Source organism: Ovis aries, chromosome 12 (genome assembly GCF_016772045.2).
Source record: "Ovis aries strain OAR_USU_Benz2616 breed Rambouillet chromosome 12, ARS-UI_Ramb_v3.0, whole genome shotgun sequence".
NCBI lineage: Eukaryota > Metazoa > Chordata > Mammalia > Artiodactyla > Bovidae > Ovis > Ovis aries.
The window spans coordinates 62,972,035-63,116,213 of record NC_056065.1 but is presented as its reverse complement, the minus strand read 5'-3'; the positions used below and the strand labels follow the sequence as shown (position 1 = coordinate 63,116,213).

At 44.1% G+C, this 144,179-nt stretch overlaps 3 protein-coding genes across 3 annotated transcripts; 2 read left to right on the top strand and 1 right to left on the bottom strand.

The window, feature by feature from the left end:
• Positions 1-16,749: 16,749 nt before the first annotated feature.
• On the top strand, positions 16,750-22,394 carry RGS16 (regulator of G protein signaling 16). Its single transcript, XM_004013851.6, has 5 exons — positions 16,750-16,904; positions 17,798-17,908; positions 18,679-18,743; positions 19,037-19,203; positions 20,495-22,394. Exons 1-5 carry the CDS (start codon positions 16,861-16,863, stop codon positions 20,714-20,716), a joined length of 609 nt encoding a protein of 202 aa, XP_004013900.3. The 5' UTR covers positions 16,750-16,860; the 3' UTR covers positions 20,717-22,394.
• A 13,145-nt stretch (positions 22,395-35,539) lies between these two features.
• RNASEL (ribonuclease L) lies at positions 35,540-52,768 on the top strand. Its single transcript, XM_004013850.6, has 6 exons — positions 35,540-37,198; positions 44,437-44,522; positions 45,938-46,143; positions 47,027-47,159; positions 49,277-49,404; positions 50,069-52,768. The coding sequence occupies exons 1-6, from the start codon at positions 35,725-35,727 to the stop codon at positions 50,211-50,213; spliced, it is 2,172 nt and encodes a 723-aa protein (XP_004013899.3). The 5' UTR covers positions 35,540-35,724; the 3' UTR covers positions 50,214-52,768.
• A 9,828-nt stretch (positions 52,769-62,596) lies between these two features.
• RGSL1 (regulator of G protein signaling like 1) lies at positions 62,597-129,181 on the bottom strand. The gene is made up of 22 exons (XM_060395964.1): positions 129,169-129,181; positions 125,734-125,816; positions 122,273-122,347; positions 120,729-120,858; positions 118,765-118,869; positions 117,565-117,726; positions 115,547-116,514; positions 108,248-108,310; positions 107,584-107,806; positions 103,865-103,972; positions 93,266-93,371; positions 89,363-89,556; positions 86,830-86,947; positions 86,313-86,427; positions 83,761-83,887; positions 81,978-82,149; positions 78,910-79,048; positions 78,534-78,658; positions 70,850-70,959; positions 65,384-65,476; positions 64,286-64,352; positions 62,597-63,172 (listed from the first exon to the last, which is right to left on the bottom strand). The coding sequence occupies exons 1-22, from the start codon at positions 129,179-129,181 to the stop codon at positions 63,136-63,138; spliced, it is 3,333 nt and encodes a 1,110-aa protein (XP_060251947.1). The 3' UTR covers positions 62,597-63,135.
• Between the last annotated feature and the right edge of the window lie 14,998 nt (positions 129,182-144,179).

The window sequence follows — 144,179 nt, the reverse complement described above, 5'->3', positions numbered from 1 at the left end:
CCCAGGTGGTGCTAGTGGTAAAGAACCCGACTCCCAAAACAGGAGACGTAAGTGACATGGGTTTGATACCTGGGTGGGGAAGATCCCCTGGAGGAGGGCACGGCGACCCACTCCAGTATTCTTGCCTGGAGAATCCCATGGACAGAGGAGCCTGGCGGGCTACAGTCCATAGGGTCGCACAGACTTGGACATAGCTGAAGTGACTTAGCACACACGCACGCACCCAGTTGTCAGTGTGTGCTGAAAAGCAGTTGGAGATTAACAGTGATTGCTTAAATGAGGGTGTAAGCCACTGAGTATGCAGAATTGATTCACAAAGATGCAAATCACACGCAGCTTTGGGGACCATATGTGTTTTATGAAAGGGAGCCCTGCCCGTAGCAATGTAAACCCAGAGACACAGAACCCCAGAGAAGCTTTATGGAGGCCTGCTGGGCTAAGGCTTAGTTGGGGTGGAGTGGTCTGCCTTGACAAAGAAGAAATCAGAGACCCCTGCCAAATGGCCTCACAGCCACAGAGTGTGGCTGCCTGGGAGACTGGGACCACTGCAGTCCTGGGGTATCAAGAAGAGATATAGGTGATTAGGTAAAGAGCTGGTGAACCTAAATCCAAATGGAGCTTACTGTCCCTCTCTTGCCCTGGATCACGGCTGAGATTTGGCAGCACACGTCACTTCTGTGCCCAAAATTTGCCTGATTTTCAACCCCCTTGGGAGACAGTGTGTGCTCCTGAGAATATAGCAGGTCTGTGTTCAAACCTGGGCTCAGCCATGTCCCAGGCAAAATTCCTAATCTCTAAGCCTTAAGAGACTTCATCCTAAAATGGAGAGCATTTAAGTAGCTACCTTGCCAAGAGGTAGTAAGCCTAAGAGATGATGTCTGTAGAGGATTTGTGTATAATAGGCACTCCAAATCAGTAGCTATTATTTTTATTGGAAGAGAGGCTGGAATCTTATCAAGGGGAAAGAGGAAGGCTGCCCTCAGCCAAAATGGCTTTGGAGGTGGGGGCAGGCCGACTGCAATAAAGAGTGGATAGATAGTCAGCCCTAAGCTCAGGTCTGCACACTCAGCAGCAACTGGACCAATGCCAGAAGCTGCCAGCATCTGCCCAGCACAGCTTGGAACTTTGCATCAGAAGCAGCAGGGTGCCAATTAGGTTGCCTCATCTGGGACTCTGAGTCAGGAACTGGTGATGCAAAGAAATGGGGTGGTGGAGACTTGGCTTTGGGGTTAGCGGTGGCAGTGGCATCCGGTTTCCAGGGGCAGCAGAGCCAGCCGGGGCACCTGGGGAGTTCCAGCGTTGGCTGTGAGCAGGCTGAGACGTCTAGCCTTCAGCCGTGGCACCTGCTGGGTCCCCATCAGCATGGTTTTGTGGAGGGATTTTTGACTGCTGAATCTCACTTTGTTCTTGTCTGTGTTCTGAGACTTCCTGAAAATTCTGTGGGCTACCCCACACTCCCTTCAATGATTTTTATTTTTTTCTCTTTAAGTCAGAGACAGTCCATTTCCATCCTTAGCTATGGAAACTTGACCAGGACATCTTTCCGATTGCCTTAATTAAAGTGGTTTCTTCTTTGCTTTGTTTCTTTATTGCATTCATCTCGGCTCGTCATCATTTTACTGATTTGGTGCTAGCTCATCATCTCTTTTCCTCCTCCAGGAGTAAGTTGCTTGAGGGCTTCCTCTGCTGTCCTCTGGGGCCAGTCCACTGCCAGGCTCCTGGAAGCTGCTCAGCACAGCATCCTGGTTATGCCCGCAGACGCCAGGGCCAGCCTGCCTGGGTTTGAACTGTGGCACTGCCAGTGTGAGACCTCTGTGTGTCTCAGCTTCCCTGACAGTAAAGCAGGGACAATAACAGTTCCTGTGTGTACAATTGCTGCGAGGATTAAATGAGGGCACATATGAGAAGATGGCCTGGCATACCGTGTTCATGGGTGAACTTAGGAGAAATCCAAGTAACAATACAGCTTTTCAGGGTCTGATGGTCTGTGTCTCATTGCTTTAACCTTCGCTGTCAGAGGAGGGCCCTTTCCCTACGGTTAGGCTGAGAGTTTACCAGGTTGAAATCTGGGGTCTGAAATTTCAGCATTTTCTCCTCTCCTGAGCACTTCCTGCTGCCAGCATTTTGTTATATAAGCATCCCAAACCTGGGTGCTCAGAGCCTGGGAAGCCAACCTTCTCTGAAACCACCGAGTTATGGATGCCTGTCTCTTTCCCCAGAGGCCTCTCACTGTCTTTCCCCAGCCTGCTGGGACCAGTGGGATGGCCACTGCTTCCAGGAAGAGCTGCTCCTTTTGCGGCGGGAGGGGGGGCGTGGTTCCTCAGGCCTCGGATGATCCAGGAATATCAGGGCAGAACATTTCACCCCAATAGGCTGGATTCTAGCCAACTAAAACATCGCATTCCTGGATGACTGCTTTTCTCCAAAACCCATGTGTTACTTTTTCCATGGCCTCGGCCTTTCCGGCCCAGAGGGCTGGAGGCCACGTGAGCCATCCATTTCTCCGCGTCTGCTGCCCAAGTCTACTGATGGTGCAACTGAGCCAGGGGCTAGGAGCCCAGACATTTGCTGCTCTATTTTAAGATTCCCAGTTCTGTTTCCCAGAAGTTGTCAATTGGTCAGAGGAAAGAGAAAGCGGGGGTGGGAGAAATGAGGCCCAAGCCACAGGGGCTCATTCCTTCCAACTGGGTGGAAATTCCCATCCTTCACAGAAGTGAAGCTCCGCCCTGCCTTTGCCCCAAAGGGAGTGACTCAGAATTCTTCACTGGTCTCGGTCATGACAAAAAAGGCTTGCTCATTTTAATAACAGAAATGAGGAGAGCACCGCATTATTTGTGTAAATCTTAGACTTCTCAGAGCACAGTCATACACTTCTCCCCCTCCATTTGTTGAGGGGACAGACTTTGTAACTCCCTGTTTGCAAGTGAGAAAACAGAGGCACAGACAGGTTGGTGACTACCGGAGGTCACACAGCTGGTTAGTCATATGAACCAGCCACAGAGGTTAGATCTCCTCAGTCTTACACCATGTTCTGCGTTCAGTTAGTTCAGTTGCTCAGTCGTGTCCGACTCTTTGCGACCCCATGGACTGCAGCACGCCAGGCCTCCCTGTCCATCACCAACTCCCAGAGTTTACTCAAACTCATGTCTATCGAGTCAGTGATGCCTTCCAACCATCTCATCCTCAGTCGTCCCCTTCTCCTCCTGCCTTCAATCTTTCCCAGCATCAGGGTCAGGGTCTTTTCAAATGAGTCCGTTTACTGCATTCAGTAAGCGACCATTTATTAGCTTTCCCTGCATCACGGAAACTTCCTGTGCTCACCGGCATCCCTGAGATGCAGGACGAAGCCTGGGGGCTGGTCTGTGGTAATTCCCAGGACTTCCTATTCTTCTTATGGCTTATTGCTTTTCCACCTCAACCTCACAGGAGAGGCCGTTCATTCGTGCACATGAATACGCCTACTGTGTGCAGCTACCCTGCTTTTGCAGGTTCACAACTGGTGGACAAGTTGCTGAATGCAAAATTACAATAAAATGCAGTAAGTGTAAGTATTAGTTGCCCAGTCGTGCCCGACTCTTTGCAACCCCATGGACTGCAGCCTACTGGGCCCTTTTGTCCATGAGATTTCCCAGGCAAGGATACCGGAGTGGGTTGCCATTTCCTTCTCCAGGGGATCTTCCCAACCCAGGGATTGAACCTAGGTCTCCTGCACTGCAGGCAGATTCTTTACCAACTGAACTACAAGGGAAGGGCAAATACAGAATGTTATGGGAACACAATGAGAGGGGTAATTCACTTTGTTGGGGACAATGGGGAAAAAAATGACAGGTGAGGTAGCTTTTCCACTCAACTTCAAAAAATTATTAAAGTACAGTTGATTTACAGTTGTAGTGTTAGTTTCAGGTATACAGCAAAGTGATTCAGTTATATATATATATACACACACCTGTTTTTTCCAGATTTTGTCCCATTATAGGTTATTACAAGATATTGACTATAGTTTCCTGTGCTATACATTAGGTCCTCCTCACCCAACTGTTAATTGGGAAAATTTTCAAGCATATAGAGGAGTTGAAGACGATTATAACCACCACCTAGGTTCAACCATTGTTAGCATTTGCCATATTTCCTGTCTCTCTCTTGATAGACAGATGGATATAGCTACCTGGATAAATACATATTTATGGAGGCCCAGATGGCACTAGTGGTAAAGAACCCCCCTGCCAGTGCAGGAGACGTAAGAGATGTGGGTTTGATCCCTGGGTCAGGAAGATCCCTGGAGGAGGGCATGGCAACCCACTCCAGTGTTCTTGCCTGGAGAATCCCATGGACAGAGGAACCTGTCATGGGCTATAGTCCATGGGGTCACAAAGAGTTGGGCATGACTGAAGAGATTTAGCATGCTGCCCACAGGTAGGCATGTAGATAAATCATTTCAAGGTCAGTGAGGGATGTCATGAGGCTCACTCCTAAACATTCTTGTGTTTTTGAAGAATAAGGGCATTTGGAGAGGCAAATTTTGAGTTGGGTCTTGTTGGATGAATAGGAGTTCATCAGATAAAAGGAGAAGGTCATTCCAGGCAATGGCAAATGGGTGAAAGGTGAGGAGCATCTGGGGGGAAAGCTTATGGAATGTGACCAGAGCTGAAGTGGTGGGGGAGCAGGTAGAAGAGGAGGCTGGAGCAACTGATTTGAACCGACTGTGGAGGAAAGGGGGATGTACCACTGAGGATTTCAGTGTGGGGCCCTGGGGAGGAGGCAGGTGCAGGTGGGAGATACTGGAGGTTTTAAGAGGGTGAGGACATGCTCTAAATCTTGTACCAGAGTAGGCAGGATGGGTAGGATGTGAGAAGATGGTTTAGGATGCGAGAATGTGGACAGTGCCTGTGAGGATGGAAAGGTTAGAGATCAGATGATAGTAGACAGGAACTTGGAGGTTGACTGGAAACAGGAAGGGCACTTCTCTGGTGGTCCAGTGGGTAAGACTTTGCCTTTCAATTCAGGGCAGGGTGGGGACAGGCTCCATTCTCCGTTGGGGAGCTAACATTCCACATGCCTTCTGGCCAAAAAACCCCTTAGACTGTAAACGACAGAAGCAATATTGTAACAGTTTCAAAACAGACTTTTAAAATGGCCTGTATTAAAAAAAATTTTTTTTTAAAGGAAGAAGGGTGATATTGAGAGATCATTGATGGTGAATGAGATTTTTCTCAAGACCAACTGAACAGATGTTTTACAGCCATTCATCAATGCCATTCATCTAGTCACACATAATGGTGTACATACTGGATGAGTTTTAGACAAGTGGAATGTGAAGTCAAGTGGGCCTTAGAAAGTATCACTATGAACAAAGCTAGTGGAGGTGATGGAATTCCAGTTGAACTATTTCAAATCTTGAAAGATGATGCTGTGAAAGTGCTGCACTCAATATGCCAGCAAATTTGGAAAACTCAGCAGTGGTCACAGGACTGGAAAAGGTCAGTTTTCATTTTAATCCCTAAGAAAGGCAATGCCAAAGAATGCTCAGACTACCGCACAATTGCACTCATCTCACATGCTAGTGAAGTAATGCTCAAAATTCTCCAAGCCAGGCTCCAGCAATACGTGAACTGTGAACTTCCTGATGTTCAAGCTGGTTTTAGAAAAGGCAGAGGAACCAGAGATCAAATTGCCAGCATCCACTGGATCATGGAAAAAGCAAGAGAGTTCAAGAAAAACATCTATTTCTGCTTTATTGACTATGCCAAAGCCTTTGACTGTGTGGATCATAACAAACTGTGGAAAACTCTTAAAGAGATGGGAATACCAGACCACTTGACCTGCCTCTTGAGAAACCTATACGCAGGTCAGAAGCAACAGTTAGAACTGGACATGGAACAACAGACTGGTTCCAAATAGGAAAAGGAGTACATCAAGGCTGTATATTGTCACCCTGCTTATTTAACTAATATGCAGAGTACATCATGAGAAATGCTGGGCTGGAAGAAGGACAAACTGGAATCAAGATTGCCAGGAGAAATATCAATAACCTCAGATATGCAGATGACACCACCCTTATGGCAGAAAGTGAAAAGGAACTAAAAAGTCTCTTGATGAGAGTGAAAGAGGAGAGTGAAAAAGCTGGCTTAAAGCTCAACATTCAGAAAACGAAGATCATGGCATCCGGTCCCATCACTTCATGGGAAATAGATGGGGAAACAGTGGAAACAGTGTCAGACTTTATTTTTTTGGGCTTCAAAATCACTGCAGATGGTGACTGCAGTCATGAAATTAAAAGACGCTTACTCCTTAGAAGGAAAGTTATAACCAACCTAGATAGCATATTAAAAAGCAGAGATATTACTTTGCCAACAAAGGTCCGTCTAGTCAAGACTATGGTTTTTCCAGTGGTCATGTTCAGATGTGAGAGTTGGACTATGAAGAAAGCTGAGTGCCGAAGAATTGATGCTTTTGAAGTGTGGTGTTGGAGAAGACTCTTGAGAGTCCCTTGGACTGCAAGGAGATCCAACCAGTCCATCCTAAAGGAGACAAGTCCTGGGTGTTCATTGGAAGGACTGATGTTGAAGCTGAAACTCCAGTACTTTGGACACCTCATGTGAAGAGTTGACTTATTGGAAAAGACCCTGATGCTGGGAGGGATTGGGGGCAGGAGGAGAAGGGGATGACAGAGGATGAGATGGCTGGATGGCATCACCGACTTGATGGACGTGAGTCTGAGTGAACTCCGGGAGTTGGTGATGGACAGGGAGGCCTGGCATGCTGTGATTCATGGGGTCTCAAAAAGTCAGACACAACTGAGCGACTGAACTGAACTGAAGACACCTAGTATGCAGGTGGAAATATGGATTTTGAATGCTAGAAAGGGCCAGAGAGATGGGTTTGGGTCCAGGGGTGCAGCAGCATACAGACAGTGGTTGAAGCAAAACAAGTTAACTCTGGTAAAGGCTAAAGTATAAGGAGAGAGGCTGGCCAGGGCACAAGCTTGGGCAGCGCCTCTATGGAAGACAAGAGGGACAGCTACGGATGTGGAAGGCCAGCCAGAGGGGGGCCTGTGCACCTTGTAGGTTCCCAGTGAGCATTAAATGAGCTCATGAGTGTGAGATTCCAAACTCCAGGCTAGGACAGGTAGTTGCTGGGTAAGTGAAAGTACCATTCTTAGAGTGGAGGAAGGTTCTATCTAGGTGACACGTGTGACTCCAGGGTCAAAAGGTGCCAGGATTGACCGGGCTGGTCCTCCTAACCTGTGCCTTGGAAGCTGAAAGCCATGTTCCTGTTGCCAAGAAGGAAAGACCAGATTGAACTATGAGAAGGAAGGTAAACCTTCATTATGAGGATCTTCTTGAAGCTGGGGATGTGAACATTTGGAAAGCAGGGAAAGAGCTTTCTGCAGCTCTGGAAGGGGCAAGGATGGGGCCGTCTATGCAGTGAGTGGCAGCATCACTGCATGGATGCTGGAGTCAGATATGTGAGTGCTAAGTCACCTCAGCAGTGTTTGACTCTGTGACCTTATAGACTGCAGCCAGTCAGGATCCTTTGTCCAGGAGATTCTCCAGGCAAGAATATTGGAGTGAGCTGCCGTGGCCTCCTCCAAGGGATCTTCCTGACCCAGGGATCGAACCTGCGTCTCTTATGTCTCCTGCATTAGCAGGTGAGTTCTTTACCACCAGCACGACCTGGGAAGCCCTGGAGTCAGATGTTCAGTTCAGTTCAGTTCAGTCGTTCAGTCGTGTCCGACTCTTTGTGACCTCATGAACCACAGCACTCCAGGCTTCCCTGTCCATCACCAATTCCCAGAGTTTGCCCAGACTCACGTCCATTGAGTTGGTGACCCGGTATCAAATCATGGCTCTTCCCTCTTGTCCTTTCTTCAGTTAGCCTCTCTACGGCTTGGTTGCCCCATCTGTAAAACAACAGCAAGCCTACCTTCTGTGCAGGTTAGCATGAGGATGAGATGAGAAGAACCGTAAATGTAGGGCACAGAGATGCTCAATTTACGTTAGTGATTTTCATCACCCTTGCTGCAGCTGGGGGCTTCGGGAAGCCTGGGGCTTCGGCTCCAGCAGGTTCTCCTGTGGCCCACATTGAAACAGCCCAGCCAGAGGGTGAGTAGAGGCGGAGTGGCTCTCCGGGGCTCGGTCACACAGCTCCGCGCGTGTCTCCCCTGCTCAGATGTGGCCGGCCCATTAGGCAGAGCTCATTTCTTTCTCTGCCAAACATCACGCACCCCCCCTGCTGCGCTCTTCCCTCGGTCCACCTGGGCCTGTTTCTAGGACATCTGCTATGGCAGGGGCTGACGGCTGGGGAGCTTGTGGAAGGACCACCTGTTCCCATGGCTCCCCCCTCCCTCCCTCCCACCCTGCTGCTGCTGGCCCCAGTCTCCAGCGGCTCACACAGCCTGCCACGTTCCTCCCTCCTTCCATGGGGGCCAGCGGGCACAGTATAAGAGGCACGTTTCCTCCCAACTTGTTACAGTGCTCACAGCGAGTGTTGATGCTTTGTCAAGCTTCCCACTTGGCTACAAGATTGCTTTTCCTCGGAGCTCCTGTATTAGCCCTCCCCGCCCCCCCAACTATTCTTATGGAAATGGGGGTTCAGGGACAGTGACTCAAAGGAAGGCAGGTTCCCTGCCTCCCAGGAGATGGCAACCCCCTGCTGTAGCTCTGAGCTGACATCTCTGCATGTGCCTGAGACATTCACATGCCGGGGCTTGCTGTGTGAGCGGTCCTCGTGTATGTCTGTGGCCTGCGTGCTGTGCTTGGTAGCTCCGTCATGTCTGACTCTTTGCGACCCCATGGACTGTAGCCTGCGAGCCTCCTCTATCCTTGGGGATTCTCCAGGCAAGAATACCGGAGTCAGTTGCCATGCCCTCCTCCAGGGGAGCTTTCCAACCCAGGGATCAAACCTAGTCTCCTGCATGGGAAAACCACTGGGCCATGGAGTTTTCTGCAAATGGCACGTCCCTTCCTTCAAGAAAAGGTCAGGTGTTAGCTGCTGCAACCAGCTGAAATCCATTCTTCCTACCAAACCCAGCACCTCCGTAGCACCTGCCTCTCTGGAACACCTAGGAACGGGGGAAGGGGATGGAGTGTGCGGTGGCTTTCCTCACTGAAGACCTTCAGAGGGATGGCATGACATGGCACGCCTCTGTGTGTTTGGTGCCCTGTTTCCAGCTCAAGCTGGGCTCTGGAATCACTGATGTTGGCCAGACATTCCCCAACTTTGGGCTGGTTTCTCTGCACTAGGGGATTCTACAAGCCCCAGAGGGGGTCACATTTGGGAGGCGCATAATAATAAATGTCATTGTTTAAGCCAGCCTGTCTGTGACCCATTTCCAGAAAGTCCTCTGGTTGAAGTTCAGCCAAGAATGCTTGTGATCCCAAGAGCCTGGGTTGACAGTGGATCTCTGAGACATCCACCAAGTCCAGCAGGGGATGCATTCGTCCCTTCCCCATCTAGCATTTCACGACTATACCTATATTAGGCTGGGCACTGTGCTAGGCACAAGTTCAAGGTTCCAGGCCACCCTGAGGTAGTGTCTGAGGGGAGCACCCGTGTCTCAAAGGCAGCTTTCCCACCGAGGAGGGCACGCACAGTGTCCCTAGAGCAAGGGAGAGTCTGGTGTGCTGAGCCTTCCTGAGAGATGAGGGTGGGTGGGCTGGCAGTTAAGCTGCTACTTGTCTATGGGAGTCTTTCAGTCCTCTGCCCCTACACACACACACACACACACACACACACACACACACACACACACCACCCCCCACACACAACCCCCTGCTGCAGCTCTGACCTGACATCTCTGCACGTGCCTGAGACATTCACATGCCGGGGCTTGCTGTGAGCGGTCCTTGTGTATCATCTGTGGCCTGCGTGCTGGGCTTAGCTGCTCAGTCATGTCTGACTCTTTGCAACCCCATGGACTGTAGTCCGCCAGGCTCCTCTATCCATGGGGATTCTCCAGGCAAGAATACCAGAGTTGGTTGCTATGCCCTCCTCCAGGGGATCTCCCCTGGAGGGAAGACACACACAGACATGATTTGAGAGTAAAACAGGGTTTCACATAGGCTGTTTGCAGAGTGTCCCCAGACAGCAGGGCACCTTCTTCTTGCCCAGAATATTACTGATCAGCAGTGATGGTCATCCTGGATGGAGGATACAATAGAGGGAGCCAGTTGGCCAGGACCCCCCTCTCCTCCCCAACCAGGCTCCTGTCAGATTCCCTTGGTGCTTGTTTCCTGCCTCACATCGCAGGTCTGGAATCCAAGTCTTCACTCCTCAGCCCAGAAAAGAACAGGGAATTGGAAGCATAAACCTCCCTTTTCAGCCATTTGCTAATCCCAGGCTTCACTTTTTTCCACCCTCAGATCTTTTATTATTCAGATGGTACTACTCTAATGGCAGAAAGTGAAGAGGAACTAAAGAGCCTCTTGATGAGAGTGAAAGAGGAGAGTGAAAAGCTGGCTTGAAACTCAACATTCAAAAAACTAAGATCATGGCATCGGCTCCCATCACTTCATGCCAAATAGATGGGGAAACAATGGAAACAGTGACAGATTTTATATCTTGGGCTCCAAAATCACTGCAGATGGTGACTGCAGCCATGAAATTAAAAGATGTTTGATCCTTGGAAGTAAAGCTATGACCAACCTAGACAGCATATTAAAAAGCAGAGACATCATTTTACCCACAAAGGTCTGTGTAGCCAAAGCTATGGTTTTTCCAGTAGTCATGTACAGATGTGAGAGCTGGACTATAAAGAAGGCTGAGCACTGAAGAACTGATGCTTTCAAACTGTAGTGCTGGAGAGGACTCTTGAGAGTCCTTTGGACTGCAAGGAGAACAAAACAGTCAATCCTGAGGGATATCAACCCTGAATATTCATGGGAAGGATTGATGCTAAAGCTGAAGCTCCAATCCTTTGGCCATCTGATGCGAAGAGCTGACTATTGGAAAAAACCCTGATGCTGGGGAAAGATTGAGGGCAAAAGTAGAAGGCAAAACATTGAAGGCAAAAGGGGGTGGCAGAGAATAGATGGTTAGGTAGCATCACTGACTCAATGGACATGAATTTGAGCAAACTCCGGGAGACAGTGAAGGACAGAGGAGCCTGGCATGCTGCAGTCCATGGGGTTGCAAAGCAACTAAATAGCAACAACAAATCTTTTATTCTAAGTGGTTTCTTAGGGCCTTGGAAAATTACCAAGTGAGAACAATCCGGAATTTGATAGAACTTTGTTTCTAAGATTCAGCGTGTGGAAGTGAGATGCTCTCAGAAAAAATGACACTTGTGACAAAAGTGCAAAGGGGGATGGTGAGAAAGAGGAAGACAGAAACCCAGGGTGCTTAGGGAACCCTCCTATTTCGGAACTGGTAGTAGTAGGGTGAGATGGGGCTCATCTATGGCCACTGATTTGTTTGGTACTTTAGGGAACGCATCCACATGCAAGCACAGGCCCCACAGGGAGGGGTCTAGAACAGCACACTGCAGGGGGACCCCAGGCACTGGGAGAATGCAGGGTTCAGAGACAGGCAGGCAGTCTGGCAGAAGTGTGGGGTAAAGCAAATCATCACAGCCAGGCAGGCAGGCCCCTCTGAGTGCAGCACACCACACAGCGGCAAGTGCAGGGCCTGTAACGGGCCACGGGCCGCATGAAACCACGAGAACGCATCTGGGGGCTCCATCTACCAGCAGGAGGGTGAAGAGGAACAAAGGCCTCCCCAAGGCCCACATAGCCCAAATGGGAACTGGAGATCTGCCTCCCTTGAAAGCCACCCCTGGGTTCTCTCCAAGGTAGGAGCCAGGGTCCTCATGAGCAAAGAGGGCTGGGGAGGCATCGCTGGGAAGGGAGGCGGGGCAAGGCAGCTGAAATGAGCTTTCCTGAAAAGATAATAAAAGCCCAGATGTTAGCTGAGGGACTTTAGCAGAGAAAGGTGCCTCGGCAGTCACACGTGGGAATCACACACACAAAGGACAGAAGAAGCAGACAAGTCCAGAGCCAGTGATGACACACAGCCGAGGGCGAAAAAAAAGAAAAAAGAAAGTGGGAAGTGTGAATGGTGGGAAGAATGGGGAGCAAGGAAGAGGGGTAGGAGGAGGATACAGGAGAGAAAACCACGGAAGACAGAAGATGAAGGGTAACATTCTTCCCAAGCCTCTGCTTCATTCATCTCACAGTGATGAATTCTGAGCTCTAGAAAACATCACACACAGATGGGATGGTGTATGTTAGGAACTCAGGATCTGGAGTTGGGCTAAGAGCAAAACCCAGCTTGACCACTCGCTAGCTGTGTGAGGGCAGCAAGTGACTTAACACACCTCTTCCAGGGTTTACTCAAATGTAAAATGAGGACAAGATAGAACCTGCTTTATGGGGTAATTACGAGAACTGCAGATAGTTCAGGGGAAAGAAAGCACATAGAACAGAGCCTGGCACACAGGTAGTGTTCAATAAATGTTAGCTATTATGACCTTTGTTGATACAGAAGCCAGCCAGCCAACATTCATAGAATACACACCAAACCAGGCATGCTGCCAGGAGCTGAAGATAAAAAGAGGACCAAGACCATGACCCCTGCCCTTCAGGAGCTCACAGAGCAAACAGACTGGGAATCAATTCTGAGTTCAGGACAACATAGGGAGGAGAAAGTCCCAGAGATGAGCGAGCACTTGAGCCCAGCCTCAAAAATAACAAACTCAGGTGAACACAAGTCCTGTGGTTGTAGGCCTCAGACTAGTGTTTGCCTCTGATGTGGGGTGTGGTGGGAGGTTGGCTGGAAGGAGCATGAAGGTTTCTAGGATGATGGAAGTGTTCCATAGCTTGATTGGCTCTTAGGTAAAATGCCATCCGGCAAGCTGGCATGGTGAATGATGGCTACGTGGGTGTCTACATTCATCAAAACTCATGAGCTGAACACTTAAGATCTGTGCATTTACTATATGCTAGCTGCATCTCAATCTGTGTAAATTAGTTTACTGAAAATAAATCTTAAAGGAATGCCATTAAAAGGAATGACATAATGCCATTTGCAGCAACATGGACGGACCCAGACTGTGTCAGCCTGAGTGAAGTAAGTCAGAGGAGAAACAGCGCATGACATCCCTTATATGTAGAATCTGAAACAAGAAATGATACAAATGAACTTACTTACAAATAAGAAGGAGACTCACAGACTCAGAAGAGGAACTTATGGTTGCCTGGGGGAAGGGATAGGGAGTTTGGGAAGGTCATGTACACACTGCTATATTTAAAATGGATAACCAACAAGGACCTACTGTACAGCACATGGAACTCTGCTCAGTGTTACGTGCCAGCCTGGATGGGTGTGTGTGTGGGTGGGGGAAAATGGATCCATGTGCATGTATGGCTGAGTCTCTTTGCTGTTCACCTGACATTACCACAGCATCGTTAATCGGCTATACCGCAATACAAAGTGAAAAGTTTGAAAAAAAAAAAAAAATGAGTAGAACTGGGATTGGAGGGTCCTTCAGAAACCAAGAAAGTGTTTTCATTTCCTCTAACCACTTTCAGTAGACAAAGGTCCTGTCTAGACCTCAGTCGCCTTGGAAAGAATGGCCAGGGAGAGCTGAAAGAGATGGACGGCCATGTGGCTGCGACCTTGTGGATGTTGAATCCTGACCCCAGATGACCCAGGTGCAAAGCTGTGTCTGCGCAGTCTCCATTAAAGAGAGTGCATCTGCTCTGGGCTCACAGGGCAAAAATGAGGTCAGGTTCTGTCAAAGCCAGTGCAATTCAAAGGCGAGCTCAACTTGCTGGATTGACAGCAACTGTTTAGTCATTACTGAAATTGCAGACATGAACCGACCTACCTGCTGGGAAGAGAATTTGGGATAAACCGTGAACTTCAAAAACTTTCTGCCTGGAAACTGAAGGGGTAACCATGGCAACTGGAGGCAGGTTGAGCTCGGAGAGGGCTCTTCATCTTGAGCAGGGAGCTTTGTGCTCCTGGATTCGCCCTTCTGCGCACCATGCATCAATCCCTTTGTCTCTTTCACTTTCTTTGCTGAATGAAAAAGTACTAGCTCAGGAATCTGGACACTGGGCCCAGGGTTCAGCTGTTTTCAGCTCCAGTGCCCTTAACTAAGTGTCTTAACCACTGCCGTTTTGTTGTCTGCAGAATGGACACTTAAAAGCTCCTTTGGCCTATTCATGGGGATACAGAAAGAACAGGAAGGTTTGAAGAGGTTTTCTGCCTAACCACTATTCTTGTTGTCATGCGGCCATATCCATGCTGATTCCAACGTGGCACTACTGAGGATAAGACCGAGGGTACAATCCATCCATAAACTCACCTTTATTGCTTGGAGAAAAGCTATCCCAGACACCACCTACATCCCCATTCGGCAGCTGTGTGATAAAAGTGTGCACTGGGGCAGGGGTGGCACCAGGTGAAAAAATAGCCATCATCCCAGTTAATGCGTCATCGTGTGGACCAAGGACCGTGCTGAGCAGCAGACGTTCACAAAGGCCTCCTTCCGTGGCCTCCTCCCACGCCTTGCCCATTGCCCTGCCCCACACCAGTCTGGCCCCGGACTTGTGAGAGAGGCAGAACAAGAGCTAAGGCGGGCAAGACCGGGTGCAGGCGGATCCGGCACCTAAGATGGCACTGCTGCCTCTAAGCCTGCGCTCCCGGAACCAAGCCTCTAATGGGCTGGGGGGCTGGGGAGGGCTCAGCTCTGGCTTCAAAGTGAATCAGCTTTTGACTTCCTGGGTCAGCTCCCGCAGGCGCTGCCTTCAAAAAGGAAACTGCTCTAAGATCCCCCACATGGTTCTGATTTGGGCATCATTTCCTGTGGTCATGCCTTGTTTCACAGCCTTCCTCCCCTCTTCCCCTCTGTGGTTTTTCGCCTTTCCCTCCCTGACCAACTTTTCTGGGCCTTCTCATGGGTTCTGTCAGGGGAGATCTCTTCTCCTGTGTCCTCTCTTTTCCGACCCTTTACTTCCAGGCCTCATTGAGAAATAGCAACTCTCAAATGCCCTTTGTGAAATTAACACCTAAACTCCCAGAGTCACAAAAAACGTGCTATTGAGCCTTATCCTTTTTGTCTAGCAACCCTTGTATCCCTACTAAGTAAATCTGAGAGTGAAGGCTGACTGAGTGCTGACTACGAGTTGAACGCTGTCCCAAGCACCTTCTGGGTGTGGTCACAGGTGCTGCGTGCGTCTCCCAGATTTCCTTCTGGGACCAGATCCCCATTCCCCAGGGTGCTGGCTGCTGCAGGCTCACAGCAGTCTCTCTCAGTTGCTGCCTTGACAGAGGGAATGCCTGGTTTTAAATGAGGTAGTCCAACGAACCGATAACATGGGGTGCAAAGGCCCGTCCCCTTGCTTCAGTGGGGGACTGCTCAGAAGGGCCATCCCACTCCAGAGCACCCCCTGGGACCCATTTCGGCATTTGCTTCCTCCCTCTGCCGGGCCCTGTTTCCCTCCCACCCTCTTAGTTCCCAGAACTCTCCCCAGTGAGTCTCTGCCTCAGAGGAACCGAGTTTCCTGTTTCCTAGGGAATTCAAACTAAGAATTAAATGTATTTAGTTCTCACAACAACTTTATGAAATAAGTGCATGATTTATTCTAGAGACAAGGAATGATTTACTCTAGAGACAGAGGCATGGAATGGTTAAGAAGCTTGTCTAAGGTCTCCCATCAGTAAATGCAGGAGCCCAGATTTGAAACTGAAAAATCTAGATCTTACACTCAGGAGCAGCCTGTTTTGCATTGCATTGCAGGTGGATGCTTTAACACTGAGCCACCGGGGAAGCCCTCACGTGCAGCCTCTTAGTAGCAATCCCAAAGGGAAGCATCAGGAAACGGGGAAACTGGGGAGAGAGGCAGGGTATTTATTACCTGTATCTCAGAGATGAAGATGCTGAACTAGCTAACAACTGCTTAAAGGCAGGATCACTCATTAGTTACTGAAGTGTTGGGATTTGAAGAGGACCAGCAGAAAAAGTATGGTAAGTTCATATTTGAATTCCGGCAGAATACTCATTGTGCGACTTTGAGCAAATTATTCAACCTGAGTCTTAGTAACAAGCACATAGTAGATGCTCAATAAAGCCAGCACCCACCTCCCCCCCCCCCCCCCCCACCCCCACCCGCACTTTTTGTCTGCTGTTTCTAACTCTGTTCTTGGGCAAGTCTTTTTAACGTTCTGACTCAAGTTTCTTCATCTATAAAATGAGGTGATGATGACGAAGGGCTTACTTGGTTGACCCAAGACCATCTGGGTAAGAACACAGTAAGTGGAAGTTATCAGTATAACCATGGGGCTGTGCTGTCGGGCTTGCACCCTGTGCTCGGGTCGTTAGGGCCGAACAGGCTCAGGCTTGAGCTGTGATCGACACCAGGTGTACCTCCCCTATCCACCACCCCTACGCAAATTCTCCTGGCATCGCTGAGTGGGTTTCCTGCTTTTACTAGCGGCCGGCGGTTTTTTTTTTTTTTTTCCCTACTAAATTGGGTGCGCGCGTCTTATCTCCGTGTGACTTCTCTGCCGCTTCTCCCTCCCCACGCCGGCGGCCGCTCGGAGGAGGGGGCAGCCCCGTGAGCACCCCCGCGGGGCGAAGGTTGCACCCGGCGAGAGCGCATCCTGGGCCCGGCGCCCCGCCCGGTCGAGCTCCAGGCCCCGCCTCCGCTTTCGCCCGCGCTGAGTACCGCTCTCCGATTGGTTGGCGGCGCGCAGCCTCTCCGCCCCCTACAAGGGAATAAAAGCCGCTGGCTCTGCGAATTCCGTATAGTAAACCCAGACAGGCGCTGGCCGCCGTTCTTCTGTCTTCGCGTTCTGCGGTGCCCGCTGGAGCCCGCTACCATCGTCCCCAAGACGTGCTGCCCTGCATCCGTAGCCATGTGTCGCACCCTGGCCGCCTTCCCCACCTCCTGCCTGGAGAGGTAAGAGCAGCTTGTCCAGTTGCCTGGGGGAAGAAGAACAAATCCCACCAACCTTAGGGAGTGAAGCGGCAGGCTTGCAGACCTGTGTGGTCTGGAGAACAGGATGAAAGTGACTTCAGAGGCAGAGGTCAGCTTGGTTCCACGTTCTCAGATGCCTCTCTTAGATTCTCAGGGAAGGACGGGTGACGGGAACCGAGAAGGCAAAGCGAAGGGAGGCAGGGGGACCACTGTTTACTGCCATTCCCCGTCATTCCTCTGACAAGTGGTGGTTCTGCTCAGGTGACCTACTGCAGGAAGACTGCGGTGGCATCGCCAGGCAAAACTGAGTCTTCCCCAGTTTCTTAAGCACTTGGTTTTCATTCTAAGTTATAGATTTAAGGGCATGGCCTCCTCTGATCCTGGAAATATAGGGAACTGTTTTACAGGCCCTCAGTGAGGGATGTCCCCACTTCCCAGGGTGCTACACACCCACTCCAGTCTTTGCTGGAGCCGGTGGCTGGGAAGGAAAAAGTAAAGATGAAGGCAGAAATCAGCTTCCACACAGCTCCGAAAATATCTGTGGCAAGCCTAGAGAGTACTGAATTGCCTTCTGCTAAATCAACAGGCACAAAAAGTGTGACTTAAGTGGGGAAAAAGCCTATGTTTGCTATACTGCAAACCCCCAAACTGAAAGACAGTCCAATCACGGCTCAGATATTGCAGTCATTGTTTCTGGGCTCATGATACTGATGAGAGAGGTGAAGCGTAAGCCCTGGGAACAGCTGTGGGTTCCCAGAAACCCTCAGGCTTGGAATTTGGGTGGCACAAACCTGTACTCTTCTGGGACTTCATGGATCTCTCTGCCCTGGCTGAGCAAGGGGAGAATCCTCACGAGCTCATGCTTTGCCTTCCAGAGCCAAAGAATTCAAGACACGGCTGGGGATCTTTCTTCATAAGTCAGAACTGGGCTCTGATACTGGGAATGTTGGCAAGTTCGAGTGGGGCAGTAAACACAGCAAAGAGGGGTAAGTCCCGCCAACCAGCCTGGAGCCCCTAGAGGGAAGGAGCCAGATTTAGGAAGGGAGCCCTGAGAAGGAAAACACTAGGAGAAATTAGGACATACCATCGTGGACCTTGGTGACCTCTTCCTAGAGATTGTAATGGAACTTCTTGCTGGTCTGCTATGGCTGTCTGGCTCATGGGTGACTGGGTGGATGGCTCCAGCCTTCTAAGTCCACCAACAAATGAAGATACCCAGGGTTGGAATGTCTAGTTACTAGATTCTCCCGTCTGGAGATGCCATTGCATGTGTGACGAGGGCAAGGGCAGGGCCCAAGGCCACTGGACTCTGCTGCTACTTGCATGCAGCTTACTGGGAAGCCCTGTTATATTGACCATCAACTGTGGCAGGTGCTGTGCTGGACTCTGGGGTTGTGGGTAGGCATAATCTCTATTCAGGAGACCCTCATTTCCTTGAGAAAGTGTACAGAACAAACTGAGAGGGGAATCGGAGGAATTTTGGACAGCAAAAACACAATCTTAGATATTTACTGAGGGCTGGAAGGTCCCTGCTCTGGTTTCTGGTTACTAGATTGTCCTCTAGAAAACTCAACCTTTTCCCTAAACCTCAGCAAAAAGTTGGGGAGTTTGAGGAGTCAGCTCCGGTAGTTTTACTGAGCAAGCCTCCGTGTGGATTATACAACTTCAGAGTTCTGGCTAGGATTTGTGCTATGTATTAGTTTGTTGTTGTTGTTTTTTAAATTAAAATCTTGCCCCCCCCCCTTTTTTTTTTTAGCAAAAACTTCTCAGAAGACGTGCTGGGATGGAAAGAGTCATTTGACTTGCTGCTGAGCAGTAAAAGTGAGTTGTGTCTGTTGTGTCTGTCTGTGGATGGCACACGGGTGGCACATGGGTACCCATGTGCTGCAGAGCCAGCCTGAGGATGCTGAGAATGTGGGCAAAATAATAGTAATAGTAATAATAATCCCTTACTGTGTCAGCCTCTATCCAGAATACAAAGGCAGGTCCTTGTTTGAGAAAATTACATCCCCAAAATAGAGCCCTTAACTACAATTGCTGTCTCTTCTTCTTTTATTCCCGGCTGGCTGTCCCCGCTGTCTGACCTGTCTCTTCCTCTCTCCCTGCAACCCCAGATGGAGTGGCCGCCTTCCACACCTTCCTGAAGACAGAGTTCAGTGAGGAGAACCTGGAGTTCTGGCTGGCCTGTGAGGAGTTCAAGAAGCTCCGGTCTGCTACCAAGCTGGCATCCCGGGCTCACCGGATCTTTGAGGAGTTCATCTGCGGTGAAGCCCCCAAAGAGGTCAGAGCCATGACACGTTCCAGGGATCCTGCAGACCCTGCCTGCTCCCTCCCCACTGAGAACTGGGGATGATCAGGGGCCAGTAAGGGAAGGGCCAGGTTTAGAAGCAGAGTGGCCTTATCTGACACAGGAGGCTGGAGATCAAAAAAGCCAGGCTCCAGGCCACCCCTGGGTACCGTTACCCTCAGATATCACTGGGACTGGAGGGGTTGGCCAGGGGTTTTGGCTTCTGTCCACACCTACCTTTGTAAACTAAGCCCTTTTTAGAGACTCAGAATACTTAACACAAGTGTGGAGACAGGTCATCGTAGGATAACCTGACTCAGTCACTCAGGTCTGTGGTTGGTGACCCTTTCAACCTTCCCTCTGGCCTCCACCGTGTTTGATAAGGAATATGATGCCACCTCTTGGAGAGAAGGAAGTAATGGCTTGTCTTTGTATCTTATATTGTATTTATTTTCTGAGCATTTTTATTTCTCCCATGAAGATATGTTGGGCACCAGTTACATGCAAGGCACATTTATAGTCCTCAAGGATATGGCAGTGAACACAAAGCCTCTACCCCAGTGAGAGAAGATGACAGTAACCAATTAAATAATTATTGCCAGGGGGTGCTCTATGCTCTGATAAAAAGAAAGCAGGCTATGAGAGGGAGGACCAGGGTACAGGGTCGGAGGATGAGACACAGGAAAGAGAAAATACAAAGATCAGAGAGTGCCTTTGTGCTCACAGGCCAGCAAGTGGGCCCGTGTGGAGCGGGAAGTGAGAGAGAGTGGGAGGTGATGTCACACAGGTGGCAGGCGGCCAGGTGCTGGCCCCGGTAGCCTTGTGGGCTCAGCACCCATGTCGGCCTTTTCTCGGAGTGATGGGGAACAACAGAACTGCTAGCAAACTGGCTTGTGCTTTGTGAGGCTGTCTTTGCTGCTAGGTGGAGAACAGACCCTGGGGTTCAGGGGAGGAGAGAGAGACCCAATAGCAGGTGCTGGCAGTAGCCTAGGAGAGAGGTGGTGATGACTCGAACCTGGGTTGTCACAGAGAAACAGGTGAAACGAGGGTGGATCTGTGCCCATTCTTAACATCTCCTGGGTGGTTCTGAGAGAGTGGAGAGTAGTAGGGAGGACAGGCCCAGAGCTGAAAAGCCCACTGATGGTCAACTCAGCAGAGCCCCAGTTCCTGGTTCAGAACCCAGTGCTCCTTCCACTGCCCCCCGCCAGTCCTCCCAGGCCTGCCAGTCCCCTCACCCTGGCTCTGAGCCCCCCACTCACCCACGTGCTTGTGCTCCTTCCCACAGGTGAATATAGACCACGAGACCAGGGAGCTGACCAGGACGAACCTGCAGGCCGCCACGGCTGCATGCTTCGACGCGGCGCAGCGGAAGGTGCGAGCCCTGATGGAGAAGGACTCCTACCCGCGCTTCCTGAAGTCCCCCGCTTACCGGGACCTGGCCACCCAAGCCATGGCCGCCTCTGCCTCCCCGTCCAGCGGCAGCCCAGCTGAGGCCTCGCACACCTGAGCCTCAGGGCCTGGAAGGAGCCAGCCGGGCAGAGAGATTGAGTCACCCACCCCCAAGGTGCTGTCCCCTTGGGGGAGGCAGGTTCTGCAAAGCAAGAGAGGACAGCGAAGGAAAAAGCTGACCCGGTGACACCCTCACCTCCAGATCCTTGGGACTGAATTCCGTGCGTGAGAGGGTCACCCCACTTCTAGGACCTGTGGGCCAGGGCTGAAGATGAGGGCTGTGTGGGGCTTTTAAGGGGGGGAAGAATGATGGTGCAAGAGTCATCATTGGCTCTGGCCATTCTCAACAGGACAAGGGATATTTCCAGGGGGCTTTGCGAAATGCATGGATAAAGGGGAACTTGAAAATGAGGGAGAGAAAGACAACCAGCTTAGCCAGTTTTGCCTGTCGAATGGTTGACCTGTTTTCCTAATTTCCAGACTGTCCTGGGCATGAAGGGAGCCATGGATGGTGGAGTCTTCTCATCCTGTCCTCCTCACCTGCCTCTGGGCTATGGCGGGGTTGGGGGGTTGCCTAGCTTGCACCTCTCAACCTGGCAGTGTCCAGCCTGGCAGTCTTGTCAAGGCCAGAGTACCGATGTGATGCTTGCCCCGAATGAGATATTTACCTCAAAAACTGGCTTTCAAGCCCCTCTCCAAATCAGTAGAGAGCCCCGAAAACAGGCCATCTTGCCCATGCGAAATGAACCTTGGTGCTCTTGGTGGGTTCTTGCGGGGGCCTCTGACTCCATGGATGCCACCGGGTCCACCTGTGAGCAGGACCTGCTGAGAGCCTCTTGCTGGGATGTGTCCCCTCTTAGCTCTGAGCTGCCTGGAGCAAGATGTGGGGCCTCTTGGTGAGCGACTAGTCCAGCCCTTATGCTGGGCAGGGTGGAACAAGGGGGAAAGGGCTCCTGGGAGACAAACCTCATGGCAGTTCCAGAAAGTCCTGTTTAAATCAAGCTAATATTTTATTTTTGTGAGGATGAGAACAGGGAAAAAGAGATTCCCCAGGATGGAAGGGGAACCTTGTGTTTCTTTCCTATAGCTTGTTGGGGTGTACTCATTGGGTGTTGATGAGAAATGAGGCAGGGACCTCGATGAACTTGGATAGCCTGTAGAAGCCGGGAATGAAACTGGGGTGGAGAGAGGCTGCTGGGAAGAGCAGGACTAGGGGAAATCAGAACCTGCTTGTCACCCCAGGGCATCACCAAACACCCATTCCCTGGTGGGACTTCTGCCCCAGCTGGGCTGGGGAGGTGAATTAACCAGGCAGCCCCTCTTGCCCCCAGGGAATCCACACTGTTCTCTCTGCGCTAGGAGCTCCTCCAGGAGAAAAGTATTTAAGCCTAACATATTGTTGGTTTTGAGACAATGGTCATGGCACATTATTTTTTATTGCTGTTGTTGTGTTGTTGCTATTGTTATTTATTGTTATTTGTGCGTCTGCCTCTCCTGGAAAATCCACAGGAGGTGGTAGCCTGGCTGTCTCCCTCTTTCCAGCAGACGCTACCTCTTGAAGTGCTGGGAACCTCTTGGCGCCCGCCAGGAACTCCTCGCCGTTTAAATATTTATTTATTGTTGACCACGGGAGCTGGTTTCCTAGATGTGAATGATGTACTTATTCAATCCCCGTTTTCCTATTGCAGCATGTTATTTTATTGTGAAATAAAAATAAAACCCAAAAGTGAGATCAATCCTGTCTGCAAGGGCTGTGTGGTCGGGGGAAGAGGGAAGGGAAGTGCTCAGGGTTGGGGGTGCCTTGTGGGAGAGCTGGTCTCCAGAAATGTCACAGGACACACGGGGAAGCTTGCTGGTATATGGGCAGAGGTGCACGTCCAAGGCCCAAGTCTAATGGTGGCCTCCAGGATGGTAACTTCCTTCAGCTGGTGACGACCCAGCTCATGTCAAGCTGTTGTGTCCTATTGATGGTGAGCCTAGCCTGGGACCTGGGACCCTTTGCAGCAAGGCTGCAATGCTTGTACCTGGATACACATCTCCTTCAGCAACAAAATACAAAGGAACTGTATTTTACAATACAAAAGAGCCCCATGCATGCATAGCTGGGGCAAATTCTGTACTCAAAAGATACAAAGAGACCAAAAAACACAACTGCCAGTTTTGAGCAGCCTAGAGCAAAAATAGGGTACCGTGCAGACCCCCTGCACACAACACCAGCTAAGGGGTGGACAGAACATCTAGGCTACCCCTCCTGCCTAAGCCTTGAACAACACTCTACCCTCCCTTCACAAAGGAACCAGCTCCCCACTCCTCTCCTCAGGGAGTGAGCAAGCAAGGGAACCTGTTTGCTCTCGCTCCCCGCTGCTGCAGCAGGGGCCCCAGTTGAGCCACACCTGAATTTCTTGTCTGGCCTCCAGTCAATTTCTATTGATTGGGGAAGGCCAAGAATCCTGGCTGGTAACAGTTGGACCTGGCTCAGCTATCATTGCAGAGCCCATCTCCTCTGTCCACCTGACCCAGCATGAGCCATTCCTGGTTCTTAGAACAGCAAGGGGTGGCTCCCCCTGGCCAAGTAGCTGCACATTATCAGTTGCAGGGGCTGTAGGGGGGGCACTTCCATGCCATTTTCACCTTTGCCCATTTCCAATTTGCATTAGTGTACTTTTGGGCTTCCCTCACTCAGTTGGTAAAGAATCCACCTGCAATGCGGGAGACCTGGGTTTGATTCCTGGGTTGGGAAAATCCCCTGGAGGAGGAAAAAGCTACCCACTCCAGTACTCTGGCCTGGAGAATCCCATGGACTGTATAGTCCATGGGGTCACAAAGAGTTGACATGACTGAACGACTTTCATTTCACTATGAATTCAAGGAATTAGCATTCCTTATAATTTCATAGACATCTCTGAGATGAACTTTGGGTAGCTACTTGATGCTTGGAACTACTCCATTCCCAGGGAAGAGAATGAGCAGTTTGTGCTGGGTTAGAAAGAACTTGGCGTTAGGCTTGCAAGGATCAAAACTGCTCTTCCTCTGACCTCCTTGTCACCTCCTTGTTCTCCCCAGATTCCTCTCTAAGTTGAATTATCTGTTTATATACAAATCTAGGCCTTATATTGACTTTTATTTTCCCCTTATTGTTAGTTTTCAGAGAAAGCAATGGCACCCCACTCCAGTGTTCTTGCCTGGAAAATCCCAGGGACGGGGGAGCCTGGTGGGCTGCTGTCTATGGGGTCGCACAGAGTCAGACACAACTGAAGTGACTTAGCAGCAGCAGCGTTGTTAGTCTGAGTAAAGTGACCAGACTTCAGGCGCATTAAGTAGAAAAGCCCATGGAATCACATTTGAAGCCCAGATCTAAGGGGCAGTTGTGAGTGTGATGCCAGGAGGGATTCTGAGGTTAAAGGCCAGAAAGGAAGATGGGAACAAACACCAGGGCAGGCCCTGATCTCATTTAGTTCAATGACAGCTCTGTGAGGTAGTTGTGATAACTCTATGATACAGACGGGGAGACTGAAGCTCCCAGGAGTGGGGTCTGGGGGAACATGCCCAGGGAAGCCGGTTTGAGAGAGGGGCAGAGATGAGATCTGAATACAATTAAACCTAGGCGGGGTGGGGGTGGGTGGGAAGTCCAGTCTGTGAGAGATGGTCAAGGGATATGATCCATGAGGGAAGAAAAAGATGGTACCCAGAGAGTCAGGAACCTTGTCCCCATTACTTTCCTTCCACCTTTTTGTCTTTCTTTTTTTTTTAAAAAAACATGCATTTGTTGTATCTAGTGCCTCCTGCATGCCTGCCAGAAAACCAAAAATAGCTGTAACTGTAGGTGGCCTCAGTTAATGGTGGATGGGGATTCTGGGTAAGTTCAGACAAGGGCACAAATGTGTATTTTCTGATTCAGTCTAGGCTTCCCAGGTGGCTCAGTGGTAAAGAACCTGCCTACCAATGCAGGAGACTCGGGTTGAGATCCTGGATTGGGAAGATCCCATGGAGGAGGAAATGGAAACCCACTCTGATATTCTTGCCTGGGAAATCCCATGGACAGTGGAGATCTGTGGGCTACTGTAGACAAGAGTCAGACACGATCAAATGACTGAGCGTGCATGTGTGGGTGCCAGTAGGAAATGGTGGGTGAGGCCGGCGAATGGTAGAGGAATGAACCGGGACAGATGGACTTCCAGGGACTGAGGTGGGTCCTGGCAGGCTCCTCTTCCAGTAAGTCCATCCTCAAGGCTTGTCGCCCTCTCCTAGCCCTTCTTCACATACAGGATGGTCTTGAAGCCCATGGTGCAGCCTCAAGGTGGTAGATACTCATTAGAGAAAAAGAAGACTCTTGGCTGGCCTTGGAGACCAATGGCTCTTGGTCTTTCAGGTGTCAGGCTCAGACCACACACACGACCCCTATTGTATTGGTTCTCAGAGTGTTTAAGAGAGTTCCTGGGAATCTTGCAGCCAGCAAGAAGTCTCCAGCATCTTTAAACTCACCCACTCAGTTCCTCCCCCCAGCACTTCAGGCCTTGGCTTAGCACCCAAAGCCCTCCTTGAGTGGGCCGCCCATCCTTCTCCGGCCTCTGCTCCCTCACCTGCCCTTTGAAAACAAATCGTTCATGGTTCCCGCACTCACCCTACTATTCAAGCCTCCTGGCTTCTGCCTCCTGGCCCACCTCCCTGCTGTGTTGCCTACTCTCATCACAGCTACCTACAGCCTCCTTCATCAGCCTAGGGAAGCAACTTTCAAAAGCTGGCCCAGGGGTCTTTCTGGGGTGCCGTTCCTGAGCCTTTGGGTCTGATCATGGACACCTGCGCTTCACCTGTCCCCGCTGTGCCAGTCTTTAGCCATAAAGCAGTGATCAGAGCACTTTGTGCCTGCATTCAAGCCCTTCAGTGGCTCTCCTTTGACCCTGAGAGAGTCCAGCTCTCAGGATGACATACAAGGCTCACTCTGACCTGACACAAGGCCCTCTGAATGACTTCCCCCCTGCCCAGGTGGCCCTTACCCACCTGCTGTTTTTCTCTGCTTGGAATGTCTTTTTCCTTTTATTTGTTTTTAAAAATTAGAGCTTGAGAGCTGTGGAGGAGAATGCCCTCCTCAAAAAGCCTCTTGAAAATCTAGCAAAACCATCACCTTCTTAAGTGAAGCCTTCCCAGACAGCCATTTCCTGGAATCTCTCTGACACTTCAGTAATTCTAGGACAGCCTTGCCAACTAAAGAAAAAAAAAAAAAAAAAAAAAGCTCATAACCTGAAATTTGAGACAGGAGGCAGCATCTCAGGTAGCCCCTGAGAAGCTGCTCTGGAGGTGGGGGTGGGAGTGAGGGTGTGGTGGGGGGAAAGGGAAGGAAGGGAAGCAAGGGGGAGGGTGGGGAAGGGAGTCAGGTTATATAGAAGTTTGTAACAAAGGAGGCAGATAGTCTGAACATCGAAGATTATTGTTAATTAAGGAAAATCAGCTATCTCAAGGAATTTAGGGCTCATCTATGTCTGGGAAGATGAAAGAGTCAGGGCTCACTGAACTCATTTCTTCCATATGCATCTCAGCTATCTGGGGCCTGTATCCTATTTTTTCTTTAAATTTTTGTTGCATCCTTAGTCACTGTAGGGAGTGGTGGGAGCTGACAGCTGCTGGATTGCAGGCACTGTTCTCCCTTCTGGGGGCCCTCGGGGCTCAGAAATTCACATTTGGAGGGCAGAATCTCAAACCGATGCCTGTGACATCCTTGTTTACAGATGTGGCAGGAGATACTCCTTTTCACACCCTCTTCGTACCTTGACTACTTCATGTAAGACATGTCACTGTCACTTACCTCTTTGCAGCTCTTTTTTTCGCTAAACCACTCTCTTCAAGATTGGGAGCCATATTATTTGATACAATAGGACAGAACAGACCATGGCAGACTGCAACCCAGCCTGTAGAGGTGGAATGTTGGAGTAGAAACTGGTTCATTCATTGTATGACCTGGGGGAGTGATTAAACCTCTCCAAAGGCTTAGGTCTCTCATCTGTAAATGAGGATAATAAGAGTGCATGCACCCTTCATAGAGCATGGAATGAAAACATGTTTGGCACAACACTGATGTTTCATGAATATTAAACTGTAATTATTATCTGATTCCAGGCACTCAGCATGGTCAATAACTATTTATTGACTTTTGAAAAGAATGGAAGAGTCACAATTCAAAGCCAGGATTCCAAGTCTACTTTTTAAAGTATAGTACGGCTGTTTCCATACTGTATTTTATTTGCTATGAAGGGCATTCCAGAATTTCAGGAGAGGGAATCAAATGTTGAGACATTAATCCAGATAGTATTCCCTTAAAGCCAGGTTGGCTGATGCTATTTCCCAATCAGTCCTGTTGTTTCCTGTGACTGTGGAGGCCTGGCCTATCCCTCACCAGGCCATTCCACACTCTCTGCTGCCTCCCTGTGGCTATGTCAAGTCAGGCTATGCAAACTTTTTCCTTGGAATTGCCTGTTCAGTCGCTAAGTCATGTCTGACTCTTTGCAACCTCACGGACTGTAGCACGCCAGGCTCCTCTGTCCTCCACTATCTCCTAGAGTTTCCTGAGTTTCATGACCATTGAGTCAGTGATGCTACCTAACCATTGTATCCTCTACCATTGCCTTCTTCTTTTGTCTTTAATCTTTCCCAGCCTCAGGGTCTTTTCCAATGAGTTGGTTCTTTGCTTCACATGGCCAAAATATTGGAGCTTCAGCATTAGCAATAGTCCTTCCAATGAATATTCAGGGTTGATTTCCTTTAGGATTGACTGGTTTGATCTCCTTGCAGTCCAAGGGACTCTCAAGAGTCTTCTCTAGCACCACAATTCGAAAGCATCGTTTCTTTGGCACTCAGCCTACTTTACAGTCCAACTCTCACATCCATAGGTGACTTACTGGAAAAACCATGGTTTCGACTATATGGGCCTTTGTCGCCAAAGTGATGTCTCTACTTTTTAATACACTGTCTGGGTTTGTCATAGCTTTTCTTCCAAGGAGCAAACATTTTTAATTTCATGGCGGCAGTCACCGTCCTCAGTGATTTTGGAGCCCAAGAAAATAAAATCTGTCACTGCTTCCACTTTTTCTTCTTCCATTTGCTATGAAGTGATGGGACCAGATGCCAGGATCTTATATTTTTTGAATGTTGAGTTTCAAGCCAACTTTTTCACTCTCCTCTTTCACCCTCATCAAAAGACTCCCTTATTCTTCTTCACTTCCTGCCGTTAGAGTCACATCATCTGTGTATCTGAGGTTGTTGATGTTTCTCCCAGCAATCTTGATTCCAACTTGTGATTCACCCAGCCTGGCATTTTCTATGATGTGCTCTGCTTATAAGTTAAATAAGCAGGGTGACAATATACAGCCTTGACGTACTCCTTTTCTAATTTTGAGCCACTCTGTTGTTCCATGACCATTTCTAACTGTTGCTTCTTGACCTGCATACAGGTTTCTCAGAGGACAGGTAAGGTGGTCTGGTATTCCCATTTCTTTAAGACTTTTCCACAGTTTCTTGTGATCCACACAGTCAAAGGTTTTAACACTGTCAATAAGGCAGAAGTAGATATTTTTCTGGAACTCTTTAGCTTTGTCCTTAATCTAATGAATATTGGCAATTTGATCTCTGGTTCCTCAGCCTTTTCTAAACCCAGTTTGAACATATGGAAGTTCTTGATTCATGTACTGCTGAAGCCTAGCTTGAAAGATTTTGAGCATAACCTTGCTAGTGTGTGAAATAAGTGCAATTGTGTGGTAGTTTGAACACTCTTTGGTATTGCCCTTCTTTGGGACTGAACTTTTCCAGTCCTGTAGCCACTGCTGAGTGTTCCAAATTTTTGGCATATTGAGTGCAGCACTTTCACAGCATCATCTTTTAGGATTTGAAATAGCTCAGCTGGAATTCTGTCACCTCCACTATCTTTGTTTATAGTAATGCTTCTTAAGGCACACTTAACATTATATTCCAGGATGTCTGGCTCTAGGTGAGTGACCACACCATTGTGGTTATCTGAAGAAATCTCTAGTCTTTCCAACACTATTGTTTTCCTCTATTTCTTTGCACTATTCATTTAAGAAGGCCTTCTTATCTCTCCTTGCTATTCTCTGGAACTCTCTATTCAGTTGGGTATATCTTTTCCTTTCTCCCTTGCTTTTTGCTTCTCTTATTTCCTCAGCTATTTGTAAGGCCTCCTCAGATAACCATTTGGCCTTCTTTCAGTTCTTTTCCTTTGGGGATAATTTTGGTCACTGCCTCTTATACAATGTTACAAACCTCCATCCATAGTTCTTCAGACACTTTGTCTACCAGATCTAATTCTGTTTGTTACTTCTGCTGTATAATCATAAGGGGTTTGGTTTAGGTCATACCTGAATGGTCTAGCAGTTTCCCCTACTTTCTTCAATTTAAGCCTGAATTTTGCAATAAGGAGCTGATGATCTAAGCCACAGTCAGCTCCAGGTCTTGTTTTTGCTGACTGTATAGAGCTTCTCCATCTTTGTCTGCAATGAACATAATCAATCTGATTTTGGTATCGACCATCCGTTGACATCCATGTGTAGAGTCATCTCTCATGTTATTGGAAGAGGGTGTTTGCTATGACCAGTGTGTTCTCTTGGCCAAACTCTGTTAGCCTTTTCCCTGCTTCATTTTGTACTCCACGGCCAAACTAGCTGGGTATTCTGGATATCTCTTGACTTCCTACTTTTGCATTTTGATCCTCTATGATGAAAAGGACACCTTTTTTTTGATGTTAGCTCTAGAAGGTGCCAGGTCTTCATAAAACTGGTCAGCTTCAGCTTCTTCAGCATCAGTGGTTGGGGCAAAAACTTGGATGACTGTGATATTGAATGGTTTGCCTTGAAAATGAATGAAAATCATTCTGTCATTTTTGAGACTGTGCCCAAGTACTGCATTCCGGACTCCTTTGTTGATGATGAGGACTACTCCATTTCTTCTGAGAAACTGCCTAATTTTGCTCTGAGTTAAATTTGACTCTTTCCTTTGGAATTATATCCAAGAGATATAACCTTTAGTTTTGTTTATTAATGCTGTTTAATAATGATGTTTAATTGAAATGAAAATTATTAGCATAATTGTTAAGATAGCTCAGTAGGTACAGGGGTTACAGTAAGATTTCTTTAGTCAGCAGACCTTAACTTAAAAAATTGAAGCTCTTGGTGTGGATGTGGAGAAAAAGGAACCCCTGTGCACAGTTCGTGAGATTGTAAATTGTAAATTTCTCAGGATAGAAAACAGTGTGGAGCCTCCTCAGAAAATTAAAAATGGAACTGTCATATGATCTATTAATTCCCCTTCTTTTCTTTATATTGTAGCTATATGGGATAATGGGTGTTAACAAAATCTATTGTGGTAATTACTTCATGGTATATGTGAATCAATACATCGTGCTGTATAACTTTAATTTCTAGAATGACATATGTCAGCAGTTTTTCAGTAAAACTAGAGGGAATTCCCTGGCAGTTAGAACTTGGCGCTTTCACTGCCAAGGCCTGGGTTTGATTCCTGGCCATATGTCATGGACAAAAAAATCAAAATAAAAAAGTAAAATAAAACTAGAAAAAAATTTTTAATGGAAGCTCTTAGGTAACAAGAACAAGGTGTTCGGGGCATATTAAGTGGTGATCACAAGGTAATTCACTGTTACTGAACCTTTTAAATTGGCCCAGCTGTTCAAATTACTTTCTGAGGAGAAGAAAGATTTAAAACTTAAATAATTGAGGAATGATCCTAAGGGTAAGGAATGTAATGTAGTTAGGTGCTAGATAGTGGAGTTTCAGTTTTCATTATTTAGAAAATATCTCTCTTGACTCATAATTCCCATTCTGGTGTTTTCAGCCTTCCTCATTCTACTTATTATTCTCTGTAGGATTTTCCCCATAAAGCGCATTATACATAATTTACTTATTTTGTTCATTTTCTGGCTTCTTCCACCAGAATGAGGGTAGGCATCTTTCTCTGTGCTGTTCCTTGAGGTAGCTCAAATCTCTAGAACAATTGAATTCACTTAATCACTTTGTGCCTCATTTTCTCCATCTGTACAATGGGGTCACAACAGCATCTATCTCAGGACTTAAGTGACTAAACAACAACAAGAATGTGTAATTTTTGTTGGCTCAGAACAGTTCCTGCAGCATACTAAAGAGCTACGTAAGTGCTTGCTACTACCATCATTATTATTAGTTCAGATAGCAAAAGCAGTGTGTGCAGAGACATGGATGTGGGAAGCAGTATGATGTGATGGGGGACTGGATGGTAGTAGTGATGATGCACATAAGGAACTGGGATGATAGGGTCATGATATCGTGACCTGAAATCATGTTCAGTTCAGTTCAGTTGCTCAGTCATGTCCAACTCTTTGCAACTCCATGAACTGCAGCACACTAGGCCTCCCTGTCCATCACCAACTCCCGGAGTTCACCCAGACTCGGGTCCATCGAGTTAGTGATGCCATCCAGCCATCTCATCCTCTGTTGTCCCCTTCTCCTCCTGCCCTCAATCCCTCCCAGCATCAGAGTCTTTTCCAATGAGTCAGCTCTTCACATGAGGTGGCCAAAGTACTGGAGTTTCAGCTTTAGCATCGTTCCTTCCAAAGAACACCCAGGACTGATCTCCTTTAGAATGGACTGGTTGGCTCTCCTTGCAGTCCAAGGGACTCTCAAGTCTTTTCCAACACCACAGTTCAAAAGCATCAATTCTTCGGCGCTCAGCTTTCTGCATAGTCCAACTCTCACATCCATACATGACTACTGGAAAAACCATAGCCTTGACTAGACGGACCTTGCATTTCTCAATGGTTAACGGTCTATCTCTCCCTACTAAGATGCAAGCTCCAGGAAGACCCCCTATGAGGCATTTGTGTGATGAATCACTGTGTCCCAACATCATTCAACTACCTGCCTGAGGTCACCCAGCAGAACAGCCACAGCTCTGGACTGCCAGCTTGGTGCCATTTCCAGAGCGCCCCGGTGAGTGAGGGAGCTTGGGCTTTGGGCTCACCCAGCTTTTCTGAGCGTTGGTTTCATCATCAGCAGTATTATTAGGGGTTGACTGGGTACATATCTCTTGTGAAGCAATAAACAAAGTGCCGGGCACCCAGTCAGTGCTCAATAAATGTTTAATTACCGTTCATTTCCCTTAAGAAGATATGGGATTTGGAACAACATGGTCGAAATGGAACTAGATGCTGTGACCTGAAAGGCGGCAGGCCTAGCGGCAGGATGCATGCGGCCTCCCTGCCCACTCCCTGCCTCGGGCTCCTTAGTCCATGGGATTCTGCAGGCAAGGATACTGGAGTGGGTTGCCATTTCTTCCTCCAGGGGATCTTCCCGACCCAGGGATCGAACCCACGCCTCCTGCATTGCAGGCAGATTCTTTACTGTTTGAGCCGCCGGGGAAGCCCTAAGTGGCTACTAGCTCAGGCCGCCGCTGCCGAGTGTGGGCGTGGTCAGCGTTCCCTCCGCCTCCTGTCATTCTCCGGACTCCGCCCCGCGGGCTCCGGTCCCAGGAGAGGCTGTTTTCCTGCTGGCAACAGTATTTGACGGTTAGATGCCGCCAGAGGAATGACTGAAGAGGAGGCATCTGCGTTTAGAAGGTAGGATACGCAGAGGGAGGAGAGCTGGGAAAGCTTGAGAAGGTGTTGTCTTTGAAGGATTCCTCGGGCTTTGGGGACTGGAGGTGAAGTGGGTGTGAAACTGGGGGAGGGGAAGGAGCACACGGAGGCAGCCGGCCAGTCCCAGGGGACCCTTTGCACCTAAGCCCTTCTGAGATTTCCAGGGTTCTGTCATAATCCACACATTACTTAAGGTGTCTGTGTGTATCAGGCTCCTCTGATCGTGTGGGGAAAATGAACTGAAAGCGGGACTCGACTTTCGCAAGGCTTTTGTTGAGCTGTTTTTATTTTCTACTCTGAAGGTTTACTCGGATTTCTTTCATCATTATTATTATTATTATTATTCCCTGGAGCAGGAAATGGCAACCCAGTACTCTTGCCTGGAAAATTCCACGGACAGAGAAGCCTGGTGGGCTACAGGCCGTGGAGTCTTACTACTATCAATTTTTTTTTTTTTTTCCCGTTTCCTCATAAGTTAGTCCAAGGTGTGGTGTTCTTAAATGATAGTATTACTTTGAAGTTAGCAGTTGGAGGAAGCGCCTGGAATAAGTAAAAGAGCAGAGAAGAAAAGAAGTTTGTAGAAACCCTGAATCCTCCAGGTTTCTTTGAGCTTCTTTCTTTCCTTGATCTTTTCCAGCCCACCTCCCATTCATTGTCGCTAAAGGTGTTTACACAAACATTTGATCCAAAGAGTTCACTGCTGGGTGACTTTGCTCCCGCTGCACATTTGGTTAGCTCTCTGAGGGTAGAGGCTTTGAGACTGTCAGGCAGGTGGGACTGCTGAAAAATGGTTGCTTTGTGATTTTTGTAGCAGCTACTGCTAAATCACTTCAGTCATGTCCGACTCTGTGCAACCCCATAAACGGCAGCCCACCAAGCTCCCCCGTCCCTGGGATTCTCCAGGCAAGAACACTGGAGTGGGTTGCCATTTCCTTCTCCAAGAACAAAAGCTGCTGCTACTAAGTCACTTTGTAGCAGAAGCAGTTATAAACATTCAGGTAAGTTTGCTGCCCTCTGCTGTCTGAATTGTATCTAAATTGCTCAGATCTGATGGAATAAATTGACCCCTCATAGGTTCCCTATTTGTGTAGCATGTAAAGCACTGGGTGGGAAGAACGGGGTGTGTTAAAGTATTTTTTTTCTTCTTTTCATTAAGTTATGTAAAAAAAAATAAAAAATAAAAAATAAAGTGATGTAATTAGCTCTACCATTTATTGAAGGCCTAATATTTTACCCTCTCCCTACTTCTGCTGCTGCTGCTAAGTCGCTTCAGTTGTGTCTGACTCTGTGTGACCCCATAGATGGCAGCCCACCAGGCTCCCCCGTCCCTGGGATTCTCTAGGCAAGAATACGAGTGGGTTGCCATTTCCTTCTCCAGTGCATGAAAGTGAAAAGTCGAAGTGAAGTCGCTCAGTCATGTCCGACTCTTCGCGGCCCCATGGACTGCAGCCTACCAGGCTCCTCTGTCCATGGGATTTTCCAGGCAAGAGTGCTGGAGTGGGGTGCCATTGCCTTCTCCCTACTTAAGTACACTTTATATGGGGGACTGTATTTTTTGTCATCCCTATTTGAGGGAACAGAAAATTCAGACTCAATAATCTAAGGTTACACAATTAGGAAGAGTCTAGAGTTACACAACAGTACCCCACTCCAGCACTCTTGCCTGGAAAATCCCATGGGCAGAGGAGCCTGGCAGGCTGCAGTCCGTGGGGTAGGTAAGAGTCCGACATGACTGAGGGACTTCGCTTTTCACTTTCCTGCATTGGAGAAGGAAATGGCAACCCACTCCAGTGTTCTTGCCTGGAGACTCCCAGGGACGGGGGAGCCTGGTGGGCCGCTGCCTATGGGGTCGCACAGAGTCGGACGCGACTGGAGTGATGCAGCAGCAGCAGAGTTACACACCCAGGGGCCAAACTTGGATCTTGCAGAGGTGGGGGTTCGAGTGCTTCCCCTGCTCCAGGAGTCCCCCCACTCTGGGATCCAATGCCAGATGACTTGAGTTGGAGCTGATGTAATAATAATAGAAATAAAGTGCACAATAACTGTTATGCCCTGAGTCATCTCCAAACCCACCCCTTCCCCACTCCCAGGCCATGGAAAAATTGTCTTCCACAAAACTGGTCCCTGGTGCCCGAAAGTCTGGGGACTGCTGCTCACTCTACACTACTTTGAATAGGAGTGTACAATTTTGCACTTGCAAAGAGCCAGGAATGGACTGAGCATGCTCAACCAGAAATGCAGATTGATGAAAAACACATTTTTTCTTATTAAGTAAGGGTTCTGGTTTTTTTAAGAGGCCATTTATTTCTAATAAGAGTGTGTTTATATGGCATTGGAAAAAAATGTATTAATATAGGTTGAGAATCTTAAAAACAATCATAGCCTTTGACTGGTCATTCAGTTCTTTGAAATCAATTGTAAGAAATCTATTATAAGATCTATCATAAGAAAACAAGATAAAATAAGCTAAATTTGCTATAACATTATTTAGAATTGTGAAAAAAAATCTAATTTTGAAACTCTTGTTTAAAAGTTACTTTAAAAATCTGCTCAGTAGTAGGGAACTGAAACACCTCTCTGATGGTCTATTGCAGACATTAAAATATTTTAAAATACTTTGTAATAACATAGGACATTATTTATAATTAAGGTATTAAATGAAAGGAAGCCAAATGCAAAGTTACAGATCATGAACCCAACTATTTTAAAAAATAATTTATAGACTGTACTAACTATGCCTGTTTCTAAGCAGTGGGAGAATAGAGTAATACTTTTCTTGCTTACAATTTATATATATTTATGTTGTTGTTGCTTTTCAGTTGCTAAGTTGTGGCTGACTTAGCCACTTGTGACACCCTGGACTGCAGCACACCAGGCTCTTCTGTCCTTCATTGTCTCCCAGAGCTTGCTCAAATACATGTCCATTGAGTCAGTGATGCTATCTAACCGTCTCATCCTCTATTGCCCCCTTCTCCTCCTGCCCTCAATCTTTCCCAACATCAGGGTCTTTTCCAATGAGTCGGCTCTTCACATCAGGTGGCCAAATTATTGGAGCTTCAGCTTCAGCATTAGTCCTTCCAATGAATATTCAGGATTGAACCCCATGAACAGTATGAAAAGACATATATTTATAATATTCTATAATTAAAAAATTATATAATAGATGTATTTTGAAAACATTGCTAGTAAAATTAATATATCTAATTCGAATGTTTTCTCACTCTTATAACACTACAAATTACCTCTCTCATCTCCAGGTGAAAATTCAGAAGACCCCAAGAGTATTGTGCCTCCTCATACTGGTGGTCTGTAGCCAGACAATTCCTATTTCCCCTGACAGGAGTTTCTAAGCGTTCCATGTCTCTTTGATCAAACCCAAGGAGATAAGTTTTCATTTTCTCAAAGAGAAGGCAAGAAAGTTGTAGCCAGTGGTATATACCATCATGGAGACTGAGAGCCATAACAACCCTCAGGAAAGACCCACACCCTCTAGTAATGGGAAGGCTTCAAAGGATGACAATCATTTGTTGATTAAAGCTGTTAAAGATGAAGACATTGAGTTGGTCCAGCAACTGCTAGAAAGAGGGGCTGATGTCAATTTCCAGGAAGAATGGGGCTGGTCGCCTTTGCATAATGCAGTGCAAGTTGACAGAGAAGACATTGTGGATCTTCTGCTTAGTCATGGTGCTGAGCCTTGTCTGCGGAAGAAGAATGGCGCCACTCCCTTCATCATTGCTGGGATAGTCGGAAACGTGAAGTTGCTCAAACTATTACTTCCTAAAGTAGCAGATGTCAATGAGTGCGATGTTAATGGCTTCACCGCTTTCATGGAAGCTGCTGTGTATGGCAAAGTCGAAGCCTTAAGGTTCCTGTATAGCAATGGAGCAGAGGTGAATTTGCACAGAAAGACAATGGAGGATCAAGAGAGGATTAAGAAAGGAGGGGCCACTGCTCTCATGGATGCTGCTAGAAAAGGGCATGTAGATGTCGTGGAGATCCTCCTTCATGAGATGGGGGCGGATGTCAATGCCCAGGACAATAGGGGCAGAAATGCTTTGGTCTATGCTCTTCTGAACTCTGATGATGAGAAGGTGAAAGCCATTACTCGCCTTCTGCTGGACTGTAAGGTTGATGTCAATGTGAGGGGGGAGGGAAGGAAGACGCCACTGATCTTGGCAGTGGAAAAGAAGAACCTGGATCTGGTACAGATGCTTCTGGAACAAACAGGTATAGAGATCAATGACACAGACAGTGAGGGTAAAACAGCACTGCTGCTTGCTGTCGAGCTTAAGCTGAAGGCAATTGCCCAGTTGCTGTGTCACAAAGGAGCCAGCACAAAATGCGGGGACCTTGTCGCAATAGCGAAGCGCAATTATGACTCTGACCTTGCAAAGTTTCTTCGCCAGCATGGAGCCGTAGAAGACGTTTGCCCTCCCGCTATAGCCTGGAAGCCTCAGAGCTCACGTTGGGGGGTGGCCCTGAAACATCTCCACGGGATATACCGCCCTATGATAGGCAAACTTAAGATCTTTATTGATGAAGAATACAAAATCGCTGACACTTCTGAAGGGGGCATCTACCTGGGGTTCTATGAGGAACAAGAGGTAGCCGTGAAGCGGTTCTATGAAGGCAGCACACGGGGACAAAATGAAGTCTCTTGTTTGCAGAGCAACCGAGCCAACGGTCACGTGGTGACATTCTATGGCAGTGAGAGCGACGGGGGCTGTCTGTATGTGTGCCTTGCCCTGTGTGAGCACACGCTGGGGAAGCACTTGGCTGAGCACAGAGGAGAGGCTGTGCAAAACAAGGAAGATGAATTTGCCCGAAACATCCTCTCATCTCTGTTCAAGGCTGTTGAGGAACTACACCTGTCTGGATACACTCATCAGGATCTGGAACCACAGAACATCTTAATAGGTGAGTCGCCAGTCTTCTCTAGAAATGTAGGGTCTTTATTTATCAGAGAAACAGATTTTCATGGCAGAATAGGAAAGAACTACAGTCAGTGCGGATTGTTCAATTTGAGGATGAATGTAGCAAATCCGTAGATATAGCGGAGTTTCTCCTGCTACCAGGTAGAACCTGTATTATTCCATGTGGAGGTGAAGGAAGCTTATGGAATACCAGGCTAACTTTATGCTGCCCTTGGCAAATACAAATATGAATGTAGGTCTTGGATGGAGCCAACTCCAAGTTTGAATTCCTAGAGGAATCTGTAAGAAAGAGAATCTAGAAAGTGTGTTCCTTCAGACAAGGTGGCAGTTAATGGTGAATGTTGTGTGTGTGCTCAGTGACCGTGAAACTTAATGGCAAAATTGAGGTCAAACCTGGGACCCAGGATAAGATGTAACACTAGTGAAACACACTGCAAGCAGGCTGAACAAGTCAGTGTGCACTCTGGTAAACCAAGAGTGCACTACAGCAACGTTCAAGGAAGCAAGCAGAGCTGAGTATGAAGTCCAGGGGGCGAGGTGGTGCAGTAGTAAGAGCCTCGGCTTGGACTTCGCTGGTGGTCCAGTGGTTGAGAACCCGCCTGCCAATGCAGGGGACACACGTTTGATCCCTGGTCCAGGAAGATTCCACATGTCGCCGGGCAACTACGCCCATGTGCCACAACTACTGAAGCCCTTACTCTAGAACCTTACTCCACAGCAGGAGAAGTCACTGAAATGAGAAGCCCATGAACCAAAACTAGAGAGTAACTGCTGCTGTCCACAGCTAGAGAAAGCCCTCTTGCAGCAATGAAGACCCAGTGCAGCCAAACATAAATAATAATTTAGAAAGATCCTCAGCTTCAGCCAGGATTAGGGAGCCTTGCAGCCTAGTCCCACCACTTTGAAGTTTTGTAACCTCAAGCAAGTTGCTTAATTCTGTGAGTGTTGGTTTCCTCACTTGGGACTCCTTCATAACCTCCTTCATAATGTTGTTAACAAAGTCTAAGTGCTGTGTGTCAAATGGACAAGTCACCTGTACATGGTACGTGCCCAACAAAGGCCAGGTACTTATCTAGAGGGCTAAAGCAGAAGTAGATACCTAACCTACAGATATGCACTGAGTTTAAACTTGGTGTAAGGAACCAGGGCAAAAAGAAGGTGTGGGCATTTAGAGGCAGAGAGCAGTATATAAGGTACTGGAAGAGAGAAATAGGTACACATAAGATCTGGCTTTAGTTTGAGGACAGGTGCTCATGTCATTCCTTCCTGGTTTTAAGCAACTTTGCTGGCGAGATGGACAAGGGCCAGAGTATGTACAACTCTACCTGCTGAGAAAGAGTCTTTGAGGTTCATTCAGGGGTGAGGACCTTCCCAATTCTACTTGCCGATCTTGATGCGAAAGGGTCACACATCACATTCTAAAGAAAAATAATTTCTGACTACCTATTCTTCAAAATTTCTAGCACCACTTCTTCCATTCCTAAGCTTGAACAATAAAGAATCGATTATATTTCTGCATCAAGGTGGTGAGCCTAATACATACTGCAGACTCTTCCCTGTATTAAATTCTTCAAATGATGGGAAAAGATTTTTAAGTGAATTTGTAATTAAAATCAACATTAAAAAAAGAATTCTTAGAGGACAAAATCCTTGAGGAATCATGGAGAGACTAAACATAGATAGGATGGGATTGAAGATTAGCATAGGAGCCCAGGACAAATGCGGAAAGCCACAGAAAAACATTACTCATGTAAGTGGGAAGAGTACAGAAAAGCACCACTCAAAAGCAATGGAAGCCAGAAACAGGGGAGAACCAAGGACCAGAGAGCAGGCAGATTGCTACCTCAGTAGAATCAGGAAGATCAAACCCTGGGCTTCCCCTCTCCCCTAGGGACCAAGCATCTGTGACAGGCCTTTCTGCCTGCAGACACGGGGACTACTTGAGACATTGAGTCACTGATGATTTTAAGAGAAAGACTCAAATGTGTTCCTTTATATGGCTGAGAAATATTCCATTATATATATGTACCACGACTTCTTTATCCATTCAGCTGTTGGTAGACATTAGGTTGCTTCCATGTCCAAGCTATTATAAACAGTGCTGTGATGAACTTTGGAGTATATGTGTCTTTTTCAGTTATGGCTTCCTCAGGGTATGTGTCCAGTAGTGGGATTACTGGGTTGTAATGTAGTTTTATTCCTAGTTTTTAAAGGAGTCTCCATACTGTTCTGCATTGTTGCTGTATCAGTTTACATTCCCACCAACAGTGCAAGAGGATTCCCTTTCCTCCACACGCTCTTCAGCATTTATTGTTTGAAGTGGGGGGTGGGTGGGTGGGGGCAAGGAGAGGGTGGGACGAATTGAGAGAGTAGCACATAACGTTACCATGAATAAAATAGAGAGCTAATGGGAAGTTGCTGTGTAACACAGGGAGCTCAACACAGTGCTCTGTGACAAGCTAGAGGGGCGGATGGGGTAAGATTGAAGAGGAAGAGATATAGGCATCACTGACTCAATGAACGTGAGTCTGAGTGAACTCCGGGAGTTGGTGATGGACAGGGAGGCCTGGTGTGCTGTGATTCTTGGGGTCACAAAGAGTCGGACACGACTGAGTGACTGAACTGAACTGATGACTGATTCACATTGTTTTAGGGCAGAAGCCAACACAATAATGTAAAGCAATTATCTTCCAGTTAATAATAAATTTTAAAAAACTCATAAGAATTCAGAAAGAAAAAGAGAGAAACAAAGAGCTGTTATACGCACAGGATGTCTGCCAAAGCAACAATTAAGTGGCATGGCCCGCTTACCCCAGAGCTTCACTGAAAAAAATGCAAAGGAGATCTGACAATGCTCTCATCCCTCCTCTGTGTTGGATGGCATTACAGAAGCAACTCACAGGATGTCAGGGGGTCTCAACTGCAACGTAAAACATACAGTCAAAAATCACCTAAGAGTTGCTGGTAGACTTCCCTGGTGGTTCTAGTGGTTGGGACCCCCTGCTTCCAATGCAGGGAACTGGGGTTCCATTCCTGGTTGGGGAACTAAAATCCTACATGCCACACAATGTGGCAAAAAAAAAAAAAAATTATAAGAGTTGCTGATACTGAAAGGTTGTTGCTGAACCATGAAAGACACCAGGATTCTTGGCCTCCGCAGGAGAAGAATTCAATCCGGGGCCAATGACAAGGCTTGATCGCTCAGAGCTTTTGTGTAATAAAGCTTTACTAAAGTATAAGAGATAGAGAAAGCTTCTGACATAGAGATCAGCAGGGGGCAGAAGGAGTGCCCCGCTGCTAGTCTTTAGCCGGATGTTATATAGCCACTAGCATTCTGCTAATTAGAGAAAGGAAATGTCTCAAAACTCAGAGACTGGCACCAGCCCCCTCATCCACAACACGCATTTTGAGATAACATTGGCATCAGGTGAGTCATCCCGGGTTATAAAACGATTGACATGAATCTTGAAGAAAGGCAGGTTTCCAAGTAAATGTAGAGTTTCATTAACATAGATTAGGAGAACAATGTATGAGTAAAACATACTGGTTTGTCAAGAGGGTTCTGAGTCTTAGGCGGAAGCATCTTGAAGACAGAGTCTAGGGTAAATACATAGTTCATTAACATAGCTTAAGACAAATATTTCCATAAGAAAAATGCACTGGTTAGCTCAAGGTTTGAGAAAAGTTAAGTTCAGAAACACTGGGCTGGATGAAACACAAGCTGGAATCAAGATTGCCAGGAGAAATATCAGTAACCTCAGATATGCAGATGACACCACCCTTATGGCAGAAAGCGAAGAAGAACTAAACAGCCTCTTGATGAAAGTGAAAGAGCAGAGTGAAAAAGTTGGCTTAAAGCTCAACATTCAGAAAACTAAAATCATGGCATCTGGTCCCATCACTTCATAGCAAATAGATGGGGAAACAGTGGAAATAGTGGCTGACTATTTTTTGGGCTCCAAAATCACTGCAGATGGTGACTGCAGCCATGAAATTAAAAGACACTTGCTCCTTGGAAGAAAAGTTATGACCAACCTAGACAGCATATTGGAGAAGGCAATGGCACCCCACTCCAGTACTCTTGCCTGGAAAATCCCATGGATGGAGGAGCCTGGTGGGCTGCAGTCCATGGGGTTGCTAAGAGTTGGACACGACTGAGCGACTTCACTTTCACGCATTGGAGAAGGAAATGGCAACCCACTCCAGTGTTCTTGCCTGGAGAATCCCAGGGACGTGGGAGCCTGGTGGGCTGCCATCTATGGGGTCGCACAGAGTCAGACATGACTGAAGAGACTTAGCAGCAGCAGCAGCAGCAGACAGCATATTAAAAAGCAGAGACATTACTTTGCCAACAAAGATCCATCTAGTCAAGGCCATGGTTTTTCCAGTAGTCATTTATGGATGTGAGAGTTGGACTATAAAGAAAGCTGAGTGCTGAAGAATTGATGCTTTTGAACTGTGGTGTTGGAGAAGACTCTTGAGAGTCCCTTGGACTGCAAGGAGATCCAACCAGTCCATCCTAAAGGAAATCAGTCCTGAATATTCATTAGATGGACTGATGCTGAAGCTGAAACTCTGATACTTTGGCCACCTGATGTGAAGAACTGACTCATTTGAAAAGTCCCTGATGTTGGGAAAGATTGAAGGTGGGAGGAGAAGGGGATGACAGAGGATGAGATGGTTGGATGGCATCATCGGCTCAATGGACATGAGTTTGAGTAAACTCCAGGAGTCGGTGATGGACAGGGAGGCCTGGCATGCTGTAGTCCATGGGGTCTCAAAGAGTTGGACATGACTGAGTGACTGAATTGAACTGAACTGAAGTTCAGGTGGAGCTAGGTGTCATCATGGCAACACAGAATTTTAAGAGAAACCGCTTTTTAAATTTGTATAGAGAAGGGAAAAAAATCTTAGCCTTTGTAGTTTGTTTCCTCCTGCCACTTAAGAGAAATAAAAAAATGTCTGACACTTGCAGCCTATTTCCTCCATTTGGAAAACCCTGGTCTTCCTGCCTGTTACCCTCTTAATACCATGAAAGAGAGGCATCAGACAGGAGAATTTATACCCAAAGAAACATAACTATAACCAAGTATATAACTTTCCCATGGCTGTTGAAAGAAATTGTCACAAACTTGGTGCCTTAAAACAATAGGAATTTAATCTCCCATGGTTCTGGATGCCAGAAGTGTGAAACCAGTTCCACTGGCACAAAGTCAGGTGTCAGCAGGGCCGAAGTCCCTCTTGATGTCGTATACAGAAACTGGGTATAAGCTTTAAAATTTGTATAGCACTTTAACAATGTCTGTTGAAACTAAAAATAAAAAACTGGGCTCAGATGGTAAAGAAACTGCCTGCAATGCAGGAGACACAGGTTCAACTGCTGGATCGGGAAGATTCCCCTAGAGAAGGAAATGGCATCCCACTCCAGTATTTTTGCCTGGAAAATGCCATGGACAGAGGAGCCTTGATGGGCTACAACCCATGGGATCACAGAGTCAGACAGGACTGAGTGACTAACACTTTCACTTTTCATGGGGGGAAAAAAAAATCAAATGCTAGAAGAGATGTGAAGTGTCCCATTAAACACTTTCAAATTTCTGTAGCAGAAAACACAAAGTAGCTTAAATAAGTGAAGGGAATTATTGAAATAATTGAAAACAGTTGTGATTTATGATGTGCACCCCATCTGCTCCTTCAGTCTCATTATAGACCACCTTCTGACTCTGTTTCGCCAGCCCAGGCATTCTCCATGAATTCCTATCTGGAATTCTCTTTTCCCTTTCTTCCCCATTCCACTCACCTATCCAATTTCTACTGATCTTTTCTGTCTAGGCATCTCTTCCTTTTTTTTTGGCCTCACCCTGAGGCTTGCAGGATCTTAGTTCCCTGACCAGGGATTGATCCCATGCCCCTTACACTGGAAGTGTGGGGTCCTAACCACTGGGTCTCCAGGAAATTCCCTAGGCATCTCTTCCTTATTGAAAACTTCCCCCTCTCTATGCAGCCATGTAGCTCTTCTCATGGTAAACTTTTAGGGCATCCTGAACTTTTGGCTAGCATTTTCAAAACTGCAATTAATGTTTAGCCATGTATTTATTCCTTTACTATCGGTCCCCTTGCCCAGAGACTCTAAACTCTGCAGAGCAAGGACTGTGTTCTCCTACCTCGCCATCATTTTTTCTCTCACGAAACATTTGTTGAACAATTTGATGCATTTATTTTTGTGAGACTCTGGATTTCCCTACAATGCTGAAGACCAAATTCATAATGAAAGGACTCTGAGCACACAATTGTACTGGCTGGTATCTGCGGTTAGCCAGCCTTCCTTCTCAGACTCCTTTAAGCCACCTCTTTGGGGACAAATCACCTTTCACTTTGTTCCCCACCTCTCTTATCCCTGTTTCTGAGGACTCAGTGGCTTCCTTCAAGGGAGGAAGATGCTGAAGGCGGGGGGGAGGCAACGATTCATTAGAAGCACGTGGTTGACTCGTGGTCACAGATGACAATGTCATAGTGAGCAGTGGAGTGGGCTTGATTTGGTAGAATGCTATGCTAAGGTGGTCTTGGATTTGGACCCTTCAGCTCTAGGGTCTAGTTGTTCTTCAGCTATAGGACATAACCGTAACTTCTGCCAGCAGCTTCTTTACAAATCTGTGCTCTTTGACCCCAGGAATTGCATGAAGGGGGAGCTGGCTATACTTATCCTCATGCTTCCCCAACCCGTGGCTTGGGATGAATAAAATGTAAATCTTGCTCTTGGCAGATACCAGTAGGTCAAAGAATGCAGTGCATGTGACTGTTTTGAAAAGTAAACAAGGCAGATATGAGCTCATCATTGTCTTCCTCAGCGATGATGGATTGTACATTGAGTTACATATTTATGTAAATTAATTATAACATGGGGATTGAGGATTTTCTTTTTTAAAAATGTATTTATATATTTTTAAATTGAAGGATAATTGCTTTACAATATTGTGTTGGTTTCTGCCAAACGTCAACATGAATCAGGCACAGTATACATGTCCCCTCCCTCTTGAACCTCCCACCCACCTCCCACCCTCTAGGTTGTTACAGAGCCCCAGTTTGAGTTCCCTGAGTCATAAGCAAATTCCCACTGGCTATCTATTTTACGTATGGTAATGTAAGTTTCCATGTTACCCTCTCCATACATGCTGCCCAGGAATAAGCAATTTCAATGCATCTCCACAAACTCTCCTTTAGATTCCAAGAATGGTGCTTGCCTGGCAGATTTTGATGAAAGCATCAAGGGGACTGGAGATCCACAGGAAATCAAGAGAGATCTAGAGGTAATTTCTAGAAACAGTTTTCTTTTCCATCTCTCTACTTCCTTATTCGTTCATTACCTGACTTCCTGTGGCCGATTAAAGGACGTTCCGATTTTGCCTAGGAAAGAAAGAAGTTTCAAGGCATTTCCCTGGTATGATGGCCCTCACTCCCTTGCAGACAACAGCATCTCTCTGGGTGGGTGTGGAGTTGGTCCTTGCTGTGGCAGTTTCTGTATCTCTTTGGATGTCTCTCTACCCTCACAGGCTAAATAACAAATACATTGAGCATGCCACATTTCTTGAAGAATTACCTCCAGGAGATTTCTCCAGAATAATTCCACAATTCCTATAGGAAGTATTTGCTGCCTGAAGACAAAGTAAATGAGATTTCTCTTCCCACTCTTCAAATTCATGTGCTAAACTCCTAGGAGGGCCAGATACTAAGGCCCTCTGAAGCACATGGGAATGATGGGATTGATTCCCAGCTCAAGAGACTATACTTGGCCCCACAGGTTAAGATCCTAAATAACTGTGTTCCCAGAGAGGAGACACAGCAGGAGACATAGCCTCTGTAGACCGCAGCTCCTGGATAGACTCTGACCTGTTAGGGCAGCCCACCCCCCCTGGAGTTCTCCAGGGTGCTGAACCTCCAACCCAATTGGTAAGAGTTCTCCATCCATGCCTGGCCTTTCTGGCTCAGTGGCTCCAGATCTGAGCTCCTTCCCTGACTGGTGTCTTTCTTAGTGCAGAATTTCCTGTGCTGGTCTTCCCCCTAGTCTTTCTTCCCTGCTGTGTCCTGACTCCTGGGGTGTTCACTGTGTTCTTCTGGACCTGGTCTGGCTCTTTAATCTCCTGCCTGACACAGGCCCAACCCAAAGTCCCTGTTCCGAGCCAGACTCTGAGCACCCCCTGCTGCTTGTTTAAAACCCTCTCCCTTTCCCTGGTTTATCTAAAAATTCTATCTGTACTTTGAGGTCTAGCTCAAACTCCTCTTCCTGTACGCAGTCTGCTCTGACAGCTCTGGCCTGGGATTATCTTTTGCTCCTTATAAACCTACACTTCCTTGAAGAGTTCTCCATGCCCAAGCCCATACCCAACCTGTGAGCTTCTTGAGATTCTACCCATTTTCCATTTGTTCATAGCCTGTGCCCCACCCTCCAAAGTTCCCCAAATAGAGTGCTAATTCATAAGCACTTTTAACTTGATTTATGGGCTTCCCTGGTGGCTTAGATGGTAAAGAATCTGCCTACAATTCAGGAGACCTGGGTTTGATCCCTGGGTGGGGAAGATCCCCCGGAGAAGGGAATGGCAACCCACTCCAGTATTCTTTCCTGGAGAATCTCATGGACAGAGGAGCCTCGTGGGCTACAGTGCATGGGTTTACGAAGAGTCAGACATGACTGAGTGACTTTCATTCACTCATGGCTTCTGTGCAGGCCCTGGGACTGCTGGTCCTGTATGTGGTAAACAAGGGAAATGTTTCTTTTGAGAGGCTGAAGGATCTAAAAACTGAAGACTTGATTGAACATTCTCCAGATGAGGAAACTCGGGACCTCATTCAGCATCTGTTAGTCCCTGGGGACAATGTGAAGGGCCATCTGAGTAGCCTGCTGGCTCATCCTTTCTTTTGGAGTTGGGAGAGGTAAGGAAAACAGTGTATATTACAGGCCTCTAGGATGAAGATGGTGAGTGGATTAGTCAGGGCTCTTTATATTGGGTTGGCCAGAAAGTTCAATTGGGGTTTTCCGTAAGATGCTACTACAGAAGAACCACAAAGAACTTTTCAACCAACCTGATATATATACAAAATAAGGAAATGTCTCATGCAATATTGGGGCTGAGAAGTTCCACCATCTGCCCTCTTCAAGCTGGTGACCCAGGAAAGTCAGTTGTATAATTTAGTCTGAATTCAAAGGCATGGGAACCAGGAGAGCTGAAGATGCAGATTCCAGTAAAGGTCTGAAGGCCTGAGAACTCGGAGAACTGAGGGCAGGAGTAGAACCATGTCCCAGCCAAAGTGATCAGCAGGGAGGGGGCAAATTTCCCCTTTCATTCTATTCAGGCCACCCATAGATTGGATGATGCCCACTCGCACTGGGAAGGGCTGTCTGCTTCACTGGTTCAAATGCTAATCTCCTCTGGAAACGTCCCCACAGACACACCCAGAGTAATATTTAATCTGAGTGCTGTGTGTGTGGTTGGTGAAATTAACAGATGAAATTAACCATCATGGTGAGGTGGGCAGGAGTCAGGCTGGGAATCAGCAGACGCAGGCTTTTCTCTCAGCTTGGAATTTCCTGGCAGGACATCACTGGAGGAGTGACTTAACTTCTCTGGATCTGATTTTCTCCACTGAAGAACAGAAAAATGATTCGGGCAAGAAGAGACAGCGAGAGCTCTCCTATTGTGCAGATTGTTTAGAGACATGCTGTTACTACTCTTATCAAATGCCGAAATCTAATAGTTTTCTCTTTCTGGGAAAAGTGGGAAGGGTGGAATGATCATGATCATTCTGTTATTCTCAGCCGCTTCCGGACCCTCCGGGATGTGGGAAATGAATCTGACATCAAAACACGAAATACTTGTAGCAAGATCCTCCAGCTTCTGCAACCTGAAGCATCTGAACTTTCCACAAGTTTTAACCAGTGGACAGAAAAGGTATGAACAACTCCTATGGTGTGGGAGTTATTCCAGGAATAAGAATCTGTGTCGTGTGTTATGTTGGTTTTCCTCTTTTTTATACTATGAACCTGGTTCAACCAAGGGGTAAGAGGGGTTTTCCTTGCCCTCCTCCCATCCCAGACCCCCTCAGCTCTCTGGGTCTCTGCTCCAGGCCAGGTCCTCCTGAGATACTCATCTAGGCTCCTCGTTAGGATGGACTTGTCACAGCCCAGAAGCCTTTTCGTCTTCTGTGACTCTTTCTCTCAAGCCTTGTTTTCTGAGTGAGGTCTGACTAATAATTCTATTTCCACTGTGACAAGAGCAGCTGATTAAATAGAGTTTAGTCCAAGGGAGGTACTTCCATGGGGGCATTTCCATCCAGGGAGACTGGCTGCCTCTGATGCCGGTGCACAGCCCAGCGTTGAGCATCCACAAACCCACACTTACTTTCTGGATGAGAAAACAGAGAAACAAAAAACAATCATCTTTCAAATTCCTTCTCTTCCAGAGAAGGTCCACCCAACTTGAACTCAATATAGCGGAACATGGGCTTCCCAGGTGGCACTAATAGTAAAGAACCTGCCTGCCAATGCAGGAGACACAAGGGACGTGGGTTTGATCCCTGGGTTGGGAAGATCCTCTGAAGGAAGGCATGGCAACCCACTTCAGTATTCTTGCCTGGAGAATCCCATGGACAGAGGAGCCTGGCAGGCTGCAGTCCATAGGGCCGTACAGAGTCAGACATGACTGAAGCAACTTAGCACACATGCACCTATAGTGGAGCATAATAATTAATCACTCATTCAGTCTAATTGGCACTATCAGACCTTTCACTATTGTTAATTGGCAGACATCTGTCAAATACCAGTATGTGTTAGGACCATGCAAGGTCATGGATATACAAAGCAGAGTATAGTATCCAAGTGAGGCTGAGAGATCTACAGAAGGGATGGCTGTGGGATACATGCTGGGTACCCCTGAGACATAAGCAGAGCGTTATGGGAAAATCCATAACTCTTGTCTTTGAGTGGGACTAACATCTTCCATATCTTGGACCTGATGTAGGACTCTACTTCTCCCATACCTCCTTGTCTCTGGGTTCTCGTTTTGCTTTCCTTGCCTTGTCTGCCTCTAGACCACACATCACACTCATAATTGCTGCCTTAACATCTGTCTTTCCCACTACCCAGTAAGTTCTGCAAGGAACTGATAGTACCACCCAGGCAGCCTTCTAGTCACCAGTTACTCTTCCTAAGGGCCCCTCTGGCTTCATGCTTGTTGCATCTTATTCTCTTACTCCAAACTATTTCTAAATATCAGAACTATCTACAAAGAGTGTGAGCACAAATAGATAGTCAGTGGGAATTTGCTGTATGTTGCAGGGAGCTCAAACCAGGTGCTCTGTGACAACCTAGAGGGGTGGGAAGGGGTGGAGGTGGGACGGAGGTTCAAGAGGGAGGGGACATATGTATGTACTTATAGCTGATCCATGTTGCTGTATGGCAGAAACTAACACAATACTATAAAGCATTCATCCTCCAGTTAAAAATTTAAAAAATAAATGAAAAAAAAAAGTGAGAGCACAAAGAGAAAGGAATTACTAACATGAGAGCAGCTGCGGGACAAGGAGAAATATGTAACCTTTGGAACCATAACTACAAACAAAACAAATAACAGCCACACTCACTATGGCAGTGGCTGCAAGGCCTGGTCTCAGTCAGGACAACTCTCTTTAAAGAGGCGATGTAATCAGCTATGAATTTGGAAAGGTGGTCACAGGCTAGCAGTACTGTATAGTATAATGAGCCAATTTCCTCATGCAGTAACCAACGATTTCCTAAACCGTGTTTTACTGTAGTTAATTTCTATGAAAATAATTCTCTTGGAAAATAGATACACAAATTTAAAGTTATTTATAGTCCCACATCCAAATACAACCACAATTAGCATTATGGTGTACAGTGTTTACTTCCATTCTTTTCTATTAATTTGCTTTATTAATTAGTGGTAATTTTGGCCTATATTCAAATTTGTATTCTGCCTTTTTGTATTAACATTCTATCAGGATTTATTTTGTGTTGTTACCACATTTTTGTGTAATTTTTTTTTTTTAGGTTGACAAACCTGTGATGAGAAAAATGAATGCGTTTTGTAAAGGGAATACCTATCAGAACACTGTAGGTGACCTGCTGAAGTTCATCCGGAATTTGGGAGAGCACATTAATGAAAAACCGAATAAACGGTAAGAACTGTTTTCGCTCTTATAAGTCATATATGAGATCAGAATAATTTAAAAATCCCAGTTCTAAGTTTATACCTGCTATTCGATAGAAAGAAGAAAACTTATTTTGATGAGGGGACAGTCATTCCTCCCTTCTGTTTGGAAAAGGCCCACCACAAGGGTCTTATAGTCCATGATGGACGTTCCCATCAGCTTCTTGTCTTCCTTTCCAGTTTTTGTGGAGCCTGCTTGAGCAGAAGGCTAGCGACTCTTATGAGAAGAAGCACAGGAGACTGGGTGGCTGGGTAAAACAAATGTACAGTGTAAGTGTAGCCCCATGTTAATTCAGTTAGCTTTTGCTACCAAAAACCTCAGTTGCAAACTCACCCAAAGTTTGCAGTTTCCAGGGCTCTTTTGGATTTCAGCATTGTAGATAAGAGATTGTAGAATTGTATTATCTCCATTTTATGGATAATAATACTGAGGTGCAAAAAAACTTAAGTTGCCAAAATTTACTGTTAGTTGAACAGTCAGGAGATGAATCTTGCTCTGTCAGATTCCAAAGTTTTTATTTATTTTGCTATAGACACCAGGGAAGCAAAAAAAATTTCCACAGCCATATTCTATAAAAGGGAGGATGCAGAGTTTGGGGCAGGCATATCAAAATATTTCTGTTTCATTTCAGGATGAAGTCAAAAATTGGAGAACCTTCCCAGTATTTTCAGGAGAAATTTCCAGATCTGGTTATGTATGTCTATAAGAAACTACAGAACACAGAATATGCAAAGCATTTTCCAAAAAATCTCAATCCAAACAAAGCCAACATGTGATGGAATTGGTGGTGGTGAGCAGGCTGGCCAGCCCTAGTGCCTTTTGAATTCAGGGAGGTACAATTTTGCTGTGCGAGTCACAACTGTCTGGGCCTCTTGATTTTTTATTTTTATTTTTTGGCCATGCCATGCAGCACGTGGGATCTTGTTTCTCCCACCAGGGATTGAACCTGGGCCTTCTGCAATGGAAGTGTGGAGTCCTAGCCATTGGACCACCAGGGAATTCCTTGGGCCTCTTGACTAACCTGGTTGCTTGTGAGTGATGAATTGGATAGCCGATGTGTCAATTCCTGGTGCAGTGCTCAACATTCTCCACATTTACAACAACAACAACAACAACAAAAAGCATATGCTCAAACTCCTGTGATCCTTAGTAAAGCTTAGTGGCAGGAGCTGAGAGGCATCCTGCTAAGATGGCATCCTCTTGCCAATTACACCAAAGGAGTGAGTTCTTAGACCCCTAATGCTTTATTTTTACATCAATTATCTCATGTAATTCTTCCAGCAACCTTACAAGATAGGATTAATGTCTGCGTTTAGGAACTGAAGAGCCTGACAGACTCAGGGAGTTTGAACAACTTGACCCAGCTTATACAGCCTGCACAGAGTGCCGTATAAATAGATGTGGAGTTACTGTTAACTCTCACTCGGTCACCTTATAACTTAATGACTAGCTCAGAGCTCTTCTTCATGAAACCCAAAAAGAATAGGTCAAAGGGACTCTAGGTGGTTCATTCATTCCATGCATTTATTCATTAATATTTGTTGAGCTCTAACTAGTATGTCTAAAAGTGAAAGTGAAGTCGTTCAGTCATGTCCGACTCTTTGAGACCTCATGGACTGTAGCCTACAACGCTCCTCCATCCATGGGATTTTCCAGGCAAGAGTACTGTAGTGGGTTGCCATTTCCTTCTGAATGGTCTATGATATGCACAGGACAGCACCCCCCCAAACAGAATTATCCAGCCTAAAATATCAGTGGCTCTGAGGATGAGAAACTCTGCATTAAGAGGCTGTGACACCTCTGAACTGGCTAGGAGCCCAGGACTGTGGAGTGTGTGGCCCACTTCATGAAGGAGTGACCAGAGTTTGATGTCTTGCTTTAGGATCTGTAACGAGACAGCACCAGGGTCACCTCCTCAGGAAGTCCTCTGAAGCCCCTCACTTTCCCGACTCTGAGTGTCCTGTCTGCTCCCTAGCACCCACAGCCACCCCAGAGCATGCTTCTCTCCACCCAGAGCCTGGTTCTTCCTCTCTGGAATCTAAGCTCCTTAGGGCCTATGATATGTTGATGTGTGTCATTACAGCCTAGCAAAGTGTCTGCCACGTGGCAGTGATCAATAATTATTCACTGAAAAATGAACGACCCATCTTATAGATGAGTAATATTTGTAGATGACATTTTGATGGTGTTTTATAATTTATAAATTACACCTGCATATTTTATCTTTTAGTTTTAAAAATAATCCTATAAGGTAAGTGTTATGATCCTCATTTTGCAGATGAGGAAACTAAGGTTAGAGACAGATTGATTTACTCTAATGCATAGGAAATGTGACTGCCTCGATCTGAAAGGATTTTCTGGCATGAAGTCTTATTTCTTTCTATTTATCCTCACTGGCCTGAGGTACTGCGGTTCATGGGGTCACAAAGAGTTGGACATGACTGAGTGACTGACCTGACCTGAACTGAACTGAATCCTCACTGTGGTGGTGAGGATGGAGCTTTGTAATGAGAGGACTGGGGAAGAACATGTCTCTTAGGTTCTTTTTAAAAAAGGATGTGGGGACTTCCCTAGTGGTCCAGTGGTTAAGAACCTGCCTGCTAATGCTGGGAACAGGGGTTTGATCCCTGGGCCAGGAAGATTCCACAAGCCAAGGGGCAACTAAACTCCTCATCATTGTGTGCCACAACTACTGAGCCTGTGCTCCAAAGCCCACGCCATAACTAGAGAAAGCCCAGAGCAATGAAGATCCAGCACGGCCATACATAAACAGATAAATTAAAAATTTAAAAATACATACATAAAAAGAAGGTGGTCTCTGTATAGCTCAGGGAACTCAACTCAGTGCTCTGTGGTGATCTAAATGGGAAGGAAATCCAAGGAAGAGGGGATATATGTGTATACATATAGCCGACCCACTTTGCTGTGCAGTAGAAACTAACGCAACACTGTAAGGCAACTGTATACCAATAAAAAGAAATAAAAAATAAAAAGGAGATGTATCGACTTCCCCGGTTGTCCAGAGGTTAAAACTCTGTGCTTCCAATGCAGGGGGCACAGGTTTGATCCCTGGATAGGGAACTAAGGTCCTACATGCCTCATGGCACAGCCAATAGATAAATTAAAAAATACTAAAAGGAGATGGTCTAAAACAAGTGTTATGAAATGAAATTAACAAGTGCTGGAAGAAACTTGACTTCTCTTTAAGGTTTCAGGAGCAGTAGTTTTAAGTTTTAAAAGTAAGATTTGATTTTCTGATTTGTACTCAGTATCTAGATATGACAATCAAATGTCCATTAGTAAAATTCAGTAAAACTTTGAATTATCTAAATGTCTGATTTTCTGAGTGATATTTCCACTTTAGAAAGCGGTGATATCTACAGTAGGAAATGCTCAATGATTAACTCCTGGGTAAATTTTAAGAAAAGCATTCTGCTCTTTAGTAATGGGCGAAGGAACCTAATTTTAGCCCTCCATTAATCTGGGACACCCTGGGTGTCCTTGTAGAAAAAGATCTGATCATTTTTCTCCCTGCTTTAATCCTCTAAGGGTTTCTGTGGATATGCTACAAATATTTCTGATTCAGTTGCCATTATCACAAACATTTAGTGGAGCTTGTAGTTCATGTTAGGTACTGTGTTAGGCACCATGATTCTGTGCATGGACTTGTCAAGCAGAGGTGCCCGTTACACAGAGATGAGGGGAGCTTGCCTGCCTAGAATGCACTAAACAAGCAACATAAGAGAGAAAATTATGTTAAAAATAACCATTACCACCTCTTGAGCACCTACCGCTTTCTAGAGCCAAATACTTTTACATATGACATCCCGAAACACACATGACATTGCCATAAGATGCAATTATTCCCATTTTATAGAAGACGCAACTAATGCTCAGAAAGGATTGCTAAGTATGGGTAGTAAGTGGAAGAGCCAAGGTGCAAACCCGGTTCTGCAAGTCCACAGAGTGTGGTTTTTCTGGACAGCCAAAGATGGCTTTTCATCATCTAATCCTCAGCTACAGGAGTTCAGCTAGGCTGGGTGGTCACTGTGAGGATGTGTCTCGGGGCTTTTCATCCATTCCTTCATTGAGCCTAGGAGGTCAAAATTACCCATGACCTTCAGAGCAACCAAATCCAGTGGTCCTTTTCTGTCTTCATCAAGCTTACACCACAGCTGATTCAGTATAACTGTTCTTTTGCCCATGCCTCTGTCTTCCTTAGCACCCTCAGCATCACACTCACCTACTTTCCCTCCCCACTGGTTGTTCCTCCACACTGTCCTTTGCCAGCTAGCTCCTCCTCTGCTCAAACGCTAAACACTGAGTGTCCCCAAATTAATCCTCAAGCAAGTCACTCTTTTCTCTTTCCCTGGAGTGTTCAAGAGCCATGACTAGTATCGTCATAAACAGGCAGATGATATCCATGTTCTGAAATTTATCCACCTAATTGCCTACAAATTATCCGTCTTTTGCTTCTCTTTTCCCCGTGCCCCCGCATCCAGTCTATTAACAAGTCCAGTAGGTTCCTGCACCAAAATAAATTCTAAATCTGTTCACAGCCATTTGTGTCTGCTGTGCTCTGACCATCATCGTTTCTCGTGTGGACTGAGTCATGAGCCTTGAAATTGGCTACTGTGCTTTCGTCCTCATGCTCCAATAATCTTTTATCCACAAAGTGATCTTGAAAAAACATGGGTCATATTGGATGAAAATCCTTCAGTGACTTTCCATGGCAGTTAGGATAAAACCCAGCTGTTGCCACCATATGCAGGGCCTTATGTGAGCGGACAGCACCTATATTATTGTGTTCGTTGCTTTGCTCTCTTACCTGGCAAGCTCGACTCCTCCCATACTGGCCTTGTCTATGTCCCTCAAGAATGCTGAGACCTTTGTCTCCTGGAGGGTGTGGCTCTTGTTCACTCCTCTGCCTGGAATTTGTATCTAGCTCCTTTTCATCATTTAGTTCTCAGCTACAGTGTCTGTACTTTGACGGGCCTTCCCCTTATCCAAAGTTGTTCATTACCGTTGCTGTTTTTGAGGACACCACAGCACTATTTGAATGTTATCTGAGATTATCAAATTTTTTTCACATTAAAAAAAAAAACCTTTCTTATTCATGATGATGAGAGCATTAGCTCCGTGATAGCAGTAATGCTGTCTGTCATATTCACTATTATATTCCATCTCGGACACTTAGTACAGTGCCTGGAACAAAGCAAATTTTGATGTATTTTTATTGAATGGAGAAGTAAATGCTTCTATGAGTGTAATATATCACCACTAAGTTAGAATTATCTCATTATAAGCCTTTCTTTAATATATAAACATCTAGAAGGTCGAGATTTTTTTCTTGTTCATGTGTTTGGCACTGAATAGGTGGTTTGGTAAAATTCGTTGTGTTTGGTTGATCCTTCCGCCCCCCTCCCCCCCCCCCCCCGGGGGCTCTGTCATGTTAATATGGGTCTCTCAGTGAATGCTGAGGACCCGGAAAATATACAATTGAAAAGTGTGACAGCAGGTGTCGTGTGGGGTGGTAGGGAAGGACATTAGGATGCTTTCTGGTGTCTCTCAAGTTATTTCAAGACATTTGCCTATAAGAGAAGCAGATGTCAGGTCCCTAACTTCCCCTGTGGAATAACGAAGTAGTGATAGTCAGGCTCATGGACTCTCAGTCTGGCATCTCTCCCACCAGCCCAGCTTCCTCTGAAGTTTGCACATGAAACTTTCTTTGGTGTTAGCTTGCACACACTTAAGGCAACAACTCTACCCCACGTGCTGTATTCAGAGGTAGGTGGCATTTATGCCTGTTTCCCTGGAGCCTGGTACAGTGTCTGACGTGTTACAGGTGCATAGGAGATGCTTCTTAAATTCACTGTAATTGATTTTTGAAGAGTTCCTCCTGCAGCCTGGGAAACTGGTAAGTCACGGAGCTAACTCCAAGGGCAGCTTTTTCTCATTGCCTACTCGCCTCCACTTTAGGAGAGTGGGGTTTCAAGATGCTTTGGATAAAGTGCAGCAGAATCTCCCTCCAGAGGAAATGTTGGGAAATCCAACTTTCCCTTTGGGCTCTCAGGATTGCCAACATGGCCAGCACAGTGCCTGATATTGAGTAGGCGCTTAATATCAATTGCTGCTATTGTTAATCACCTAGCTCATGACAGGCTTGCAGCAAATCTTTTATGCTCCTTCTCTCTTCTCCTATTGGAGGAAATAGAAATATCAAGGGAAAAAAGTGTCACAGTGTCTCATTTCTTCCAGTGTTTTTCACCAGAGTCATGCTTTAATTGCTTTATGGACTGTTTGCTTAGCTTAAGCAAGGCTTATAACAAATAGAGAGAAGTGAGTGGAATAAAACAGGGGGATTGGATTTTCAGAGGCTCTAGAGAAACATTAACAGGATTAGTTATTAATAATACTTATTGTTTTTAAAGATTAGTATGTGCCTATCACTATGTTTATCCCTAATAGAAGCCTATGAAAACTTAACACAAGAATCTTAAAGTGATTTCGTGTTTCCAGGAGGGATGAACTCCAGCAGGGAGAACTATCAATCCAGAGATTTTCATTCTTTCTTTCTCTCCTGAAAATTCTCTCCTCTTCTGGAGTATTAGGTGGGATTCTGTTTTTGTGATTTTGTAAAACTGAGATAATCAAGTAGGATTTTACTTAGTAGCTCTTTTAATAAAGCCCAAATGAAAGCGACTGAAGTATGATAGCTTTGTATTTCCTTCATAATAAAGCCTCAGTGGCAAGAAGTCCAGGAAGGAGGTGATTATGCCTCATGAGTCATGGCGAGAACAGTGTTTTGCTATCTTCAGTGATTAAAGAACAAGAAACACTACAGTGAACAAACCAAGACCTCTGTCCTCACAGAGAATGAGAGAGGTGGAAGATGGAATTAAGCATTAATATAGGTATAGAGGGACTTCTCTGGTGGTCCAGTGGTTAAGACTCTGAACTCTCTATACAGGGTTCGATCCCTGGTTAGGGAACTAGATCTTGCATGTTACAACCAACATTCAGCATGGTCAAATAAATAAATAAAACAATAAAATACAAAAAAATGATATGGCACACTAAAAGGTGATAATGACCAGGGATGAAAGCATGGTAGATTAAGAAGTTGGAAATTAGAAAAAATGAAATTAAAATAGGGTGACCAGAAGAAAAAGCAGTGTGTGCTCATTCTCATTGTTAGCTTCCTCTCTTCTTTGGGCTTCCTGGTGGCTCAGCTGCAATGAATCCACCTGCAATGTGGGAGACCCTGCTTCAATCCATGGGTTGGGAAGATCTGTTGGAGAAGAGATAGGTTACCCACTTCAGTATTCTTGTGCTTCCCTCGTGGTTCAGCTGGTAAAGAACCCACCTGCAATGTGGGAGACCTGGGTTTGATTCCTGGGTTGGGAAAAACCCCTGGAGAAAGGAATAGCTACCCACTCCAGTATTCTGGTCTGGGGAATTAATGGACTGTATAGTCCATGGGGTCGCAGAGTTGGACACAACTGAGCAGCTTTCACTCACTCACTTCTTCTCTAGAAATAAACTATATACAGCACATATCATTAGTTCTTGAAACTAGCTCTGTTAGAATCATCTGGGGCCCGTCCTAGACTAATTCAGAACCTTGGTGGGGCCCAGGCTTAAGCTTTTCAAAAAAAAAGAAATCTGGAAACTTCAGGCTTCTTTCTGATCCAACACATAAGGAGCTTAGAAATCATCACTCTATTCTCACGGTAAGTAAAAAGTTGAACTGAAAAATCAACTTATCTTCGATCTGTCAGAGAAATGAAGTCACAGGACAAATGACTATTCCCCAGGCGCCCAGGCGAGAGAGGTGAATACAGAGAATCCTAACTTCCAGAGCAGACACCCACCTCGGCGAGCACCAATAACAGGATAGGAAAACCTAAGTTGTCAGTTCAGTTCAGTTCAGTCGCTCACTCATGTCTGACTCTTTGTGACCCCATGGACTGCAGCACGCCAGGCCTCCCTGTCCATCACCAACTCTTGGAGTTTACCCAAACTCATGTCCATTGAGTTGGTGATGCCATCCAACTGTCATCCTCTGTTGTCCCCTTCTCCTCCTGCCCTCAATCTTTCCCAGCATCAGGGTCTTTTCAGATGAGTCAGCCCTTCGCATCAGGTGGCCAAAGGATTGGAGTTTCAGCTTCAACATCAGTCCTTCCAATGAACAGTCAGGACTGATCTCCTTTAGGATGGACTGGTTGGATCTCCTTGCAGTCCAAGGGACTCTCAAGAGTCTTCTCCAACACCACAGTTCAAAAGCATCAATTCTTCGGCGCTCAGTTTTCTTCATAGTCCAACTCTCACATCTGTACATGACCACTGGAAAAACCATAGCCTTGACTAGACGGACCTTTGTTGGCAAAGTAATGTCTCTGCTTTTTAATATGCTGTTTATGTTGGTCATAACTTTCCTTCCAAGGAGTAAGCATCTTAATTTCATGGCTGCAGTCACCATCTGCAGTGATTTTGCTGCTGCTGCTAAGTCGCTTCAGTTGTGTCTGATGCTGCGCGACCCCATAGATGGCAGCCCACCAGGCTCTGCCATCCCTGGGATTCTCCAGGCAAGAACACTAGAGTGGGTTGCCATTTCCTTCTCCAATGCATGAAAGTGAAAAGTGAAAGTGAAGTCACTCAGTCGTGTCTGACTCTTAGTGACCCCATGGACTGCAGCCTACCAGGCTCCTCCATCCATGGGATTTTCCAGGCAAGAGTACTGGAGTGGGTTGCCATTGCCTGAGCCCCCCAAAATAAAGTCTGTCACTGTTTCCACTGTTTCCCCATCTACTTGCCATGAAGTGATGGGGCTGGATGCCATGATCTTAGTTTTCTGAATGTTAAGCTTTAAGCCAATTTTTTCACTCTCCCTTTCACTTTCATCCAGAGGCTCTTTAGTTCTTTTTCACTTTCTGCCATAAGGGTGGTGTCATCTGCATATCTGAGGTTATTGATATTTCTCCCAGCAATCTTGATTCCAGCTTGTGCTTCATCCAGCCCAGCATCTCTCTCTGCGTATAAGTTAAATAGGCAGGGTAACTAATGAATTTCTGGAGGCTCAGTGTGGACAAGTCTGAGAGATGAAAACTCCAGAGGGACTCTACTGTTAAAGGGATGGTAAAGGCTCACACCTCCATGGACCATGTATCTAATTGGAGGAAGTCCTTTTAGAATTTTCTCAGGATTTAGTTCTTCAGTTATACCGTTCCTAGTCAATCACTTTCTTCATGTTCTGAGAAGTTAGGGGAAAATGTGGAAAGAGGGAACCAGCAACTAATGTCCCCTCCCCCAACTTGGTACCTGGTCCCTGTGGTGTGCACTTGGCCTGCAAGACTTCAGGTTAGTCTCCACACGACCCTGTGAGGGTAGACATTGTTACCTCCATTTCACAGAGAAGAGTGTTGGGAATTCAGGGAGGTTGAGTAATTTGCTGGTGATCACAGAGTTCCTAAGGAATGGAGAGAAAACCAGCCTGCATCAGGGGAAAACTGGAACTCTGAAGGAAAGGCAGAAGGGCCTCCTGCTTGGACTCTGCTGCTCAGGGGAGGGACCCATGTGCCAGAGACGCTGGATGACAATGGCTGGCCCCTGGTTTTCATCCAGAATGGGGAGAAGTATTTCTACTAGCCTCTTCAATTGGAAGTGACCTTAGGAGTCTTCTGGGAAGTAACATCCCTGTGCTCTTTAATGAGACTATGGGAGGCCCACGATTGTAAACATGGTCGTCTTCTATCGGTTAATGATATGCGGAGCTGGTTGAGGAGTAGGGGTGAGGACTGGCCCCCTCGAAGTGCTGCACAGGAGAGCACCTCTCTTCTGCAGTGACACCTGGGTCATTTGGAGGCACTCATGATGATGGACTACTGCTACAGAAAGAGGGGTGATTTATATCACTTTTAGGCCCACAGAACTGAAAGGTGGAAGACAGAGCTCTCTCAGGCTCCTTTGCTGTTTCTTTCTGTCAGCCTTCAGTCTGAATGGGTTATATGAGCTTCCTTTAAAAAACAAAGTTCTGAAAGCATCAAGTACTACTGGAATATAAGAATGTTTCATAAGGAAATTTGGATATTTCTTCTTTATTGTGCTGGTCACAATTGTATTGATTACTAATTCGATTTTCCGGTCAATAGCACCGTCTACTCTAATGGACTGTGAGGTCAGGGCAGCCATGAGCTGCATATTCTGTTTTCTCCACTCCATTCTCAGCGCCCAGCACAGTTCGCTTACAAATGTTTCCAGTGTGTATTGATGGGGCAACTATTACGTGCATTACTGTGGTAGGTGTTGGAGGTATGAAGAACGATAGGACATGGTCTCTGCCCTGTAGAAGTATATAGCCTAGTAAGTGAGGCACAGACATGCATGTAAAGTTGCTTCAGTCATGTCTGACTCTTTGCGACCCATGGACTGTAGGCTGCTTGGCTCCTCTGTCCATGGGATTCTCTAGGCAAGGATACTGGAGTGGATTACCATCTCCTCCTCCAGGGGATCTTCCTGGCTCAGGGATTGAACCCATGTCTCCTACGTCTCCTGCATTTGCAGGTGGGTTCTTTACCATTAGCGCCTCCTGGGAAGCCCATACACAAACAGGTATCTCTGAAAAGTGGGGGGAAACTGTTGCAGAAACAGAAGGGTAAAAGGAGAAAGGAGATAACCAGAAGATGTCGGCACTGTGATGTCTCTTATCACCCAGTGGAGAAGAAAGGGAAGGTCATTTTAGATAACCGTGTTGCTGGAGGTTGGAGTTCATGAGCAGGAGAGGCAAGAGATGAATGTGGAAACCTAGCCTGTGGTCAAGTTGTCAACGGTCTTGTGTCTGCCACTAAGGAGCTGAGGCTTTTTCAACTGAGCAAGGAAAGCCTGACAGTCAGCAAGGAAACAGGACCTTAGTCTCCAATCACAGGGACTGGATTCTCCCAACAACCTGAACTAGCAAGGACACAGATCCATCCATAGAGCTCCTATAAAGGAATGCAGTCCTGCACATCTTGATATTAGCCCCATGAGTCCTAGGTCAGACTTGTGACCTTCACAACTGTAAGGTAATAATTTGATTTTGTTTTAAGCCACTAAGTTTCCAATCATTCATTATGGTAGCAACAGAAAACAAATACAAGGGATTTCCCTGATGGTCCAGTGGCTAAGACTCCACACTCCCCATGCAGGGGGTCCAGGCTCGATGCCTGGTCAGGGAACTAGACCCACAAGCAACAACTAAAGCCTGCATGCCGCAACAAAAGATCCTGCCTGAGGCAACTAAGACTCAGCAGAGTAAATTAATTAATTGAAAAAGAAAAAGAATACAAGGGACAAGAGTAGACCAGCTTCCTTACCTGTCTCTTCTGCCTCAGCCCTTTCCTTAGAGGTCTGTGGCCCCTGTAGGTCTATTGTGGGGACATCTTTTTCTCCATTCTGATGACCCAGAACCCAAACATAATTTCAAAGGGAAAGAAATGGCTCAAAGCAAAAACTGCAGCTCACTGCGCTGTAGACCAAGCTTGCCCACAGCCAGGTTTTGCTTAACCTGCACGTTATAAAAATTCTAGACATCTCATACTTTTTTATTTTTCTTTTTTCCTTCCTTTCCCCTTTTCTCCCCCTCTTCCTTCTCTCTCTTTCACGTCCTCCTTCCTTTTCTTTTTTTCATTTTTTCCCAAGTAAAGAACTCTGACAGCACTGGAATGGCAGCTTGAGCTGATTGTCAATGTCCCCTTTGAGCTGTGTGATCCAGCTCATCACAGCCTCTACCACCTTGTTATCTCTTGGGGGTTGCCTTACCCTCTTACATGACCCACCTGCATCCCTCAGGTGATTGCCTTTGGGACATTTACCTACTTCTGGTGTTATCCCTAACACCAGATCTCTGAGGATCTGAAGTTTCTTCTTCTCTCACATCAGGGGTCTCTGAAGTGAGAGAATAAGAAACCATGGGAAGCAACCAGTGAGACTCAATAAAAGAGTACAGTTTTTTCCTACTCAGAGTGGTCCTCCTAAGTGTCATGAGGCCTTTTAAATAACATGTTTTCATGTTATGCTTGCAGACCTGTGCATGAATACACCTATGAGTGAGCGTGCAGAGAGAGAAAGAGAATTGAAAAACAAGCAAAGATCACAGCTTTGAATGAGGCCACTGAACGTTTCTTTTCCTTCAGTGGGACCCACTTACTGCCAGCCTATGGGTCCAGCCTTGCCTCAGCCCACGGCAAGGGTAGGCAGGCAATGGCCCTGAGTTGGTATTTTATTAGATCCTCATCTGTCACCTTGTTGCTGGCCTGACATCTTCTCTGGTTCCACGTTCTGATTCCTGTTCTTTTGGACCAAGCTCATTCCTGGCACCTCAGTTCCAGTAACAGGGCTCTTCTCCATCCTTTTCCTGGCATCTTGCCTTAGTTTCTTGCCTGAGTTTTGGGAACTGGAATTCTGTCTCATGCCCTCTGCTGCTTCTGTTAACTGAAGCCCTTTTCTGGAGCCCTGGCCCTGTTGAGGGAGGAGGAGGTCTTACTCCCTTCCTCTGGGTCCCCTTATGTTGAATGCTTGCTCTGCTGGACTTTGTCCCAGTGCCCGAGAGGCTCCCCACTCCTTGTCTATATCCAGACCCGCCCTAGTCATATTTGCCTACAGTATTCCTGGACCTGTCATAGTCACAGCCCCACCCAGATGATTCTACAGTCCTGGGTGGGCATGAGCCCTGCTGTCCTCACATCTCAACACCTATCATCTTGAGAAAAGTCTAGGGAATAAAGGTCATCAGCATAGCAGGATACTTTGTTTGGAAATTAGACCAGATTCTCCAATAAGCTTTCTAGTTTTTCCTTGTCCTGCAACCCATGGAATCAATGAGCCATGTGGAGGGCTTATTTAGGATATTCTGACTCATTTTGCTCCCAATTGTCTTCAAAGGACAGAAAATGGGCCTGGCCACTCTGATGACAGTAATTTGGCTTATAGGCTAGACATTTTCCTGAGTCTCTTAATCGATAAATTTGGCAAATGGACAGAATTCCAGGGAAGAACTCTTCCTTTGGTGTGGAAAGCTGTGCAGATGGTCACCATGCAATGAGAACTGGCCAGAGAATCGGAAGTGGTGTGTTCTGGTCCAGACTCTGCCACTTACTACTGAGTGATCTTGAGAAATTCATTTACCTTCTCTGTGTGCCAGTTCTTCATCTAGTTAAAAATAAATGATCTCAGACATGGTCACTCACAGGGTTGTGAGGATCTGCTGAGACAACAGGGGTGTGAGTCATTGTCCGAACGGGAGGATCCTCGCAACAAAAGATCCGATCTGATGAAACAGTACCTTGCTTCCTAGAGTGTTTAATGCCATCTGCAATAGGTCTCCTGGGATTCTTCAACCACCTTGCGTCAAGGATTTGCTCAAGGCCATGTGGCTGCAGAGCAACAGGTGTCCAGACCCTGAGGATAGGTGTTCTGTTGCACACCCACCATGAAAAGACTGTCCCAGACTCCAGGACAGAATGGGGTGGGGGGCAGAGGTGCTTCTCTCCACTCCCATCTTAGCCACCGCAGTCTGGTCCCACCATGTCTGGGCTGCTCCCCCACTGATCTTTCCAGGGGCAGATGGTGTCAGGGCATTTCATTTCTGACCAGAAAAGGTTCTGTCAGTGGGAGGAGGCTTCTGAGAGATGATGTGTCTCTGTTGGGGGTCTGACTTGATTACTTCTTCTCCTTTTTGGTGCTGGGTAATTTTGGTCTGAAGGGAGAGAGGAGAGTGGCCAGTTATCACAGTGGCATTGAGGAAACTAGCGCTGTACTCTCTGCTGGTTGGTTGCTGTCCTCCCCTTTAAGTGTGGCGATGGCCAAAATCTAAACCCTTTTAACCCCAGCATTCTTATCCTCATCTTCCTCTTCAGGAACTTGTAACTCTGAAGCAACTCATTGCCTTTCTGTGCAAAGAGCCCCCCGGTTTCTGGCTTGTCTTCCAGGCACCAGCACCAGCAAATGATACTTGGGCAGCTCCAAGCCCCTTTTGGACTTGCAGCAGGTTTGAGAAGGTAGGATGGCTGGTGAGAAGCCAGGCCTGCCATTCATAGAGCCTACTGTCTATAAACTTGACCTTCCAGTAGCTCTTTGGAACTGTTTCCATGACACCCCTAGGGACTCTCCTATAGCCCTAATTTACCATCAGTCCCGCTCTGATGCTTGTACCGAAGTGAATTAGGCTAAATCAGATTTTGACAGTCTCAAATCCTTTCTATCCTTACTGCAATATCTGGCCATGCAGAAGAATAGCTCTTCTTTCCTGTCTTATACTCTGGAGGACTGGAGTATTAGTGTGTTATGTTGCTTCAGTCAAGTCCCACTCTTTGTGACCCTATGGACTGTAGCCCACCAGGCTCCTCTGTCCATGGGATTTCTTCAGGCAAGAATACTGGAGTGGGTTACCATACCCTCCTCCATGGGATCTTCCCAACCCAGGGATCGAACTTAATGTCTCTTACATCTCCTGCATGGCAGGCGAGTGCTGTACCCACTAGCACCACCTGGGAAGCCCCCAGAGTATTAGGGCAGCCAGCAACAAAAGATCATCTGGGACACTTCCCCCACCAATAGCATTCTACTGGGAGGTGGGTCAGGGGCTCCAATTTCTTAAAAGTGTCCGTTTTGATGGAGGTGGACAACAACCCATAGAGAAACCCTTCCCTCACTAGCCTGACTATAAGCCTCTTGAGAAGCTCAGCTTCTTGGTTCTGTATGCCAAGGGGTGTTGGAATGTGGAGCTAGGTTTCTCCCCCTTCTCCCATCGTATACTTGGACAAAGCAACTTCTTCTGGAGCAAAGAAAAGGACTTCCAGCTCATTCCTACCCTGAGACAGGACACAGCTGCATGGCAGAGATCGCATGTCTTGACTGAGTAAAGATGCTAGATGAAGCTAAAGACAAAAACAGAGAAAAACACATCAGCACGAATGGCACAGGCACTCATCGGAAGGTCATTCCAGGACAGCCTCCAGGGAAGGAGTCGGGAAAGGGAGGGGGAAGCAGCGGTGCTCCAGGGACATTTAGGAGCCTCATTTCTGGGCTGGACAAATATATATATATATATTTGTCTTAGGAGACATTTCATTTGGATGCAGAGGTCATGATGCCAACCTCATAGATCCAAGGAAGTAAAATAAGGAGATTAATCTGCCAGAGGAGCACTAGAATCACAAGACTTGAGGGCTGTTTGGATTTTACAGATCATGGGAATATTCTGTAGCTGCCTCCCTCATTAGGCAACAAGGGGACATAAACGAACAGGCAGGTAGGGCAAGCTGGCACCTCATGCATTCAGGAAGCAGAGAAGCAGTATCTCCTGACCTGGAAACAAATGCTGACAACTGGGATAGAAAGGAAAGGCTGGCTGGGAGAGACCGTGTAGACCACAGAGGCAGGTTTAGTGCTTGGGGGTGGAACTGGCTCGAGGCTGAAGATGGGGAAGAAAAAAGGATATAACAAGGACCCCAAAATGTGAAGCTAGAGCTAGAGAGTTTATTACAGGGATAAGAAGATCAGTAGCAGGAGCCTCTGGAAAGTAGATGGTGTGGGGTGGAGGTCCTGTTTCAGTCAGCAGGTACTCTCAGTGGGAGGAAAATGTTCCCATTGGGATGTTACTATTGTCTCTTAATAAGGATCACACACCACGCCTGGGAATGGTCGAAAGCCAGGAGAGAGACAGAGAAGCTTAAGGCATTCCCCTTGAAGGGTCTATACCAGGAGCGATTATCAGGAAGATATAATTATTCAAATGGGAGCTGTGCACGGAGCCCTGGTTCTCACCCCCCATCCCTTGTGAGTGGCAGTCACTTCACATTTTGGGGGTCTTGGTTTCTTCCTGGTCAGTAGGGAGACTTGGCCTTCCTGTCACCCTCTAAATGAGCAGTGGACTTTTGATATCAGTGGACTTCCACCTCCAACTCACAGTTTTGGATTAGACTTCCTGGCACATCCCGAGGTAGAGGCTGCAACCACTCAATACCTCTGCACAAGGTGAATCTTAGGATGGCTTGGTCTCCTGGGGAAGGAAGAAGGGGCACAGTACAGTGATGCCCAACAGAGTAAGTCTGTGTAAGTCAGCAAGAAAGCCCCTGTTTACCATTCTTCAGATTATAGGATGTAAGTGATAGAACACTACCTCCAACTCCACCACCTCTGCAACGGAGATCAGGGGCGTGAGGCTGAGACAGGGAAGCAAGATGGCCCAGGACTCTCCAGGCTGAGAATCCAAGTGGCCTGACCCTTAGCTCAAGGTGCCCTGCTGCCCTCTTCAGACATCAGAAAGGATTTGGGCATTTGCTTCCTGGGAGCTCAGCAGGAGGAAGGGAGCCAAAGGCGGGAAGCTCTGGGGCCACTGCTAAGGGACACTTTCTGGCTCTTCTGAGTGAGCAGCACTTGCCCTTCCTGCCTGCCCTGCTCCCTCTCCTTTTCCTCTTACTGCTCCTCTCCTCCCCTGCCCCAACTGGCATCACCAATAAGCCCTTGCACCCCAGGGACATTCTGCCCCACATCCTAAGTAGACTGCTGATTTCCGTCTGCCTATGTGACACTTCCAGCTGCTGAGACAAGGATGACGAGCAGTATTCATAGACCCTTGGGGTGACTGCAGTGGGAGAGGAAGGTGATGTGTTTCGGACTGAGGTGAGGACACGCTCAGAGGGGCAGGACGCTCTACACGAGCCAGCCTTGCTTCCCTTACCATTTGGGGGGTCAGCCAGAGATGGGCTGAGGTCTGAAGGACTCTTGTTTGCACTCCAGGAAGCAGGTGGGGTGCTTGTTTGTGGGGGATGGGGTAGGGGCAGGGGTGGGTATCTGGGGAAATGGACATGAGAATGGGGCGGCTTAGAGCTGAACCAACAGAACACTCAGCTCCTGTTGTCTCAGGACAGTTCGTAGCCGTTTTTAAGTTTCTTGTCCTGTTTCTGTGTCTTGTCCTGATGCTGGTACAGTTCACAGATCTGTTAACTTTGTTCCCCAAAATTTCTACTGCAGAGACATCCAGCCTTACCCCTCGCCAGGCACTTCCCTGTGAACCCTCCTCCCTCTCTTTAAAATTCCCTTCTTTGCTCAAGTACTGATTTCACAGCAGGTATCTGGGAAGGGGCTGAGTTTAACTGCTCTGCATTAAGAAAACATACATATGTATATATTTATTGATTAATATATGTTAATAATAACTGTATAAGCCTCTCATAATCACATTACCCAGAGATAATTCTATTGATACTATATTTCTAAGTTCTTTCCTGTGTTTCATAAATATTACATAAATACATATTTATATTTACCATGCTAAAATCATACTCTCCCTCCACTTCCTAATTTTCTTACTTAACACTATACCCCATGCCCGAGGTTGGGGTGGCGGCCAGGTGGAACAACCCCACATCCAAGGAGTGATGGCTGTGCAGGCGCAAGAGGGCCTAGAGGATCTACTCCATGTTCAAGGTCAGGAGGGGTGGTGGTGAGGAGATACCCCTCGTCCAAGGTAAGGAGCAATGGCTGCGCTTAGCTGGAGCAGCCATGAAGAGATACCCCACGTACAAAGTAAGAGAAACCCAAGTAAGACGGTAGGTGTTGCGAGAGGGCATCAGAGGGCAGACACACTGAAACCATACTCACAGAAAACTAGCCAATCTAATCACATGGACCACAGCCTTGTCTAACTCAATGAAACTAAGCCATGCTGTGTGGGGACACCCAAGACGGGCTGGTCATAGTGGAGAGATCTGACAGAATGTGGTCCACTGGAGAAGGGAATGGCAAGCCACTTCAATAGTCTTGTCTTGAGAACCCCATGAAAAGGCAAAATGATAGGATACTGAAAGAGGAACTTCCCAGGTCAGTAGGTGCCCAATATGCTACTGGAGATCAGTGGAGAAATAACTCCAGAAAGAATGAAGGGATGGAGCCAAAGCAAAAACAATACCCAGTTGTGGATGTGACTGGTGATGGAAGCAAGATCCAATGCTATAAAGAGCAATATTGCATAGGAACCTGGAATGCCAGGTCCATGAATCAAGGCAAATTGGAAGTGGTCAAACAGGAGATGGCAAGAGTGAACATCAACATTCTAGGAATCAGCAAACTAAAATGGACTGGAATGGGTGAATTTAACTCAGATGACCATTACATCTACTACTGTGGGCAGGAATCCCTCAGAAGAAATGGAGTAGCCATCATGGTCAATAAAAGAGTCTGAAATGCAGTACTTGAATGCAATCTCAAAAACGACAGAATGATCTCTGTTCGTTTCCAAGGCAAACCATTCAGTATCACAGTAATCCAAGTCTATGCCCCAACCAGTAACACTGAAGAAGCTGAAGTTGAACAGTTCTATGAAGACCTACAAGACCTTTTAGAACTAACACCCCCAAAAGATGTCCTTTTCATTATAGGGGACTGGAATGCAAAAGTAGGAAGTCAAGAAACACCTGGAGTAACAGGCAAATTTGGCCTTGGAATATGGAATGAAGCAGAGCAAAGGCTAATAGAATTTTGCCAAGAGAATGCACTGGTCATAGCAAACACCCTCTTCCAACAACACAAGAGAAGACTCTACACATGGACATTACCAGATGGTCAACGCCGAAATCAGATTGATTATATTCTTTGCAGCCAAAGAAGGAAAAGCTCTATATAGTCAGCAAAAACAAGACTGGGAGCTGACTGTGGCTCAGATCATGAGCTCCTTATTGCCAAATTCAGACTTAAATTGACGAAAGTAGGGAAAACCACTAGACCATTCAGGAATGACCTAAATCAAATCCCTTATGATTATACAGTGGAAGTGAGAAATAGATTTAAGGGGCTAGATCTGATAGATAGAGTGCCTGATGAACTATGGACTGAGGTTCATGACACTGTACAGGAGACAGGGATCAAGACCATCCCCATGGAAAAGAAATGCAAAAAAGCAAAATGGCTGTCTGAGGAGGCCTTACAAATAGCTGTGAAGAGAAGAGAAGTGAAAAGCAAAGGAGAAAAGGAAAGATATAAGCATCTGAATGCAGAGTTCCAAAGAATAGCAAGAAGAGATAAGAAAGCCTTCCTCAGTGATCAATGCAAAGAAATAGAGGAAAAGAACAGAATGGGAAAGACAAGAGATCTCTTCAAGAAAATTAGAGATACTAAGGGAACATTTCATGCAACGATGGGCTCGATAAAGGACAGAAATGGTCTGGACCTAACAGAAGCAGAAGATATTAAGAAGAGGTGGCAAGAATACATGGAAGAACTGTCCAAAAAAGATCTTCATGACCCAGATAATCACCATGGTGTGATCACTAATCTAGAGTCAGACATCCTGGAATGTGAAGTCAAGTGGCCCTTAGAAAGCATCACTACAAACAAAGCTAGTGGAGGTGATGGAATTCCAGTTGAGCTCTTTCAAATCCTGAAAGATGATGCTGTGAAAGTGCTGCACTCAACATGCCAGCAAATTTGGAAAACTCAGCAGTGGCCACAGGACTGGGAAAGGTCAGTTTCATTCCAATCCCAAAGAAAGACAATGCAAAAGAATGCTCAAACTACCGCACAATTGCACTCATCTCACATGCTAGTCAAGTAATGCTCAAAATTCTTCAAGCCAGGCTTCAGCAATACGTGAACCGTGAACTTCCTGATGTTCAAGCTGGTTTTAGAAATGGCAAAGGAACCAGAAATCAAATTGCCAACATCCGATGGATCATGGAAAAAGCAAGAGAGTTCCAGAAAAGCATCCATTTCTGCTTTATTGACTATGCCAAAGCCTTTGACTGTGTGGATCACAATAAACTGTGGAAAATTCTGAAAGAGATGGGAATACTAGACCACTTGACCAGCCTCTTGAGAAACCTATATGCAGGTCAGGAAGCCACCATTAGAACTGGACATGGAACAACACACTGGTTCCAAATAGGAAAAGGAGTAAGTCAAGGCTGTATATTGTCACCCTGCTTATTTAACTTATATGCAGAGTACATCATTAGAAACGCTGGACTGGAAGAAACACAAGCTGGAATCAAGATTGCCGGGAGAAATATCAATAACCTCAGATATACAGATGACACCACCCTTATGGCAGAAAGTGAAGAGGAACTCAAAAGCCTCTTGATGAGAGTGAAAGGGGAGAGTGAAAAAGTTGGCTTAAAGCTCAACATTCAGAAAAGGAAGATCATGGCATCTCGTCCCATCACTTCGTGGGAAATAGATGGGGAAACAGTGGAAACAGTGTCAGAGTTTATTTTGGGGGGCTCCAAAATCACTGCAGATGGTGATTGCAACCATGAAATTAAAAGACACTTATTCCTTGGAAGAAAAGTTATGACCAACCTAGATAGCATATTGAAAAGCAGAGCCATTACTTTGTCAACAAAGGTCCATCTAGTCAAGGCTATAGTTTTTCCAGTAGTCATGTATGGATGTGAGAGTTGGACTGTGAAGAAGGCTGAGTGCCAAAGAATTGATGCTTTTGAACTGTGGTGTTGGAGAAGACTCTTGAGAGTCCCTTGGACTGCAAGGAGATCCAAACAGTCCATCCTGAAGGAGCTCAACCCTGGGATTTCTTTGGAAGGAATGATGCTAAAGCTGAAACTCCAGTACTTTGGCCACCTCATGTGAAGAGGTGACTCACTGGAAAAGACTCTGATGCTGGGAGGGATTGGGGGCAGGAGGAAAAGGGGACGACAGAGGATGAGATGGCTGGATGGCATCATCGACTTGATGGAGGTGAATCTGAGTGAACTCCGGGAGATGGTGATGGACATGGAGGCCTGGCATGCTGCGATTCATGGGGTCGCAAAGAGTCGGACACGACTGAGCGACTGAACTGAACTGAACACTATAAAATAGATGTGCTTCCCTGGTGGCTCAGACAGTAAAAGATCTGCCAGCAATGTGGGAGACCCGGTTTGATCCCTGGGTCAGGAAGATCCCCTAGGAACGCATGGCAGTCCACTGGAGTATTCTTGCCTAGAGAATTCCATGGACAGAGGAGCCAGGTGGGCTACAGTCCATGGGGTCACAAAGCATTGGACACAACTTAGTGTAAGACTTTTGCTCTTTCAAATGGTAAGGTTGGGTGGAGATAGTTGGAGCAGGAACCTTCATCCATGGTAGTGAAGTAGCTTGCCACCTCTGTTACTGACCACGGAGTCTGAGACCTATGTCCCCACAGCACTCTGGGAGTTACTGCCGGGGAGCAGTGTGTGGGTGGGGTACCCTTTTGCTAGCACTGAAAGCCACTGATAAAATAAGGTGTTAATGCTTCTCTGAGGGCCAAGTTAATAAGATGGCCAACCCCCAGCAAACACCCTCTGTGAAGTATTACAGCTGGTCCTTCTGGGCTTTGTTCTCCCTTCGTGAGTCTCGTCTGCTAGAGAATGGGGCTGTGTGTCACAGTGAAGCTTACCTCCACTCCAAGGAGGGTACTTGTACACAGGTTTGGGAGAAATTATTACGTCCTTGAACTTCTTTCCCATGTATTGGAGGTAAGACCGGATTGCCTTCCAGGCACAAAACCTGTAAGAAAAATGGCTTCAGGTCACAGAGAGAAAACCACCCACTGAAGGGGCTAGACCACTGAGCACAAAGGAAGTGGGTGGGGACCAGTCCTCGCAGAGAGGGGGTGGTGTCCTATAGAGAGGAGGAGAGCCCTGGGCCTCAGAGTGCTGCCTGTCAGAGGCCCTCTGAGGCCGCCTCTTTGTCCAGGCCCAGCTTCAGTGAATGCCTGGCCTGGGTGGGATGTTAGGACTTCCTTCTGGAATCACCAGTGAATGGAGTCTGTAAAGAATATGCAGCACTGAGGCCTTGGTGGGGCTAACTGCTGGGATGCTGACTTCAGCCTTAGACTGGGGCAGTGGGTGGGGGGGGGGGGGGGGAAATCACTATCTATGACCCTACCTGGAACAGTCAGAGTGACTGGCCTCCTCCAGGGGCCTGATTCTTGGTTTCCAACCTGTCCTTTAACTGGGGTCTGTGATCCCCTCAGCTTATTCCCCAGAGCCCTTTCCCTGGAGTAGACCCTGGCTCCTCATGCAGACTCACTGCAACCTGGGAACTCTCACTCCCTAGAAATCCTGGAACACTCCCCACCCCTTCCTCCATGGCCTCTAACCCTTTGCTCTCCATCAGCCTGCTGTTGGATGGCGATCTCTTGGAGGTCAGTCTTGGTGTCTTGACCTCCACCCTTCCTCCTCCTCCCTGAAGGGTACTCTATTCATTCACAGTTGGTTTTTCCCATTCCACTTACTGAACTGGGTGTCCCTTTCATCATGAACCACCCACTATGCCACAAATGCATTCTTTATGGTGCTTAAGAGACCAAGAGACCTGGCTTCTAGTCCTGGTTTTACTACTTACCAAGTGATCCTGGGCGAGTCCCTTAATCACTCTGAACCTCAGTTTCCTCATCTATAAAATAGTGACAGTAAGACTTTGCCCCACCCAGCTCACAGTGTTAATGAGAGGCTGTCGGGGTAATGTGCATGAACACAGTTTGCACAACATGAAACTCTTTGTAAGTGCACAAGAAAGGAAGTAAAGAACCGGCTCCATGAGGATTAGGGATTCAAAGCCTGCCTGAAGCACCTCCATACTTCCTCAATAGGTCTGAGGAAGAGCTGAACACTGACTCCAACCAGGAACAGCATGTATTTCTCAGGGGCTTCTAAATGTCTGGAAAGTTTTAGGATGAGTTTCCATTGAGTCCTGGTTTGGAGAACTAGAATCAAGTTTAAATTTAAGTGCTAGATAAAAATTGGTGTTCAAAAGGCTAACCTGGGAGCTTCCTTCTTGGTCTAATGGTTAAGACTCTGTGCTTTCACTGCAAGGGGTACAGGCTCTATCCCTGGTTGGGGAACTAAGATTCTGCATGTCATGTGGTGGGGACATACACAAAATAATAATGAAAAATAAAAAATAAAAGGCTAAACTGATTATCTTGATCTTAGATTTTTGTATTTTTTAAATTCTACATTAAATAATTTATTACCTTGGTGATTTTAAAGTAAAGGCTGATGATGGGTAAACAACCTGTGGTTTAGTCACTTGCCCGGAGCCAGCCTGAGGAACTCCACCCGTGGCAAAGGTCATGAGGAAGGAGGCTCAGCATACGCAAAGGTGGGATGGAGCCTCAGGAGACCCCCTGTTACCGAGCATTTGCCCCCAAAACCAGAGTCTGCCTGCTTTACTGTGTTATGCTTTCCACCTACTCTTCTGACATTAACAGGGGCTGTCCCCCCACCACCTTTCTCTGGAAAAAGTTAATTTAGAGCTTTTAGATAATAAATCTTCTGGGCGTGGTCCAAAAAACTCCTCTGATTGCTCTCTAGCCTGCCTGACAGGATTATCCAGCCACATGTGATTGTTTACTGCCTCCCAAGCCCCGCTCGAGGCCAGGGCTGGCTGCCTGGAGGAGCAACCTGAGGAGTTGTGGCTATGCAGGCGCAGGAGGGCCTAGAGGAGCTATCCCATGTTGAAGGTCAGGAACTGTGGCGGTAAGGAGATACCCCTCATCCAAGGTAAGGAGCAGCGGCTGTGCTTTGCTGGAGCAGCTGTGAAGAGATACCCCACGCCCAGGGTAAGAGAAACCCAAGTAAGATGGTAGGTGTTGCAAGAGGGCATCAGAGGGCAGACACACTGAAACCATAATCACAGAAAACTAGCCAATCTAATCACACTAGGACCACAGCCTTGTCTAACTCAATGAAACTAAGACATGCCTGCAGGGCAACCCAAGATAGGTGGGCCATGGTGGAGAGGTCTGACAGAATGTGGTCCACTGGAGAAGGGAATGGCAAACCACTTCAGCATTCTTGCCTTGAGAACACCATGAACAGTATGAAAAGGCAAAATGATAGGATACCAAAAGAGGAACTCCCCTGGTCAGTAGGTGCCCAATATGCTACTGGAGATCAGTGGAGAAATAACTCCAGAAAGAATGAAGGGATGGACCCAAAGCAAAAACAATACCCAGCTGTGGATGTGACTGGTGATAGAAGCAAGATCCAATGCTGTAAAGAGCAATATTGCATAGGAACCTGGAATGTCAGGTCCATGAATCAAGGCAAATTGGAAGTGGTCAAACAAGAGATGGCAAGGGTGAACGTCAACATTCTAGGAATCAGCGAACTAAAATGGACTGGAATGGGTGAATTTAACTCAGATGACCATTACATCTACTATTGCGGGCAGGAATCCCTTAGAAGAAATGGAGTAGCCATCATGGTCAGCAAAAGAGTCCAAAATGCAGTACTTGGATGCAATCTCAAAAATGACAGAATGATCTCTGTTCATCTCCAAGGCAAACCATTCAATATCACAGTAATCCAAGTCTATGCCCCAACCAGTAACACTGAAGAAGCTGAAGTTGAACGGTTTTATGAAGACCTACAAGACCTTGTAGAACTAACACCCAAAAAGATGTCCTTTTCATTCTAGGGGACTGGAAGTCAAGAAACACCTGGAGTAACAGGCAGATTTGGCCTTGGAATATGGAATGAAGCAGGGCAAAGACTAATAGAGTTTTGCCAAGAAAATGCACTGGTCATAGCAAACACCCTCTTCCAACAACACAAGAGAATACTCTACACATGGACATCACCAGATGGTCAACACCAAAATCAGATTGATTATATTCTTTGCAGCCAAAGATGGAGAAGCTCTATACAGTAACAAAAACAAGACCAGGAGCTGACTGTGGCTCAGATTATGAACTCCTTATTACCAAATTCAGACTCAAATTGAAGAAAGTAGGGAAAACCACTAGACCATTCAGGAATGACCTAAATCAAATCCCTTATGATTTATACAGTAGAAGTGAGAAATAGATTTAAGGGGCTAGATCTGATAGATAGAGTGCCTGATGAACTATGGACGGAGGTTTGTGACACTGTACAGGAGACAGGGATCAAGGCCATCCCCATGGAAAAGAAATGCAAAAAGCAAAATGGCTGTCTGAGGAGGCCTTACAAATAGCTGTGAAAAGAAGAGAGGTGAAAAGCAAAGGAGAAAAGGAAAGATATAAGCATCTGAATGCAGAGTTCCAAAGAATAGCAAGAAGAGATAAGAAAGCCTTCCTCAGTGATCAATGCAAAGAAATAGAGGAAAACAACAGAATGGGAAAGACTAGAGATCTCTTCAAGAAAATTAGAGATACCAAGGGAATATTTCATGCAAAGATGTGCTCAATAAAGGACAGAAATGGTCTGGACCTAATAGAAGCAGAAGATATTAAGAAGAGGTGGCAAGAATACACGGAAGAACTGTCCAAAAAAGATCTTCATGACCCAGATAATCACCATGGTGTGATCACTAATCTAGAGCCAGACATCCTGGAATGTGAAGTCAAGTGGCCCTTAGAAAGCATCACTACAAACAAAGCTAGTGGAGGTGATGGAATTCCAGTTGAGCTCTTTCGAATCCTGAAAGATGATGCTGTGAAAGTGCTACACTCAATATGCCAGCAAATTTGGAAAACTCAGCAGTGGCCACAGGACTGGAAAAGGTCAGTTTTTATTCCAATCCCAAAGAAAGACAATGCAAAAGAATGCTCAAACTACTGCACAACTGCACTCATCTCACACGCTAGTAAAGTAACGCTCAAGATTCTCCAAGCCAGGCTTCAGCAATATGTGAACCATGAACTTCCTGATGTTCAAGCTGGTTTTAGAAAAGGCAGAGGAACCAGAGATCAAATTGCCAACATCCGATGGATCATGGAAAAAGCAAGAGAGTTCCAGAAAAGCATCCATTTCTGCTTTATTGACTATGCCAAAGCCTTTGACTGTGTGGATCACAATAAACTGTGGAAAGTTCTGAAAGAGATGGGAATACTAGACCACCTAACCTGCCTTTTGAGAAATCTGGATGCAGGTCAGGAAGCAACAGTTAGAACTGGACATGGAACAACACACTGGTTCCAAATAGGAAAAGGAGTACGTCAAGGCTGTATATTGTCACCCTGCTTATTTAACTTATATGCAGAGTACATCATGAGAAACGCTGGACTGGAAGAAACACAAGCTGGAATCAAGATTGCCAGGAAAAATATCAATAACCTCAGATATACAGATGACACCACCCTTATGGCAGAAAGTGAAGAGGAGCTAAAAAGCCTCTTGATGAAAGTGAAACAGGAGAGTGAAAAAGTTGGCTTAAAGCTCAACATTCAGAAAACGAAGATCATGGCATCTGGTCCCATCACTTCGTGGGAAGTAGATGGGGAAACAGTGGAAACAGTGTCAGACTTTATTTTGGGGGGCTCCAGAATCACTGCAGATGGTAACTGCAGCCATGAAATGAAAAGACGCTTACTCCTTGGAAGAAAAGTAATGACCAACCTAGATAGTATCTTCGAAACCAGAAACATTACTTTGCCGACTAAGGTCCATCTAGTCAAGGCTATGGTTTTTCCAGTGGTCATGTATGGATGTGAGAGTTGGACTGTGAAGAAAGCTGAGCCCCGAAGAATCGATGCTTTTGAACTGTGGTGTTGGAGAAGACTCTTGAGAGTCCCTTGGACTGCAAGGAGATCCAACCAGTCCATTCTGAAGGAGATCAGCCCTGGGATTTCTTTGGAAGGAATGATGCTAACACTGAAACTCCAGTACTTTGGCCACCTCATGCGAAGAGTTGACTCATTGGAAAAGACTGATGCTGGGAGGGATTGGGGGCAGGAGGAGAAGGGGATGACTGAGGATGAGATGGCTGGATGGTATCACGGACTCGATGGACATGAGTGAACTCCATCTGAGTGAACGCCGGGAGATGGTGATGGACAGGGAGGCCTGGAGTGCTGCGATTCATGGGGTCGCAAAGAGTCGGACACGACTGAGCGACTGAACTGAACTGAACCGTGAGAGGCACAAGATGCTTTAAAGTTTCGGATTCTTTAGAGAAGTTAGAAACTTAATAGAAGAATACTAGTGAGTTAGTTAGAAATCATGTTGGTGCAGGGTTTCATTGCTGAGTTGATTGCTGCCACGCCTCCATTTCCTTAGGCACCTGGGAGTATGTTAATCAATGTAATTGAAATGTAGAAAAGGAAATATAGTGGTTTTGATGTTAGCAATACTAGACTTACTGAGTTAATGAATTTTCTCTTTATAGATCATTGTATTCCTCTTTCTTTGTTATAAATCTCTGTGTCCTTGCTATGCAAAAATGTAACTTTATCACTATCTTAAGACTAAATAGATCTTAAGGGGAATAACTTTTCTGATCGATTAACCTTTATCAATAGAAAGTAAGGTGGGGCCATAAAAATGTTAATCGGTATCCAGACCAGAAGATATTGTAAAACAAATGTAAGACCCTTGTAAGAACAAAGATATTCTGAGAACACATTTATTTCTATGTATAACTAAAAGGATAAAAGTGGATTTGGAAAATAAAGAAATGGATCAGTTCCCGGAAAGACTGGTCTCCTCATGTCGTTCTTTCTCTCACCTTCTGGCTGAATTCCCATCTGGAGTATGGAGGCTTGCCAAGCCTGCTAATTTTGCCCTGGTTTCTAAGACCCACACGAGAGGGAGCCCAAGGTGGGGCACCCTCTGCTATTCAAGTGGGCACCGGTGGCCTACGTAAGTGGTGCAAACTCCTTGTCTCGTTATTTTATTGGTTCTCCACGTAAACCAGGTTATTCAGCCTCTTTTTTCTACTTATTTTCCTACTACACTATTTCTTTCTAATCTCCCCCCATATTTTTAATTAAGCAATTAATTCCTAGAATGCCGACTCCATCCCTGCTTCAAATTACCCTGGATCTGCCGGGGTCCAGCTGACTATTATGACCTCATGGACTATAGGCTGCCAGGCTCCTCTGTCCATGGGATTCTCCAGGCAAGAATATTGAAGTGGTGCCATTCCCTTCTCCAGGGGAATCTTCCTGACCCAGGGACTGAACCCAGGCCTCCTGCATTGCAGGCAGATTCTTTACTGACTGAGCTACATGGGAAGTGTAAACAACCTTTACACTTCTATTTTAATGAACAACATTTTTTTTTTTGTAGGAAAGGGAAACCCTCAAGAGTCAGAGTCACATAATAGTCTAAATGTCCAAATCAACCTGGTCTGGGAACATTTCAGCCAGCTGTCCTCTGGGCACTATCCCCTAGGGTACTGCCTGTCACTATGTCGATGGCATGAGCTGGAGCTGGAGTAGACCACAGGATTTAATAACTGGCTGGGAAGACTGTGAGGACCTGGGCTAGTCTCTCAGCCCAAACCATGACAAGTAGGTTCTGAAACCAGTGGGCTTCATGTTGTATCTGTCATGCGGCCATTTGGTTAGTTTAATGTTTGTATTTTGACCTTCACGGATTCCTCACCATGTTTTCACTTTGAGTTAATGGCCACATTTGCTACTTTAATCTTGAGAGATATGGCATGCAAATCTGATTGTCCATCTCCTTTGAAAATGGAAATATCTAATAGTTGTGCCTCTAGTGATAATTATGGGATTTCAGCCTAACAGAGCAAAGGTTTTCTGGTTATTGCCCCCATGAGACTCCTTAAGCACAAATACAATTGTGTTGGTCTTGACAGAATTTCCCTCCAAGTAGTTGCAGTCCACTCTCATCCTTGGGGCTTTCCCAGGTGGGGATAATGGTAAAGAACCTACTTGCCAATGTAGGAGATGTAAGAGACACAGGTTCGATCCCTGGGTAGGGAAGATCCCCTGGAGGAGGAAATGGCAATCCACTCCGGTATTCTTGCCTGGAGAATCCCATGGACAGAAGAGCCTGGTGGGCTGCAGTCCATGGGGTGGCAAAGAGTCAGACAAGACTGAAGCAACTGAACACACATATGCCCTCACTTTAGGTGAGGAATCTAAACCTAAGAAAACCTAGCACCTCTTCCAAGCAAGCCCAGAAGAGAGGGGGATCCAGTTACCCACCCCTTGCATGGGCTTCCACCCTCTGATTCAGTGTTCAGTGTGAGGGATAGAGTGGGTGAGCAGGATAAGGATATATCACTGTAGTTCCCACGAAAGTAGAAACTGAAGCAGAGGGCTAGAGGAAGACAGAAAGGTCTCTCAAAACTCAAATGTGTTTTTCTGACCTCATGGTCCTCAGATTAAGGGAGACAGTTACCTTTTCCAGAAGTACATAATGATGGGGAAGACAGACATGATAGCCCCATGGAAGATGCTCCGATCCAGGTGGCCGTCTGAAATGGCAGTAAGGATCGCGTCCTTCTGGGCATCAGAGATGTTCACCTACCCACAGAGTGGGAGCCTGTCACTGGCAGAGGTTCCAGGGAAGGCAGGAAACCTCTTTTGAAAGTTTTGAAACCTCAGGACTTTTAAGACCATCCCCTCCCCGAAGGCAGAAGTTTTTAATGGGACTGCTATGTAAAGGTCATCGGGTTGACCCAGACTTAGGAGGTGCCTTATGAAAACTTTCAGGATTCTTGTAGGGGCAAATGCTTCTTGGCAAAAGGCCAGAGAGGAGTGGGAGTCCTCCTTACTCTCAGCCTTGGAGGGACATCTGCATGCAGGTACAGCTTTAGGATGATACCAATTTTGGACTTCATTAGGATCACATCATTTTCATTGTATGCCCGGTTGACTTGTAGCACACGAGCTGAACTCACCAAATCATTAAATCTAAAAAGAAGAAGTGAAGAGGAAATCAGCAAGGAGAAAACGCAAGATTAAACAGTGTTTCTGGCCCAGATCTATTTCTGTCCTAAAAACATAAGAGCTAGTCCTGAGCCAGGTCATTCATTCAATCATAATTCATTCATTGGTAAATGCTGAGCACCTACCACATGTCACAGGTTGTGCCCAGTGCTTCTTCAGGTATATTTCTTCCCTGTAAGCTCCCTTATTTATCCCATCCTCCCTTCTTTACCCATCCTGGACCTTTCATCAGTTTTGCCTGCAACTATTTCACGAGCTAAGTGTTATCTTGCTCTTTTTTCCCCTCCTGTGCTGACCCTCTCACAATTACCACCACTCTCTGAAGCAACATATTCCTTTCCTTAAATTTTTTTTATTATAGTAAAATATGCAGGACATAAGATTTCCAGTTTAATCATTTTTAAGTGTAGAGGTCAGTGACATTAAATACATCCATATAAACTGTGAAGTCATCACCATCAACTGACTCCAGAACTGTTTTCATCTTCCCAAACTAAAACTCCATACACAATAAACACTAACTCCCATTTCGCCTTTCCTCCAGCCCCTGGCAGCAACTATTTTTTGTCTTCTAGCAGTATATTCTTTTACTAACCAAAATATCTGTCAGTTATACCTTAAGTATGCAGCATAGTTCTCTCAGGCCATTTTAAATCTTAACCGTTTAAAATCTTCCTAAGAGTAGAGTACCATGGGCCTCCCATTATCAGCCTATTTTGCATGTCCATTCATATACTTGATCAGTGGGTAGTTATTAAGATTTTACTCTGCTGGTGCAGTTCCAGGAGCAGTGAACACAGTAACCAATATCCTGCTTTCCAGGAGCTCATAATCAGTGAGAGGAAGAAGACACATTTAAGTAAACAGATGGATAATTCAATAGGCAGTAGAATGCTAAGGAGACAACAAAAGGGGATGAGTGATAGGAAAGGGGGTGGGCACTGAGACTTGTACAATGAAAAAGAAAGAGACAGTCATCTGTAGATCCGAGGGCAGGGGCTTCTTCTCACCAAGAGGGCAGGAGTGCAAAGGCTCTGAGGCAGGCACCATCTTGGGAGGGCACTGGTAGGACAGAGCAGAGGCCCTCCTTGCTGGAGCGTGGGGCGAGTGGCGGGTAGCGTGAGGTAACCTCCCAGATAGAGACAGGCTCTGTTCATCAAGGCTCTTTAGGCAGTGAGAGGATATCTGGACTTCCTCCCAGTGGGAATGGGAAGCTGCTGGCACGCTTTAAACAGGAGAGTGATATAATCGGTCTACACTGAGAAAAGGCTGCTCTGGTTGCTGTGTGGACAAGTTTGTAGACAGCAAGTGAGAAAGCCGAGAGGATGGTGGCAGGACTTGGAGCACCAGGGAGGGCTGTTCACGCTGGTATTATTTTTCTGCCCCTCACTTGCCTCCCCTTTGAACACTTAAAAACAAAACAAAAACCTCACTAACCACTACTCATCCTTCAAAGTTCAGCTTAGGTGTCTCCCAAGAAACCACTCCTAAGCACTCAGTTGTCTAAATGTACTTCCTGGGCTTGATGTGACAACTGTTATCCTACTTCTTAACTTCTATTTGTGTTTTTTTGTCTGCCATCCCATTAGTTGGTGGGGTCTTGGAGAACAGAGAACATGCCTTAGCAGATTTTTTTACATTTGCAATGCTAAATTCAGTGCTTAAGAAATAATAAACAATCAATAAATATATGTGGAACTGAGCCAAACCCTTCCTTGGGGTACCAGTGGGAGATCTCTTAACCAAACACCCCTAACTGGTGTGCTGAGTTACCAGGTAGGTGCCATGCACGTCTAAAGAACACACTGCCTGATACTGATGGCACACCCACCATACACACTGCTGGGACATTTTCATGAACTCTCACTTTTCTGTAACTAACTGAGGCAAATAGTTACAGAGAGCTATTCATATCTCTTCCCAAATATTTTTGCCTGTTGTTACTTTAATTTGTAATTTATGAAAATTAACAAACTATGAACATGAAAAGAAAAGGAATTTGTTGTTTTTGTGAAAACAAATTTGAATGCTTTGGGATGTTCCAATAAAGGCAAGTTTCCATTAAAAAAATTGCTATTGGGACTTCCCTGAGGCCCAATGGCAAAGACTACCCACTTCCAATGCAGTGGATGAGGGTTCAGTCCCTGGTGGGGGAACTAAGATCCCACATGATAACATAAATTTAAAAAACTGTATTAAAAAATGGCTAATGAGATCAGCTAGACTCCAATTTTTAAAAATTAAAAAATTTAAAATTACTACTGAGTTAAATAGTTGTGGAAGGCAATTTTAAATGTTGAAAAAACAAGTATAAAAATCCAGAAGGATTAAATTGCTTTGCAGTAACTATAGTTTCTCCCTCCACTACAGAAGAGAAAAATTAGAAATAGTAGATCATATTTTGGGTATGGTTTACACAAGAAAAATATGTAGACCTCCAATTAGTGGAATGGTTTTGGCTTTACTTCAAGTTTTACAGGTAAATTTACATGAATATGTTTTAACTTAAAAATTTATCTGCTTAATGTCATACATTCACACACACGCATTTTACCGTTGTACTTCCTTGCTTTAATGAAAGAACTATTGGTCCAGTTACGCAACATAAGTGGACATCTATCATATTAACAAATAGTAGGAAAAAAGTGCTCCACTTTCTGGGTATAAATAAGTGCATTTCAACACTGGGGACTGCAGAATATGGAGGAGCTTTTAAGATTGAGAGGAAAGAATGGTGGGCATGGATTCAGGGACATTTCACAGGGGGATTTTCAGGTGGAGACTGCTGCCTGGCAGAGCTGAAGTCCTTGTGTCACTTCCAGGCCACTGCAGCCTTTGCTGGGAGGAACTAAGTGTGGAAAGCCGTGAGGGGAAGGAGAAATAGGAAACTTACTTTTCCATTTCAGAAAAGAAATAGAAATCATTGACGGCGTAGTTGATGATGATAATCCTGTTACCAAATACCCGGCGCTTCATAAGGACTACGTCTCCATTTTCATGATCTGTGCTCCGGACACTGGGATTTGGCATTGGGCGTCCTGATGTGTTTGGGGCTGTGGAGAAATCTGAGAGAGGGGGAGAGGGAGGAAGGGAGAGAGAAAGAGAGAAAGAAGAGAGAGAGAGAGAGAGAGAGAGAGAGAGGAATTAACATTTATCAATGGGATCATTCATCACAATTCTATAAAAAAAGCAAGAATACTGACTAAACCTTTTATGTGTGCATGCTGTGTGTTAGGAGTGGGTTGCCAGGCCCTCCTCCAGGGGATCTTCTCCATCCAAGGATCACACCCATGTCTCTTACATCTCCTGCATTGGCAGGTGGGTTCTTCACCACTAATGCCACCTGGGAAGCCCCTACCCTTTTACAGCACTTACTATTGCCAAGAATAGTTCTAAGAGGCCTTACATGTATTAACTCATTTAATTCTCACAATAACACAATTATTATTTCCATGCTACAGATGAGGCACAGTCACTTACACAGGATCCTCCAGTTAGAAAGTGACAGATTCAAATCTAGGCAATCTGGCTCCAATATCTGTGACTCTCGTTTTCTGTCTTGCCCTAAAAATGGGATGCCATAAGGGCAGATCTTATGCTGCAAATTCATTACTGTATCTCCAGCACCTGGAAAAGTGCTGGCCACACTGTGGATGCTCAAAAAGTGCACTGAATGAACAAATGAACTAACGAATGAGGTAGTTGAGTATATCTATACAAATAACATGAGGAAGTAGTTTTGTAACATGTGAGAATTCAAAGTTCTCAAGACTGATCATTACCCCTGTCTTTTCTGGCTTCTGAAATAGAATGCACTGGGCTCACATCCTCACTATGTGGAACTAGGCTTGCCTTCATACCCAGGACCTGGAGTTCTTGCTAGACCCCAGGCTAATGCAAGCATTGAAAGCAAACAGGACCCTGCAGGGCCTTCCCAGGGACAGACACCTCTACCCGCCAGCACCCCCCCCCTCCACCGCCCCATATCCCCTGCCTCTTGTTTGTAGAAAAGCTTTAGCCTTCTGTGCCTTCTCTGAGTTCCAAAGGACAAATTGAATCAGAGAAGTGAGAAAATGCGGCAACAACTAAGGAAAAGTGTCAAGCAAGACAATAGTGGTTATCGTTAGTTTATCCAACCAAGGACATTTGGTTCCTCTTCAAAGGCTATAGATAATAATCTACGTGAGCCATATCCTTGAGTTGTTTTATGGACACTAAAACCCCAATCAGGTGAAAGAAGTTAATTGCATGCTGACCACCAGCATGTAGATCCCAGACCAATTTGAACTAGAAGGTCAATGAGGTTGACTCCCAATTATCTCACTACCAACCAATCAGAGGAATGTCAATGAGCTGATCAGGTACCCTGCAACCCTCTCGCTCATCTTGCCTGTAAAAATCCTTCCCTAAAAGGCAACAGGAGTTCGAGTCTTTTGAGCATGAGCTGCCCATGCTCCTTGTTTGGCTCTGTGTTGGATGCCTTGCAAAAAATGCTATACCTTTCTTCACCACAACTCAGTGTTAGAAGACTGGCTGTTCTGCAGGTAAGTGAGTGAACCCAGGTGTGGTTCTGCAAGAGTATGACGTAAAGCAATAAGCTCTGTAGCTTCTTACCTGGGTTAACCCTGTAGCTAAAATATCAACAGGGAAGAGAAATAAATAGGGAAGTGACTTACTTTCCTTGCTGTGTACTTCCAGGTGAAGATAGTCTTCAAGTTCCTGGCGTTTATGGGGATGAGACATAAACCTGCGGTAATTACAAAAGCTCCTAATAAAGCTGATCATCTTCAGCCAACCTCTCTTCTGGGGAAAGAGAAAGGAGAGTCACATATTCATTAGCATAGCCTGCTGTTCACTGAATCTACTATGTGCCGGAAACTTGATATTCATTACATTGAATCCTCACATCTCCTTTAAAAAGAGTAAGTTTTAGCTTCAATTTAAAAGTAAGGAAGCTCAGGTCAAAGAACTTATATAACCTTCCCCAGAATAAGCCAAAATCACCCAGGCATGGTTGAGGCCACTGACAATGTTCTTTCTACCATAGTCTTCCTACAGTGAAGATTTGAGATGCCATGAATGGGAGAGGGCATGTGAGAGCTAAAAACAGAGAGACAGAGGACAGAGATAAGCATGACTCACAGGAAGGGGAATAATAGCTCAAGCAGATTTTGAAATGTTGAAGAAATAAGGAAATGAGTAAATCATTTCTAAGCATTATAAAAGAAAAATATAACTACACATGCACACACTCATACACTGCCCCCCCCCCAACACACAGGGACACTTTAAAAATGCATGTTACATTTCTTCACCTATTTCTTAACAGATTACCAGTGACAATTCTCTAGTTTATTTACCCCTTGATAAGCTGATATTCAGAGCCAGAAAGAATCTTGATTAACTAGTTCAGTTGTCTCATTTCATAGAGAGGAAACTTCAATGTAAGCCTGGCTTTAGAGAGCCAGTGAATGAATGAATTTTAGTCGCTAATTTGTGTCTGACTCTTTTATGACCCCATGGACTGTAGCCTGCCAAGTTCCTCTGTCCATAGGATTTCCCAGGCATGAATACTGGAGTGGGTTGCCATTTCCTTCTCCAGGGTACCTTCCTGGAGTTCCCTCCAGGGATCAAACCCGCAGTCTTCTGCAGGCGGATTCCTTAATGCTGAGCTACCTGGGAAGCCCATAGAGAGTCAGTGGCAAAGCATATAAACTACTGGATTTAGCGTCAGAAGTTTTGAGTCTGGAGCCTATCTTTACCTTAATTGGGTAATTTGGGTCAACTTCCTTAATGTATGTCTCAATGTCTCCATGTGAAAGATAGAAACAATAGCCTTCAGGGTTACGGTGAAGGTTAGTCATAATACATGTATATCACTATGTGCAGTGCTCAGCACAAAGCGGGAACTAAGTACATGCTGAATCCTTTTTACACCTTCTTAACTAACAGCAACTGAAAGACCTGAATTAAAACTCAGCATCCTGGTGTTGGATGCAGTATTCTTTTCACTCTCGCAAATGATCATTCATGGTACCCTGACATAGAGTTGAGTTGATCCACATATGGAGGAAATAAAAAGGTGAAAGAAGGGAGCAGCATGTTATCATACCTGGGGTTCGGCATCAGTGGGCATAGGCATTATTTTTTCACTATTCTAATATAATTGTTTTTATTTCACCCAGTGGGTATATAATTTGATATAGTTGTGATTATAATACATATATGATTTGGAGTTCTGTTGGATTAAAAATTTCTTTGTCACATCTTTTTTTAAAAAAATTGAATGAAAATTTCTTTAAACTGTACTCTACAATTTTCAAAAACTTCATACATATGATTTCATATAGTCCCATAATAACTCTTCCTTCCTGACCCTTATCTTGTCCCTCCCTACCTCTCTCTCCTCACTGGTAACCATAAATTCTTCCCTATATCTGTGAGCGTCATAGGCATTCTTTCCCGAGATTCTCTGGCATGATCTTTAGTGTCAAATAGAGTTGGGTGCAAATCGTTCCGATGACCAGTTCTACCACACGTTGATCAAGTGATTGTTTAAGAGGAGTATGTACTTTTCCCCTCAAACCCTAAGAAGAGACTTTTCTGAATCATATTCCTGTCTCCTCTTTCTTTCCTTCTTCTGTCCTCCCATGGGAGAAAGCATGAGTTTGAAAATTGATGAGCTTGGAAGCAGGAAAGGGTAGGCTTTGTTCCTTAGCCTCCAGAGTTCTCTCTGGGAGCTGCTGGTCTGCAGACACCTGTGTTCAGACCGACCTTTTGTCATACAGTAGGGAGCTCACCCAGCTAAGTGGGGGTCTAACTGTTCCTCTTTGTTAGTGACTGGACATGTAAGTAAGTAAGGGTACAGAGAGGATTATTAAACCCACTTGACTTCACAGTCAATCCATGTCCCCCAAATCAGCTTTCAGTAGTTAGAAACAAACAAACAAACTGACATTTTGATCTCCATATGACCAGCCTCTGTGCCTGTCATTCAACTGGTTCTAATCACAAATAGTGAAGACAGGGGTTTCTTGAAATTCCCTCTGTAACGATTGCTCTGAGCCTCAAATTCTTCAGTTGTAAATGGGGATTTGAAAACCTATCCCAAAGAGTAGCTGCTTTGATGAATAAATAAGCTAACAGGGAAACTTTTCTGTGTGGTTGGCAACGCCTAGGCAGTGGTTTCCTGGTCCTCAGGCTTGTCTTTGCTATCTTCCCCACTGACCTGGGATTTGTGCAGGTAAACTGCTGTCTTTGAGGGCTTCTTGGGTGAAGCTATTGGTATTTCAGCTTCCTTCTCCAAGGGATGAGGTGGAAACAGTTCTTGGTAATCTTTAAACCTGCCAGCAGGAGACCAGGAATATTAAAGAATGCAAAAACATGGTAGATAAAAGATAACAGTCCAAGCAAACCTCTCTCAGCTTTTGGAGGAAGGGGAGTTTGGTGAATGATGAGATATTCAAAAACACTCCTCTAACCATTCCAATTCTTTGCTCACGTCAGTCTGTTCTTCCTGACCAATACTGTAGTGTTCCTTGCTCAGGGAGGTGAACAGAAACGTGTGTGTGTGTGTGTGTGTGTGTGTGCAGGTAGGCAGGTAAGAGGGTTCAGGGCAAGTTCAACTTTTATTTTGTAGGGACACTCTGGCAGTGAACCATGAGAGTAGACTCTGAGACTAATGTGACTTTCAGAAGTCAATGAGCAGCTTCAGAGAATCACTGCCTTCACCCAGCAACACTCACCACTTTTCTTCCAGAGATCTCATGACATAGCCCTGGAGCATTAACAATGTTGTTGTGCTGACATGATGCATGAGAGAGACTTCCTTGATAATAGGGGCATTACACTGCAGCATTTGTTCTAAAAAATGCAAGAGAGAAGAAAAGTCATCGTTTTCTTATGTACCATTTCTGAGGTGGCTACGATTTTTTTCATCCAAAAGCCTTACGGTTCCTTGTTCTCAATCTGGCCAGATTTAGCTCTCCACAATTTGTTTGAAAATCTCAAAAGTACATTTGGAATGCTATGTGTATGCGTATTTGTAGAGCAAATACTTCCTGGTTTAGTCCATTCCAAATTTCAAAGATAAGTGTTTAAGGGGAAAGCAATGTTTAAAGGACTCCATTTCTGCAGCTAGTTTGAAGTTTTCAGTTAAGGAAGAGAATAGAGGAATAAAAGATTAAAGTTAAGTGGCTGAGGCAGATGGGAAATCCAAGGTTACCAATAAATCTTCTAAGGGCAATATGATTCTCCAGGAGTTCAAAGACTACTGTGTTCATTAAAAAAGATTTAAAAGCTTATTAAGGACAATATCTGCATATTCTTCTTTCTCTTCTAGCTCATTCAAAATGATGCACAAAACTTAATATCCTGAGACTCAACAAATAAATATTACTTACAAGTAAAGACTTGCCCATTTTAGCTTCTCTGGTGGCTCAGATGGTAAAGTGTCTGCCTGCAATGTGGGAGACCTGGGTTCGATCCCTGGGTTGGGAAGATTCCCTGGAGAAGGAAATGGCAACCCACTCCAGTACTCTTGCCTGGAAAATTTCATGGACAGAGGAGCCTGGTAGGCTACAGTCCATGGGGTTGCAAAGAGTCAGACATGACTGAGCAACTTCACAAGTAAAGATCTGCCCATTTTACTGCTTTTTCTTCTTTCATAATTTATAACCTTATCTTGGTTTAACACAAGCTAAATACACACAAGCCTATCTGTTCATCTGTGTCAAAACAGGAGGCTTCTTCATTGCTTTACAATAAGATTTGTTTACCTCCAGGATGGGATCATGCTCACCCCTTTTTGTTTTCCTCTAGAATTATAGGTCAGTACTTTAACTGCAGTTTCTGCTTCTGGACAAGATGAATTTACATGGATCAGATTTACCCTCCTGCCTTAGGCAAGAAAATAAGACAAAACTTATGCAACAAAGATTTTCAGGGAGACAGTTCTCTTTCTCAGCACCTTTCAGTACCCTTTACATCCCACAGATGGTGGACACTCTAGCTTTGCATCCTGCTAACACGTGATTTTGGATTTAACTCCAGTCTACTTATGTAAAGGATCAAATGACTGGAGTTTGAATTCAAGTTTCACTAATTGGACAAGTTAGTTAACTTCTCCATGTTTTACTTTCCTCATTAGAAAAATGGAGTTATTTATCCATACCTTCTAAGTTATTTATACCTATCTCTTAAGGATTAAATTAAATCCTACCTTCAGGGTTGAGAGGATATATTTCACATACAAGTCTCTTCTTTTACTTGTGGTATTATACTTTAGATTTGTTATTATTATTTTAGTTTTTCTATAGCAATTTTCCTACTTATAAAAAACTAAATACTAACACATGTTAAGAATTTAAATAAAACTCCTGCGTCAAGCACATTCTGATTGTAACCCACTATCCATTCTGTCTTATCAATATTATACTTCAGCATGGTTACATATAAAAGAACAACAATGCATGTAGTTTTTGGGGGCCTATGTGTCTTTCTTTCAGTTTTATCTTTAAGAAAAAGAATGATAGATTTGATTTATTTTTTCTTCTTTGAAACACTGCATGTTATCACTTATATGTGGAATCTAAAAAATAAAAGAAAAATGAATATAACAGAACATAAACAGACTCACAGATATAGAGAATAAGCTAGTGGTTATCAGTGGGAAGAGGGGAGGGAGGTGGCACAACATAGGAGGAGGGGATGAAGAGATATGAACTATGTATAAGATAAATAAGATATAAGGATACGTTGTTGGATAAAGAAATGGCAACCCACTCTAGTAATCTTGCCTGGAAAAATTGCATGGACAGAGAAGCCTGGTGGGCTAGTGTTCATGGGGTTGCAAGAGTCGGACATGACTTTGTGACTTCACCACCACCACTAAGGATGTATTATATAGCACAGGGACTATAGTCTTTGTATAACATATAACTTTATATAATATAATATATATTATTTATATATAAATATATAACTTTATATAATATATATTATTATATAATATAGTAATTTATAATAACTTTAAGTGGATTATATGCTATAAAAATACTGAATCACTATGCCCTATATCTGAGACAAATCTAATGGAAATTAACTAAACTTCAGCTTTTAAAAGTGGATTTATTATTATTCTCTGCTTTCACCATCTTCAGCTTTGTCTCAATACTGCCCCCTGCTCTGTTCTGCTTTCTCAGGGAGAGAGCAGTCTCTTCCCCAAACCTAAGATTCTCAAGGGTAAAGGAAACAAATTCAGGAGAGGAGAATGCATACCAGGAGAGTGTTTGCCGTGGAAGAAAGTCTTGATTACGTTTTCAAAGAGAGACCTATAAATCTTTTCATTTGTCTCAACGCTGATCTTCTGTATGGCTACCAGGAACTGCAGTGGGGTTTCAGCCCTCCGTTCTCTGAGGAACTCCCTGAAGAACTCCAAGTGCTGCGTGTTTAGGAGGACTTCTGTCAAGTTTCTGGAAAACAAAAAAGCATCATTGGCGAAGAGAAAGAGACGGTGACCCTGGATTCTGCTCCAATTAGGAAATGGGGAAGGGCCTCTCCTAGACTTCAGGGCTTCGAACTGTGATTGAAGAGCAGAGTGGATAAAGTGGTTACTCTTATTTCCTAGAGATTAACTTAATGTATAATATATATGATATAATATATTATAATTATATAATATAATAAGTAATGATATAAATTACTTATTTCCTAGAGATTAACTTAATGTACCCATCCTAAGCTTGGTCTAATCATTTGACAACCCCAATGGAAGAAGAGAAGGAATATTTTAAAGGGGGCTTTTTTTTTTTCCCAAGGAAAACTTCTTCCATTATGGATTCATTGGCAGTCATTTCAGCAAGACAGAGCATGAGTGACCAGCAGTCGCTATAGATCAATATTTCTAAATTTCCACTGCTGATTTCTTCTTTCACTGTTTCTTGTGTACAGGTGTTGCCCTAATGTTTCAACTCAATTCTCTTGACTCTTGCCTTATGATTTTTTTCTGCTAGGTAATCTCTACATCCTCTGTGGTTTCAGTTTTCATTGATATGAGGAAGTGATTCACTGTTACGGTGAAGCTATATCTCTAGTTTCTGTGAACTCCACTTCACAATTTCAGCTGCCCATTGAACCTTATCTTTATGTCATTAGTCATTGGTAGAACCTCTCCATACAAATTCACAAGTTGTCCAACTTGTTCTTCTCCTATTAAATACTTGTCTTGTTAAGAATGATGTTAGCTATAGGTTTTTTTCTTTTTATTTATTTAATTGAAGGATGCTTGCTTTACAATATTGGTTTGATTTCTCTCATTCATCAACATGAATTAGCCATGAATTAGGCTCCTCTGTGTATGGGATTCTCCCAGCAAGAACACTGGAGTAGTTGTCATTTCCTTCTCCAGGGGATCTTACGAAGCCAGGGATCAACCCCGGGGTTTCCTGCAACTCGTGCCTTGGCAGACAGATGCTTTTACCAGTGAGCCATGTGGGAAGCCCATGAATTAGCCACAGGTGTACATATGATCTTTCCCTCTTGAACCTCCCTCACATTTCCCACCCTTTCCCACCCCTTCAGGTTGTTACAGAGCCCCAGTTTGAGTTCCCTGAGTCAAACAGCAAATTTCCCTTGGCTATCTATTCAATATATGGTAATGTATATGCTTTCCTGCTACTCTCTCCATTCATCTCACCCGCTCATAAATGTACTTTTAAAGGATGAGATGATTCCCTTCTAAGTTTATTGAGAATTTTTATTATAAATGGATGCTAGATTTTATAAAATGCTTTTAATGCATCAATCAAGATACTTGTGTGAAGTTTTTTCCCTTATTTTATTAACATGATGCATCATATTAATTTATTTTCAGATGCATTATTTGCATTCCTGGAATAAATCTCACTTGGTTATGGTATATAATCCTTTTTAAATGTGGTTGAATTTGGTTTGCTAATATTTTATTGAGGATTTTCATACCTAGGTTTGAGAGCGTTATTGGTCTGTAGTTTTCTTATGATAATTTTGTTTGGCTTTGGGATCAGGATAATACTTGCTGGCCTCATAAACATATTAGAGGCCTTTTTCCTCTATTTCCTCAAAGAGTTTGTAGACTATTGATAGCATTTATTCTTTAAATATTTCATAGCTTTCTCCAGTCTAGACTTTTATCTGTGAGATTTTAAATTATTAATCCAATTTCTTCTCTTGATATAGAGATTTACTCACATTTTCTATTTCTTGAGTCAGTTTCAGAAATTTGGGTATTTCTAGAAATTTCTCTATTTCCTCTAATTGTCATTGTCATACTCCTTGCATTTTCTTACAAACAAGTTAGTTTCTTTAGGGTCAGTGGTTCTCTCTTCTGGTCCAGGTTTTGGAAATCTGTGTCATCTCACTTTTTCCCTTTTGTCAGTATAGTTAATGGTTTATCAATTTTGTTAATCTTTACAAAAAACTTATTTGTGCTTGGATTGTCTCATTTTTCTTCTCTTCATATTATTGATTTCCACTCGTTTATTATTTACTTCCTTCTACTTCCCCCCAGTTTAGTCTGAATATATCATCCCACCACCTTTAGTCTCCATTTTTTTTTAATTGAAGTATGGCTGATTTATAATATTATATTAGTTTCAGATATATAATATAGTATTCACAGACTTGAAAATACTAAATTTTCAAATAGACTTGAAAATCTGTTAAAACATAGAATACACAGGGTGAAGGGACATAAAACATAATAGTAGAAAGCTAGACTGGGGGAATTCCCTGGTAGTCTAGTGGTTAGGATTCCACACTTTCACTGCCAAGGGTGCAGGTTCAATCCCTAGTCAGGGAATTAAGTTCCCACAGCTGCATGGAGTGATTAAAAAAAAAAAAAAAAAAAAAAAGAAGAAGAAGAAAGAGAGAGAGAAAAGGAAAAGAAAAGACTTATTTTATATTCAACTAAACTAGGAACTACATATTTCTGTAGACATAGTGGAGAGTGGTGAACAGTAAACTGGAACAGCAAAAGGAATAAATGATTGAATTTCAGGGAATAATTCCAGTTCCTTAAAATAAATAAATGATTGAACTTCAGGGAATAATTTTAGTTCCTTGAAGAGGAGGAAGCTCCATCTAGAGAATTTAGAAGAGACAGAGGACTTATAATCCTCAATGAACATTCTCAGTAACTGAAAACATACTTCTGGAAGCTTTCTCTGTACAAAATATTCTACCAGTGACAGTGACTAACAAATTTGTATATGCTAATATATCTCTATCATCTATAAGAGAACTTTTCATACAGCCAGTCATTAATAGATAATACTAAATTAAAAATAAGTGCCTGAATGAATGACATGCATAAGAAAATTATCATCAAGTTGAAAAGGTGGAAAACATACTTAAAAAATTAAAAACTAGTAAAAAATAGAACATGGTAAGTTCTTGTATTTTAAAGGTTTATTACTTCAGAGGAGGTGGAAGTCATAGCAGATGTACAACTGGAGAACTTTATTTTGTAGAGATGGAACTTATGCTAAGGTGAGTGGAAAGAAAGAGTGGGCATTTCTGAAAGAAAAGATCACAGACTCTTTGTCTAGCATTGGGAACTTATCAGAGGCTGAGACAAGAAGTAAGGAGCTAGTTAGGAGACTACTACAGCTGTATGCAATCCACAAAAACACAAACTGGCAAGGACATCCATACAAAAATGTTTCTTGGAGTACTATTCATAGCAATGAAAAAGTAAAGATAATATACATGTCCACTAAAAATATATAGTTAAATAAACCATGCAACAGCCATAGTATGGAAGAAGGTAAATCTATTTATATTGATATGAAAGGATATCCATGATAGCTTGTTAAGTTTTAAAAAGTTATTGTAAAAAAAAATAGAGAATTAATTCTCCAGTATTAAAACTTAAACCTTATACAATTATTTAGACCAGGGCAACAATGTAATTATATTTTGAATTTAATATTTCTGATTTATTAAAAATTATATTTTAGAACAACAACAAAAAAGAAACAGTTTTAAAAAAATAAATAAAACGTTATTTATAATATATATTGCATGGTACAAATTTTAGAAAATAAATAGTGATTTAAAATAACAAAGTATCCCTGTGCATGTACAGAATAATTAAGGAGAGCATGTGCCTGGACATATTGCTGTGACCAGATCCTGTCTTACCTGGGTCTTATCGAAGGCTTCCTCACATTAGCCCTTTTAAATACTGACATTCTCCTTTTTGAGGGTAAAATCGTCTTTGGTTCTCTGAAAATTTCTACAGTAAAATCTAAAAATAAAATTACAAAAGTGTGGAACATCATATTATAAAGAACACTGCAGACAGTAAGAAAGAACAAAGTACAAAGGACATTATCATACATTGAATGCGTGTAGAAAAACCGAAGTCCCCAGTGGCCAGTGGCCTGAGATAGCAGCTGTTATGGGGACTTGCTCCCTAAAACTCCCCTTCATGGATCACAGTCTTGTCATGGCAAAGGGACTTATGTAACCCTATGAAGCTATGAACCATGCTGTGCAGGGCCACTCAAGATGGATGGGTCATAGTGAAGAGTTCTGACAAAACCTGGTCCACTGGAGAAGGAAATGGTAACCCACTCCAGTATTCTTGACTGGACTAACCCATGAACAGTATAAAAAGGCAAAAAGATATGACACCGGAATATGAGCCCCTCAGGTTGGGAGGTGTCCAGTACGCTACTGAAGAAGCGCAGAGGACAATTACTAATAGCTCCAGTAACAGAGAAGCACCTGGGCCAATGTGGAAACAATGATCAGTTGTGGACATGTCTTGTGGTAAAAGGCCGATGCTGTAAAGAACAATATTGCGCAGGAACCTGGAATGTTAGGTTCATGAATCAAGGTAAATAGGACATGGCCAAGAAGGAGATGGCAAGAGTGAACATTGACATCTTCAGTTCAGTTCAGATCAGTGGCTCAGTTGTGTCCGACTCTTTGTGACCCTATGAATCACAGCACACCAGGTCTCCCTGTCCATCACCAAATCCCAGAGTTCACTCAAACTCATGTGCATCGAGTTGGTGATGCCATCCAGCCATCTCATCCTCTGTTATCCTCTTCTCCTGCCCCCAATCCCTCCCAGCATCAGGGTCTTTTCCAATGAGTCAACTCTTCACTTGGGGTGGCCAAAGTATTGGAGTTTCAGCTTCAGCATCAGTCCTTCCAATGAACACCCAGGACTGGTCTCCTTTAGGATGGACTGTTTGGATCTCCCTGCAGTCCAAGGGACTCTCAAGAGTCTTCTCCAACACCACAGTTCAAAAGCATCAATTCTTCGGGGCTCAGCTTTCTTCACAGTCCAACTCTCACATCCATACATGACCACTGGAAAAACTATAGCCTTGACTAGATGGACCTTTGTTGGCAATAATATCTCTGCTTTTTAATATGCTATCTAGGTTGGTCATAACTTTCCTTCCAAGGAGTAAGTGTCTTTTAATTTCATGGCTGTAATCACCATGTGCAGTGATTTTGGAGCCCCCCAAAATAACATCTGACACTGTTTCCACTGTTTCCCCATCTAGTTCCCATGAAGTGATGGGAGCAGATGCCATGATCTTTGTTTTCTGAATGTTGAGCTTTAAGCCAACTTTTTCACTCTCCACTTTCACTTTCATCAAGAGGCTTTTTAGCTCCTCTTCACTTTCTGCCATAAGGGTGGTGTCATCTGTATATCTGAGGTTATTGATATTTCTCCCAGCGATCTTGATTCCAGCTTGTGTTTCTTCCAGTCCAGCGTTTCTCATGATGTACTCTGCATAGAAGTTAAATAAGCAGGGTGACAATATACAGCCTTGATGTACTCTCTTTCCTATCTGGAACCAGTCTGTTAATCCATGTCCAGTTCTAACTGTTGCTTCCTGACCTGCATATAGGTTTCTTAGGCGGCAGGTCAGGTGGTCTGGTATTCCCATCTCTTTCAGAATTTTCCACAGTTTATTGTGATCCACACAGTCAAATGCTTTGGCATAGTCAGTAAAGCAGAAATAGATGTTTTTTTGGAACTCTCTTGCTTTTTTGATGATCCAGCGGATGTTGGCAATTTGATCTCTGGTTCCTCTGCCTTTTCTAAAACCAGCTTGAACATCTGGAAGTTCACAGTTCACATATTGCTGAAGCCTGGCTTGGAGAATTTTGAGCATTACTTTACTAGCGTGTGAGATGAGTGCAATTGTGCAGTAGTTTGAGCATCCTTTGGCATTGTCTTTCTTTGGGATTGGAATAAAAACTGACCTTTTCCAGTCCTGTGGCCACTGCTGAGTTTTCCAAATTTGCTGGCATATTGAGTGCAGCACTTTCACAGCATCATCTTTCAGGATTTGAAAGAGCTCAACTGGAATTCCATCACCTCCACTAGCTTTGTTCGTAGTGATGCTTTCTAAGGCCCACTTGACTTCACATTCCAGGATGTCTGGCTGTAGGTGAGTGATCACACCATCATGATTATCTTGGTCATGAAGATCTTTGTTGTGCAGTTCTTCTGTGTATTCTTGCCACCTCTTCTTAATATCTTCTGCTTCTGTTAGGTCCATACCATTTCTGTCCTTTATCGAGCCCATCTTTGCATGAAATGTTCCCTTGGTATCTCTAATTTTCTTGAAGAGCTCTCTAGTCTTTCCCATTCTGTTGTTTTCCTCTATTTCTTTGCACTGATCACTGAGGAAGGTCAAGTGGTCTGGTATTCCCAACTCTTTCAGAATTTTCCACAGTTTATTGTGATCCACACAGTCAAAGGCTTTGGCATCTTAGGTATCAGTGAACTAAAATTGATGGGAATGGGCAAATTTAATTCTGAAGATCATTATATCTACTACTGTGGGCAAGAATCCCTTAGAAGAAATGGAATAGCCCTTATAGTCAACAAAAGAGTCTGAAATACAGTACTTGGGTGCAATCTCAAAAACAACAGAATGATTTTGTTTCTTTTCCAAGGCAAACCATTCAACATCACAGTCATCCAAGTCTATGCTCTTACCACTGAAGCTAAAGCAGCTGAAGTTGATCAGTTCTATGAAGACCTACAAGACATTCCAGAACTAACACCAAAAAAAAAAAAAAATGTAGTTTTCATCATAAGGGATTGGAATGCAAAAGTAGGAAATCAAGAAATATGCAGAGTAACAGGTAAGTTTGGCCCTGAAGTACAAAATGAAACAGGGCTAAGGCTAAGAGAATTTTGTCAAGAAAATAAGCTGGTCACAGCAAACATTCTTTTCCAACAATGCAAGAGATAACTTTACACATGGACATCACCCGATGGCCAATACAGTAATCAGATTATATTCTTTGCAGCCAAAGATGGAGAAAGTCCATACAGTCAGCAAACACAAGATCTGGAGCTGATGGTGGCTCATGAGTTCCTTAGTGTAAAATTCAGATTTAAATTGAAGAAAGTAGGGAAAACCAGTAGCCCATTCAAGTATGACCTAAATCAAACCCTTTGGGATTATACAGTGGAGGTGACGAATAGATTCAAGGGATTAGACCTGATAGACAGAGTGCCCGAAGAACTATGGAGAGAGGTTTGTAACACTGTATAGGAGGCAGTGACCAAAACCATCCCAAAGAAAAAGACATGCAAGAAGGCAAAATGATTGTCTGAGGAGGCCTTACAAATAGCTGAAACAAAGAAGAGAGATGAAAGGCAAAGGAGGAAGGGAAAGATACACCAAACTGAAGACAGAGTTCCAAAGAGGAGCAAGGAGAGATAAGAAAGCCTTCTTAAGTGAACAATGCAACGAAATAGAGGAAAACAATACAATGGGAAAGACCAGAGATCTCGTCAAGAAAATTGGAGATACCAAGGGAACGTTTCATGCAAAGATGGGCTCAATAAAGGACAGAAATGGCAAGGACTAAACAGAAGCAGAAGATATTAAGAAGAAGTGGCAAGAATGCACAGAAGAATTGTACAAAATAGGTCTTAATGATCTGGATAACCATGATGGTGTGGTCACACCTAGAGCCAGACATCCTGGAATGTGAAGTCAAGTGGGCCCTAGGAAACATACTACAAACAAAGCTAGTGGAGGTGATGAAATTCCAGCTGAGCTATTTCAAATCCTAAAAGATGATGCTGTTAAAATGTTGCACTAAGTACTATATATTAGCTACTGAATATACTGACTTTACATATAAAAACACATATAGATTATAAGTAAATGGATAGAGAAAAATATACTATGCTCACACTAGTCAGAAGAAAGAAAGAAGACTTCCCTGTAGTTCAATGGTTAAGAATCTTCTTGGCAATGCAGGGGACACAGGTTCTATCCCTGGTTGGGGAAGATCCCACATGCAACTGAGCCCATGCACCACAACCACTGAGCCCTCACTCTAGAGCTCATGTTTTGCGATGAGAAGCCACAGCAATGAGAAACCCACAGGCCACAACTAGACAGTAGCCCCCACTAGCCTCAACTAGAGAAAGCCCGTGCATAGCAATGAAGACCCAGCATAGCCAAAAATAAGTTTTTTCTTTTTTAAAAGAAGAGTATTAATTTTATACAGAACAGTCTTCAGAGAAAGTAGTGATATCAGAGATTAAAAAAAAGTATTACATAATGATAAAGAACTCTCTGAGAAGATACAACAATTTTTAACATACATGTGCCTACTGGAGTATCAAACTATGTGAACAAAACAAGAGTTCTATGTGTGACAGAACTACAAGGAGGAAAATGTAAATCCGCTTTCAAGGTTGGACACTTCAACACTCCTCCGTCACAGATGGAAAGATCCAGCTGGCAGGATATCAGTAAGGATCTAGTTGAAATCAACAACACCATTAATCAACTGGAGCAATCAACTAGATAGCTACAAACCATTATATCAAACAGCAGTAGAATACACACTTTGCTGAAGCTCACATGAAACATTTACCAGTGCTGAACACATTCTGGGCCATACACATACCTTAAAAAATTTAAATGAATAGAAACCATACATCTGCTGTCAGACCACAAAGCAATTAAACTAGAACTCAATGACAGAAATATAGCTGGAAAATCTCAAAACACATGGAGATTTAAAAACATACTTCTAATAACACATGGGTCAAAGAAGAAAATTTAAAAGTATTTTAAATTAAATAAAAATGAAAGCACAACTTATCAAAATTAGGGAGATGAGAAAAAGTAGCAATTAGAGGAAAATGTATAACATTTCATGCATATATAAAAATAGAAGAAAGATCATCTAAATCAATCATTTAAGTTTCTACCTTAGGAAGGTGAAAAAGAAGAGCAAATAAAATCCAAAGTAAGCAGAGGAGAAGAAATCATAGAACTTAGAGCAGAATTCAATGAAATTGTAAGGAAATCAATAGAGAAAATCAATGAAGACAAAATACGGTTCTTTGAAAAAATCAATAATATCAATAAGTCTCTGGCTAGACTAAGAAAAACAGAGAGAGGACACAGATTACTTGTATCAGAAATGAAAGCAAGAATATCACTACAGATACCATAGACATAAAAAGGGTAAGAAAAGAATACTAAGAACAACTCCATGTCATATAGATAAAATAGACCAATTTCTTGAGAGGCATGATTTACCAAAAGTCATACAAAAAGAAATAGATGATCAGAATATATATATATATATATATATATATATATATATGAAATATGAAGATCTTTGTATGGTATCTCAAAGCCCATCAATAAACAACCACTAAGAAAGAGGCACTAAAGGATCAAGAAGATGAAGGGACTTAGCCAGTTGATATCAGCAAGTCTGATATCACAGTCCATCTGAAATCACTGTCTGTCACAGTCCATCCTAGCATTGGCCCAATGAGCTCATGAACAGAGTAGGTAGGTGAAAGGGATGGAGGCTGTGTATGGACCCAGTAGCATGGGCCCCATACTCATTAAGGCTGATTTAGCTACCAATGCTGCCAAATGTTCAGCTTGCCAGTAGGAGACAAACACTAAAACTCACATATTTCAACATCCTTCACGGAAAGCCAGCTACCCACTTGGTGGCAATTTGATGACATTGGACCTTTTTATTCTGGAAGGGGCAGCTGTATTGGACTGGAACTGACATGTATTTCTAACTGTGAGGTTTCAGCTAGCATTCATATTTGGGGCTTACAAGTGTTTGATCCCCTGAATAGGATCCCCAGTAACGTTGCCTCTGATCAAGAGATATCCTTACAGAAAAGCGAATTGGCAAAGGGCATACAATAAATAGTGGGATCCACTGGTTTTGTCACCTGTGAGAGCTGCTGGCCTGGTAGAGTAAAAAAGCCATTTTTTGAAGGTCTAGCTGTCTGTCACATCAGCTTAGAGATGATACTTTTTGAAAAATGAGGCATCATCCTCGAGGAAAAACTGAAGACTATAATACAGTGCCGTGGCCCCCAGTGAGTCGAATATCGAATATGAGAATCAAGGGATGACAGTAGAAGAGTCACCATTTACCATCAGTATTGGCGACTTCCTTAGGGAAATTTTTAATCCTTACAACTTTAGGTTCTGTGGATCTGGACCAGAGCTGCCCAATAGAAATATAATGGGAGCCACATGTATTATATAAATTTAAAATTTCTAGCAGTCAAATTGAAAAAAAAACTGAAAGGAAAAGAGTGAAATTAATTTTAGTAATGTGCTTCCAGACTCCTGGAAGAACTGTTCCAAGATGGGTTAAAATTTCCTTACAAAGTAAGTGGACAATACTGAGTGCTCTGGTGCATTGCCTTAGCTCATTTCTTTGGGAGAAAAGCACTCATTTTCCCAGCTGCCTGGAGTTATTGGCTGCTGCCACGGGTGAGGTCCCCTCTGGAAGTAAGTGTCTTTGGCCAAAGGGCACTGCCTGACCCAAGGTTATGTCCTCCCAAAGTCAGTCACATCCCATGTGAGTCAGTAAGGAGGTACAAGTTTCTTGCCTCAATGAGGGACAACTCTGCAGGAGGGCTGAGAGGAGCCACTCCACGTTCAAGGTCAGGAGGGGTAGCGGTGAGGAGATACCCCTCATCCAAGGTAAGGAGCAGCGGCAGTGCTTTGCTGGAGCAGCTGTGAAGAGATACCCCACGTCCAAGGTAAGAGAAACCCAAGTAAGATGGTAAGTGTTGCGAGAGGGCATCAGAGGGCAGACACATTGAAACCATAATCACAGAAAATTAGTCAATCTAATCACATGGACCACAGCCTTGTCTAACTCAGTGAAACTAAGCCATGCCCTGTGGGGCCACCCAAGATGGGCGGGTCATGGTGGAGAGGTCTGACAGAATGTGGTCCACTGGAGAAGGGAATGGCAAGCCACTTCAGCATTCTTGCCTTGAGAACTCAATGAACAGTATGAAAAGGCAAAATGATAGGATACTAAAAGAGGAACTCCCCTGGTCAGTAGGTGCCCAATATTCTACTGGAGATCAGTGGAGAAATAACTCCAGGAAGAATGAAGGGATGGAGCCAAAGCAAAAACAATACCCAGCTGTGGATGTGACTGGTGATAGAAGCAAGATCCAGTGCTGTAAAGAGCAATATTGCATAGGAACCTGGAATGTCAGGTCCATGAATCAAGGCAAATTGGAAGTGGTCAAACAAGAGATGGCAAGGGTGAACGTCGACATTCTAGGAATCAGCAAACTAAAATGGACTGGAATGGGTGAATTTAACTCAGATGACCATTATATCTACTACTGCGGGCAGGAATCCCTTAGAAGAAATGGAGTAGCCATCATGGTCAACAAAAGAGTCTGAAATGCAGTACTTGGATGCAATCTCAAAAACGACAGAATGATCTCTGTTCATCTCCAAGGCAAACCATTCAACATCACAGTAATCCAAGTCTATGCCCCAACCAGTAATGCTGAAGAAGCTGAAGTTGAACTGTTCTATGAAGACCTACAAGACCTTTTAGAACTAACACCCCCAAAAGATGTCCTTTTCATTCTAGGGGACTGGAATGCAAAAGTAGGAAGTCAAGAAACACCTGGAGTAACAGGCAGATTTGGCCTTGGAATATGGAATGAAGCAGGGCAAAGACTGATAGAGTTTTGCCAAGAGAATGCACTGGTCATAGCAAACACCTTCTTCCAACAACACAAGAGAAGACTCTACACATGGACATCACCAGATGGTCAACACCAAAATCAGATTGATTATATTCTTTGCAGCCAAAGATGGAGAAGCTCTATACAGTCAACAAAAACAAGACCAGGAGCTGACTGTGGCTCAGATCATGAGCTCCTTATTGCCAAATTCAGACTTAAATTGAAGAAAGTAGGGTAAACCACTAGACCATTCAGGAATGACCTAAATCAAACCCCTTATGATTATACAGTGGAAGTGAGAAATAGATTTAAGGGCCTAGATCTGATAGATAGAGTGCCTGATGAACTATGGACGGAGGTTTGTGACATTGTACAGGAGACAGGGATCAAGACCATCTGCAAGAAAAAGAAATGCAAAAAAGCAAAATGGCTGTCTGGGGAGGCCTTACAAATAGCTGTGAAAAGAAGAGAGGTGAAAAGCAAAGGAGAAAAGGAAAGATATAAGCATCTGAATGCAGAGTTCCAAAGAATAGCAAGAAGAGATAAGAAAGCCTTCCTCAGCGATCAATGCAAAGAAATAGAGGAAAACAACAGAATGGGAAAGACCAGAGATCTCTTCAAGAAAATTAGAGATACCAAGGGAACATTTCATGCAAAGATGGGCTCGATAAAGGACATAAATGGTCTGGACCTAACAGAAGCAGAAGATATTAAGAAGAGGTGGCAAGAATACACAGAAGAACTGTCCAAAAAAGATCTTCATGACCAAGATAATTACGATGGTGTGATCACTCATCTAGAGCCAGACATCCTGGAATGTGAAGTCAAGTGGGCCTTAGAAAGCATCACTACGAACAAAGCTAGTGGAGGTGATGGAATTCCAGTTGAGCTCTTTCAAATCCTGAAAGATGATGCTGTGAAAGTGCTGCACTCAATATGCCAGCAAATTTGGAAAACTCAGCAGTGGCCACAGGACTGGAAAAGGTCAGTTTTCATTCCAATCCCAAAGAAAGACAATGCCAAAGGATGCTCAAACTACTGCACAATTGCACTCATCTCACATGCTAGTAAAGTAATGCTCAAAAGTCTCCAAGCCAGGCTTCAGCAGTATGTGAACTGTGAACTTCCAGATGTTCAAGCTGGTTTTAGAAAAGGCAGAGGAACCAGAGATCAAATTGCCAACATCCGCTGGATCATGGAAAAAGCAAGAGAGTTCCAGAAAAACATCTATTTCTGCTTTATTGACTATGCCAAAGCCTTTGACTGTGTGGATCACAATAAACTGTGGAAAATTCTGAAAGAGATGGGAATACCAGACCACCTGACCTGCCTCTTGAGAAATCTATATGCAGGTCAGGAAGCAACAGTTAGAACTGGACATGGAACAACAGACTGGTTCCAAACAAGAAAAGGTTCCAAACAAGAAAAGGAGTTTGTCAAGGCTGTATATTGCCACCCTGCTTCTTTAACTTCTATGCAGAGTACAATCATGAGAAATGCTGGGCTGGAAGAAGCACAATTGGAATCAAGATTGCCGGGAGAAATATCAATAACCTCAGATATGCAGATGACACCACCCTTATGGCAGAAAGTGAAGAGGAACTAAAGAGCCTCTTGATGAAATTGAGAGGAGAGTGAAAAAGTTGGCTTAGAGCTCAACATTCAGAAAACCAAGATCATGGCATCTGGTCCCGTCACTTCATGGGAAATAGATGGAGAAACAGTGGAAACAGTGTCAGACTTTATTTTGGGGTTCCAAAATCACTGCAGATGGTGATTGCAGCCATGAAATTAAAAGACACTTACTCCTTGGAAGGAAAGTTATGACCAACCTAGAAAACATATTAAAAAGCAGAGACATTACTTTGCCAACAAAGGTCCATCTAGTCAAGGCTATGGTTTCTCCAGTGGTCATGCATGGATGTGAGAGTTGGACTGTGAAGAAAGCTGAGCCCCAAAGAATTGATGCTTTTGAACTGTGGTGTTGGAGAAGACTCTTGAGAGTCCCTTGGACTTCAAGGAGATCCAACCAGTCCATCCTAAAGGAAATCGGTCCTGGGTGTTCTTTGGAAGGAATAATGCTGAAGCTGAAACTCCAGTACTTTGGCCATCTCATGAGAAGAGCACTGGAAAAGACTCTGATGCTGGGAGGGATTGGGGGCAGGAGGAGAAGCGGATGACAGAGGATGAGATGACTGGATGGCATCACTGACTCGATGGACGCGACTCTGAGTGTACTCCGGGAGTTGGTGATGGACAGGGAGGCCTGGCGAGCTGTGATTCATGGGGTCACATTGAGTCGGACACGACTGAATGACTGAACTGAACTGATAGGATCTGCTGATGTTTATCAAAACTACCTCACAGTTCAGCATCTACCTCTGCCCAGTTCTGCTTTCCTCACCCCCATATGGGTGTTATTTCTAAGAACATACCCTCCAACAAATTTCCTTTCACAAAACTATGACTCCAGAAATCTTAGTAGGAGACAAATCTGCATTGTTGAAAACCCCAGAATGATAATTAGTTAAGAAAGTAGGAATTAAGAATTCCATCATCGTCTTCATTCATTTACAATCGCATCTGACTTTCATGATGCCCTTCTTTGGCTTTGTAGGAGAAAAGGCAGACGTGGTCATCCTCTGCTGACCATCCTTCTTTTGGTTTACGCCCCTTGAGATTTTGAGATTATCTCTTACCTGGTTGTCTCACATTTTTCCTTGAGTTTAAACACTTACCTAAATGAGGTAATTTTTCACAATATATTTTGTAGTCATCACTGATCTTCTCTATGGCCACCTTTGGATACTTATAACAGAGTTCCTCAAAGGCCATTTTCTCTATGTCTATCAAATAGGGAAAAACAAAAATGGAGTCTTGTTGTCTACTCTGGCTTCAAAGATTCACGCACTTTTTTTTTTTTTTTGCAAGTATTGTCTTTAAAATGCTATTTAAGTAGGACAATAGTGTTTTACTGGAATGTTTATATAGAAAATACAAGTTTCCTAGGCCAAATTAGAAGCAAGAAAATACTGCCTCCCCTGTCCTCTAGAATGAGGGCTTTTGCCCTTCTTGGGGAGACCTGACCCATGGAAATTTTCTGCCTAAGGGTAACTGATATGACTTTGAAAGAGGCACTAAGTGTTAACATATATACTAGAAGTAATTCATCCAAATGAATATGGACCCCTTCAAACCCCATCTGGTATAGGGAGGAACTGCAAATGCATTCAAATATTCTGCTATTGCGCCAAAAAATTTGATGCAATTACCTTCAGAATTGACAACTCATATCTCTGAATATCATCAATAGTTGTGAATAATTGTCCTTTGAGAGTGAATTATTTTTTTCTAAAGGTAGCTATATATCATGTCTAGTCGTGCATGGTGAATTGGGAGGGAAAGACTTTCTGTATTCAAAATGAGATGGGACTGTAAGGCTGAGGCAGCAAGAGAAGTTTTAATGAGGTATTAGGCAATCCTAAAGGAAATCAGTCCTGAATATTCATTGGAAGGATGAATATGAACTGATGCTGAAGCTGAAACTCCAATACTTTGACCACCTGATGCGAAGAACTGACTCACTTGGAAAAGACACTGATGCTGGGAAAGATTGAAGGTGGGAGGAGAAGGGGACGACAGAGGATGAGATGGTTGGATGGCATCACCGACTTGATGGACATGAGTTTGAGTAAACTCCAGGAGTTGGTGATGGACAGGGAAGTCTGGCGTGCTGCAGTCCATGGGGTCGCAAAGAGTTGGACACAGCTGAGCAACTTAACTGGTACTGATAGGCAATGGCAGAATAGCAGCACTGTGCCTACCAACGTCAAAACACTCATTTGTGTTATGAGCTCTGAGATTTAGGTCCAGGACTTTTTCAGGTTATACTGGTGGGATCTAGAAGGAATATGGGGTGTGGCCCTCTGAATGTCAGTGTCCTTATGTCAGCACTGTCACTGTCATCATAACCATCTCTCAGTCAGAAGGCTCTGCAGTGGTAAAAGCAGTGGATTATTGTTGCTATTGATTCTGTCTTCTAGTCTTTCATCAATCCCTCCCTTGCTAAGAAACCTTGGGCAAGACTCTTACCTCGGCTCAGTTTCTCTACAAGAAGTATGAGAGTATTCTAGCTCTGATGCTCAGAGTTTATGGCATAGTCTGAGTGGAGGCATCAGCCTACTTGGGGAGCCAAGGTCTGGACTTGGACAAATGCATGGGAGGCCCTTCATTGGGGTAGATTTGCATTTCAAGAAAGCAATGGCGGAGGGTATGCTGGAGGGAGGGAGGAAGGGGGCATCTCCATGGAGGTGATTACCACTCTTCCTGGTCCCTCCTGGCATTTCATGGCCATCAAGGGGAATGCCCCTTGCCCAGCATGTGTAAGGTCAAATTTATCAGCCATCCTTTCTTTCACTTTTCTCTTGATTCCTGGGAGAGGATTTGGAATGTTTGGGATTTAGAGAAGGGGAAATCCTAAGGTAAACCAGATGGCCTGTTCATGCTAGCTTTTAATAATTCATGCCCAAGTATGTTCCAAAGGGCAAGCACCCAAAGCAGCCTGCTTTGTACACAGAGTGCACATCAAGATTTTAAAAGAGGTGAGGGTTACATTTTTAGTGGAATCTAACAAGTACTGCTTGTTGAGGACCTACTTGCTGTGCAAATGCATTACCGCCTATCCTTTCAACAGTGTCATCATCCCCATTCTACAGATGAGGAAATGAGACTCAGGGAGATACAGTGGCTGGCCAAGTAAGCTCACAGAGCAAAGGAGTGGTGGAAATGAATTTTCAAAGATCTTGATTACAAATTTCATGGCTGCAATCAGCATCTGCAGTGATTTTGGAGCCCCCCAAAATAAAGTCAGCCACTGTTTCCCTATCTATTTGCCATGAAGTGGGCTCCAAAATGGCTGATTGCAGCCATGAAATTAAAAGACACTTACTCCTTGGAAGGAAAGTTATGATCAACCTAGAAATCATATTCAAAAGCAGAGACATTACTTTGCCAACAAAGGTCCGTCTAGTCAAGGCTATGGTTTTTCTAGTCGTCATGTATGGATGTGAAAGATGGACTATAAAGAACGCTGAGCACCCAAGAATTGATGCTTTTGCACTGTGGTGTTGGAGAAGACTCTTGAGAGTCCCTTGGACTGCAAGGAGATCCACCCAATCCATCCTAAAGGAGATCAGTGCTGGGTGTTCATTGGAAGGACTGATGTTGAAGCTGAAGCTCCAAATCTTTGGCCACCTGATGCGAAGAGCTAACTCATTTGAAAAGATCCTGATGCTGGGAAAAATTGAGGGCAGGAGGAGAAGGGGACAACAGAGGATGAGATGGTTGGATGGCATCACCAACTCAATGGACATGGGTTTGGGTGGACTCCGGGAGTTGGTGATGGACAGGGATCGCTGGTATGCTGCGATTCATGGGGTCACAAAGAGTCGGACATGACTGAGCGACTGAACTGATTACTAATATGTATGTCGTGACTCAACAGAATGTCAAAAAACAGTTATTACCAGCTTTTACAAAATGAAATGGAATAATATAGAGAGTACATAATCTTATGTAATAAGGACAGGTGTTGCTTTGTGAAAAAATTTTAATATATATTTATACACACACATACATATATAGGTATATGTTTCCCGAAATGAAGTCAAAAGTATTTATGGTGCTTTGAAGTTTGAGAAATATTGCGGTACTCTGACTGCCTCAGCACTGATAATTAAAGCAGTTTGTTCAATTTGAACAATACTGGCTACTTTTACTATTGCCAAATGTTGTGTTAATAGCTTTCATGGATGGTCTTGAGTCATCTTCACAACAAGCCTATTATTCCTATTTTACAGTTCAGAGAAACGGGGCTTGAAGATAGGTTAAATACATTGTTCAGGTTCACACAGTCACTAGCAGAGCTAGGATATAACTCAGATCTGTGGGACAGCGGAGCCTTGTGTTTCTAACCAAGGCTCTCCACTGCCTGGGTGGCTGGTGTGTTATGTTGGGGGAAGCAAGTGGCTGTTAAAATATATATTCACAGAAATGTCTTAGACCTGATTCTGGGGAGGTATGGCACATGTTTTTCAGATGCATGAAAGGGAGTAATCAGTATAACTGTGGTGATGTCTTGGTGGGCATGAGCCTGGTCAAACTTGAGTTCTCTGGTTCCCTTTCAGAGCCAGTGGGGGGCTCTGCAGTCAGTCAGTCTGGATTCAGATCTTGACTCTGCCACTTACTGTGTGACCTTGGAAATGTAACTTGTGCTTTCTGCGCCTCAGTCACCCTGTACTTACCTCACGTGTTATTTGGAAGATCAAATGAGGTCCTCTTTATCACCTTTGCACTGCATAGTGCTGACACATAGTAAATACTTAATGTTAAAATACTAATATTTCACAGCTGCTTGTATGTAAAGTTAAAAAAAAAGAATTATGGTGAGTGACCTTACCTGTCAGAAACACTGGAGACTTCCTTTCTACCCGGAGGGACCCACCTTGCTTCAGGTCCTCAGTAGCTATCTTTTGCCATTGCATAGATTCCATTTCTTCCATGTTAGCCAAACCCTGGCTTAACTCCAGTGATTCCTCAAATCTCTTGTAAAGAAGAATGATGTCTTCTTTGCCTATAGATTCTTTTTTATGCCACTTGGCGCTGATGATCCTGCTCTGAGTCTAAGAGAAGGAGATGGTGGCAGACAGCATTTGCTATAGGAACTAGGCCAGAAGCAAGATTTTTACAGCTCGGTCCTTCTTTGCCTCCCTGTCACCTGGACTCTGATTATTTTCAGTTTGTTAAGAACTATTGTTCCTTTACAGATACACACACACACACACACACACACACACCCCATACATAGCACACATCTTTGAATCAAACTCCTTCTCTGTAAGTGAGAAATTCTATATGAATGTGACTTCTTCAAAGCCAGCTTATGCACTTGAATCTTTTTCCTTGAGAGGTTTCTCTTTAGAACATCAGAGACCATCCACCCCAGTTGATAGAAAACTACTTAACATTTCATTGACTTTAACAAAGAGCACTTCTGAAAGAGCAGTAACTCCCTTTTCTTCCCTCAACCTCATGATTCCTCCCCAACTCAAAGTCCCTCCTACTGTAAAAATGAGAAACCAGTAGTCCTCTTCATCCAGGAATTCAGTATACCAGGGGCTGAGGATCTGAAATCCAAATACAACATAAGCATTATGAGGAGATGCTTGCTCCCTCTGTCCTACTAGTATTCACATGGGAGAAGAGAAGGCTGCAGATTCTGGATTCTCTAATTTGGAGATATGGAATAGCAAACATTAGCCATGACCAACCAGGAAGTATTCCTTTGTCTCTCTGAGTATGACAGCTCCCGTCACAGCCTCTCTCTGAATCTTAGAGAACAGTGATTGATATGTACCTAAGAAGAGGCTTCCCTAGTAGCTCAGACGGTAAAAAGTTTGCCTATAGTGCAGGAGACCAGGGTTCAATCCTGAGTCAGAAAGATCCCCTGGAGAAGGGAATGACAATCCACTCCAGTATTCCTGCCTGGCGAATTTCGTGGACAGCGGAGCCTGGCAGGCTACAGTCCATGGGGTCGCAAAGAGCTGGACACAACTGAGCAACTAACATGTTCACCTTCACTTTGAGAATAGAAACAACAAATCCTTTATTGAAGGGCAATTATTTGACATCTACATACTTATTTATTCCTTTGTAAAGTACTATCTCATTTAATTCTTAAAAGGGTCCTGGAAACCAAGCGTCTCTTTTTGGTATGTCTATTCTTAACATCTCCCACTTGAAGCCCTTACCCACTTGAATACTTCATCAGATTAAAACAAACAAATAAACAACAACCAGAAAAATCCCACAAGTCAGTGCTTAGCTAGATTGATTTATCTTCACTTACTTTCATTCATTTGTTAATTTATTTGATAACTATTTTCTGAGCTCCTCCCATGTGCCAGACACCGTGCACATGACTAAGAATACAGAGACCAATAAGCTACAAGCCTGCTCTCAAGGAGTTCACTTTGTCATAAGACTCGTGCTATGACAGAGGTGAGAACAAAGTCCTCTGGGAGCAGAGAAGAGGAAATAATTAGCTATGTTTTCAGTTCAGAAAATCCAAGAAAAGTTCATAAAGGCAAGAAGAATTAAATCACAATTTATACCTTGCAGTATAAGTAGGAGCTCATCATTCTGACATGGAGTAAAGGGCTTTCAGCTAATCAGAAGAGATAAAGCAAAGAGACAGAGAAGGGAAAGAAAATGTATGAGAACAATGAGTATTCCAGGATGGCTGAGCTGCAGCATTCTTGTAAAGAGCTCAGGGGTGGGGCAATGGCAAGGAATGTGGTAGAGAAGGCCGATTCGGACTATATATAAGGAACTTGAATGGTTTGATAAGTAGTCTGGACATTATTTTACAGGCAATAAGTTGCTTATAATAATTTAAAAGAAACGTAAGATTGTCTCCAGAAATTGCCCAAGTCATGCTGCCAAAAGGTGAGTTTAAGAGCATGAGTTTTAATAACTTTATCAGATGTCGTAGGCTTCTGAGGAAACCAAAGTGAAGTATATTCCTGAAAGAATTCAACTCAGTGATTGAATAATAGCAATCTATAATGTAGCATAGTGTTACTAATGGATAAGCTCTAAATATATATGTATCAAATATTAAGACAACATGTGAAATGAGTATTCCATTGATGTCTATTTAGGTTTCAAAGATTTATGAGTGGCGACATCAGCATCATGGTATAAGATGCTCCCTTTGTCTCTCTCCTTCAATTTACAACTAGTGAACACCCACAATTCAACAAATGCTTCTCTGTCCAACACACCAGGATGCTCACGGGGTCCACCCATCTGTACACTAAAGATGGGTGGACTGGCAGAAGCATCCACAACTCCAGCTCCTTCCCTCCCTTCCCTTCCTTCCCTCCCTTCCCTCCCTTCCCTCCCTTCCCTCCCTTCCCTCCCTTCCCTCCCTTCCCTTCCAGCACCTGATCCAGGTGTTCCCGGACACAGTGGAGATGTCCATCATCCCAGTGCCCCAGGAAGTGATGCCAGTGACAGCAACGGTACCACCAGCAGCAAGGTACCAGACACTCCAGAAGTGCAAGCAGCAACCATGAAGACACCAGGGAGAACTCTAGCAGAGGTGGTGGAGGACGGAAAGTGCCAATTCTCAAACACAGCCAGAGGCACTCAGGTAAGAGAAAGCGAAAACTTGTGCTATATCACCTCCTACTAAGAAACAAAAGAAAAGCCTCTAAGTACCAACTTTTTGAATTGTTGTTGTTTAGTTGCTAAGTCATGTACAGCTCTTTTGTGACCCCATGGACTGTAGCCCGCCAGACTGTAGCCTGGAATTCTCCAGGCAAGAGTACTGGAGAGGGTTGCCATTTCCTTCTCCAGGGGATCTTCCCAATTCAGGGATCGAACCCTCATATTCTCCACTGACAGATGGATTCTTTATCTCTGAGCCGCCAGCGAAGCCCTTTGAATTGTTATAATCCAGTTATAAACCCTTACCTAAATAAGAAGGATGTTTGCTACTAATACTTCAAATGCACTGGGAGAGGAACAACTTATCAAGCACTATGAAGAACACAGTCACATGGTATCATTAAAAGAAAATGATGGTTCTGCAGAAACCAATTCTCCACTAAAGTCATGAAATATTACAATCTAACTGTTAGAGAATTAAAAATCATTTCATGAAGAAAATCAGTGAGCTGTAAGACAAAAATTAGAAAAGCAGTTCAATGAGTTCAGGAATAACATTAATGAACAGAGGAATACTTTCCCAAAGAGAGACTGAAACTCTAAAAAAAAAATCAAACAAAAATTCTGAACCTGAAGAACTTGATAAATGAGATGAAGAATGCACTGGAAAGCACTGGAGGGAATTCCTTGGCAGTCAAGTGGTTTAGGACTCCATGCTTTCACTGCTGTGGGCCTAGTATGGTTGGAGAACTGAAGTCCTATAAGCCACATGGCATGGCTCAGGAAAAAAGGGAAAAGAAGCACTGGAGATAGAGCAGACTATATTGAAGAGAAGATCAGCACACTCCAAGATAGAAATCTAGAAATGGTACAGAGAGAAGAGGAGAGAGAACTCAGAGCCCAAAAAGAAGAAGAAAAAGGAGAAGAGGAGGAGGATGAGGAAGAAAAAGGACAAGAGTTTCTACAAGAGCTATGTGATTTCATTAGGAAGGGCAACATAAAGCATATCCCAGAAGGAGAAAAGAAGGGAAAGGGAGCAGTGAGTTTATTTAAAGAAATAATACAAACCTGGGGAAGGAACTGGATATGCAAGTTCATGAAGCTAAGAGAATACCTAATTATTATACCCCAACCCAAAAGGACATTCTCCAAAACACATTGTTTTAAAACCATGCAAAGTTGATGACAAAGAATTTTAAATGAAGCCAGAGGAAAAAAATAACGGTAACCTACACAGGAACCCCCATTAGGCAACCAGCAGATTTCTCCTATCAATTATCTAATAATAAATAAAATAATATCTAAAAAAACATGATTTTTAAAAAATTTAACCTACTATTTTTATTTTTCTATAGTTCTTTTTAGTTAGACTGTTAAAAGTTTCCTTCAGAATTGAGTTTGTCCGTCACTTGGTAAATGTTCTTGGCCTCTCCTCAGGACAGCGTGTAAGGAGTTAGATAGCAAATATTTCAGTCTGTGTGGGCCACAGACCATACTGTCTGCTGCAGTGAGTTAACTGTGTAGTTGTAGCACATGATAGCATATAAGCAAATGGGCGTGGCTATGTTGTAATAAAACTTTATTTATGGACACAGAAATTTGAATTTCGTATAACACCCATGTGATCTGACGCATTTTTCTTTTGACGTTTTTTTCCTACTGTTAAAAAATGTAAAACCAGGGAGTTCCCTGGCAGCCCAGTGGTTAAGGCTCCACATTTTTACTGCAGAGGGCATGGGTTCAATCCCTGATCAGAGAACTAAGATTCCACAAGGCCAAAAAAAAAAATAGCCAAAAAAACCCAAACCCCCAAAACCCACAACAGCAACACCCTGTCTATTAAAGATACTGGTGTAAAACCAGTCTTAGCTCGCTGGCTATGTAAATGTATGAGGTAAGCTGGATTTGGCTCCAGGACTGGAGTTTGCTGACTTTGCAGCAGGACTAGGGGAATCTGGAGGCTGGCTCTGCACTTGCCAGGAGACAACAGTGAGAACTCTGACCTTGCTCTGTCATCTGTACAATGAGAGTGGAAGCTGAGGGAACCTTCCTCTGATGCTAAGGTTCTATGGATCTGATTAAGGGCTGTTAAGAGGATGAACGTTTGTATGTCACCACTTGTCAGACGCTGCACACACTGCCTTTCTCTGAGGGGGCTGTTATGATCCCCACTGTAATGCTGAGGAGGCAAGGACAAAGGGACCCCACAGCCTTCTACCTCAGATAAAACAGTCTGAAAGTGGAGACGCTGGCCCTCAAATTCACAGCTGTCTGCTCTCTTCACTAAAACTCAATGTCCTTTGTGTCTCCAATCTTACTTCCTCTCTTTAAAAAAGAAATTTTTATTGTTGTAAAATATATATGAAATTTTCCATTTCAACCATTTTTTATGTGTACAATTCAGAGGCATTAATTACATGCATTATATTATACAACTGTTACCACTGTCTATCTCCAAAACTTTTTCATAACCCCAAATGGAAATTCTGTACTAATTAAGCAACAATTCCCCATTTTCTTTGCCCCCAGCCCCTGGTAACTGTGAATCTATTTTCCATTAGATTTTCTCTTAATTAAGGAACTTTCAGTTTAATTTCTTATCATCATTGTTGGTCTCCTTGTCTATGAAATTCCATATCCCTGACATCTTCAGCACTGTCTCTCAATCTTCCTCTCTCCATGGCTGATTCATGTCAATGTATGGCAAAGCCAATACAGCATTGTAAAGCAAAATAAAGTAAAAATAAAAATTTATTAAAAAAAAAGAAATGCACAGGAATATGGGAGAACGGGAAAAAAAGAAAACAAGAGCCGACTTTAAGACTGATGCTCTGTCTTCCACATCTTTCCCTTTTCATTTATTTGCCTTTTCAGTATAGTATCCTCAACATTTCTATAAATTTATTGAATTCACAAATATAATAACAAAATATGATTTTGTCCCAATTCTCATTTTACATCTGAGGACAAAGAGACCTAGGAAAACTAAAGAATTTGGACTTCCTAGTTTGTTCAAGACCACCTAGCCAAGTGGTCCTAAAACCAGGATTTAAAACTTTTCCCCTATATTCTGCATGGATTCTGTTTTCACATAAGTGAATCAGAAGTTAGGAAATAGACATATGTTAGCCGGCATGCTATCAGTATTCAACAAAAGGTAACTGGATAATTGGAGGATGGTTGAACGGATGGATGAAAATGAGAGTTATTATAGAAACAAGGGTCTCAAACCAGAAAATATTGTCCTGAGCAAAGCCCAAAGTAAGGGTCATCTCCAGTTGGGATTAGTTGATTCAACAAATGACTGCTGAATGTACTATTGAGCACTCAACACTACCCTATCAGCACTACTGAGCACTCAGCACTACACTGCCAGCAGCTTTCTAGATGTTTGGAGACTAGTGATGAAACATAAAAACCTCTGCCCTCATGAGGAGAAGGAAAAGAAGCAAAATATGTTAAAAAAAAATCTACCTATATAACACACACATATATAACATGTATACACATTGTGTATTTATTTAAAATATAATACAGGTATATGTGTATATAACAGATGTACACTGTACACACAAATGCATATATGTACATCATAAGGATTATACATGCATACACACAAAGTGTATGTATGTATGTGTGGAAGGATACATACATGGATCCAGATCACGGTAAGTGCTAAGGAAAAAAAGCAAAATGGGGATAGGGCTGAAGTTTTATGCAAAGCGGGCAAGTAAGGCCTCACTGAGATGACCTGAGCAAAAACCTGAGGGAGGCAGGGACTCAGTCACATGGGGATCCACACATTACACACAGCAGGAGCAGCACGCCTGAGCTGGCCATGTGTCTGGCACGACCAAAGTGATGAGCACGGGGGCAGAGGAAGGTGAGGCAAGAGGAGAGGCAGAGGACGGATACTGTAGGCCTTGCTGGTTTTAGCAAGGACTTTGGCTTTTACTGGAGACAGCCATATGTCTTCAATGCCCTCACTTTTATTTTCAGTTATATGTTGTGGCCAGTGTGGAAATGGATCTGCTGAGGGTCAAGAGCAGATCTAGAGGCATCATCCAGGAAGCCATTGCAGTGATCCAGCTGAGTTTGGACAGAGCTTGGATAAGAGTGGTTATAACAGGTGAGGGGAGGAATATCAGATTCTGCATATTTTTAGGGTTGGACCAACTGAATTCACCCATAGACTAGGCATGAGTGGGAAACAAAGAGGTGAGTCATAAATGATATCAAGATTTTTAATCTTAGAAACTGTGATAGCCCAGCATTGTCTAATAATATAAATACCTTTAATATCTTTGCAGCAGACCAAAGGCCAAGGGAGGGAGCTTTGCTGTGTGGATTTGCTGATGCAGGAAACATAGCCTATCTAAGCCTCCATCTAGTTCCAAATGCCTCCACAAAGGGTAGGGCAGGTAGGGAGGAGGGCTCTGGAACTTCTACTCGGGAACTGTGCAGACAGCTTTGACTGCACACCCCCGGGACAGATCTCATCCAACATTGCCCAGATGTGCAATCCTGGATAATTAAGGTGCCTTGGAAATTGTGCTGGACTTACAGCCAAGAACTCCTGGGCTCTAACCCTGGTTCCTCTACAAGTCGAGCACAACTTCCAATGCACCTTACTGGCCCTGTGGTTTCCCTACCCTTCTTTGTAAGTAGTCCCTTTTTACTGAGCTCTCTCCTCAATTTGGCTCAGCCACTTGTTTTCTGCCAAGATTTTGATAGTAGTCAACCAATTACTTCCTGTGGGTGTCTAGGACAGCCTCAGCTTTTATCTAATGTTTTGGAATAAGAATAAATCCTCCCACATGGCCATTTCCATGATGGCTAGTCTAGGAAAGGGAGACCTTGTATTTTGATTCATGACATTTAGCTCAGAGTTCTTAAAACATCCTTCAGTAGAAGAGTCTGAGGTTGGGAGACTCCATATCAGGGGGAATTGAAGGAGAAATAAAAGGTGGGTAGTGACTACTCTTCCAATTCATCCTATTTCGGTGTTCTGGCTACTTCTTGGGAATTCATATAAGTTACTCATAAGAGATCAACCAACTCGTCAATACGTATTGTGTGGGTAGTTGTATCATTAAGTTAGTCAGTATAGATGACCAGGTAGGATTCAATTTGGTCAGTCTTGACCTAATCTTCCAGATACTAACCCATTTCTGTAATGCATGGCCTACCTTGCAGATCTCCTTCTGGGTTCTGGGAATCCAGGGGTTCACATCCCCAGAAGGCAGCATCTCCTTCAGACCTTCAATGGTTTGGGATTTGAGTGGCAGGCGTGGACCAATCTGCTCATTCAGGTATAGCTCACAGATCCTGTTGCCCAGCATGTGCCGAAAGATGGCTTTCCCAGTCTTCCTGTTTCTCATCAGGACACTGAGGAAATGATGCAGGTCCTGCCAGAGGTCCAAGAGTTGGACCTCCACTTTCAAATTTAGCTTCTTCAGGTGGTCCCGGAAGGGACTCCCCGCACAGGCATCTGCACACAGGGCCCAGTGTGTGTAGCCCAAGGAGAGGTTCTGCTTCACAGCCTTCTTGATGGTCACGAGGGAGGAGTAATTGATGATGGGGGTGACAGTCCTCAGGCGGGTTGAGAATGCTGTCTCAAAGAGGCCCTCCATGTGGAGGTGGCTCTTGGCTTTCTTCTTCACATTGGACTTCCTGGCATAGAGAACATCCTCTTCTGGGGAACTAATGATTCTGTCCTTTGAAGAGGCCTCCTTCAGGAAAGGCTTTTGTAGGACCACCTTGTCTTGAGAATCCAGCTCCTGGGGGGGCACTGTGTTGGTGTCTGGATGGGCCTCCATTTCCAGAGACCATGAGCCACGCTCTGTGAAGTGCCACATCTTCCTCTTAATCTTCCTGCTTGAGTACTTCTTCTGGGGTTGGTGGGCCTTCCTGATGTTCATGTTCAGAGGGAGCCCTCCTTCATGGGTGCAGCAGATACTACACAGGCGAGTCTCGTATTCCTGCATCAGAGCCCGGCACGATTCCTCCTGGGCCATGGCTGTCTTGGCATGGGTGTAAAAGTTGGGCAGCCAATAGCTCTGGAGTTTGAACAGGGCTACTTTCTGCATGTGGCTCAGGATCTCCCTCCTGGTGGTGGACTGGTTGGGATGCCAGATGGACAGGTTCAGGAGGGCCTCTGGGAAGAATAAAGAGAGATAGAGGATGAAAATGATGTGGGGATAGTTAGGTTTCTGAAATTTTTCCAAACGTACTTGTGTTTCATTCATTCCTCATGCAACCCTAGACAGGTCAGAGATGAAGTGAACATGATTTAAGGGTTTGCTCAGCACACAATGACCCCTTATTACTCTCATCACCTTGCTTCTTCCCCAGAGAGATAACCATTTCGTGGGATTCCTCGAGTTCCTTTTTAGACTACTGAACATTATTGTAAAGAAAAGCAGTGGTACCAGAGAAACATGTACCTCTGAATGGAATTTCTCAAAGTTAGATCTGAGTAAAGGAAGGAGTTTGGACTGGATAATTTGGTAAAGTCCTGACTAGCCCTGACTTTAATATCATCAATTCCCAGGTATCTATATAAATAGAGAGGAGTGTGACTAACCCCAAATAGTGGAGCTTCTAGAGCACATCATTCGTATTTGGGTTAGGAATGCCTTCTTGTTTAATAAATAAATACATTCGAATGAATTTGATGTTCTAGAGAAGGAGCTGGCAAACTTTTTTTCTATAAAGAGTTAGATAGTAAATATTTTAGGCTTTGTGAGCCATTTACAGTCTCTGTCGTATAGTCTTCTTTAAGCTTTTAAAAATACAAACAGTCTTAGCTCATAGGCCACATGTACTGCATTCGGACTGTGGAGTCCTGTGGACTGGAGTTTGTTCTAGAGAATCCTACTTGAAAACAAAACAAAACAACAACAACAAAACAAGCCATGCAGGCTTAGAAAGTGCAGGAACTGTTCAATTACCTTGTCCCAATTCCCCTTCACTCTTTCCAGCTAACCTTCACTAACAAGCAACATCTCAGGAAGAGGCACATACCAGCTTAAGGCCAACTGTCTCTCTCAACTGTTCGCTGTTAAGGGTTGGGGTTCCCACTGGCATCCCTAATGGAGAGAGGAGCAGTCTACAAGGCAAGGGACCGAGGACTATCAGACATTGGATTGATTTTTTTCTTGCATCTCCCGAGGATTTCACCTCAGATATGCTTTATGATTCTTACTGATGTTCATGTTGCAGAGAGTCACCACCCGTGAGCTTTCCTGCAGATGGGTGGCCTTCAGCACAAAGAGGAGGGAAAGGTAGTGGTCTCTCACTTCCAGGTCCATCTCATCTATGCTCAGGATCTTCTCAACAAGAATCCAGAAATCCACCAGTTCTTCACCTAGGGATCAGACAGGATCACCTATGGATCAGACAGCAGACTGAGCTGCACCCCAAGCTTGCCCCCTCAGCGGCTGCATCTGAGTGCGGCAGCTGAGACCCCCACCCCACCTCCACCCCCAGCCTGCTCTACTGCCTCCAACATCACCTTGAGCCACTCCTTTGGCTTAAGGGGTCATTTCCAGAAATGTCCTAATGCAGGAGCTGATGGGAGACATACAGAAAAGGGACTTAATGGGTAGGACTCTTTCATGATTTTTGTGGGGGTGGGGGGGCGTTGTAGAAAAACTGTCAGTTTAGGAAAAACCACATGAGAATAGATCATTAGACATTCAAGTTTTGTCCAAAAAATAAAGATCGGGGTAAAAAGAACACTTCCTAGATCATGGACCCAGAGCAGCCTGCAGAAGGACACTGGAGCCCAAAGGTGCCAAAGACTACATTCCCCGTTTTACAGCTTTGCCAGGGCTGAAGTCTGAATGACAAACTATAACACAATCTGTCTAGTTCTTCCCTGCCTGACCCCTGGAAATCCAGAATTTCACCTTTATACTAAGATGTGTTCCTGTGTCAAATTTAATGATGCTGAACTGGAATGTCAGCTAGTATTCACTGCCAGCCTCCTAGACTTCTCACCTACTGGACCCAGTAGATTAGAAAGCCCTTTTGCTACAGGGATTTGTGTATGTACTTGTTCCTTGTCTGTCTCCCCACTGTCACGGCAGCTTCGGGAAGCAGGGACTTAGGGCTCTTGTTCACCTTTGTATCCCCATCTGCAAGCGCAGTGGCTGCCATACAGTGGTGCTCAGTAAACATTGTTAAATGAATGAATAAATGAGAGGGACTCTGAGTGCTTTTGCCACAACCTGCACAATAGACCCCAGTTTCCAAAGACTTCTACCCAAGCTGTATTATAAAACACTTCTTGTATTCACCATAGATACACAGAACTGTTAGTAGCAGCAGCAGAACTGCTCCAGGGTATCCTGGAAGCTGTTAAGAACTTGCAAAGGCCCCAGGAACAAGTCCAAGAACCCACCTGCACTGCCCTTGAGGTAGGTATAGAAGCGCCACATCCCTCTGACCCCGCCAATGCATTTCTGGAGTAGCCACTGGTCTGCCATTTGCCATCTCATCATCTTGGCTGCCAGGAAAAGTCCATGGTAAGAGATTGAGAATGAGCTCTTCCCCCGACCCATCTCTCAGCCTGGCACATGGCCAGGCTTCCGTTCGCACAACAGGAGTGAGGAGAAATGGTGGCCAGTGAGATGAGTAGGGCTCTGACTACGTGGTGATTTTGAAGCCAGACCCAGGCCTTCTAGTGACATGCATCAAGTGACATGGGGCGGGGGGGAGGGGGGGGGGGGGGGGCAGTACCTACAAGCTACGTACAATCCACAGATCAAAATCATCCTCCAAACAAGGCCCCTGGCCTTCCATGATCCCCACCTGACAGCAAGTTTTCCAATACATGTGTTGAAGGAGGGAGATGAGTATAATGGGCAATTTGTTACAATATTTTACCCAATGGGATTTCCCAAGTCGTCACTTTCCCCAGTTTCCTTTGGCTAGTTGAGCTGAGTCAAGTTATCAATTCAACCCTAGGTGAAAATTTTATTCATTCATTCTTTCAACAAGCATTTATTATAGGCCTACTAAATGCTGGGTACCATTCTAGGTGTTCGGGATACATCTCTAAACAGAACAAAAATCCCCACCCTCAATGAGCTTATATTCTAACAAAGGAGACAGACAATAAAGGATAAGCATAATAAATACATTTTCTAGTAAGGGTGAAGGTTATAAGCACTATAGGAAGAAATGAAGAAGCAAAGGAGGGTATAGGTAAAGCTGGGCAGGGGCTGGATGGGTGGGCAGGGGCTGGATGGGTGGGCAGTGGGCTTCCAGGGTAGCTTTCATTGAGGAGGTGAGAAGTGCACAGAAATTTAAGGTGAAGGTGGGGCACCAAGGTGAATATATTGGAGGAGCATCGCCCCAGGCAGAGTGAACAGCCGGTGCAAAGCGTTGAAATACAAATGTGTCCAGCATGTGTGAGGAACTGCAGAGGGCAAAGTGGTTGGAATGGAATGAACGACGGAGAAGTAGGAAAAGATGAGATCAGAAAGGAAATGGGGCCAGGTCTCTAGGACCTGGAAAGGCATTTCAGGGGCTGTGGATTTCAGATTGCAATGGGAGCCACTGGTGGTGGTGGTGGTGGTGGGAAGGTACAGTGAGCAGAGGAGTGACATGATCTAAAGGAAGCTTTAAAAGCCTCCCCCTGGCTGCTGGGAGACGAGAACGAGAGCGCGAGCAAGGAGACTGATTCAGAGATGACGTCAATAGCCAGGTGAGGCAGGCAGAAGACAAACTTGTGGTTGCCAGTGGGGAAGGATGGAGGGAAGGGATAGTTAGGGAGCTTGGGGTGGACATGCACACACTGCTATATTTAAAATGGATTACCAACAAGGACCTATTATACAGCACAGGGAATTCTGTGCAATGTTATGCGGCAACCTAGATGGGAGGAGAGCTTGGAGGAGAATGGATATATGTATTTGTATGACTGAGGCCCTCTGCTGTCCACCCGAAACTATCACAACATTATTAATTGGCTATATCCCAAAATAAAATGAGAAGTTAAAAAACAAAAAACAAAAAACCAGCCAGGTGAGAAATGATGGTGGCATAAGCCAGGTGATAGCAATGAAGGTGGTGAGCTACCTTTGATTCTGAACGTATTATAGGCATTTCGGCCATCATTACCTTTCTCATTTCTAGCTGCAGTGAGACAAATAGTCCAGCCCAACTAACTTCTGTTTCTTGTTCTTGGTACCAGTTTTTCAGCCTAAGATATCACCTATTGCCTCAGTACAGGCTAAGCCACCCACACATCTAAGGCTGTAAAGGCAGCCAGTGTTTGCACCTATATATAGCACTGAGAGACAGGATGGTTTGCAACCTGGCTCCCCATGTTTCTATACATGCATGCCCCCACATGCTTACCTCCTTCTGGGGACTTAATGAAACTGATGAACTCCTGACAGAGGATGTAATGGAAACATAAGTTGGCTTTACAGAAGTAAGGTAATCGATATTTTTCCAACCAGGTCAATAATCCTTTGTACTTTGCAATCTAGAGTCCAAACAAAATAGGAACAGAAAGGAGAAATGGAACTGAATTGCTAAGAAAGGCAGCTTAGCAAGGAGCAATTAGATAACCTTATGCCTGTAATATTTGGCCCAGAGGTGTGTTGATTAAAAATAGTATCTAAGAGGCTCTCAAAGGAGTGAATGGATTGGTAGGAAAGAAAAGACTTTTGCCTTCATCAAAAAAATCTTATTCCTGAGTGAGTTAAGCAAAGACCTAAGTAAAAAACAAAAACAGAGCAATGACATAGTCCTAAGCTTTGCTTGATAGAGGAGAAGCAGAAGAGATTTTGGTCTGTGGTGTCAAGTCATAACTCTACTCAACTTGCTTCTTTGTAAGCACACTTACAACTTTTCACTAGCTCCCAACCCATATCAACTGCACAACATGTACAAAAACACACAAAGACTGACACAGACCACATAAGTAAGGGAGGAATACCCAAAGGATCGAATCCCCAGAGATGGGATAAGAAGATAAAATTTTTGAGTGTTGGGATTCTCCTTGGGGAACCAAATACATGCATAAGAATCAGAGTGCAGTGTCTTCCTCAGAAATCCAGATCCCAGAGAAAAATAGAACTTTGCTGTGAGCATGGCTTCGTGCTTAGTGTGATTGTTCTGATCCCACCTGTCACAAAAAGGGCATGAGGGAGGCGTTGCTGAGTCCAAGGTCTACAGAGTAGAAAAGGAGAACAGGAAGGGGAAGAGAGAAAGACAGTGGACAAAGACAAGGAAAAAACATATAAAAAGAAACAACTGGGGGAAAAGATATGCCCTGTGGTCAAGTAGTCATTAGGAACTGTCAAGCGTCATCTTGACTTGAGCTACCCTCATTGCGAAGATCCCCTGGAGGAGTGAATGGCTACCCCTTCCAGTGTTCTTGCTTGGGAAATCCCAAGGACAGAGGAGCCTGGTGGGCTACAGTCCATGGGCTCACAGAGCCAGACACGATTGAGTGACTAACGCTTACTTTACAATGCAAATAATTGCTATGGGCCCATGGGCTGCACTTCCTTTCCCACACCCATGCAGGTATTGGCCATCAATTCCCAGACTCTTTCTGGCTTAGGTGTGGCCTACAGAGTTCTTCTCAACACAGTGCTCCAAGCATCTACTTCCCAACCATCACAGTGGACATGAGAGGTTAACTTCTTTTGCTAACCATAGACTAAAATACAGAGGAAAGAACTCAGCAGCAACTGCCTAAGAGATAAAAATGCAAAAAGGAGAAATGTCTACCTGGCTTGATTCTGTTTGTCCTACTCACCCGCTTTGTAGTTTCTTCCATAGTCACCCTGTCATGAGTTCCTGTCCTTTCCCTTCCCCCAATCCACACTTCAAATCCATCTGCCTCTTCCCCCATCCCAAACCATCCACCATTCAAGAATCATGCTCACCAAGTCATGGGGTATTTCTGGCCACAAGCTCCACTGTGAATTTTCAACAGTGTAAAATGGTGTCTGGCCAAAGACCTGAAAAAGAAAGCTAAGAAACAGCCAAAGGGGTCTGAGCATCTCTTCGTGAAAGTGTCATGGTCCATCTGTAGTCACAGGGGAAGAGAGGTTCCACTGTTTTCCTATTTCAAGGGACATTAATTCGTAAATTTATTCCAGTGAATCAACTTGCTTTGCGCAAAACAACAAAGAAAGATTAAATTACAAGATTCATTTATCTTTTGGCTCCATCCTGCCCTGACCTGGGAGTTATCTTGTCTGTGTGCAAAGGCCAAAGCTCATGACTTTAAAAGGTGTTTACTTTGTGTATTGCATTATTCATTTCTCCAGGACCTAGAAAGTTAGAGCAAAGGCTTAAAGCCTTTTCATAAAGAGAAACATCTTTGGATTTGCCTAACCTGTTGAACTGGAGAAAGTAGAGAGGACTGAGGAGGTGAGGAATAAAGGTACAAATTATTGTCACTTAAGGGAGCATTCAGCTCAGTTCAGTTCAGTTCAGTCGCTCAGTCATGTCCAACTCTTTGAGACCCCATGACCTGCAGCATGCCGGGCCTCCCTGTCCATCACCATCTCCCAGAGTTCACTCAAACTCACGTCCATTGAGTCAGTGATACCATCCAGCCATCTCATCCTCTGTCGTCCCCTTCTCCTCCTGCCCCCAATCCCTCCCAGCATCAGAGTCTTTTCCAATGAGTCAACTCTTTGCATGAGATGGCCAAAGTACTGGAGTTTCAGCTTTAGCATCACTCCTTCCAGTGAACACCCAGGACTAATTTCCTTTAGAATGGACTGGTTGGATCTCCTTGCAGTCCAAGGGACTCTCAAGAGTCTTCTCCAACACCACAGTTCAAAAGCATCAATTCTTCGGCACTCAACTTTCTTCACAGTCCAACTCTCACATTCATACATGACCACTGGAAAAACCATAGCCTTGACTAGATGGACCTTTGTTGGCAAAGTAATGTCTCTGCTTTTTAATATGTTTTCTAGGTTGGTCATAACTTTCCTTCCAAGGAGTAAGTGTCTTTGAATTTCATGGCTGCAGTCACCATCTGCAGTGATTTTGGAGCCCCCAAAATAAAGTCTGACACTGTTTCCACTGTTTCTCCATCTATTTCCCATGAAGTGATGGGAGCAGATGCCATGATCTTCATTTTCTGAATGTTGAGCTTTAAGCCAACTTTTTCACTCTCCTCTTTCACTTTCATCAAGAGGCTTTTTAGTTCCTCTTCACTTTCTGCCATAAGGGTGGTGTCATCTGCATATCTGAGGTTATTGATATTTTTCCCGACAATCTTGATTCCAGCTTGTGCTTCTTCCAGCCCAGGGTTTCTCATGATGTACTCTGCATATAAGTTAAATAAGCAGCGTAACAATATACAGCCTCGACATATTCCTTTTCCTATTTGGAACCAGTCTGTTGTTCCATGTCCAGTTCTAACTGTTGCTTCCTGACCTGCATACAGATTTCTCAAGAGGCAGGTCAGGTGGTCTGTATTCCCATCTCTTGAAGAATTTTCCACAGTTTATTGTGACCCACACAGTCAAAGGCTTTGGCATAGTCAATAAAGCAGAAATAGATGTTTTCTGGAACTCTCTTGCTCTTTCTATGATCCAGGGGGGCATTAAGAATATCCAAAATCATATAGAAAATTTTAGGCTACTGTCCTCTTTTGTCATGGAGAAGGGACTGAGACCTAGGCAACCAGCTATGAGACTAACGGGAAATGGCTTCTATGTTTACAGATATCTATGCTTCTATGTTTCTATGTTTACAGGTATCTATCTCACCACGGTCATCAAAATGTCTCAGAATATTCCCACACTATTTGTGATAAACTAATGGAGAAGGCAATGGCACCCCACTCCAGTACTCTTGCCTGGAAAGTCCCATGGACGGAGGAGCCTGGTAGGCTGCAGTCCATGGGGTCGCAAAGAGTCAGACACGACTGAACGACTTCCCTTTCACTTTTCACTTTCATGCATTGGAGAAGGAAATGGCAGCCCACTCCAGTGTCCTTGCCTGGAGAATCCCAGGGATGGCGGAGCCTGGTGGGCTGCTGTCTATGGGGTCGCACAGAGTCGGACATGACTGAAGTGACCTAGCAGCAGCAGCAGAGAGGCTAAAGCTCCAATTTCTTGCTGAACTCTTGGCGTATCGCATTTCTAAGGCATCTTCTCTTGCTACTCAGTCCTCTGGTCGTTCCCTCTTGCTTCTTTATCCACCCTCTCCCCCCATATTCATCCTCAGCCAGTTGTCAAGTACCCAGTCTTTTTTCAAGCCTTGGCTCGTGTCACCTCTTCATTGGTCCCTTTCTGACTCTCCCAAGTAGGAGTGGCCTGTTCTTCCAATGTAACCACCTCCTAGAGATGTCAGTCATGTCACACGCAACCCTTTTTTGCACTCACCTTAAATACTGGTCTCCACATTAGACTGGGAATTCCTTGAAGACATGATGGTATATAATTAATATCCATGTCCCCAGTACTAAGCCTAGCATCTGGCACAAAATGACCACCCAGTAGGTATTTGTGGAATAATAGTGTTTTTTCCTAGTTGTATGAAATTTCAGTGAGGTAGCATTCCATGAAAAAAGGTGCACTGAGGTGAACAACTATTTACAAGGCACCAGCATTCAGATGTAACCAAATATTCCAACCAAAAAAAAAAAAAACACAAAAAAACAACAAAAAAAACCAGGATTGGTATAGGCCTGGGTTTAAAAATATTTTGAGGTATGAGGTTTGTTTTGGTTGCATAGATTAAGAAGCTATATAGATTTCCTTCCAGTTAACAACTCAGCAATTGCTATGTGTTAAACATCCAGTGAGGGGAGTAGAGCAGAGTGAATAATCCATGGTTCTTGTCCTGGAGGAATTCACAATTTCACAGTCCAGTGGAGAAAACACACATATACAACACAAGAGAGTAGCAAAGTGTCAAGGAGCACAGAGGCAGGGGGAGATAAGTTCTGATTGGGAGGACCTGGGAATTCCTTAAGGAGAGCAGGATTTAAGTAGCTGTCTGAAAAATGATTAAGAGTTTGGTGGGTAAAAATATGGAAACTTAAGAACCCAGCCAGGGAGAGGCATGGAGGGAGAGAATGCCAGGTGAATACCCCCTGCAGGGTAGAGATGGACGGAGCGCTAAGTACCAGCAAAGGGTGTGATGAGAGATAACTATGGACAGGTAAGGAGGCTGGGGATTTGGGATTTTATTATATCAGTAATGGAAACTCCTGGAGATTTTAGAGGATTTTCTGATTCATATCTATTTGCTCAAATTGAAATAGTTTTGATTCGATATGAAGTTTTTATTTATTTTTTAAAAAGGCACTCAGCTCAGTGATATTCACTATTTGGCTGTTGATGAAACATTTGGATTTAAGTCTGAGAATGCTTACCGGGAGAGAAAGAAATGTGTTGAAAAAATCGGCAAAGATTTCATCCTCTAGCAGAATTATAAGATTTGTCGAACCAATTATCTCTATAAGGGAAGGAAAAAAAAGTCTTATAAGCAGGATTGCATTTAGGATGAGAAAATGAAGCAATTGAATGGGTCATTTCACAAGGGCAAATTTCCACATGATGATGGCCTTTAAAGTCATCTAACTCAATTCCCTCCCCCCCTTTCCAGAACCCTCCTCTGCAACCCTGCTTAAGCACTCCCAGCTGTGGGAAGCTTGCCACCTTACAGGACTGCCCATTCCATTTATGAAGAAATAAAATAGTTTTTTTCATTCTGTTCTTGGGGTTCTCAAGGCAAGAATACTGAAGTGGTCTGCTATTCTCTTCTCTAGTGAAACTCTCCAGTACTTTGGCCACCTGATGTGAAGAATTGACTGATTGGAAAAGACCCTGATGCTGGGAAAGATTGAAGGCAGGAGAAGGGGATGATAGAGGATGAGATGGTTGGTTGGCATCACCGACTTGATGGACATGAATATGAGCAAGCTCCAGGAGTTGGTGATGGACAGGGAAACCTGGAGTGCTGCAGCCCATGGGGTTGCAAACAGTCAGACATGACTGAGTGACTGAACTGAACTGAACTGAAAAGAAAATAGTTTAGTAATATCTTTCCTGCTGTGAACTGCCTTCCTTTATTTTCTTTTCATTTGTTGAAATTCTGCCCTCTGAAGCTGGACCAAATTCACCTAAGTTCACTTTTAAAGGGCAATGCTCCCATATTTATAAAGACATCACAACATTTTGGTTACCTCCGCCCACTCTGGCTAATCACTAAGCATGTTTCAGTACTTCCTTGTGTGGCCTTCTTTCCATCTGACTCCCCTCTCATTGGCTGGAGGGGCACCCATAATTCAAGCATTTCACATTCTTTGCAGGGAAGAGCACAAGACAACTATTGCCCGTCTTCTAAGTTATACTAGTGTGGCCGGAAATGAGGTTAGCTTTGGGCACTCTCACATTACACTATTCACTCCACCATCTTTAATTTATGCAGTCACTTTACCAAGAAACCAAGTCAAATTTCAACTAGTTGGTTTTGGCCCGACATTAAAACCCCCAAAGAGCTTTTTTGGAAAAATATTGGTTATGTAACATATTTATTATTTCTCTCAAGCTTGATCATTGTGCTGCCCAAATTAATACAAGGAAAAAATGCTGACTGTCTCAAAGCCAAGCATAGAGACCACCGGTGGCTTCTCTAAGTTTACTCTAACTCACTGTCTATGCTTTTTAGTGTATAATGTTAACTAGTGAATAGTAAGTTAATTGTCCTATTAATGGCCCAGCATTTTTCTATCATACCTAAAATTTATAATGAAAGACTTACAAAATGAGAAACCTAAATATTAGACACTAGACCTATCTCTCAGTCTAGCCAAATGTGTGATGAGAAGAGTAAGTGTCACTCCACTAGGATGAAGTTACAATGACATAAGAAAACTAAGCAATTCCCTTTATTGCTTTTCCTAATGATACTTTAGTGGTTATTATTTTCTTGTAATAGAAAGAGAAACCTGGACAATCAAACACTATTATAATAGAACAGATGCCAATTTTTGCCCTCTGTTCCACAGATGTCTTTTTTGCTATCCAGTGTAAATTTTTATGTTTTTCTGTCTCTCTCTTCAGCCCTCTGCACATCTTTTTATAATTTCCTGATTTATTTAATCTATTCCACACGAATAACTTAAAACTCTATGTTCTCAGTCCAGACTTCTTTCCTTGACTCTAGGTTTCAGTATCCAATGAGCTATGGGATGTTTCCACATGACACCCATCCGGCACTTTCATCTCAACATTTTCAAAGCTGATCTGATAGTTTTTCTTCCCAACCTGCTCATTTTCCTATATTCCCAGTCTCAGTTACTGGAACCACCATCCAACTGTCTGAACCAGAAACCTGAAAATCATCTTTGATTTCTCTTGCTCTCTGTTTTTCTCTCTCAGTACTCCCACATGCAATGGAGCGGCATGTGCTTTCTCCTTTTATGTATCGATGGCGCCTATTCTTACATCTCCATCCATAAAGTCACTTTCTTATTTCAGGCCTCTATCATTTCTCATCCAGACTGTTGCATCAGTTTCTTCAAATGGTCTTGCTATTTCTAATCACTGCCATTATATTATTGCTAAAACTCTTCAGCAATTCTTCATTGTCCTACAAGATAAAGACTAAATTCCTTAGTACAGTATCTAAGGCTTCACCCAATCTGGTTTTCGTGTTCCTTCCAAGCCTCACCTGGGAGGCTCCACTCCATGTTGCCTCCTGTTGACCAGCCAAGACATTGCTCTTTCCTGCACAAGCTATGCACTCTCACATCCAACCTCTGTATCTTTGCTCCCACAGTCCCATCCCCTGAAACATCCTCTCAACCCCAGGCTGCTTCACAAATTGCTATCTATCACGAAATGGTTTACATGAAATCTCCCTGGTGAACCAAGAATGGCAGAAGGTACCACAATAGTAAAATTGACCACTGCTCCCCGTCACCTCACATGGTCATGTACAACTTCCATCACAACAATGAACAAGTGATTGTTTTCACTCACTGATGCATCTATCTTCCTCACGAGACTGAGCTCCACGAGAGGAGACTTTTGTCTGTTCATTGTTTTTCTTCTAGACACTAACGGTGTTTGCAAAGTGTTCTGTAAGTGTTGGGTGAATTGTTCTTGCAAGAGAAGATCTTCAATCTTCTGGACTCTTGTTCACTTGTTTGTCATTCATAAAGCCTGGTATGGATTTGTTGAACAGATTATTGAGAGGATCTGACCGCAGGAAAGTGGTGTTTGGAAGAAATTCTCAGTCGATTGTTTTGTAGCCACACATACACTGATGGTGAAAGGGATGGGACTGTGGCAGCGCTCGGTATTAACAAAGCAGTCTTCATGGGGTGTAGGAAAAAGGCTCTCCGCATACTCCCCTTCCCCATCCTGCACTCCTGTTTCTCCATTCTTACCTGTTCTGCCTTCAAACTTCAGAATAATCTGAGGTTTTCAACATTCATTCTATACAATAGTGATACTGACTCGGTAATAAAGAAATTGTTGGATAACCCCAAACCTCATGCCAGCCTTCTCCCTGGAAGAGGTATGACACGCAATGGTCGATATGCATGTTAATTCTTTCCTCTTAGGTATTTCTCCTAGTTGCCTTTGTTGTGTTATCAATGGGACCTTATCTGATCCTCAGAGATCTGATGGCATGGGGTGGGGGAAGGGGAAAAGAGAGAAGAAAAACAATGGGCACGAATAACAGAGTCTACATGTGGTGTCCCTGATTGACTCATTCCTGTTGACACTGCAAAGGTGAGTGGTTTGCCTTACTTGGGGTGCTCAAAGCTGCTGAGACATCCCGTTCAGAGACTCACCAGCATTGCTCATGTCGCCTTGCTCTTCCTGCTACTGATTGTTTAGGAGCGGAATCAGCACCCAGTCAACAGAACCCTGCCGCTTACGAATGCACAGTGACACCTCCTGCTAGGGGTTCCAGATTCTATGCCTCTGGTATTGAACTCAAGCTGAAGATAAATCTTATTTTAACTGAGCTCCTGAATTCTCTAAACTATAGAGACTCTTCCTATACCTAGGGCTTTAGTCCATACTATTTGGTGTGCATTGACAGTTTCCTTTTAATTGTTGTCTAATTATAGATCCTGAGTTGAACTTCTGTCTCTTGAACTTGACTTCATTCTTTGAGGGAGTAGGAATCTGTTAACTTCTGATGTGTCTTTTGGATCTAATATCCTTCTAGAAATTTAACTGGTATTCAATAAATATTTAATGACTTGACTCTCAGATAAGCTGGAAAATTCAACCTAATATCCATGCTGTTTTCTGCCCCTTCTCTTCTTTTCCAGATAGTTTCCTCTGGTTGGTTGTGGGTTTGAAAAGAGATTGAACACACATTAGCTTTCATGTAGAAGAATTAGACTACGATTCTCATTCAGTTCTTAGTGATGCAAAATAGGGGTTATCATCACCTTTTCAATGCAAAATAGTAAATGCAACACTGAGACTGGACTCTGCCTATCTGATTCAAGAGCTTGTGTTATTTCAAATATGCCAGTAAATCAAACCTTCCTTTCACATGAAAAACATACTTTAATGGGGTAAGAAATAACTCTCCTGGACTTTCTCATAATAACGTAATTTTCTGTATAATTTCTTCCACTACTTCTTATGTATATCCTTATATTTTTAATTAGACTTTCCCATAGATGTTATAAAGTAAGATGTAAACAATATCTGTATGGAAATGAGCTACTTAGAAAAAGGTATCCCCATATCTAAGAAATTAAGTGTAAGACTGAAAAAAAGCTATTCAACATTTTCATCTAATCACAGCATACAGATGAACTGGAGATTTTCTGTGACCAGTTTTGATCAAGAATGTTCTATTCCTGATCAATTCCTCATTCATTTAGGCCAATTACTCCAAGAAAACAGAGGTAAGCAAGAGGCAATATGGGAAAGTTATAATTCTTTCATTTTAATTTTTCTCAGGATGGTATGTGTGTGTTTAGTCTCTGTCATGTCCTACTCTTTGCGACCCCATGGACTGTAGCCCGCCAGGTTCCTCTGTCCATGGGGATTCTCCAGGCAAGAATATTGGGGTGGGTTGCCATGCCCTCCTCCAGGGGATCTTCCCAACACAGGGATCAAACCCAGGTCTCCTGCACTGCAGGCAGATTCCTTACCAACTGAGACACCAGAAGCCCAAGGATGGTATAAATGGTATAACATTTTTTCAATTGTAAACTGGGCCAGGCCTACTTCTGGGGTCATGAGCAACTCAAAGACAAGAGCAGAAAGTTTTTTGTCTACATGGAAAAAGTCTTAGAGATGAAGAACAATAAGAAATGATGAGAAAATAGAAGTTTCTAACATATTCCCAAAGTACCAAGGTCTAAAACATTTGTCACAAGTTGGAAATTTGGAACTCAGCATAAATTTACTCACAGAGAACGACCTGCTGTAAGACAAGTGTTCAGAATATTTTAATGTGGAAATTAACTTTTGTTACTCATTTTTTATTGCCTTCAAATGGATTTGAAGACTAAGCTCATGTTCACTTGAAGGAGAGGCAAGTCATTTTGGGTAGTCCCAGCTTTGGGTCTGATTTGCACATTTAGATCCCTCCTCACACTGTCCTGGGATACACATAAATCAGCGCCAAGAGGATCTTGAACACCGAAGGGGTCAGGAATAAGCGCATTGACTTGGGGTTTTGTGGAGTTTTGTTTTGGTTACTCAGTCTCTGACCATTCTCCTTATTTGAGATGAAAAACCGCGTAAGTCTTGGAGGGACCATCTCCCATTATAAATGCTTGAGGGACCAGACAGCCTCTCTGCTCTCCTGGCAGCAAAGGCTTGGACACCTGTCCTAGATTCAGCAATCAGATCCTCCATGGAGAACTTTTTATTTTTAAGGGGTGACTCAAAAGCTCAGGGGCAAGGATCGACAATGCATGGCCTATGAAAGCAAATGCTCACTGGTGATGGTGCCAGCAGAAATGGCAGGCTGGAGATGGCCACAAAGGCGGGAAGAAGATGCTGTGGCTGCAGATTAGCTTTGATTTTGTTGGAGCAAAAACATAAACGAGTGAATGGCTTTTGGCACATACCAACCAAACAGGCCTGCAAGAATTAAATAATTTTGGTTATTCTTTAGCTGTTACTGCTAATAAACACTTATAACTGGACATGTCCTTCACAAAGCTTCACAAAGCTAATTGCTCTCTGACTCGATATAGATTATACTCTGCACCTGGCATTCTTCTCCCCCTACACTCTCTTCCAGCATTCTGCATTTCAGAAAGAAGGTCCAGGACTGATAACTTCAGGGACACCAGGCCTAGTTGCTGAGTTGCCTGATGCTAGCTGTGGTCATTTTGAAACTTTGCAGGAGAAGAAAAAACATGCAAGACCTTCATAAGGATATAAAACCTTTCCCTATTCCTGAGAGATGGTGGCACAATTATTGAGATGCTAGCCTGTTATGTTTCACTTTTGCCTGGCAGAAATAATAAAGATACTCTTTCTATTTTCTCCAAATTCTGTCTCTGTATTTCTATTTGGCATCAGTGGACTGGGAGCCAAGATTTTGGCAACAATTTTTAATGTGAGGTGCTGCTAACCACCAAAGGTAAAGTATATGTTGATATCATAATAGTAACTATGGGGGCTTCCCTGGTGGTCCAGTGGCTAAGACTCTGTGCTCCCAGTATAGGGGCTCTAGTTCACATGCCACAACTAAGAGTTTGCATCCAAAACTAAAGATCCTGTATGCTGCAGTGAAGCTTGAAGATCCTGTGTGCCACAACTAGAACCCAGCACAGCCAAATAAATAAATCAAATAGTAGTACCTATAGCATGTGGATATCAGAATGATCCAACACACAGGTTCTTGGTGGTGGTTACTGATTATAGAGTCCCTTGGAAAAAAAATATGTGGCAGCTCGCTCAGATTCTAGTTGAGCACATAAACTCCATGGTGGCAGGATTTTTTTTTTTTATTGTTTTATTTAATGATGCATCCCAAACATCTAGAGCGGTTTCTTTCACATGGAAGTGCTCAAATAATTGAGTGAAAGAATTAATATGAATACAAACCAAAAAATGAGCTGTCCTGTAGAATTCTAGACCCCTCATCCAATTTTCAATCCTGAGTCAGACCTAGAAGCTCTTAAATAAAAGGAAAGTATTTTGCTCTTTAGGAAGAACCTTGCATTATCTTTCCGAGTATTTACTGAATCTCTTCCAAACTTTTGTCAAAGAGATTACTGGAGTAAAGTAGATTCCCAGAGCTTTGGGAAATCACTATTAAGCTGGATCTGATCCAACACACAACTGGGAAGCGTTAGAGCTGAGATGTGAGCTCAAGTATAATTTTTTTTAAAACTATATATTTTATATTTGCCTGATAATAATAACCATCTGGGAACTTGTAAAATATACAGAACTCTTGAACCTCACCCAGGCTTTTCTACCAGAGCCGAGACCTGGTAATATATGTGTTTAATCAACACCTTGGCTGATTCTTATCATCACACAACGTGGGGAGATGTCTGGCACCATTTTACTTTGGGAATTCTAAGGTCTTGAAAGGGTCAGGAATCTAACTGCACGTTAATTCATTTTGGCTTTTAGTCCTTGCTATTACTGGGGTGACAGCACTCTATTTGCTTGCTAACAGCTCCAGCAGTCAGCATCCCTGAGCTGCGGGGGAGACAGTAGGACAGTGATTCAGAGTAGAGAGAGGCTTTACATAGCTTTATTGAAGGCAAGCCTAAAAGCATAGTGTCTTAAGGAATGTGGGTATAGATCAGTGCTGAATAGGCCACTCTTTTAGGAAGAGAACTAAAAGAATTTCTTTTGCCCAGGTTATGCTAGCTGTTTTCCAAAGAAGTGATAATCTAAGGAATAAATGTGATTATTAAACTATCAAGAGCTTCACCCTGAATTCTCTTAAGATGAGTGAGCATGTGTGTCTGTTACACTGATGAATGAATGAGGTAACTGATGATTGAAGAAACAGGGTAGGCTACAAACATCTTGGAATACATTAAACACTGAGAAACACATGTAAACATACTTTTTAAAAATGTGTGCTATTTTGTGAATGCTGTTTTTTATATAATAAAATGCTTAATTTTTGTTTCATATTTATTTTAAAGTCTGACATTAAATCTACAAGAGACTTCTTAAGTTCTTCGGAGAATTTTCTTTGTTACGTTTGTGAATCTGCCTGCTATTTCAAGTTTTTTTGAAATCATATTTTCAACTCAAAATATGACATGTCTAAGAAATGTTAGTTAACAAAATATGGAAGTGGTATCTGTTTAGGAAAATTTATCCAAATTATTGAAAAATGAGGAACAAGTGAAAGCAATTTAAAGTAAAATTATGTTTATAAGCAATTTTGTATGCTAAGTTTAAAAGTTTAGTAATTAGTTTATTAAATATGTACCATAATATATTGAATACTGATTATAACACAAGCAATACCAAACATTTTGTTGTTGTTGGCATCATGCTCCCTTGTAACAGCCTATTAACCTGAAAAGTAAATTATCAAGCTTTCCATAAGACAATTTGCAGGGTTCTTCCTTAACTACCTTTCTTAGGTGGGGCAGGAACTCAGTAGTTTTCTCTGGTACTATCGGGCCATGAAATTCCATCCCTGGAACCATACCACCAGGCTTAGGAGTGCATGATGTACAACCTCAGCATGCCTGCCCTGAACTCCTCTAACAAACTCCTGCTTATCCCTCAAAACCCAGATCAGAATAAAACTGACATTTCATCCACATTATACCTACACCAGATACTTTATTTACACATTCAGTCAACTATTCATTGTATGCCTTGTCTGTGATGAGCTAAACAAGCATTTTGATGATTTTTATAGAGTTGCTTAAAAAACAGTCATTTTAGCTCACACGTTTTGACACTGCTATATTTTTGAGACACACACACATATTTATGTATATATAGCTGCCTGTATCTATATATGTCTACATAGATATCTATATGTCTATATATCCATCTACCTGTGTATCTAGGTATATAGATCTATACATATACACCCTACATCTATGTTGAATCTATGCTTATTCATGTCCACACATCTAAGTTTAGCAGGAAACAAATAGACCATGATGCTTACTAGATGCTTGGAAAACACTCACTTATACATTTTTCTACCTTCTTCTTTACACCTCCCTCGTTTCTTTTAAATTGATATGTGTGTTAGTCGCTCAGTCATGTCCGACTCTTTGCAACCCCAAGGACTGTAGCCCGCCGGCTCCTCCATCCATGGGATTCTCCAGGCAAGAATACTGGAGTGGGTTGCCATTACAGTACAGAGAGCAAGTGCCCCTTTCCCAGCTCATGGAAAGATGGTGCCCTCTGGTGGACAATCATAAAGATCACACCTTTCTCTCCAAAATTCTATTTGAGTCGTTTTTTTCCAGATTTCTCTTCAGTTGATTTTGCGTTCTGCCGTGATTAGGGTTACTGTGAGAGTGCTCGTACCTACCATGATATGAGGAATACAGAAAGTTTCGTATAACCTGAACAGGCCTGCCTATTCCATTTTATCAGGCCTCAGTAATAATCCTTTGTGGTTTGAAGGCCCCTGCCTTCAAATTAGTAAATATTAATTTATTATTTCACCTCAGAGATACATGTTGTGAGACATAATAATATTTGAGGCATTAATTTACTATAAGAAATGAGCTCATCAGTATCTGACCTCAAAAGTATTCAGAAGAGAAACATCTGAGAAACTCAGAAGAGAGACATCAAAACGTTGCTTTGGTATCTCTCCACCTTTTATATTTATATAGAGAAAAATTTTATATTTATATAGAGAAAAAATACCTTAACATATTAATATTTGGGCTTTTCTTGTCTGCTGTTATATATAACTTTTCTCTTAATTAGTGAAAGACGTTGCTGCAAGATGAGGTCATATTGTAATGGCAAAACAAAAATTAATTTTTAGGTTAAAAAAATCCAAAATACACTTGCAATATGAAAAAAGAGCAGGCCTAAGTGAAGTAGAAAATGGAGTTTTGCCAAATCACTAGGAAGGAGTGTAGATGAAAAGCAGACTCCCTACTACCCCAACCCCAAGGCACTGAAGGAATATTAGCTAGGCCATGGGAAGGAGGAGCTGCAAGGCTGGACAAGGCCTGAAAAGATACCCAAGGTTTGGGTGAAAAACAAAGGGAAGGGACCCAGAGGTGACAACCAGGAAGAGGGTAGAAACTCCAGGGGAAAGTGCGGAGCTCCACGGTCACCAGGAGCAAGGAGAAGCACAAAACTGGACTAGTGCCTGGAGAATATTCTATTTCCACCTGGTGGGGTGGGGGCGGGAATCATGGCTCATCTCTAGTGTGGAGCAACATGGTTACCAGATCATCCCTCCAGTGCAAGGTGTGAGCTTCTGATGGAGAGCTAATCCCTGCTTGCACAGTGGATGTTCAGCACATGCATACCAGTCCTCCCCCTCATCCTGAGACAGTGCTGAGCCCCCTGTAAATAACAATGGAAGTACCTGCTTCCTTTGCAATTCTCAGAATGCTCACAAACTCCTAAAAGCAGAGGGCAGAAGCTTGTAACAGCCAGACAATTTACCCCTGCTACACCTTAACTTTTTTTTTTAAAGGCTTTATTGAATTTGTTACAATATTGTTTCTTTCTTTCTTTCTTTCTTTCTTTTTTTTTTTTTTTGGTGGCAAGGCATGTGCGATTCCAGTTCCCTCACCAGGGATCGAACTGCATCCCCTGCACTGGAAGGTGAAGTTCTAACCACTGGGCTGCCAGGGAAGTCCTTACACCTTCACTTTTGAACAAGAAAATTAACAAGGAAGAATAAGTCAGAACCAAAGGAAAAAAGGCTCCATCTAATTTTCCTAGGAATTGGAAGCAAGGGGGAGTCATTGGGAGGATAATGACTCTCTAGAATCCCTGCCCCAACCTCACTCCATCTAAGCATAGATATTTTAACTGTGACAACGAATGAAGAAAGCTTAGATTCTCCGTACTCTGGGGACGGGAGGGAGAGATCCGGATGGGTGGGCTAAAGACATTCTTTTACAAGTTCCCAATAATTTAACTCTACTCCTCAGAATTCCATTCCCTTTGACATGCAGCTACTAGCATTGTGTGACATGGCTAAATGTCTAGCTACCTTAAGCCAGCTTGTAAAGACTTTGAGTTTTAGGTTATCATCTATAAGCCTACCTCATACAATATTTGTGAGGATTAAAAAGAAAAGTGGGGGGAAAAAAGTGGGTAGAATAAACAAGCCATAGGATTTCATTTTATACGAGACCACCCAAAAAGGAGTGGGTCCTGGTGAGTCTTACTTGGCAATTGGTTGAGGTGTGTGCAGAACAATGGGTTGATCTACCCAGGTAGAAGAATCTGGCAGACACTACACTTGGTGAGATGGGGGTGGAGAAATTCTGGAAACAGGCAAACCCTTCTGAGCCCTCACTATGTGCAGGCTTCTGCTCTGTTCTACTAGACCCTGCAGAGGAAACTGCCTTGATGGACTTCGGTGATGGTGGTGGTGGTTTAGTTGCTATGTCCAACTCTTGTGATCCCATGGACTACAGCCCTCCAGGCTCCTCTGTCCATGAGATTTCCCAGGCAAGGATCCTGGAGTGGGTTGCCATTGGATGGTATCACAATATATTTATGCCAAACTCATCAAAATGTATACATTATGCCCAATTTTTTTTTGGTATATTAAGTACTTCTCAACAAAGCTTTAAAAAAAAAGCATCTGACTTTCTGTTTGATAAACCATAAAGTAATCAAAAGAAAGGCCTCAAAAACAGTTCTGTGAGTTCTAGATGGTCAAAATATCAGTTCAGATTTAGTATGAGTATTGAAGCAATCGAGAAAGAGAAAGGATGAGGGGGTAGCTGAGGGGGTAGTTTGATGATAGGTAGATTATTATGCTGCACTAAAGATTTTAAATCATTTTAATTACTAAATGTCAGTGACCAGTGTTAGGTATTCTATGTGGTGGGTGAGGGATATTTATAAAAGCCCAAAGACAGGATATAGTACATTTATTTTCACATTCTATTGGGTTGCAGGGGGTGAGGAATACAGAGGGGAGCACAGCAAGCAGATGCTGTGGCTGAAGCTGAGGTGAGATGGGGAAATACTTGGGGAGTTGAAAGTGTAGGTTACAGGAACAGGCCTCTTGGGCTTCATTTGCTTTTTCTCTGCTCACTGCTTGGCAAACAAGACTGAGAGAAGCCTAAAGAGGAGAGAGTCATATGCCCTTGGCACTTCTGAAAGAAAGACACCCGGTCTTCCTCTCTGACAGCTTCTCTTCCCTCAATTTCTCCAGATATTCCAGAATGTGCAGGTGACAGGAACCATTCCAGGCTCACCTGATTTGGGCATCAGCAAACTTATGGCAGAAAGTGAAGAACTAAAGAGCCTCTTGAAAGTGAAAGAGGAGAGCGAAAAAGTTGGCTTAAAGCTCAACATTCAGAAAACGAAGATCATGGCATCTGGTCCCATCACTTCATGGGAAATAGATGGGGACACAGTGGCTGACTTTATTTTTCTGGGCTCCAAAATCACTGCAGATGGTGATTTCAGCCCTGAAATTAAAAGACGCTTGCTCCTCAGAAGGAAAGTTATGACCAACCTAGACAGCATGTTAAGAAGCAGAGACATTACTTTGCCAACAAAGGTCCATCTAGTCAAGGCTATGGTTTTCCCAGTGGTCATGTTGGACTGTGAAGAAAGCTGAGCACCAAAGAATTGATGCTTTTGAACTGTGGTGTTGGAGAAGACTCTTTTGACAGTCCCTTGGACTGCAAGGAGATCCAACCAGTCCATCCTAAAGGAGATCAGTCCTGGGTGTTCATTGGAAGGACTGATGTTGAAGCTGAAACTCCAGTCCTTTGGCCACCTGATGTGAAGAGCTGACTCATTTGAAAAGACCCTGATGCTGGGAAAGATTGAGGGCAGGAGGAGAAGGGGATGACAGAGGATGAGATGGTTAGATGGCATCACCAACTTGATGGACATGGGTTTGGGTGGACTCCAGGAGCTGGTGATGGACAGGGAGCCCTGGAGTGCTACCGTTCACGGGGTCGCAAAGAGTCGGACACATCTGAGTGACTGAACTGAACTGAAACGTAATGATACCACCAAAAGGAAAAGCCGTAGATCCAGATCATCAGCATGGCAAGGGAAATCACGTGCCAGCAGAAGAAGGTGGTAACAAACAGAATATCATTTTTGTCATCATCCATCCATTTGTGGCCAGAGATTGGTTTGAACAGCATAAAGCCTATTTGAATCAGCCAAGAGCCTGCAGTCATGTACAAAAGAGCCTTCATCGCCCAGAACCGCAGTGAGTTGGGAGCCCACAGCTCTGCGATCACCACCAACAGCAACAGGAACAAGACCTGGATGAACAGGATGTGACTATATAGCTCCACTCCTTCTGCGTCCTCCACGTGAGACACCATCAGGGTCAGAATCAGAAACATGCTCAGTGCTTGGGCGCCTTGCTCCAGGGCAGGAGCCCTTTGGGGCAACACATTCTGGCTCACCACGTCTACACATCCGCTCAGGAAGAAGGTCGCGTAGAAAGTAAGATGCTGCCACTGTTTGTCGTAAATAAAATTTCTCTGATGAAATATCTTGCTGATAAGTGCAAACTGCCCTTGAACGCTATGCAGTTCTTGAGCCACTAAAATAAAGCTGCTCAGTATCTTCACCAGCCCCACATAGTGTATTTGCCGCAGTCTTGCCCATCTTCCTTGGCTCCAGGGACGACGTGGTGGATACTGGACAGGGCGGTTGCAAATCAAGGCCTTGGAGATGAGCTGTGCATGATAAAGTCCACAGAAGAAGATAGACAGTCCTGGGAACAGATGACCCTTGAAGCCTCCCATGAAACTGAAGGTAGGTCTGACCACAGGCAGAGACAAGAGGCTCAGGTGTGGTCACGTCAGGCTCTAGAGTCTGCAGGGAGCCTGTAGACTTTTGGAAGTCTACTTATATTCTCTATTCAGCTCACAGCATCCACGTACAGAAGGAAAATGATCTTGGAAAACACCCAATCTCATGGTGGGGTGGGTGTCATGGTTTCCGTTCTTGTCTTCTGCTCTGGTTCAGTGACAGCTAATCAACCATTACCAGATGAAGAAATAAACACATTATCCAGCACAATGCTTGGGCAACTTCCCTTCTCAGAGACTATGCTTCAGATTTCTGATTTCTACCTTCCTTACTTCCTTCCCCAATTCACAGAATGTCAGGAAGTACTCAGAGAAAGCAGGGAGAACACACAATATAGGTAAACATCCTCATATATAACTTCATACAAATATTAGGAACAAATGCACTCTTCCGGTTATAAATAGTTGAGACTCACAAGTAAACATACACAGCCCAATTACTCTGATATTATTTGAGGATGACCAGAAAAATGCTCACTCCTGAGAATCTTCTGCTCATCTCCAGATAGACCTAAAGTGCCATCACTTGAGGTCCCTTTGAGTTCCAGTGTTTTTTCAAATTATACAGGCAAATAGGTGCTATGTAGAGGTTTTGTTGTTGTTGCTCAGTCATGTCCGACTTTTTGCGACCCCTGCAGCACGCCAGGCTTTCCTGTCCTTCACCATCTCCCAGAACTTGGTCAAACTCATGTCCATTGAGTCAGTGATGCCATCCAGCCATCTCATCCTCTGTCAAACCCTTCTCTTCCTGCTTTCAATCATTCCCTCCATTGGGGTCTTTTCCAATGATTTGGCTCTTTGCATTAGGTGGCCAAAGTATTGGAGCTTCAGCTCCAGTATCAGTCCTTCCAAAGAATATTCAGGGTTGATTTCCTTTAGGATTGACTAGTTTGATCTCCTTGCTGTCCAAGGGACTCTCAAGAGTCTTCCAGCACCACAGTTCAAAGGCATCAATTCTTCAGTGCTCAGTATTTTTTATTGTCCAGCTCTCACATCCATACATGACTACTGGAAAAACCATAGCTTTGACTATATGAACCTTTGCAGGCAAAGTGATGTCTCTGCTTCTTAATACACCATCTAGGTTTGTCATTGCTTTTCTTCCAAGGAGCAAGTGTCTTTTAATTTCATGGTAGTCACCATCCACAGCAATTTTGGAGCCCAAGAAAATAAAGTGTCTCACTGTTTCCATTGTTTCCCCATTATTTGCCATGAAGTGATGGGACTGGATGCCAGATAATAGTTTTTTGAAGGTCGAGTTTTAAGCCAGCTTTTTTACTCTCCTTTTTCACTTGCATCAAGAGGCTCTTCAGTTCCTGTTCACTTTCCGCCATAAGAGTGGTGTCATCTGCGTATCTGAGGTTAATATTTCTCCCTGCATGCTTGATTCCAGCCTGTGATTCATCCAACCTGGCAGTTCACATGATGTACTCTGCATACAACTAAATAAGCAGGGTGACAACACAGCTTTGACATACTCCTTTTGACATACTCCTTTCCCAATTTTGAACCAGTCTGTTATTCCATGTCTGGTTCTGACTGTTGCTTCTAGACCTGCATACAGGTTTCACAGGAGGCAGGTAAGGTGGTCTCGTATTCCCATCTCTTTAAGAATTTTCCACAATTTGTTGTGATCTACACAGTCAAAAGCTTTAGTGTAGTCAATGAAGCAGAAGTAGATGTTTTTCTGGAATTCTCTAGCTTTTGCTATGATCCAACTGACATTTGCAATTTGATCTCTGGTTCCTCTGCCTCTTCTAAAACCAGCTTGTATTATCTGGAAATTCTCAGTTCACATACTGTTGAAGTGTAGCTTGATGGATTTTGAGCATCACTTTGCTAGCATGTGAAATGAGTGAAATTGTGCAGTAGTTTGAGCATTCTTTGGCATTGCCTTTCTTTAGGGTTGGAATGAAAACTGACCTTTTCCAGTCCTGTGGCCACTGCTGAGTTTTTCAAATTTGCTGGCATATTGAGTGCAGCACTTAACTATGCAGAGGTACTGATTTGAAATCTCTTGCAAAAAGCATTTCAGTAAAAATTCCTAGGAAATTTTCTTTTTCAAAATAATTTTTATTCATTGATTTGTTTTTGGCCATGCTGGGTTTTCGCTGCCATGCAGGCTTTTTTTCTAGTTGGGGAGAGCAGGGGCTACTCTCTAGTTGCAGTGTGCATGCTTCTCATTGAAATGACTTGTGGAGCCAGGCTCTGGAGCGTGCAGGCTTCCGTAGTTGCAGCACATGTGCTCAGCAGTTGAGGCTCCTGTGCTCCTGTGGTGCATGGGCCTAGTTGCTCCACGGCATCTTCCCAGACCCACATCTCCTGCACTGGCAGCTGGATTCTTTCCACTGAGCCACCAGGGAAGCCCAGGTAATTTTCTTATGCATACTAAGTTTTGAGAATCACTGAGTAAAATGTAAGTACTTATAACAAAGAAGATCCTATTAAGTTAGTAACCTTCATGCGAATTAATCATCAAATATTTTCTCTCATGGGGAATCCTCCTACACTATTGGTGGGAATGTAAATTGGTACAGCCACTATGGAGAGCTGTATGGAGGTTCCCTAAAAAACTAAAAATAGAGCTACCATAAGACCCTGCAGTTCCTCTCGTGGGCATATATCTGGAGAAAAACATGATCCGAAAGGATACATGCACCACAGTGTTCACTGGAACATCATTTACAATGGCCAAGACATGGAAGCAAGCTAAATGTCCATCGATGGAGGAATGGGTAAAGAAGATGTGATGCATATATACAATGGAATATTATTCATCCATTAAAAAGAGTGAAGTAATGACATTTGCAGCAACACGGATGGACCTAGAAAGACTGTCATACTGAACGAAGTAAGACAGACAGAGATGGAGAAATATCATGTGAGATCCTTTAAATGTGGAATCTGAAAAGAAATGACACAAATGAATTTACTTACAAAACAGAAAGAGACTCAGACTTAGGAGATGACTTATGGTTGCCAAGGGGAAGGGATAGGGAGATTGGTATGGTCACGTAACTCACTGCTCTATTTAAAACGGATAACCAACAAGGACCTATTGTATAGCGCATGCAACTCTGATCAATGTTATGTGGCAGCCTGGATGTAAGAGACATTTGGGGGGAAATGGATACATGTGTAGTTATGGCTGAGTCCCTTCACTGTTCATATGAAACTATCAGAGCTTTGATGATTGGCTACATGTGCATGCTAAGTCGCTTCAGTCGTGTCCGACTCTTGTCAACCTGAGGATTGTAGCCCATCAGGCTCCTCTGCCCATGGGATTCTCCAGGCAAGAATAATGGAGTGGGTTGCCATGCCCTCCTCCAGGGGATCTTCCCAACCCAGAGATTGAACCCATGTCTCTTATGTCTCCTGCACTGGCAGGTGGGTTCTTACCACTAGTGCCACCTGAGAAGCCCATGTTAATTGGCTATACCCTGATACAAAATAAAAAGTTCAAAAAACATATTTTCTCTCATGAAATAGCATTCATTTAGAGTGGTGATGGTCATAGTATCCTTCGTAACAGTCAATCAAATACAAGGAATGTCTCAAATTAATAACTTTTATACTGATCCTGTAGATTTCTATATTGGTTTATTTATCTTTTGTTGCTACTATGAATAGATCTTCCATTTTACTTTTACTATATAAGAAACTATAATATTATATCGATCTTCATATTAATAATTTGTTGCATTTACATACTGTTCTAATTTCCAAATGCTCTTATGTCATCATATCTGTAAATAATGAAAAACTTATGTCCTTTTAGATATATTTTTGTTTTTTCTAAATGCCTTTCCTAATTGAGTTGGCATGGTATAAATCTATTGCTGTTTCATTTATGAAAGCTTCCCTCTTCTGAGAAGTGTCCCCCTCACACCATTTCGGTTAAGCGGGAGCTGTCATCTATTAATAGATTCTGCTTTCCTAGTAACAGATCAGTCAAGGAATGGGCACTTGGTCCAGGGGACACGGGTTTGATCCTTGGTCTAAGAAGATTCCATATGCCATGGAGCCAACTAGGCCCATGGCCCACAACTACCAAGGCCACAAGCCACAACTGCTGAACTGCAGCTATTGAAGCCTGGGTGCCCTAGGGCCTGTGCTCCGCAACAAGAGAAGCCACTGTAATGAGAAGCCTGCACGCCTCAGCTAGAGAGTAGCTCTTGATTGCTGCAACTAGAGAAAGTCCATGCGCACCTACAAAAACCCAGTATGGCCAAAAATTAACTAATTTATTAAAAAAAAACACATAATGCTGAGAAGCTATTTTTCTTTAGGATAGACAACCATAAATGACTTACTGAGTCATAGAGGAGTATTCCCTTTCTTGGTTTTAATAGTGATAATGTCCCTTCAAAGTGGTGGTATCAATTTTCATTCAACCCAAACTAATCAACAAGTTCTCTAGATTCTCCTTCCTAAGTAACTTTTCCGGTCTGTTCCTTCTAGTCCAAACCTACCCACCACATTTGTTCAGGGATCACCAACCCTGCATTGTTGCAGTATCTCTTGACCAGGTTCCAATCCTCATCAATTTCTATCTACATTGCCACCATAGTGAGGCTTGGGGAATAAAGACCAAGTCACGCAGTGATTACTTTGAATTCTCTAGTGGCCTCCCATGACTTGTAGATAAAATCCATGCCCTTAGAATGGGCTTCAAGGCCTTGGCCTCATTTCCAGTCTCTTCCCACTTGTACCGTTGTCTCCAGGCATATCAGAAGATTCCAGCTCAGTCTAGAATGGACTTCCTATTACATGTTTTTTCTCTACCTGAGAAACTCTGCCTTTCCTTCAAGGTTCAATTCAAACACTGCCTCTTCTCAGCTGGGAAGGATTCCACTCATGCAACATCT

What these genes read in the sequence shown, in the direction of transcription:
- RGSL1 (XM_060395964.1), bottom strand. An exon ending in AGATCTCTGGAAGAAAAGTG is followed by an intron (nt 86,428 to 86,829) that starts GTGAGTGTTGCT and finishes TCCTGCTGGCAG; the next exon opens with GTTTAAAGATTACCAAGAAC. An exon ending in TTCTTTTCTGAAATGGAAAA is followed by an intron (nt 79,049 to 81,977) that starts GTAAGTTTCCTA and finishes TCTTCTTTTTAG; the next exon opens with ATTTAATGATTTGGTGAGTT.
- RNASEL (XM_004013850.6), top strand. Translation starts at nt 35,725, where the DNA reads ATGGAGACTGAGAGCCATAACAACCCTCAGGAAAGACCCACACCCTCT. An exon ending in AAATCAAGAGAGATCTAGAG is followed by an intron (nt 44,523 to 45,937) that starts GTAATTTCTAGA and finishes GCTTCTGTGCAG; the next exon opens with GCCCTGGGACTGCTGGTCCT. An exon ending in AATGAAAAACCGAATAAACG is followed by an intron (nt 49,405 to 50,068) that starts GTAAGAACTGTT and finishes GTTTCATTTCAG; the next exon opens with GATGAAGTCAAAAATTGGAG.
- RGS16 (XM_004013851.6), top strand. Translation starts at nt 16,861, where the DNA reads ATGTGTCGCACCCTGGCCGCCTTCCCCACCTCCTGCCTGGAGAG. An exon ending in CCCACCTCCTGCCTGGAGAG is followed by an intron (nt 16,905 to 17,797) that starts GTAAGAGCAGCT and finishes TTTGCCTTCCAG; the next exon opens with AGCCAAAGAATTCAAGACAC. An exon ending in CTTGCTGCTGAGCAGTAAAA is followed by an intron (nt 18,744 to 19,036) that starts GTGAGTTGTGTC and finishes CTGCAACCCCAG; the next exon opens with ATGGAGTGGCCGCCTTCCAC.